General features: G+C 46.3%; 2 protein-coding genes, 1 long non-coding RNA gene and 1 pseudogene across 7 annotated transcripts; 1 reads left to right on the top strand and 3 right to left on the bottom strand.

Annotated features, from left to right (window-relative positions):
• Positions 1-68,509: 68,509 nt before the first annotated feature.
• Positions 68,510-73,455, top strand: LOC136501426 (squamosa promoter-binding-like protein 14). 4 transcript variants are annotated; one of them, XM_066496957.1, is made up of 3 exons: positions 68,510-69,472; positions 72,231-72,364; positions 72,463-73,455. In XM_066496957.1, exons 1-3 carry the CDS (start codon positions 69,039-69,041, stop codon positions 73,128-73,130), a joined length of 1,236 nt encoding a protein of 411 aa, XP_066353054.1. In that variant the 5' UTR covers positions 68,510-69,038; the 3' UTR covers positions 73,131-73,455. The 4 variants fall into 4 exon arrangements, with proteins under 4 accessions (XP_066353054.1, XP_066353053.1, XP_066353052.1 ...); XM_066496956.1 differs by having other exon boundaries at positions 72,460-73,454; XM_066496955.1 differs by having other exon boundaries at positions 72,231-72,367; positions 72,463-73,454.
• A 567-nt stretch (positions 73,456-74,022) lies between these two features.
• LOC136501504 (uncharacterized) lies at positions 74,023-84,618 on the bottom strand. Of its 2 annotated transcripts, XR_010770300.1 has the most exons (5): positions 83,789-84,618; positions 83,246-83,311; positions 83,047-83,150; positions 75,655-76,259; positions 74,023-74,447 (listed from the first exon to the last, which is right to left on the bottom strand). XR_010770300.1 is itself a non-coding variant. In XM_066497033.1 (4 exons), the coding sequence occupies exons 1-3, from the start codon at positions 84,422-84,424 to the stop codon at positions 83,091-83,093; spliced, it is 762 nt and encodes a 253-aa protein (XP_066353130.1). In that variant the 5' UTR covers positions 84,425-84,618; the 3' UTR covers positions 74,023-74,447; positions 83,047-83,090. The 2 variants fall into 2 exon arrangements, 1 of the variants encoding a protein (XP_066353130.1); XM_066497033.1 differs by lacking the exon at positions 75,655-76,259.
• Positions 84,619-85,408: 790 nt separating this feature from the next.
• On the bottom strand, positions 85,409-135,114 carry LOC136498994 (probable lipoxygenase 8, chloroplastic; annotated as a pseudogene).
• LOC136502145 (uncharacterized) lies at positions 122,610-124,384 on the bottom strand. Its single transcript, XR_010770434.1, has 3 exons — positions 124,248-124,384; positions 123,998-124,167; positions 122,610-122,677 (listed from the first exon to the last, which is right to left on the bottom strand). It is a non-coding gene; the product is annotated as an uncharacterized lncRNA (long non-coding RNA).
• Positions 135,115-144,179: the final 9,065 nt, after the last annotated feature.

The raw sequence follows: 144,179 nt of genomic DNA, 5'->3' as shown, positions 1-144,179 counted from the left end.
TATCAGTATAGAGATATGATCGGTGATCCTAACCATGTGTTGCCTGATTCAAGACTCAGAGACTACTTGCTAGATGAACTTTGTGCTCTTTTCTCACAGAGTGGTAGAAACATAACTGATTTCAACTTACCTCCTAAGACACATGCTGAATATCCTATTCTACACAATCGTCTCATTGAAGAAGAGCTATCATATCCAATCGATCCATTGATTGACATGAACAATCCAACTGCCTCTCTCAATGAAGATCAAACAAATGCTTTTCATACAATTGTTAGCAGAGTGCAGCAGAACCAACCTGGTTTCTTTTTTGTATCAGGGTATGGAGGAACTGGTAAAACATATTTATGGAATCGAATAGTTGGTTATCTTAGAGCACACAACAAAATTGTTTTGGCTGTGGCATCATCGGAGAGTAGCAGCCTTGCTTTTACCTAGGAGGTCGTACAGCTCATTCAAGATTCAAAATACCTTGTGAGGTAGAGGACGATATGATCTGTGATGTTAGCAGAGGCACCATGCTTTCTGAACTCATTGAACTAACAAGTTTAGTTATTTGGGATGAGGCACTTATGGCTAACAAAAAATGTTTTGAAGCCTTGGACCGTACATTCCGCGACATAGAAAAAGTAAAAAATCCTCAAGCTGCACACATTGCGTTTGGTGGCAAAGTTGTTGTCTTAGGAGGAGACCTCAGACAAATCTTGCCTGTGGTCGAAGGCGGAACCAAACAAGATGTTATCAGCGCGACCGTAATCACATCTCGGCTCTGGGTTCATGTAGAGATACTAAGCTTAAAACAGAATATGCGGTTGATATGTTCAGTGGATGATCCATACCAACAACAAGAGGTTGCTACATTTAGTAAATGGATATTAGATATTGGTGAGGGGAAAATACCATCTGTCGCAAAGGACGGTGAAGATGAACCAAGCTGGATCACAGTACCACACGGATTACTGTTACCTGCTGATGATGATAGACTTGCAGCTATTGTACAGTCAGTGTATCCTAACTTTGAAAGTAGATACAAAGACCCCGCGTATCTTTCGCAGAGAGCTATACTAGCTCCAACAAATGAACTTACAGACATGGTCAATGAGTACATGATTCCTTTGGTTCCTGGCACAGAGAAGGAATATCTAAGTTCGGATAGTATCGCCAAATCAACTGCGCAGCATGAGGCATATGATCTCCTATATCCTATTGAGTTCCTTAACTCAATTAGTGGTAATAATTTCCCACAGCATAGAATTGTACTCACAAAAGGAGTTCCTATAATGCTGCTGCGCAACTTGAATCAAAGAGCGGGTCTCTGCAATGGTACAAGATTGATTGTTACGTCAGTTAGAGAATGGACAATTGAAGCTATGATTATGAATGGACGTCATACAAATCAAACATTTGCCATACCACGCATTACTCTATCTCTGAAAAGTAACAAATATCCATTTGTGCTGCAACGACGTCAGTATCCTGTAAGAGTTTGCTATGCCATGACAATCAATAAAAGTCAAGGTCAAACGTTGTCTACCGTCGGCATCTATCTAAAAAAACCAGTTTTCACACATGGTCAGTTATACGTTGCGGTTTCAAGGGTAACAACAAAACAAGGACTCAAAATCTACATAGAAGATGACGAAGCCATGCCTACTAATGAGACAAGAAACGTTGTTTACAGAGAAGTTCTGCAGCATCTATCTTAGCAACTTAGTGTATCCTGTTCCTGTAAATAGTTTTCATGCAGATCGTTCCTCGTACCTATATATTGATAATGAAGGCACCTTTGCTGCTGCTAATATCTTGTATCGCAGTTGCATATACGAACAGAGTAATCTTCTGAGGTAGTATAAACACATATGTACAGTACCTAGGCCCAGCTGTATGTGCTCTATTTTAGGCAAAGTTTCCCGTGTACAGCAGATGTAAATAGTATCCATCAAATGTTCAGCAGTGTAATATAGTTGCACCCCTTTTGTTATTACCCAATGAATGAAATGGATACCTTTTCTAATTTACATTTGCAACATCGCCTGCACAGCTTTTAGATTTTTTGGTTTCTGTAATTGCGATGAGGCCTTTACAGTACCATATATACATACATATATAGTACTAAATTGTTGCTACATGTATGACAGGTGCACCATGCAGGAACCAAGTTTTCTTAATAATCTACAGAAAGGTCCGCCACTCGCATGGCATTGTTGTTCGGGTCATTAGAAAATGGATCCACTATGAAAACAATGGTCAGGGTCCGCCTCTCTACATCGGCATGGTTCTAGCAGATGCAAAGGTATTAACTCGGTTTTTTTCAATACACTATTCATGATGCTTCTATGTGCAGTGCAAAAATACACCTATATCACCATCTGAAACATGATCTAATTGAGTTCATGCTTGTACCAATAGGGAAGTGCTATATATGCTGAAATCTCAGATGACCTGATTAAAGAGAAGGGCCCATCTTTTCGATATCGGCAAAGTTAAGTGTTGTCAGAAAATTTGTAGTTAGCAATGCGAAAAAAGAGCTACAGACCAGTTGATAAGAACCTCATGATAGATGTCACCGACTACACATCAGTTGAGCTTGTACGAAATCCCCCGCACTCAATTCCAGAATACATTTACAGAATCACTCCGTTACGAGCTATCAAACCAGCACGAGTTGTGTACAATTTGATAGGTAAACTATTCTTCCATTGAACTGTTCTTGCATAGCTTTTCCTGTGTATTCTATAATGCCAAGGTCCTAATACTTAGAATATTTGAATTGTTGCCTTGTAAGATGTTCTGGGATATCTCATCAAGTACGAAGCAGCTCACACGTTTGTTCCAAAAAACATAGAGAAGGCAAAAACACTCAGGGAAATCTACATCAAAGATCTTGGGTTTGTATACGAGATAAGAATCATGATTTATAAAGTAATAGCTACCTCATGTTGCTTACATCTTATTTTCATGCAGAGAAAATGTTATGAAAATTACTCTATGGGGTGATCAGGCCACAGGTTTCAATATTGACAATGTGTACGATGCCACAGCTGGTAATCTCATCGTTTGCCTCATCGTCGGTTGCAGTGCACGAGAGGATTTCAAAAATAATGGTACTACCTTTTCTAAAATTACACCGAACATTACTGAATATATCTATCAGTGTTTCTCATCAAATGCGATTACATGTTCGAAACTGCAGACAAAACATGCTTGACTGGAACCTCAGCTTGCACTTACTACTTTAACCCCAGCATTCCAGAAGGCCCGTGGTTTTCACTCTAGGTACGAATCTATACCAACAAAAATCATACGTGCTTCCCATGTTTCAGCTCTAATCATACCATCAATCGTATCACTAGGTTCAAGAATACTCCAGTTTATATTGAGCAGCCTGCACAAGAGGAGGAAACAGCCCCAACTGCGATTAAAGATGTCCAGCTGTTAGAGAAAACTATAGCGGAGCTCAACAATGTCGATCCCTTTGATGATGAGGTGCATATTTACATTTCTATGCCTTCCCTCTTCACCACCATGTAGTTTCATGTCTGATTCTATGTCTCATACTATACTATACTATTTACCTTATTTACCAGTGACGTACCAAAACATCTATAGAAATACTATAATATTCTCCTAACTCTATATTGTATTACAGAACACAGGGCCATACAAAGTTACAGTAACAATCCTGTCAATCATAAATACTTCTAGCTGGTGGTACATGGCCTGCAAACCATGCAAAAAAAGGCAGGCCAACAGCTAGATGGCAGTTACAGATGCCCAAAATGCGATGGCACAAACACAGTTCCTAGGTACCTAATATTCACGATACCTCTCTTTCAAATGCAGACATGAATGTGCTATTTCCAGCCAAAAAAAACTTCACCTCTGTATAACATGAGCAGGTACTTACTATCATTTACGGCTAAGGATTCCACAGATGAAGCACGTTTCTTTGCGTTTGACGACGAAGCAACCAAAATGATTCAAAAAGATTGTCAGGCGCTGATCAACCCCTTGTATGCAAAGGATGCATTACCTCAGGCACTACAGAACATACTCAACAAGAAATTTATCTTATCAGTTGATCTTACTAATGAATCGTGTAAGAGTGTTAAAAAGAGGCAGTACCAGGTAAAAGCAGTTTTAGAAACACCAGCAAAGCACAGTTCCACAAAGGCAATTTCCACGTCTCACTATGATCCAACACAAGGCACAAGTTCAGCTCCAGTCATTGAAAGCCCACATCGATTCAAGCGAACTCCTTTTGATTGAAGCGACAACACAATCTGTAAGCAACTTCTACATCTCTTGAGGTATACATATTTGACCATAAACTCTGCTCACTATGATCTCAACATTATAGACTCCACCACCTGCCATTGCAGCAGACCACGACACCTCCAAAGATGATACAGACAGGTACACAACCACCTATAATTCTATGTTTAGTTACTATGCAACCATAACCAACTAGCTATTAATCATATTTCTCTGATCGGTCTCCATTGCAAAGCTTATTTCGACCTATTATTCATCACACACAGTATATATCTAATCCACATTCGAATTCCTGTAAGATCACCAACAAAAGCAGCCAGTGCTCACAAAAACCTATTTGGACATACTGATTCAGCAGCTGGTGGAGACAGTGAAGAAGAAGCACATAATGACGACCTGAGCGCGCAATCGTCCCAGCCAAAATCAAAGAGGTATGATTCCAGACATGACCTCATAATCATTTTACGCATCGACACAATCTGCACTCAGATGTTTTAAACATATATGCTCTATCTCATAATGAGTCAAATTTATGCAGGCAGAAAAACAGTGCGAACAGCAATGATGGAGATAATGCATCAAAGAACTGAGGTACGGTTGTTGCTGTCAAAAAAAAAATACAGACACACAAAACCACACCTAACACTTAAGAATCATATGACAACCAGATATTCCTTACAAAATTAGTTTACACTAAGTTAGTTCTCTTGTTTTTTCCAGATGGACGGTACGGCCATGTCACTGAAACACAGCAATCTTTTGCTACCGAAAGAAATGTAGGATGAACAACAAATGCATAGCTTCTAACCTGTTCATGTGTACAGTGGTGCACTGCGTTCAACCACTTTGTTTGTACACAGAACTTCAATGCATACCTATTCCCTAGGTAGCTTCAAAACACCTTACTTCTTGTCTACTATTTACCATCAGACATATCATCCTGCCTACTAGATCAGCCAATGTTTATAGATTCTATCGTATGTGTATGAAACCACCTGTTTATCGTGCTATTGATCTCTTCCGGTGTGCTATACAGAAATGTTCCACTCACAGCAAAAAACAAACCCCACCGATCTCAGCACTTATGTTACATTATATACGTTCATGCTCGTCGTGATTCGTAAACGAGATACAAAGCTTGCCTGATCCGATTCTTAGTTCGTAAATGATCTAAACAGCTCGCCTAATCCAATTCTTTTACAGGAAAGAAGAGAAACACACAGAGAAGATGGATATGCCGCACATGAACCAGATTGTCCACACGTGAAGCTTCCAAAACGTCTGATCCCTTCCGTTTGCTCCACACCACCTCATCCAATATAAAAAAAGAGGAACGGGCCATCCTCAGCCCTCTTCTTCGTCAGCCCACCTAAGTGATTCCCTCCCCGTGACGTCCACACCGCTTCCCATCCAAATCGGCCAGCCGACCAATATAGACCCCGAAACTTAGTAGAATCCTCCCGGTCCGCTCCACTCCCTTCCACACTCTTCTCGTCCCCTCCGTCCTCAGCTCCGTTTTGCACACCTCCTATCCGCCCGCGTCTTTCGTCGCCGTTCCCCCGAATTGTGCCACCGTCTCTGTCACCCCCTCTGTTTCCGTTGTCCACCGGAGCTACTGTGTTGCAATTTTACCTGCGGCCATTGATGGAGTGGTGGTGCATCAGGTGATACCTGCAACAGCTCGAAGGCTAACCCTAGCAGCATCGTCGCCGCCGCCGCCGCCGTTGCATCGTACCTCGCCGTCAGTTCCAAGAACTCTCAGGTTATGCCTCGCATTTCTCTTTTCCGTCCGATTGGTCCTCGCTGCTCCTTAGTTACATCCTTTTAGATCTAAATGATGCCTTGCTCCAATCATCGATTGGTTGACAGATCCGAGCACTTTGCCTGTTCCTGTCGTCGTAGTTTAGTGCAGTTTTCTGGCCCAAGTTTAACCGTGTGGGAAGTGCGGAGGAACGGTGCTCACCATTGACTCCCCCCTTCGCCGCCCTTCCCTAGATTCGTTTCGGATTTCCATAGATGCAAACCTAACAAAAACTTACCAAGCCTTTGGCTGCTCCGTAACCCTACACATGCAAATAAATCTAAACTTGAACTGCTTCTATGTACCAAGAATGTAGACACAGGACTCTCTTTGACACTCATACTATTATACGTACTAATTAAAACATTCAGCTTTATGTACATGGCACCCTGTCGATTCACCAACCTGAAGATTATCGACATCAACGAGTTGAAAGATTTGAACAGCACTGTGCTAAGCAACACAGTCCTTGCAAGTGTTCCAGAACAAATCCAAACCTCAATCAATGCTTACGACCTGGTCGAAGCAATCCAGAACCAGCATCAAATCCCACTTCAGGTCCACCATGTGTCATACTATGGACCAGGCTACTTTATTCGCCTACCTACATCAGCAGCAACGGCTCATCTGCTCCGACATGGCTTTGTGTATGTGCACAATTTCATAGTTACTTTTCTGCCATGGAAACCAGACTATGGATCAACTATAGTACCGCTTCGAGACATCCTTACCTCTGTTCCATTCAACCTACACCTAGCTAGAGACAAACGCCTATCAGATCCTTATGAAAGACTCAGCATCCAGGTTTCTGGGACACCACCACAACTGTACTGTGCGTCAACAGTTTACAAACTCTTTGACAACCTATGTACCATCAACAAAATACACTTCATACCAGCAGACCTTAGTTTCCACATTACTGCCCATGGCCAGCTCTCTGCAATTCCTAACACAGCGCACATAGGTCTTAGAGGACTAAACGGACAAAGTGAAATTGTACACATTTGGCCACTAACATATGAAACTTTGACCGACCAAATGCGAGGCAGAGACACGCCACCTGAGGACCGCGTCTCCGAACTTCGAGGTAATTATACGTACCACACTAATACCATGATGCATTTGTACAGAACCAGTACTAAACTGTAAACTCACACACCTTTTCTCCTATTTCACAGGATATTCGGCACTCAACACATCAGACCGCGAGCGCCTGTTCTGTTCTTCGGATAACGACGATGCAACATCTCGCCTACGAGGTATAACCAAAGACTCCCCTCAGTAATATTTTTTCCAGTACTAACTCAATACCATGAACCACACTAGACTTTTACTATTATATCAGAAATATACAATTCTGTTTGCGCCTAGACCAAACAAACCAACAGATTATACTCTTCTTTGCATCAGGTACACTCAACAGCACCTCAGACTCGGCCTCTGAATGAAGGATCATTTCCAACAAAGGCAACAAACATTGGTCCTGCAACCAAGCAAACTTTCCTCCACTTCAGCCTCAGCGCGTTCAAATCTCCAGGTGTACACAACAGTTCTACGCTCGACACTTCCAACGACAACACAGATGCTAACTGATCCATCTCCATCATCAACACCACCAGGAACTGCCTATCCACCTATGAGCATTACCAATGCAATAACAAATTCTATTGTATAGTATGTAATCTTTCTCGGTAGGCCGAACTTTAGTAGTTCATCGACACCCTATATTGTATGATATGTACTCCTTATCGCTATGCCATGAAACAGATAAATTTAGCACCTGCTGTCCTTGTAATATATCGTATCTTAATGCTTCCTATCACAGTGTTTTAGCACCTACTGACCTTGCAAGTCTACCAATATATAAACAGTGCATCATCAGTCGTATGTGCTCTTTGTCAGTACCATATCAAACAAAGCCCAAACCAAATACCGGTAGCCCACACGGGCGCGCGAATGCGCGCGCCACCACACTAGTCAATCATACAAGGTTGTTGCACATCGCTGCTGCTGGTCCCTTCACTCCACCATTATATTCCTTCCCTTACAAAGGACGAGCTTTGAGCTCCACGGGTGGTGGTAAATATCCATATATCCATGTACGGTGGTCTCGCCATCATCGTTCATCAACCAGGTGTCAATTTTCTTTTCCCATACTAAATTAAAGAACATTTTCTTTTTTAAAAAAAGAAGAAGAAAAGAAACAAGTGCTCTGCTGATTGACTAAGCCACTAAGGGCCCTCGCTGTAACAAAAATCTGGAGCCCTTGCATGCACGCCCGATGTGCTGGTTCACACGCGCCCTGAGGCCAGCCCCAACGCTACACCGTGTCGTGCAGCCTCGTCTGCATTTATGCTCCACATCATACCGGTTGGTAGCCTCACTCCTGCAGAAGCGCCGACTCCTCATCTGACAAAAGGTTCAGGTAACAATTCGAGCGAGCTTTGCAGCGAATGATAGCCTCTGGCACGCACAGCAACCAGCAAGACGACGAGAGGAAAGCAGCAAGGGCCTTGTTTAGATGACACCCAAATTCCAAGTTTTTTCACTCTCTTTCCATCACATCAATTTTTAGCCGCTTGCATGGAGTATTAAATGTAGGTAAAAAAAATAACTAATTACACAGTTTAGTTGGAAATCACGAGATGAATCTTTTGAGCCTAGTTGGTCCACGATTGGACAATATTTGTCAAATAAGACGAAAATAATACTATTTATCGGGTTGAAATTTTTTCGCGATCTAAACGAGGCCAAGGTGAGAAAAAGAAAGCTGCAAACTGCTGCATGCTTGGTGGGACCCAAAATAAAATACTCTGTAGCTTCTCGTTGCTTGCGCTGTGAGACTGTTTGCTTTGTCTCTTCCTCGTCTACGTGGAATACAACTTTTGGTTGAGGCTAACAGTGCGTTGGTCATGCAAGGTTGCTAAAGCCCCGGCCGGCCGGGCGGTTGCTCCAATCCAATCCAAGTACCTGTATTTACCTAGCTACTAGATCTGCATGCCGATTGGCACAGGTACAGCACCAGTCCTAGTTTATTATTACTGCTGCTCCTCTCCTTCCTTTTTCTGATTTCCTTTTAAGCTGCTGCTGGCTGCTGAGGATGAGCCTGAGCACCGTCCGTTCCATTCTTCAGTTCTGCTGCTGCTGTGGTCCGGTCGCATGGTCCTGGGTATATTATATATATAGTATATACTCCCTATCGTCCAAGATTCAAACTTTACTATATTTGATCAATAATTTAGTCAGCAACTTTAGCTCGTGTAGTATAAATCTGATATCATTAGATTTGTAATCAAAGTTATTGCTCCCTTTCATTTCAAATGAGTTTGTCTATTTGTCAGCCATGTGTTTACCTCCCAGGCCACACTCGATTTTTTTTCTCTTCACACTGTTCTTCTTCCACCTCTAGGCTCGACGCCGTTCTTGCTCGTCCTCGTCCACGTCGCCGACCACCTCCCGCGGTGGCTTCCCTCTCTTCCCCCACCGCCGCCATCTTCTCCAACTCCGGTGAGCTCGCTCGCTGCCATCTTCTCCAACTCCGGCGAGCCTCCCCCGCCACCACCTGGCCCGGCCGCCCCTACCACCGCCAGCTCCCCTAAACCGCCCGGCCACCACCCCCACCGCCTGGCCTGCCCACATCCCCCCGGCTGACCCCTTCTATACCTGCCGGAGTTGGAGAAGAAAGAGGGGGAGAGCTCGCCGGAACCATAGCCACCGCCGTCGTCGTCTTCGTCTCCGGTGGATGAGGAGGAGGAGGAGGAGGATCGGATGCCTACCTCGTCGGCGCCCGCGAGCTCGGCCGCCAATGCCACCGCCGCCGGAGGGGAGGGAGAAATGAGCCGCGAGCTCGGCCGAGCGCAGGATCGAACGGCCTCCATCGCGTCCCCGCGCGGATCTAAGGCTCCAGAAATCGTGAGGGAAGCTCCTAGAACACTCGGTTGTTCTATAGCTTTCTCGTTTCAAATTGTAAGTTGTGTTCGGGCTCTTCTAGATACATATCTTTTACTATGTACCTAGTATAAATTTAAGCGTCGGGCAAAAGCAATACACTTAAAAAAGCTAAAACGACTTATAATTTAGAGAATTAATGTAGTATTCAGTAATCATAAATAAAATAATCTAAAATAAATAAATGATCAAAGCATATATATAGGCCCTGGTTGGCCCGGGCTCCGGCTACTCGCTACTATAGTACCGGAGGAGCTAGCCACAAATCGTGGCTTCTTCCGGCCCTATGTTCATTTCTCGAAGAGAAATAAGGGTCTGTTTGGAGTTTAGTCCGTCTTTTCGATGCCAAATAGGTGTAAACATTAACTACTTATGGTCTAACAAAAACTAATAGATGCTAATTGATGAGTAGAACTTATTAGAGAAAAGAAATTTTTAATTCATCCACATTTAGCATATTATCCTACGATGGACTACACTTTAATCCGGTGATCCAAACATGCCCTAAAAATGGCTCATGTGAACAGTCCCACTACAGTTGCTGGTGTAGAAAGAGATGGAGCCACACAAAAAAAAACCGTGTGTCAAATAGGCCCATAGTTTAGGAGGTCGTGCTATGTCAAATTGTGCCAAAGCAGTATATCTATTTTATGCGTACTTATGCTTTGAGGCCAAAGCAGTATATATAAACTATAGTACGTTGTACGTGCTGGTTCCAAAATGGAATCATGTTATATTGCCAAGCATGGCTTCGAGGAGCATGAGCACATGAACGCTCGTAGTGGTAGAAAAGCACAGTAGTACGGAGTACATTTTATTCATGGGAAATCGATGATCTGGCGCTCTAAAGAAGACCACTTGTACTTATAGTACTCCACTTTAGGCTTCCGTACGCATAAGCTATCGCGCTACGTAGTACGAGCACGTACTTATTACCCTTTCTTTCTTTTTTCTGTTGTTGTTGGATCTGCATGCATCGTCAATGGTAGATAGACAGCAGATGTTCCCTTGACGAGAATAGTTTTGCTGCTTTCCAATAGATCAATGTTCTTTTATTATAGTATTATTCCACTGTAGTTCAGGGTGTTCATCTGGTAGCTTATTCCACTGTAGTTCGGTTGATTTTAGATGATTCAATAGTATTCAATGAGAGAGAACAAGCTCAAACAATTCAAGACCAGATCAGCCGAACACCCCCCAATGTTTTCTTAGACCTGAATATGGTGGCCATGAGGCTTGACCATAGAACACGCAGCAGCAGCTTGACCATGCGGCTTTCGACGCCTTCTAGAGCGTCTTCGTCGAGCCAATGTCTCAATCCAAGCATGACGCGCTATCGGCTCTTCTCTGCGCTGATCCTGTGAACGTGGAGGTGTGCCGTGTGCGCCGATGAGAGCTAGCCTTCACGACTAGATCGGCGGTGCCCAGTGAAGTTTCTTCTCTTGGTTACGTCATCTTTGTTCGTGTGGTTGTGCGTGCCTCTTTGGTCACGCTCACAGCTCTGATAAAGAGTCTGTACATCGGGAAGAGATGTGAGGAACCCAAAAATGATGGCCAACTGTACAGACTCAAAATTGTCCCAGGGTGTTGCCACCCTTTTGGCTAGCTGTTGACACCTAAAAATGTCCCAGGGTGAATTATATGCATCTCCAGCAAGTTATATATATCATATACATGTTGGTGGCTAAGTTACGTGACAAAACATCAAGACCACATGTCGGCTCTCTAAACGCCGGCTGGGACCTATCGGTCGTCCACTACGTAAAAAACGATTTTTAGCAATGGGTCGAATTTTTTTAGGGGCGGCTGGAACAGCAGGGGCGGCTGGTGATACGAGCGCCCCTACAAATGGGTCTGATTTGTAGGGGCGGCTCACTCACCAGCCGCCCTCGGCGTTTCTATTTGTAGGGGCGGCTGATGATTGAGCCGCCCTTACAAATGACCCCCGTATAAATAGCTCTGATTTGTAGGAGTGGCTCAATAACCAGTCGACCCTACAAATGACCCACATATAAAACAGCTGCAACACATTCTTTCTCCTCGGGTCACTCACTCCAACCCGTGAAAGAAAGGTGGAGAGGCCTTGGGCACCTCTCAAAAATTGCTCTACTAAGGGAGGAAGGTTTTGGTCTCAAATTCTTTGGTGGAGAGGTTGTAGAAGGTAAGAAAATGATATTCCACATTTTTTTTTGTAGTTTTAATGGTTGGTTAGTGAGTAATTAAAGTTTTGTTTTTCTCTCTCTTCTATTGTACTTGAGTTACTTATGAAGCAAATTAGACCCAAGTTTCAAATGTACTAGGGTAAATTAGGGAGGGGAACAAGATCATACCCTTATTTGGTCCATGTTTTTTGATTTTAGTGAACAATTAGTTAGTTTTATTCATGTAGATCTAGATCTTGGGTTTGGTTTTTTTATTAATTTCGTTTTTGTAAATTTGGACTAAGGTTTGTATGAAAGATATTGAGTAAAGTATAATTGTTGCTAATTATTGTCTTTAAAATTATTTATTGTAATCAATAAATATGTATTTTAATTAATTATGGATAAATGAGCCATTAATTAATTTTCCTCTACCATGGTGTGTTTGTATGCTTCATGTAATTATATTAGATTTATATTCATATATATCTGAAGTATATACAATTATTCTCAAGTAATTATTAATTTGATTCATTTTTATATATATCTAAAAAAGTAGTCCTTTAATGTTTGTTTTGTTGTTGTTGTAAAAGATGGAGTACATGAACTCTTGGATGTATGGTTCGTTAAGGTTCAAAGCAGGTTTCCGTAAAGAGGTGGATAAATTTATTGAAGCCGCAAAGAAGCATGCAACGACATTGAAAGAGAATAAGGATATAATTATTTGTCCCTGTAAAGATTGCAAGAACCGTATGGCATGGACAGATGTGACTATCATCATATCACATTTGATTATACGATGATTTGTTGAGGACTACACAGTGTGGATTCATCATGGTGAAACGGTTATTGTTAACGACGAGGATGGGGAGGAATACGACGACGAAACCATAGAATCCCTGTTCCAATATTCAGCAGAGCTTGATGTACGAATGGATTTTGAGTTTGGCAATGAATAAAGTGATGATGCTAGTGGTTGGGATGGTAACGACGAAGGTGGTGCCAATAATGATGGTGGAGCACGTGTCGGGGATGAAGATGATTTGGAGGACATGATTCGAGCCCTTGGACCAAAGATTTTACTAAATAGCCCAAAAGGTCTTGAAAATTTGGAAAGGGTGATAAAGCATCGAAGGAGACTGTGTATGGTGTTGAAAAGGGCTGTCCGACACATTGGACATTGCTACGTTTTGTGCTTGAGCTGCTCATTCTGAAGGCTAAGTATGGCTGGTCAGACTGTAGTTTCAATAATCTATTGCATCTCTTGTCATGGGTGCTGCCACAACCAAACTCAGTTCCCGCCAACACATACCAAGCGAAGAAGGCCATAAGTCCATTGACAATGGGGGTTGAAAAAATCCATGCATGCCCCAACCACTGTATACTTTTTCATGGCGAAACATTCAAGTCACTGGATAAATGTCCCCGGTGTGGGGCCAGTCGGTACAAGAACAATGACCTTTACGGTGGGGATGAAGCCTCCACAGGAAAAAAGAGGAATAAGAAGGGTACAAAAAGGTGGTACAAGAATCTCAGCCCCCAGATGACACTCCATTAGGCAACGATGCAAAGCAGAGAAGAATTCCTACCTTGGTAATGTGGTACCTGCCAGTGACTGGCCACTTGAGACGTATCTTCCTAAACCCTAAAGAAGCCGCACTCATGACATGGTGGGATGATGAGCGCAAGGTGGATGATGATAAGATTGCACACCCGGCTAATTGTAGTCAGTGGCAAAGGTTTGATGAGAAGCACAAAGAATTCAGCGATGACCCAAGGAATGTACGGTTTGGCTTGAGCACCGATGAAATGAATCCCTTCAATGAGAGGATGAGCGACCATAACACATGGCCAGTGATCTTGACTATGTACAACATCCCAACATGGTTGTGGCAGAAGAGAAAGTACCTTCTCCTCACTATTCTTATTTCTAGCCCTAAACAACCAGGCATTGATATAGACGTGTTCCTCGAGCCTTTGATGCAAGAAATAGAGAGGCTATAGAGGCATGGGGAGCAGATGTATGATGCATTCCGAAAGGAGGACTTCATATGTAGAGCAATAATATTTGTTACTACCAATGATTACCCCACGACGTTTGCTTTGTCTGGATAGATCAAAGGGAAGATGGGATGCTTGGTTTGCTTGGATGGTACTACATGGGTGTACCTGGATGCTTCCAAGAAGATAGTTTACCTAAGGAACCGACGCTTCTTAAAGACAAGTCACAAGTACCGTAGTAAACTGTTCTTTAGATTTTATGACAACGCCCCGGAGATTGAACCCCCTCCGGAGAGACGTCATAATGGAGAACACGTGTACAGAATGGTGAAAAACATACGCGTCGTCTATGGAAAGAAGAATCCGGATGGGACGAACAGAGATAGAAGCACACCTCCCGTCGAAGGCATACCTTTCAAGAAACAATCAATCTTATTTCAGTATCTGCCTTATTGGTTAGACTTGGAGGTCCCCCATGCCATTGATGCTATGCACATGCAGAAGAATGTCTTTGAGAGTCTCATTGCCACCTTGATGGACACAGGCAAGTCAAATGATGGTCTGAAAGCACGGAAAGACATGGTGCAGCTAAATGTGATGCCACATCTTCACCCGGTACCCGAGGCTAATGGAAAATACACTCTGCCCACGGCGTGCTTCAACCTAACACTAGACGAGAAGAGAGCTATATGCACTTTCCTAAGGAGGATCAAAGTCCCGACTGGGTTTTCAGTAAATGTGAAGAAGCTAGTGTCGATGAAGGACTTGTCAATAACACACTGCAAGGCTCATGATTGCCATGTGATACTGACAGTGTTTCTACCTATTGCAATCAGGGCTATAAAGCTAGAGTTCTTGAAAATGGCCATCACCTGCATGTGCTACTTCTTTTCGAAGATCTCACAGAAGACGATTGACAAACAAGAGCTGAGTGACCTACATGAATTTGTGGTGGAGACACAAAATCAACTGGAGATGTGTTTACCTCATGCTTTTTTTGATATAATGCCACATCTCATGATTCATATGGTTCATCAGATACAGGCGCTGGGCCCTTGCTACTTGCATAAAATGTGGTCCTATGAGCGGTTCATGTCGGTTCTAAGTCGATACATGCATAATCGAGCATACCTAGAGGGCTCCGTGATAGAGGGTTACAGTACTGAAGAAGTCGTCGAGTGTTGTCAAGAGTACCTAAAAGTATAGAAAGGGATTGGTAAACCCGATTCTCATCACAAGGGTAGGCTAGCTGGAAAGGGCACCAGTGGTAGAAAAGTGTTCATCGACCATGATTACAAAGAGGTGAGTCGGACGCATTACAGTGTCTTGCAGAGTACACAACTGATGCAATCGTACATTGATGAACACTTGGCTATCATTATGGCGGAGAGAAATAACCGTTCGGATGATTAGGTCATGAAACAACACAAGCAACGACTAACTACATGGTTGAAGGACCAAAACATACCGCCTAGAGAAACCATAGACTCTATTACCATTAGTAGGTTAGCGGAGGGGCCATCGAGACAAGTGACATCTTGCATTGCTTATGACATCAATGGGTATACGTACTATACCCACACAAAGGATAGTAAATATGTGAACCAAAACAACGACGTTCGAAAAGAGGCTCTCGATGGATTGGGGCGAAAGATCCAATACTTTGGCATCATTGAAGAGATATGAGAACTTGACTATGGAAGGGATATAACGGTGGCCCTGTTTCGATGCCGCTGGATCAAACAACACCAACTGAATGATATCTGATTGAGAGTCCTGGACCTCGAGAATCTAGGCTACCAAGATGACCCTTGGGTGCTCGCTTCATGTGTCGCATAAGTTTTCTATATGTCTGACCCACAAAGTAACCTCTCCCCGACGAAGAAGACAAAGCACGTGGTTGTCTCCGGGAAACAGCACATTATTGGAGTTGATGGCGTGGACGATGTTGAAGCTTACAATAACTACGATGAGTTGCCGCTATTCACAGACTTTCCTAAGAAGATCAGTGTTGTGGAAAAAAACTTTCCCAAAGACATATTGCCATGGGAACGAAAAGGTGTCAATGAGAAAGTCATTACAGCGGGCTAGCTAGTTGTTGAACGTGGAGTGTTTATGTAAATGTGTGTTTGTAAGACTTCATTTATGGATGCGTGTGAGACTATATATTTATGTACGTATGTAAAACTACATATTTTTGTATGTGTGTGAGACTATATTTATGCATGTGTGTGAGACTACCCTTTGCAATATCCAGATGACTCTATTTCAACATCCACTCTATTACTACTAAAACTTTATGAAATCACTTAACACTTTATGAAATAAAGAAATGACCAAAATAAAAGTAGAAGATCTTGACGAGTTATACAACTTTTATATTCATCACCTTTACAGCTAAAATCATTTAGTGTTTGAAAATCAGGTTTGAAGCTGTCATTTTCTGAAATTTAAAATTTGAAATGTTCAAAATTAGTGACAAAGATAGATGACTAGACTAAAATGATAGAGCATGATTTTAGAACATTTTAGGAAAAAAAACATCATATTTGGAGTTAGTATGAGGGAGAAAAACTAGTTACAAGTTTCTGCCACATATTAAAAAGAGAAATCACACTCGTTCATCATTGATCATCATGAACAGTTGTGCTTTTACTTTTTAATCTCTGGATAAAATTTGTAACTAGTCTTTCTACCTCATACTAACTCCAAATGTGATAATTTTTTCCCTAAAATTTTCTAAAATCTTGCCCTATCAAGTTAGTGTGTTGATTTGGTCATTCTTTTCATTTGACAAAGGTCCCGTTCGCTGGTCTGAAACTTGACTGAAACTGGCTGAAAACACTGTTCCGGCTGAATTATTGTGAGAGAAAAATATTGTTCCGGCTGAAAAAAGAAGCCGAACAAGCCATTTTAAGACAAGCGAACGGGGCCAAAGTTTGAGCACTTCAAATTTTCAAATTTAAAAAAATGACAAGTTCGAACGAGATTTTTAACCATTAAATAATTTCAGCTGAAAAAGTGATGAATACCAAAGTTGTATAACTCATCAAGATCTACAACTTTTATTTTGGTTATTTCTTCATCTGACAAAGTGATAATAAACATTGTTCATAAATCAACATGTTTCTCGTATAGTTCAGGAAATTATGAGTCATATGTGAATTTATGAACAATGTTTACTAATACTTTGTTATATGAAGAAGTGACCAAAATAAAAGTTATAGATAGTGATGAGTTCAACAACTTTTATGTTCACGACTTTTATTGTTGAAATCATTTAAGGTTTCAAAATCTTGTTTAAAGTTGCCAATTATTAAAATTCAAAATTTCAATTGGTCAAATTTGGTCAAATAAAAATATGATCAAAATAAAAGATGTACATATTGATGAGTTCTACAACTTTAGTATTCATGAGTTTTTCATCTGAAATCATTTACTCTTTCCAAATATTGTTTCAAGTTGAAATTGTTTGAATTTTAAAATTTGAATCGTTCAAACAAAGTCACATGACAAGATGACTAAAATAAAAGTTGTACATGTTGATGAGTTATACAACTTTTATGTTTACAACATTTTCATTTTATTTCATTTAATGTCATAAAATTGTAGTCGAAGTTTTAAAATTCAAATTTTTAATTTTTGTTTTTTTTGTTTTCTATATTGTTTTGAGTACAATTGTTTATATATATATATATATATATATATATATATATATATATATATATATATATATATCTTCATATATAGAATAATACAAAATATTATATTTGTGCATATACATAATTGTTTTTATATTACTTTTATTTTGGTCACAATTGTTTTATATATACACAATTGTTTTTATAATACAGAATTAATAATTTAAAAAAATAAAAATATATTTGTAGGGGCGGTTGGATCAGGAACCGCCCCTACAAATGTATTTGTAGGGGTGGCTGGATCAGGAACCGCCCCTACAAATCACACGACTATAAAAGCAAGGGTGCACGGGTGTTGTCTGTATTTGGGCGCTCTCTTCTCCTCCGACGCCGTCAGGCTGCCCCGCCGATGCCGGCCCACGCCCCTTCCCCGCTGACGCCGTCCCGCGCCCCTTCCCCGTACCCCCCATCTCCGCGCCACCTCCCCGCACCCGCGCCCCCTCGTCCCCTCCCGTGCCCCCTCTCGCGCACCAGCCCTAGGGTTTCCAGAGGAGCGGCGATGCCGCCGACGAGCAAGGAGCCTTCAGCCTCCAGCGGTCCCGCACCCGACCCTCGGCGCCCGCCCCCGCGCGCCAACGACGCAGGCTCCCGGCGCCCCGCGGCCGGCCCCCGGCGTCCCGCCCCCGCACGCCGACGACGCAGGCTCCCGGCGCCCCGCTCCCGTTCACCTCGCCTGCCCTAGGACTGGATTCGGCCGGCTGAACACGGCCTTGCCGACCACCGCCGCCCTACTCCCAGCTGCCAGGTCTTCGTCGGACCCTTTGCCGGCAACGAGTATCCACCAGTCACACACTAGGTATGCCCGCCCGCCCCCCCCCCCCCCCCTCTCTTCCCTTCCTTCTGGGCAAAATTGAGCACCCGAACCCTAATTCAAACTAGCTGTATCTGGGTAATACGGATCCAAAAGTATGGTGTGAACCCTAATTCAAACTAGCTGTAACAAATTGTGTAATGATGAAAGATTGGAAGTGATGCTTATTTACTTTCAATATCTGAGCCACCCTTACCAAATCCCTGTCATGAGCATATATTTGCATGTTAAGTTCCAACATGCACTTCAATTTTCAACGGTTTAACATCTGTTTCAAAGGCTTAGGCGTCTGGACAGACCCAGCTCGCCCTTTAACAAAAAACTATCATGGCATTGAAATACATGGTAAATTCACTCTTGTTGAACGCCTGTCATTTTTAGCTAAACATTCTAGATCAATGGCCCTTGATATCAGAACAAGCTAGGAGCCAAAATAAAATGTACCTAGTAGCTAGGGCTCTTGATTTTGTTGAATGAAAATCCTTGTGATTTACTATGGATCATTCATGCTCTCCGACGTGAGCATATTCTGCATCAGGATTCTTCATGCTGAGAAATGGGAATGAGATAATATTAGTGATGATTATTCGATATCCCCTGTAGATATGCAGCTCGGTTGGGATGATGCATCAATCTTAATTCGCATATGTGTTACAAATGCTGGTGATTAGTCGGCCCAGGAATCTCTTAGTTGATCTATTGTATTTCAGTCTGTCGGCTATAAGCAAGCAATGTTCCACATTAGCCAGCTAGCCTGATTACTTAAATTAGATAAAGCTTGATTTGGTCAACCAGCATATACACTGAACTGAATACCGGCAGTTTCTTTTGATTTTTGAATGGGCATACTCACTTCTTAAATAGACAGCTTACTTGACATTTGAACTTGAACAAGAGAAGAAAATGTTACCTACGCACACACAAGTTTTTTTTCTTCCAGACTAGTTCTACGCCAGATATATAAACAACTTGTTGACGTCTTACATACGTATACCAAATCAAATACAGTGCTTGTATATTGCAAGATAAAAATTGGTGCAGTACCTGAGAAGTAAAACTCAGGATCAGCTAGCCGCTGCTTACACATTTGTGAATACTTCAATTTTAATTTTAGGAACCACCTGTCGATTATATTCGGTAGAGGCATGCCATGATTTTATCATTGTGCCACGGCATGGAAATAATATCTTTTCATTGTGGTATTGTTTCTGTCATAAGCAAAGCAGTTTGCTTTACTATGCCACTTTGGCATTATAAATTAGCCTATGTGACCAAATTCATTTTAATTTAGAGTCATACAGATTGAAATTAGCCTATGTAAATATTTTGTTAATATAAACTTAGGTTAAAACATATAAGTTTCATTTTATGTGTTAACTGCTCTCTAACCCTGTTATTTTCGTTACTTACTCCACTTCATTTTTCCCAAACACCTATGTTTTCCCAGGATGACACTGTTTTTATCTTGTAATTCTTAATGAACTGGTGCTTATAGCTGATTGTTTTGGAGACAACTGTTTGTATATACTACTACTACTACTACTACTACTATACTGAACTAATACTACTACTCTACTCTACTGAACTACTACTACTCTACTTGCTACTGCTAGCTACTCCTACTCCTACTAGCTGGTTGCTACTCTACTCTCTTCCCTAGCTGCTGGCTGCTACACTTCTCTACTCCTCTACTTTACTCCTCTACTATTACTCTATCTACTATTACTCCTCTACTCAGCAACTGTTGCTTTTTATACACATTTTTCTCTCTATGTTTGCTAAGCAGCTGTTGCTTTTTTTTTGCCAAATCTCCCCTCTCCTCTCCTCTCATTTATTTTGCCGATGATAAAATTGTCCAAGTCCATACATTATATGGAATATGGGCTGATGATCAAAAACTTGTGAGGAACTTGGCATCATTAGCAGCCGCCCCTACATTACCTTCTCCTCTCTTCTCTGTTATGATGCCTTGATGCTCCAAGTTCAAGATCAGATGATGATTGATATGTTTCTGAGGCCTCTACTACTGCTACTTCTCATTTTTTGACATATTATTGTTTTATAGGACTACTTTGTTTTATAGACCTTTTTTATTTCTTATACCTTCTCGCGTACCTAAAGCACACTTTCTTGCATCTATTAGAACAAAGCACGAAATAATGTCGCGGACACCAGACAGTGCAGCCTGATGCCCCGAGCATGATGAGCAGCCAACCCTTGAGGAGCAAGCACTAGAGGACCAGCTTACTCAGGAACAGTTCGATAACGAGGTAGAAAAGGATCTAGAAATGATGCTTACTCAGGAGCAGTGTGACAAGGAGGAAGGCCCTGAAGGAGAGGCTGCTGAAGGCGAAGAAGGAGAGGATGATGATGACTCAGAAGAGCTATATGAAAGTCCTGAGGATCCTTTCCCACGTGAAGCCAGAAGGAGGTCAATGGAGGAAGATTTGGATAAGGATTTTGACCCGAACGAGGAGGTAGAGAAAAAGCCTTAGCTTGTAAATTTTGCTAAAGCTTTGGTTGTGTTACCTCTGTTAACATTTTGACCTATCATATATATAGGTCCCTCCTAAAACTCAGAAAAGACGACGCCGACGTCCGCGACATCTCGCTAGACAAGACGGAGTAGAGGAAAGGAGAGCAGAGGCAACAGCCACAGAGACGGATCACGATGCCTCTGCTCCACAAACTCAAGACACAACCACGACTACCAAGCCTAAGAGGAAATGAGGGGATAGAAAAGGAAATCTATATCCAGATAAGGCATGCTATGTGATAACAGAGGTCGGGCCAGCAGGGGAGATCCTTGAGCCAAAGGAATTAAGAGGATAATTCCGTAATGCGATCGGGGCCCTAGTAAGAGATAAATTGAACCCAGGAATCCATAACTGGAGAGAGGTACCAGAGAACACAAAGAATGCACTATGAGATAGGCAGCTGAAGGTCAATTTTAGATTTCTAGAGGGTAAGCACGAATTGGTAAAAAAAATGATATCAGGATGATGGGAGAGTCATTCCGACGTTGGAGATCAGAGCTCAACACGAAATATATCCAAAAGGGGTTAACTCCCTTCAATAAGTTCGGCAAAATAACTCCTAGTCAATGGGAGGAGCTCGTGGCTCAGAAGACTTCACCGGAGGCATTGGAGCTCAGTGCCCGTAACACCGAACTAGCGAAGAGGAACAAACACCACCATCATCTAGGCCCCGGTGTCTACTATGCCAAGGAAGAGCAATTTAGGAAGATGGACGAAGAGGCCACAACTGCTGGGAATATCGATGTGATGAATTTGAAGGTACGCTCAAGGAACTAGATATATGTGAGGAGTACAGAATCATCCAACGGTAATTTTAAGTTTGATAAGCCAGAGACCCAAGAGGCGGTATCAAGGATGCTGAAATATGCTGAAAACAAGGAGAAGGGCTCATTCAATCCTTCTAGAGAGAGGGACGAGCTTAGCCTTGGCTTGGGAAACAAGGAGCACATAGGCCGCACCAGGGGGCTAGGGAAAAGGACGATCTAGAAGCAAGGATTCAAAGAGGACAGGCACATGTACAAGAAACATGGCCGAGACCGGGAGACTAGTCTTGAGCTCTAAGTGAAGGCTCTAGTTGCAAAGGCGCTGGAGGAGCAAGGACTATCTACAGAGCCATGGATATTAGTGACATCGCTGGGAGAACTGGCATTAGTTGGCAGCCCTCCAAAAGTTCCTAGCAGCCAAGTTTCCACTGCAGCCACAACCCCAGTCGATCGCATACGGGAACCAACTAGTTGCACCTTGGTGTTTCTCAGCGGCCGGCAGAACACTATGATGGAGGTGGCAACGGGTGTGGCACATCCTCCCGGTGGCTTACACGACAATAATAAGATACCGCCGGACTACACTAGGGTCGAGGTGCATACAGTGAAGACCGAGTTCATGCAGTGGAGGATAGACTACGCAACTCCTGAGGGGCTGGTGTTACTCGGAGACGTTATGGGGCAGTTCATCCTCTGGCACAAATGGGACATTATATTGACTGCTTCTTCGCTGCCTCCCCCTCTCCCAAATTTGGAGCGAGTTGTTGAGGTCGGGGAGATATTTTCACCATCTTATGACCCCCATATTCCTGAGGTGCCACATTCTTCCCCTCCTCCTAGCGAGCATGTGCCTGATGAGATGCCACAACCTTCTCCAGCTCGTATCGAGCAAGTGCAACATGAGATACCATAGTCTTCTCAACAAGCACAGCCGATACATGAACAACGAGTGCCTCCTGAAGAAGCTACAGCACAAGAAGATGAGGACGTGCCTGAATGAGAACTCTGAAAGAAGCATCCAATCACCATAAGACCAGTTTATGTTCCGATGAAAGACGTCTCGTCGGTGTCCAAGTGGTATTCCCATGACCAGTTCAAGCCTGAGAACCAAGTTAAAAAAGTCCCATCATGGGGTTCTGACGAGGCCATCACTAGCAAACTCCACCAAATTACAAAGCAGTATCCAAATGTTGATGCCATCAAATAGTCAAAGGATTGCCCAAAAACATATGAAAGAGGCAAGCCCTTCCTACCAAACCGGGACATCCAGCGCCTACCACTTGGAATGAGAAGGTTCTATGATTGGTACTTGCGTGTTCTCCCAACGAGCATAGATCTCATACAAGCATGCTTCCCCACCGGCACATTTGGAAGTCCAGCCAGAAAAATTGTCTTTGACTTTAATGACATGCAAACATGCTTTCACCTAGGAGAAATGGAGATGAATCTAATTCGCATGTGGTGCCTGTAAGTCCTTGTCCTCCCGATATGATATGAATGTAATCTTTGAATTTTGTTGTAACTAACCCACACCGTGATTTGTAGAATGCAAGTGCACATTGCCAAACAAATGCCAAGTGTGAAAGCCGGGTATGTAGACCCTCAAGCTATAGCCCAAACAAATTTTAATTACCCTAAACGGTAGACACTGGATGCCAAAGAGCTAGCTACTACAAAGACTCTTTGGGAGAAAGAGCACATCCATACAACAAAACTAAGGGAAGAGTCCCTTAAGGTTGCGGCATACATTGCCCTGGCTTTCAAAAATCTCCAACAACACTCTACTTTATGGCTACCATACAACTTCGAGTAACTTCAACTCTATACTTAAAGCTTTGTTCGATATATTTTATTCGATGCAAAAGAGCTTATCTAGTTCTATGATTAAATCCATGCAACAACTACTGGATTTGTATAGTCGTCGATGTCGGGAGGAGCATGGCATGGGTCTTTGATTCATTAGATAGGGACACGGTGACATACAAAGACTTCATATCGATTCTCAAGACGTATACATATCGACAATCCTCATTAGCTTATATGTTTGTATACATACTTGTAACGTTCACTTTTGGATACTAACAAGTTGTATTTGCTAAAATAATTCAAACAGGGCATTTAGGTTCTATGTCACTAATCATCATGGAAGACATGATCCAGCAAGGAAGGAAAAGTTGGCTATAAAAACACTATGTGCGGTAAGTATAACTTACTTCTTCAGTACTTCGTTACATGGCTGTCAAAAGCATTACTTTACATTTTCATATGCAAAACACACAGTGCCCCAAGCAGAAGCCTAGGAGTGTACATTGTGGATACTATATATGTTCTATGATGAGTAACACCGGTGCCTACAGTAGACACCCCTTAAAGGTAAGTTTGAACCTCTTCACCCGTAGTATAAAAACTTCGTACATGGTATGAAATACTAAACCAAAACTTATTCTCTTGTAGTGGAGAGAAGAGAAAGGAATGAAAAGAGACCCATACAAGGATGACCAACTCTTAGAGCTCGTCGGCGACCTTTGCAACTTCATATTGGACCAGATTGTACTCGTCAGAGGCGCCTACCATGACCGAGAGTCTGAGTTAGGTATAAATCCTCAGTACCAATACCTTCATAAGACTGAAAGGCTAGCTCTAGGACATTGATAACAATGTGTATGGAATTTGTATATTTAATGATGGATTGTATATATTCTTGTGAATTGGACTTGTAATTGTAGTTTATAGAATACTCCTGTGCTTGTAGTCGTGGTCGCGGGGCGTTCGGCAACGCGAACACGGTTTGAAACGTTGGTCGCGGGGCGTTCGGCAACACGAACGCTGGTCGTGGGGCGTTCGGCAACGCGAACGCGGTTCGGAACGTTGGTCACAGGGCGTTCGGCAACGCAATTTTGAATTGTAAATTCAAAATTTTTTTGGCGGGAAAACGTACTGTAGGGGTGGTTCTAGGTTAAACCGCCCCTACAAATACCTGTTTATAGGGGCGGCACCAGCCCCTACAAATCGATTTGTAGGGGCGGCTGGTAATACGAGCCGCCCCTGCAAATCGATTTGTAGGGGCAGCCTGGGAACTGCCCCTACAAATGCATGATTTGTAGAGACCCTTCCATAGGGGCGGCTGGGCAAACCACCCCTACAGAGCCTTTGGAGCCACCCCTAAAATCATATTCTACGTAGTGGTCAGCCGATTAGGTATCCATCGGCTTTTAGCCGGCCAATTGGCCAAATTTCCCTTTTAGCCGATCAGGGCATCTGCCCGGGCTCGCAAGTCGGCTAAGTCGACATCGGCTTCTGGCCGGCTAATTAACCGACTTTCCCTTTTTAGTCGATCAGGGGAACTGCTTGAGCACGCAAAAGTTGGCTAAGCTGACTCCTGCTGTATTACGAACTGATTTGATTTCCAAATCGGTTTTTTTGGAATATGTTCGATGTGGAAAACTTGGAGAACATGTTTTGGATTTGTTTTCTGCTCAGATAAGACCACCCCCTCTATATATACGAGAGGATCATGCATGGCCGATTGAGACCGCATCTATACAATTGTTAAAAAACACATCTACAACACCGGGGCCCTAGTAAGAGATAAATTGAACCCAGGAATCCATAACTGGAGAGAGGTACCAGAGAACACAAAGAATGCACTATGAGATAGGCAGCTGAAGGTCAATTTTAGATTTCTAGAGGGTAAGCACGAATTGGTAAAAAAAATGATATCAGGATGATGGGAGAGTCATTCCGACGTTGGAGATCAGAGCTCAACACGAAATATATCCAAAAGGGGTTAACTCCCTTCAATAAGTTCGGCAAAATAACTCCTAGTCAATGGGAGGAGCTCGTGGCTCAGAAGACTTCACCGGAGGCATTGGAGCTCAGTGCCCGTAACACCGAACTAGCGAAGAGGAACAAACACCACCATCATCTAGGCCCCGGTGTCTACTATGCCAAGGAAGAGCAATTTAGGAAGATGGACGAAGAGGCCACAACTGCTGGGAATATCGATGTGATGAATTTGAAGGTACGCTCAAGGAACTAGATATATGTGAGGAGTACAGAATCATCCAACGGTAATTTTAAGTTTGATAAGCCAGAGACCCAAGAGGCGGTATCAAGGATGCTGAAATATGCTGAAAACAAGGAGAAGGGCTCATTCAATCCTTCTAGAGAGAGGGACGAGCTTAGCCTTGGCTTGGGAAACAAGGAGCACATAGGCCGCACCAGGGGGCTAGGGAAAAGGACGATCTAGAAGCAAGGATTCAAAGAGGACAGGCACATGTACAAGAAACATGGCCGAGACCGGGAGACTAGTCTTGAGCTCTAAGTGAAGGCTCTAGTTGCAAAGGCGCTGGAGGAGCAAGGACTATCTACAGAGCCATGGATATTAGTGACATCGCTGGGAGAACTGGCATTAGTTGGCAGCCCTCCAAAAGTTCCTAGCAGCCAAGTTTCCACTGCAGCCACAACCCCAGTCGATCGCATACGGGAACCAACTAGTTGCACCTTGGTGTTTCTCAGCGGCCGGCAGAACACTATGATGGAGGTGGCAACGGGTGTGGCACATCCTCCCGGTGGCTTACACGACAATAATAAGATACCGCCGGACTACACTAGGGTCGAGGTGCATACAGTGAAGACCGAGTTCATGCAGTGGAGGATAGACTACGCAACTCCTGAGGGGCTGGTGTTACTCGGAGACGTTATGGGGCAGTTCATCCTCTGGCACAAATGGGACATTATATTGACTGCTTCTTCGCTGCCTCCCCCTCTCCCAAATTTGGAGCGAGTTGTTGAGGTCGGGGAGATATTTTCACCATCTTATGACCCCCATATTCCTGAGGTGCCACATTCTTCCCCTCCTCCTAGCGAGCATGTGCCTGATGAGATGCCACAACCTTCTCCAGCTCGTATCGAGCAAGTGCAACATGAGATACCATAGTCTTCTCAACAAGCACAGCCGATACATGAACAACGAGTGCCTCCTGAAGAAGCTACAGCACAAGAAGATGAGGACGTGCCTGAATGAGAACTCTGAAAGAAGCATCCAATCACCATAAGACCAGTTTATGTTCCGATGAAAGACGTCTCGTCGGTGTCCAAGTGGTATTCCCATGACCAGTTCAAGCCTGAGAACCAAGTTAAAAAAGTCCCATCATGGGGTTCTGACGAGGCCATCACTAGCAAACTCCACCAAATTACAAAGCAGTATCCAAATGTTGATGCCATCAAATAGTCAAAGGATTGCCCAAAAACATATGAAAGAGGCAAGCCCTTCCTACCAAACCGGGACATCCAGCGCCTACCACTTGGAATGAGAAGGTTCTATGATTGGTACTTGCGTGTTCTCCCAACGAGCATAGATCTCATACAAGCATGCTTCCCCACCGGCACATTTGGAAGTCCAGCCAGAAAAATTGTCTTTGACTTTAATGACATGCAAACATGCTTTCACCTAGGAGAAATGGAGATGAATCTAATTCGCATGTGGTGCCTGTAAGTCCTTGTCCTCCCGATATGATATGAATGTAATCTTTGAATTTTGTTGTAACTAACCCACACCGTGATTTGTAGAATGCAAGTGCACATTGCCAAACAAATGCCAAGTGTGAAAGCCGGGTATGTAGACCCTCAAGCTATAGCCCAAACAAATTTTAATTACCCTAAACGGTAGACACTGGATGCCAAAGAGCTAGCTACTACAAAGACTCTTTGGGAGAAAGAGCACATCCATACAACAAAACTAAGGGAAGAGTCCCTTAAGGTTGCGGCATACATTGCCCTGGCTTTCAAAAATCTCCAACAACACTCTACTTTATGGCTACCATACAACTTCGAGTAACTTCAACTCTATACTTAAAGCTTTGTTCGATATATTTTATTCGATGCAAAAGAGCTTATCTAGTTCTATGATTAAATCCATGCAACAACTACTGGATTTGTATAGTCGTCGATGTCGGGAGGAGCATGGCATGGGTCTTTGATTCATTAGATAGGGACACGGTGACATACAAAGACTTCATATCGATTCTCAAGACGTATACATATCGACAATCCTCATTAGCTTATATGTTTGTATACATACTTGTAACGTTCACTTTTGGATACTAACAAGTTGTATTTGCTAAAATAATTCAAACAGGGCATTTAGGTTCTATGTCACTAATCATCATGGAAGACATGATCCAGCAAGGAAGGAAAAGTTGGCTATAAAAACACTATGTGCGGTAAGTATAACTTACTTCTTCAGTACTTCGTTACATGGCTGTCAAAAGCATTACTTTACATTTTCATATGCAAAACACACAGTGCCCCAAGCAGAAGCCTAGGAGTGTACATTGTGGATACTATATATGTTCTATGATGAGTAACACCGGTGCCTACAGTAGACACCCCTTAAAGGTAAGTTTGAACCTCTTCACCCGTAGTATAAAAACTTCGTACATGGTATGAAATACTAAACCAAAACTTATTCTCTTGTAGTGGAGAGAAGAGAAAGGAATGAAAAGAGACCCATACAAGGATGACCAACTCTTAGAGCTCGTCGGCGACCTTTGCAACTTCATATTGGACCAGATTGTACTCGTCAGAGGCGCCTACCATGACCGAGAGTCTGAGTTAGGTATAAATCCTCAGTACCAATACCTTCATAAGACTGAAAGGCTAGCTCTAGGACATTGATAACAATGTGTATGGAATTTGTATATTTAATGATGGATTGTATATATTCTTGTGAATTGGACTTGTAATTGTAGTTTATAGAATACTCCTGTGCTTGTAGTCGTGGTCGCGGGGCGTTCGGCAACGCGAACACGGTTTGAAACGTTGGTCGCGGGGCGTTCGGCAACACGAACGCTGGTCGTGGGGCGTTCGGCAACGCGAACGCGGTTCGGAACGTTGGTCACAGGGCGTTCGGCAACGCAATTTTGAATTGTAAATTCAAAATTTTTTTGGCGGGAAAACGTACTGTAGGGGTGGTTCTAGGTTAAACCGCCCCTACAAATACCTGTTTATAGGGGCGGCACCAGCCCCTACAAATCGATTTGTAGGGGCGGCTGGTAATACGAGCCGCCCCTGCAAATCGATTTGTAGGGGCAGCCTGGGAACTGCCCCTACAAATGCATGATTTGTAGAGACCCTTCCATAGGGGCGGCTGGGCAAACCACCCCTACAGAGCCTTTGGAGCCACCCCTAAAATCATATTCTACGTAGTGGTCAGCCGATTAGGTATCCATCGGCTTTTAGCCGGCCAATTGGCCAAATTTCCCTTTTAGCCGATCAGGGCATCTGCCCGGGCTCGCAAGTCGGCTAAGTCGACATCGGCTTCTGGCCGGCTAATTAACCGACTTTCCCTTTTTAGTCGATCAGGGGAACTGCTTGAGCACGCAAAAGTTGGCTAAGCTGACTCCTGCTGTATTACGAACTGATTTGATTTCCAAATCGGTTTTTTGGAATATGTTCGATGTGGAAAACTTGGAGAACATGTTTTGGATTTGTTTTCTGCTCAGATAAGACCACCCCCTCTATATATACGAGAGGATCATGCATGGCCGATTGAGACCGCATCTATACAATTGTTAAAAAACACATCTACAACACCCTTTGTCTCTTTTCCAACCCCTCATGTTGTTCGTTGCATCTCTCGGCGAGATTCGACGGCATTCTAGGCGGCCTTGCTGGTCATAGGACACCCTCCACGTGCTCTTCTCTCCGACGGGTCTTCCCAGGAGAAGTTTGGGAGTCTATCAAGCCAAGAACAGGCTCAACATCGGCCTAACCGTTTGAAAGGTCCTTGTTTGGTTTTGGTAATTGAGTAACAAGTTAGGTGGACTAATTGTGTTTATGTGAGATACACAGGTGATTAGTCCACAGGTACATGTGTGTGAGCAACATATGCCATGGAGGTGAAAATGGCTTGGAGATGTTGCAAAACTCGCACATATGATGATGAAGGAGCTTAAATGCACATGAGACATGACATTGAGTCATGTGATCAAGGTGGAGAAGATCAAGACAAGACTTGGCTTGATGGACCGGTTGCAAGCGTGAAGGGCAAGTCGAAGGCTTTGGAGTGATGGACCGCGTGGCGGTGAAGCTTGAGCAAGACTTGGCGCCGATGGACGATGGCAACGGTGAAGAGCAAGTAGAGTCAAGATCGATGAACCAATATGATCATGTGATGATATTAAGTGGATCATATCATTGTTGATCGTGTTGGTGCATGTGTTGCATCGACATTGAAGGAGATGGAATGGAATGCGCAAGGCAAAGGTATAACCTAGGGCATTTCATTTCACCGGTCATAGGTGTGTAGAGAAGTTTATGACCGGGTTTAGGATAGATGGCCGTACTATCAAGAGGGGCAAACTTGTTTGCATATCGGTCATCTAGTGCCACTCGAGTGATCTAACTTTGCATCGTCGCTAGGATCGAGTGGCGTGGCAAGTTGAGTGGCTAACATCCTTTGGGAAATGATTGTGAAAAGCTAACACACATACACATGGTGGTGTACACTTGGTGGTGTTGGCACATTTACAAAGGAGGTGGTGTTTGCAGGGTTGAGATGGGTTTGGGTCCCTCTCTCCCTCCCGCCGAGCTACTTGACTTGACCGAACGCAGCAGCTTCAACTGACCAGACGCTCAGCCTCCAGCGTCCGGTCGTTTCCAGTAAGCTCCCCGAGGCGTATTTCTTCGACCGGACGCGTCCGGTCCACCTTGACCGGACATAGACCAGCGTCCGGTGCAATACCCTAGCCACTGTGCCATCTGACAGCTCGACCGGACGCAACCTTTCAGCGTCCGGTCGCTGAGTGACCCAGCGTCCGGTCAGTAGATCGACGCCAGCATCATTTCGACCAATTCCATTTCAACTCTAACTTCTTCACCCTTGCTCAAATGTGCCAACCACCAAGAGTTTGCATCCGGTGCAATAGAAAATAGGCATTCCATTTTCCCGAAAGCGCCTTCCCGAAAGCGCTGAATTCGGCGCTTTCAGAAAAATGGAATGCCTATTTTCTATTGCACCGGATGCAAACTCTTGGTGGTTGGCACATTTGAGCAAGGGTGAAGAAGTTAGAGTTGAAATGGAATTGGTCGAAATGATGCTGGCGTCGATCTACTGACCGGACACTGGGTCACTCAGCGACCGGACGCTGAAAGGCTGCGTCCGGTCGAGTTGTCAGACGGCACAGTGGCTAGGGTATTGCACCGGACGCTGGTCTGTGTCCGGTCAAGGTGGACCGGACGCGTCCGGTCGAAGAAATACGCCTCGGGGAGCTTACTGGAAATGACCGGACGCTGGAGGCTTAGCGTCCGGTCAGTTGAAGCTGCTACGTCCGGTCAAGTCAAGTGACCGTTGGAACCGGGACACGTGGCCGTCTGTGGGCGACCGGATGCTGAGGTCCAACGTCCGGTCAACACGACCGGAGCGTCCGGTCGGCCCGACCGTTGCCCAGTGAAGGGGTAACGGCTAGTTTAGCCCTTGGGGCTATAAATAGAAGTGCCCTTCGGCCATGGCTGGTGCTGAGCACCTAAGGGGACTTAGTGTCCATGCTTGTGAGTGCTTGGGAGCCCTCCATCACACATATACTTGATAGTGATCATTCGATTGTGTGAGTGAGCGATTCTAGTGCAATTGCATCGTGAGGTTGCATCGAGTGGCACTAGGTGATCGAGTTGCAAGCCAGTGGTGCTTGTTACTCTTGGAGGTTGCCACCTCCTAGACGTCTTGGTGGTGGTCTCCGTCGAAGCGCGCAAGAAGCTTGTGCGGCGCTCCAGAGAAGTGCTTGTGAGGGGCATTGTGCTCGCCCCGCGGGAGCCGCGAAGAGCAACTCTAGTAAAGCATGTCATTGAGCTACCCTCACTCAAGGGGTAGGTTCTTGCGGCGCCCGATGTGCGGGCTTAGCGGGTGATGCTAATTAGCCGCCGAACCACCAAGTGAGCGGTCGACACAACGGGGACTAGCGTGTTGGCAAACACGTGAACCTCGAGAGAAAAATCATTGTGTCAACCTTGTTCTTCCCGTTGGTTTGCATCCCCATTACACAAGCTTGCAATTATTTCTATACATATTAAGCTTGTGTAGTTGCTCTTGTAATTAGATAGCTTGTGTAGCTTGCTAATTATCTTCTTACTTGTGTAGCATAGAAGTAGCTCCCTTACGTGGCTAATTTGGTTTGTGTAACCTTGTTAGTCACATTGCTTAGTTTGTGTAGCTAAGTATTTACGCTCTCTAATTTGGCATTGGTTGCCTTGTTATTGAGCATTGCTAGTGAGCTTTGTTAGCTTTGTGCTTTTGCTTACTAGCAAGTGTAGGAGGTCTCTTGTTTCTTAAAATACTAGTGGCATAGGTTTGTGTAACTGTGCTCCTAGAATTGTTTAGGAGAGCTCTAACTAGCCCAGCACCTTTGTTGCATAATTGTTATCTTTGCAAGGTGCTAGTGAACATATATAGTGGGGCATAGTCTTGGCTAGATCAATAGTTTTAATTCCGCATTTGTATCGGTTAGCCGACGCGATTAAGTTTTAGAAAAGACTATTCACCCCCCTCTAGTCGCCATCTCGACCCTTTCACCGTTCTCTATATCGGTTTCGTCGGTCAAGGTATGTTCTTGCTGCGTCCTAGATAGTGTGCAACCTCTTGGGTGTGCTAGCCCCTGCTAGTGTACAATCCGGACACCCTCCAGCGTCAACACACTTTTTAGCGACTCTGCTGGAGAAGAAGCGAAGCAAGATTTAATCTACTAACGACATGGGTAGTCAAGGTGAGAATGGTGACAAGGGTGACTAGACCTCAACCAAACCAACATCAACCACCCCATGTCCGTTGAGGAGCTTTCCAAGGAGCTGAAGCGACAAGTGGAGGCCAAATTCAACGCCGTTCTGAAAGCTTTCCTTAAGAATTGCACTAAAGATCAACAGGAGAAGGTCGCTCAACAGGTTGTTTCACATCGCTGCTAGTCCCTTCACTCCACCGTTATATTCCTTCCCTTCACAGGACGAGCTTTGAGCTCCACGGGTGCTGGTAAATATCCATACATCCATGCATGTTGATCTTGCCATCATCGTTCGTCAACCAGCTCTCAATTTTCTTTTTCCATATTAAAGAATATTTTTTCTAAAATAAAAGAAACCAAGTGCTCTACTGATTTTTTGGACAAACGTTTCATTACTCAGAAAATTCATTACAATCCAACTGCAAACATCGTGCAGGAAGCTAGGGAGGGAGTACCAAACATCCCCCACAACTAAAAAGACTAAATAGGAGACACCGTTTTGGTGCGACAAAAACTTCGCCTCACCTTCGCTTCACCCCGCGCGAAAAAAGTTTTCCACCTCAGACGCTCTGCCCGCCCGTGCTACAAGGAAACTCGCGGCCTCCACGCTCAGCCCTCCCGTGCGAAAAGGAAACTCGCGACCTCGACGGCGACATTGACGCCCTGCCCCCGCTGCCTAATGCGACGCCCTCAAGCTCCGACGCCGTCAAAACCGATTGGGATGACGGGGCGCTGTTCGATGACGGCGGTCAGACGGACACGCTGCATGTTGCGTTCACCGAGTACGCGGAGGAGCTGCGCCATGCGCTGCATGAGCCATATAGGCTCCCAGCCGCCCACACCACACGTACGTGTACATCTCCCTTCGCCCTCACCCTCGCCGTGGGAAATTGGGTCGGGGCGCCTATCTGCACCACCGCACGTCGCCGCCGCCGCCGTGCCCCATTCCGCTCTGCTGCGCCGCCGCCATAAGGCTGAGCCATCATCTCGACCTATGCCGCTGCCTCACCCATGCCCGATATGCACCTGTCATTCCCTTCCCCTAGACAGAGCATTGAGGAGGAGAAGATGCTGCCACACGCACGCAAGGTGCTTAGGTCTACATCGGGCCCTTCGTCGGTGATGAGCACCCAACAGGTATGCCCACCAGGCCACCCTTCTCTTCCCTTCGTGCTGTACGAAACCGAGCACGTGGACCCTGGAGTCATTTGTATTTAGATATGATTTTCTGCAATCTTTGATTTCTAGCGATTCCATCAATAAAGGGATGCCCTTGTCATATATAACTTGCCTTGCAAAATGTGTGCACAAGAAATTAGATTCCCGCATCCAATTAGTATCATAGTTACTATAGTTTGAGACTTCAGAGTGGGAAGAAGAAGGGGCAGTTCCCTTTCAGAGCAGTTTCAGATTTTAGATGTGGTAAATGAGTCATTTCACATTTTGCAGTCATTAATTATCTCAGTGAATTTTAGTTTACATATATATAATCTAGATAGAATTTTGTATGGTTTGTTCAGAATTTTGTTTGGTGCAGCCTTGCAAAAACTTAGAATCCAAAACTGGTCCAAATTGTTTGCAATTTGCCAAATTTGAATTAGCAGTTCTGTCAACTAAACATGGGATCTACCAACTGTTGTAGTGTCGAGATTGATCAGGCAGCACAAAGTGGCAGCAAGTTTTTTAGTAGGACATTTGAAGAAGTGGCCCCTGTTTCAGTAGGTATGTGATTAATTGATTGTCCGACGACATGCTTGTCTCAATGGTTGTCCTAAGCAAGGTGTTAGCTGGTTTAGGAACACTTTTTGAATCCAAAAAGTCAGCTTCAAAACCCTGATGGTCTTTTGGATAGATTACTCTATACATGTCATTGTGAACTTTAGTATTTTGAATACGAAAAGTCAGCTTCATAACCGTCAATTCAGTCTTTGCAATTCTTTCTTTACACCTACGCTTCGTCTGAAAATATCACAATATTTTTCTATTCAGTTAATGTTGCGTTAAAATTTAAAAGTAGCACAGACATTGCAAAGTGATCCGTTTTGGGGTATATCATTGAAGACCTCTGAAAGTTACAATACCTGGATCCGCACAAGCATCTTAGTCATCTGAGTAAATATCAAGGCCCTGTGACCTTGTAGTTGATTTTAAATATCTATGTTTTGCATGCAAGCATGGTAGTTTTACCTGGTGCCTAATAGCTAGAATTTGATGGCTTAATTCTATACGTGATCTATCATGCATGTTTCATCATTGTCTTTTGTGACATGCACTGGAAAGGCCAGAAGCGTGGCTTGGTGAATGTGGCTCTCCCAGCCAACTTCAAAAGTCCACCCTTCCATTTCGGAACACGATCCTTGTGGTCAAGGAATTTTGTTATGCATTCTGTTCTTGATTAGGTGCTTCACCGATTTGCATCGCTTTGGTATGGCTCTGTGCCTGTGCTGGGACCTGGCATCGATCGGCGCAAAGTTGTGCTGCACCCTGTAAATTGGCCCCTATAGTGTAATATTTTTATGGTTGTTAACCAAGAAGAAGCTTTTGACTAGAGACGATCTTTGTAAAAGGAGAACAGTAGAAGATCTGACTTGCCTTTTATGCTGTGAAAATATGTCTGTTAGTCATCTGTTCTTTGACTGTGTAGTGGCCCAGCAGCTGTGGTGCATCATGTCTAATATTTTCAATATACAGTTGGGTAATTCCTTAGATTCCGTTTGACAGTTTTGGCTTAGAAATAAGAACGGTGTGCTTAATGTTATTACCTCAGCAGCTTGCTGGTCTATGTGGAAACTTAAAAATGACTTATGTTTTCAGAAGCTTGGGTGGCAGATTATGGAGATACTCTTGCACAAAGTGGCCGCCATGGCGCAGAGTTGGACTATCTTATGCAAGATAGAGTATCAACCAATTTTGAAGGAGAAAGTGGCGGAGATTCCAGGGAGAGCTTCTATGGTGATGTGGCCTCCGAGCTAATTCCGGCCTGTGATCTTCGCTGGAAGCAGGATCTCTCCTTAGAGTTTTCTGCGGTTTCTGGTGGTCCTTTCTAATCAGACAACCTTGTTTGTAGACATTGAAGGAAAAGTAAGCAGTTGGGTGAAAAGTTTCCGATAACCAAGGGTCTTCTTGGTAATATTTTGATCCCTTTGCACATTGCAGCACTGATTTTTTGTTATGCTATGATGCAATTGTATTGCTCGCTGCTATGTAATATTACTTTCCCAATGGACTCCCTGCAGCCACTGTGTTACTACATCCATATAATTATGCCTATCCATCCTTGCAGGCGCCATTAAGTGGAAGAAATCGAAGGACACTATAATTCTTTTAGCAGTGATCGTGGCATGCACCATCTTTTTTATTATTTATTGGCTTTCAAAATGATGGGATCTCACCTGAAAGAAACTTCCTAGATATCCCTTCTTGCCGACTTCTACTACAGGTCTGCGTTTCAGCTCAGCCGTCCTAATTCTTTGTATGCAATGACTTGTTTGATACTGCGACTTGGGAACTAATATGTATGATAATAGGGGCAATGGATGAACTACTAAGTGAAACTATAATATACTTTGTGCATAGTTTATTTTGTTTCTTCTACCCTAATTTTAAATCCAAATTATTTTTGAGGTGCAAAATTCTTTCTACTGTATTTCTGGAATCATTCAGGTTAAACACAGTAGTAATTTTGAGACCTGAAATCCTCTACTAGTTAACAGGGAATTGATGATAAGGTTATCACAGCGGTTTTCCTTGAAGGTGGCACTGAGTTTACAACCATCGTGGTTGATGTTGGGACTGCTAACAACAATGAGCCTGTTCTGCTTCCAACAGAAGTATGATACATATATTCTTTTAGCCATATTATGATAATTTGTTTGCCTGGACACTCCATGGAAGTACTTAAATCTATTGGTCAAATGTCAATTATTTCTTTCTCTGTATAAAGTGTGCAATTTAATTTTAGCCACGGTTTATGTAGCTCCTAGCTCCCTGGCATGCACATAACTTAAATTCAGAGCAAATAGCAGAACTAGATATTGTAGTATTATCTTGTAGTATGCTTTGATTTTCATCATAATGTTTATGGAATTCTCCTTTAAAAACCTTGTTAAGTGTGAGGCTGTGAGGTTGTTGACTGTAAACAAGTTAAGTAATCATTGGGTTAAATATATGCAGTGTTCTTGAGGTTAATATGTGCCCTGCAGGAAGCAAGTGAACTCAGAAAGAAGCCCAGGGAGCCACTGGAGCCCTTCACCAATTTGTGCCTTGTTCTCCCTGAATTCACACTTGTTAGGATAGTATATAAACACATGCATGAAGTTTTGATCTTTGCATTGCATATATTAGACAATATTTAATAAAGTACATTCCTAGTATTTTGTCTGTATGATGATGATGAAACAAATTGTATAGTATCATGTGCGACCTAGCATTGATATTTTTTTTAAAAAAATTTAGTTCATTATCACAGACGCGTTTAGACAATCCGCGTATGTGATAACCCCTCATCACATGCGCTAATTTCCTTTGTTTGCTGGCTTAGGTTCCTTCATGATTGTTTGCCATGTCTTCAAAAAAATCATGATACTATGGATTTAATTTTTATAATAGTACTTCAATTCTTGTATTGTGCTGAATTCAAATTTTGAATTTATGGAAGGGGATGTTACCAACATGGCACCTTTGAGAGGATGGAGGCTGGCGGTGGATGGCGTGGTGCTGGACTTGGAGAAAAGAAAACAGATTCTACAATTGAATACCTCAGCCTATTTGCTGGTTTCTTCTGTGTTTAGCACTGTTTTACTTTTGGAAAAATACTACAGAACATTGGAGTAACATGCATTCCATAAAATCTGAAGCCGACAACCAGTTTGTCCCCCCATCTTGGCCATATGAGTCGTGACCAGTGATTGTTCATGAAATTGGTCAGATCAATGGCCTGCTAGCTTTTATAATATTTGAAGGGACTTCGATGCTTTTTTGGGGGGACTTAAATATAATAGCGCGCTCTCTCTCTCTCTCTCTTCTCTTTACATGTACCTTAATATATCTCATTCTATGCTTGAATACCACGATGTGTATTACCTTTTGCTTGTTTGATTTGCATTACGAAACATCTCATAGCGTTAACATGTGCAATGTAGATGCGGTGGAACTTATTCGTGGATTTATTGACGCACGAAAGAAATGGATATCGAAGATTTCTTTCTGCCGATATAAAACGTTATCTTAGCCGCATCACGGCAAGGTATATACAGTAGAGTTTGCGTCTGCGACGCCCCACTCTCTGTGACTGTGTTAATATCACGAACTTTGTTTTTTGATTAAATATCACTTTAACGTTGGTACTTAATTTTATAGTATTGTTATCTTATTGTGTGATCCCTATGTTTTTAGTATAAAAGTTTAGCTGTTTCGTAGCAACTCACCAACATGAACCTACCGAGTATGTAAAGAAGAAACTGCGAATTAATTGGGCACGAGTACGCGCTGCAAAAGTTGCCTGGCTGTAACAAAATCTTGAGCCCTTTGGATGTGGTTCACGCCCTAACAGGAAGGTTGCTAAAAGTAGCCCGGCCGGCCGGGTGTGGTTGCTCCAATCCAACAAGTACCTGTATTTATCCAGCTAGATCTGCATGCCGATTGGCACAGGTACAGCACCAGTCCTAGTTTATTGCTGCCGCTCCTTCCTTTTCTTGCTTTCCTTTTAAGCTGCTGCTGGCTGCTGATGAGAGCACCGTCCGTTCCATTCTTCTTCAGTTCTGCTGCTTCGCATGGTCCTGGATATATTATAAATATTAAACTCCATAAAGCTCCTAGCATCCGCGCGACGAGAGCGCTCTAGCTACTGTACAGATACTGTTCACGAATCGGACGACTCCACGTGTCTCGTGCGTGTGTCCGCGTCCTTTTGCGCTCTCCCGGTTCATTCAATCTGTTCACGAATCAGACGCCTCCACGTGCCTCGTGCGTGTATCCGCGTCCTTTTGCGCTCTCCCGGTTCATTCAATGCCGCCGCCTAGGGCCTCTGGAAAAAAAAACAACGACCTCCCAGTGCCTCGATGCCTCCGCTTCATCCTCTTCCCCTCCTCCAGCCATCGCCTCGGGTGGGTGCACACTCCTTTTAACCGCGCAACTCCCCCAACCGCGCGCCCCCGTTCCTCCATCGGCGTCGTCGCTCCCGAACCTCCCATCGCTGCCGCCGCGTCCTCGGAGTCTCCTCCACTATACGCCGCCTCCTAAACGCCTCCTCCCCTCCCAGCGTCGCCGCTCCGGCCTGCGCGACCGGCCCCTGGCGCGGTGGCGGCGGGCTCCAGGTGAAGGTGCGTCCTCTCCGTTGCTCCCCTCCGCTTTCCCTCGCCGATGCCGCGGCCTCGCCGTAAACACGGTTGCGGGGCGCCGCTATAGCGGCCAGACATGCGCAGGCGCGTTACGGTGGAGGTCCTCTGCCTCGATTCAGGCTCATGCTGACGGGGCCTTCAGAATCGATTTTGATGTTTTCTTTCTTTCTTTTTCCCCCTCACCTTCTTCGGTTCCCGTCTTCAGGCAACGGCACACCGACCTTGGATTTGGCTTCTGCACGTCTGGATGCTGCTGGGTTACCTTTGCTATGTCCAGCCTGTCAGCCAACGTCAGGTGTTCCTTCACCTTCCGCATCTACAGCTGCCAAGCCAGGAAGATAGACAGTAGCGGTCCCAGGATTTTTCTCAGATGTAAGCCTAACTAATTGCAATCCTTATTTTGTTCACTGTATTGTACTTATTCAGATTGCCATAGAATTCTAATTATTGGCCTAAGCCATGTCATCATATATTCTACCTATTGGCCTCAGCTAAATTCGTTTTTTTTTTCCAAAATTTGACAGAGAGGAACAAATAAATATGGTACTAGCTGTAGTACCTGCTGGTACTAACTGTAGTACCTGCTGCTAATTTACCACAGAGACCGTTTTCCATCAAGGAGAGCATAACCGATGTGTGTTTTAGTCTTACTTTTTTCTTCGGTCAGAATTGCTTTGTGATATTGTGAGGTTGTGCTCTGCTCACTGTCTGATATGTACATGCAGCTTACGTTTCTTCAGGTTTGTTTTTTTCCCACTCTTATTTTCAGATGTTGTGAGATTGTGTTATGTTCGCTGTCTGCCTACCACAATGCTGGTGTACAATGTGCGTTTCCACACTCATACACCTGCAAAAATCAAGTGAGTTAATAGCGCCGCATGCCTTTCCGCTGTTACTATTTATAGGTAACTAACAAATTACACAATTTCTTTTTGCCCTAAGTAATCTTGAGCATATGGAATCTAACTAGGTTCGTTGTAAAATTAATTTTCTTCATGTGTTTCTCTATACGTAATAATTGGTATGCTTACCTACCATGTCCTCTCTGATTACACAATATCAGTCGAATTAATGTGTATAGATTTTATCTCACTTCTCCATCACACTTCCTGTGTTACCTCACACTATCTACGAATAATTCCATACCATGGTTGTTAACCTTGTGAGCTGAATCATGATAGTGTCCAGGTGTCTGTAGTTCGATAACAGTTAGTACAGGCTAAATCCAATGAGCCTTTAAGTAGTGTTTATTTTTCTTTATCAATAGTTTGGCATAACTATCTAGGTTAATTTTGTACTGCTGACCTTTACTAATTCTTAGCGACTCAGTATGTTAATATCAACTTTAGGTTGTTCCGCTTTTATTTCTACCTATTTCTTATGACCTCTTGCCCGATGTATGTTGTCCACTGATAGCAGCAAAAACACACCATAAGGCTTCGGTTATGGTTGTTGAATGGTTACTATATCCTTGCTCCTCTATTCATGGTTTCAGTTCCATTCTCTATCTATTTTTAACTAAAAAATGGTCTCCATAATGATTACATCAGAAATTATCTTTTACAGAGCACCTGTAGCTGCAGGGAATGTGCAACCAATCCTATTGGCATGTATTTCCATACGTTTTTCATTTTGCAATGCAGAAATTAGAGTTAGATAACAGCACTAGAGTATGACCAGCAGCATACCGTTATGTCTGTCTTCTAACAAGCACAAGACCCATACTGTATTGTATTGTTAGCTTATTATTTCCAATCAATTGTTTCATCTGTAGGTGTGGATTGTATGACTAATTTGGGTATTGCACCTTATTGGTGCCTTGCCAGTTTTAAGAGAGAAGTTTCACTATATCCAAATTCCTTTAGGGCACGTTCGGTTTCCATGTATTGAAGGCCTGGAACAGATCCGGCCAGGAATACTATTGAATTTTATACAGCCATACTTCACCGGGATATGTTCTGGTCAGGAATGGCATCAACCGAACGGGCCCTTAGGATACTCATTTCGGGATAGCATTGTCTCTGTACGAGGGTATGCCAGATTATGACATCTATCTGTTATATGGTCTCTCTTATATCATCCCATTATTTCGAACGTTCAGAGTTGTCACGATTGCTCGGTAAAATTGTCATGATCATGGTGCACGAGCAATCTGTTTATGTTGCAATGATATTCATGGCAAAAGTCAACACGATAATAGACAACCCACGAACCCAGGCAAAGCTAATCATGGACAATGCATTGCCCGGGTTCAGCCTGCTTGCTTAAAATGATTGCCGTCTAGCGTTTCACGTGCTTGCTTAGGTATGCAGAACTAAAAGCAATGCTTATGCGGGCGCAGCGCAGCGCGCCTGACGTCCTAGTACTATATATACTGCCTATCCTCCAAAATTTAAACTGTGCAATCTTTGATGAATGATTTAGTTAACAACTTTAGCTCTTGTAGTATAAATTACAACATATCTAGTATAAATTTAGATGCATAGCAAAAGCTACGTACTTAAAAAAAAAAGCTAAAATGACTAATAACTTGGAATGGATGTAGTATCCAATAATCATAAACAATACAAAATAAATAAATAAATAAATAAATAAATAAATGATCAAAGCATATATAGCCTCTGTTTGGCCGGGCACCACTACTCGCTACAGTATCGGAGGAGCCGAAGCCAGAGGAGCTGGCCATAAATCGTGGCTTCTCTCGGTCCACGTTCATTTTGCGAAGAGAGAAGGCTCATAAGAACCGTGTTGCTATAGTTGTTGGTGTAGGAAGAGTCAGGGCCACAATAAGGCGTCCCCGAACAGGCCCATAGTTTACATGGTCGTCCTACTCCAAATTATGCCATGTCGGTCTATTGTATACGTAATATCTTTTTTTTTAGGCCAAAGCATTATAAACTATAAACTATATATAGTACGTTGTGCTGGTTCCAAAATAGAATCATGCTATATTGCCAAGCATGGCTTCGAGGAGCATGAGCACACCAACGCTCGTAGGTCATGTTCGCTTCTCTTATAATTTGTCTTTTTCAGCTTGTTTTTTTTAGCCAGAACAGTATTTCTCTCACAACAAATCAGTCAGAACAGTATTTCGACTTATTTTTTCAGCGAAGCGAATGAGGCGCAGTGGTAGAAAAGCACAGTATGGAGGAGTACATTTTTATTAATGGAAATTCGATGATTTGTCGCTCTAAAGAAGGCCACTTCTACTTGTAGTAATCTGCTTTGGGCAATTGGGCTTCGTACGCACTAGAAAACATCGCGCGGCTTTGCTGCGCGGGCCAGTAGGTGCCAGCGTTATGGAGCTGCTAGTAGTTGCGTCGAAGTCCAATCCAGTGTAAGCATTTTTATTTTGAGATGTAGTAGCTAAGTGATGCAAGTCTTTTTCCCTATGAAATTATAAGGTTATCAGGTCTATGAAGTAATTGTAGACTGAGTCGGTAGCTGTAATTTTTTTTTGCCAGTTTGACGACTATCATAGAAGTGGTTACTACATATGTCTTCGTATTGGATCGGAACGCAGAATGTTGGCATGAACCTGAGGACACATACAGAAAATAGCAGATGTAGAGAAGGTGAAGGGGTTTGTAGTGTAGCCATAAGGGCAAATTGCATCTGACAGAATTCAGCAAGCCGACGTGACATGGTAAGTAAGCAGTTCAGGTGTACCTATATTTGTAAGTAACATGAGATGCCATTTTCATCTCGGGTTGTCCAAAATCTGTGGTTTTGATCACCTGCACCACTGTTAGATGAAATGGTACTTCAGGGGAGGAAAATCATGCACCAAATACCCAAATCTGTAAGAGGTTGTAGTAGCATTGCAAGTCAGTAATTGTAAGTTTTGACACAGTATGAGCAGATTTGCAAAAGGAGAGTACCTGTGGAACCGTAGTAGCTGCACACACCAATAATCTGTAGAGTATTTACGACAAGGTTAGAAACCCACACAACAAAAAAAAGGACACGTACGCAGGCATTAATACCTGATTCAGTTAGTATTTGTTCACATGCCATTTAAAATTTCAGTGTGGACAGAAATTTCTGTAAGCAAAGGTACCATATGTATGAGAAAACAAAAGCAACTGAATTGTAGAGGACGACGGGAGGTATCCATTTATTTTCTACAGCGAAGCATGAGAACTCACCGTTTCCGTTCCTGGAAGCCGCAAACAGTCTACGCCTTGTGCGCCTGAAAGTCCGGTGGGATGTGCGGCACCTGAATCGGAGGAACCGGAGATGGAGCGGAGGAGGGACGCACCAGTGGGCTACATCTTCCTTCACCAGCGATGGCAGCAGCAGCATGCACGCGAGCGTAGATGCGAGGGCGCGGCGTGGAGCCAGGGACGGCGGAGCGGGCCGGGGCTGCGCCGGCGTGACCGGCGTGGAGCGGGGGTCGCCTGCTGGGACGCCACAGCCAGGAGGACAGGGTGGGGCAGTGGAGGAGGAGGCGGTGGCGCGCTGGTGAGAGGGCGGGGCGTGCGGAGGAGGCCACGTTTTTTTTTCTTTCTTTTTTACAGCGAGGAGGCCGCCCATTTAAAAGGACCGGATTTGAGGGTTGATTTCGCTAAAGTTCGAGGGTTTTTTTAAAAAACCCCTGAGAGGAGGTCTAGACTACGGGTTGATTCGACTAAAGTTCGAGGTTTTTTTTTTTTGAAAAAAGACCACGGCTTGCCCGATCTAGACCGTCCGCGCGCCCGATCGAACGACCGGAAAATGCACGCGACGTCCAGCTTTTAGAGGCAGGATTCATATGGGTAAGATAAGCTATCGCGCAACGTAGTACGAGCACGTACTTATTACCGTTTCTTTAATTTTTCTGTTGTTGTTGGATCTGCATGCATCGTCAAAGATATAGAATGGTAGATAGACAGCAGATGTTCCCTTGACGAGAATAGTTTTGCTGCTTTCCAATAGATCAATGTTCTTTTATTATAGTATTATTGTTTTCTTAGACCTGAATATGGTGGCCAGCCATACTGAAAATGTCATTGCATGCTGTGAAACCCCCAAAAGAAGAAGAGATCGAGATCTGGGTGTCCGTTCTGGGCGTGAATTATTCCAGTGCATGTCCGTCCAGCCTTTTGTCTCCCTTTTTTTTTTTTGGCTTCCTAGTTCTGCTTTATTCCAAAGCTAGGGTTTGTTCTTGGTTTCTGTACCGAGGCGTACGTTTCACGGCAGATTCCAATGGGCAAATGGAAGCAGCCGACAGTACCTTGTACTTGTACCAGTGAATGAGTGAGAATCGCCCTGGGCAAATTTAACCGAGAATCGAAAGAATCAGAACCGAAACCAAAAGAACCGGAACCGGAACCGAAACCGAACTTATTCGGTTTCTGATATTGAGGAACCAAAATAACCAAAGAAAATTCGGTTCCTACTCTCGGTTAACCGAATTAACCGAAAGAACCGAATTACATGAATTATACTTTACTTACTTGTATTTGTAAGATTATGTTTGGTTTATATGTAGTGTTTTATATTTGAACTGCTATATATTTTGTGTTACTGTATTGCTATTGTTTTTTATACATTATTATTATGAAAAATGAACATAGTGTTGCATAAATTTGCCTTACAACAGGTATATTTATTGTTGTCTTGTGGTCTTCTGAGAAAATTCGGTTAGTTCGGTTAGAACCGGAAGCGAATCGAAATAACCGAGAACCGAAATGCTCGGTTCTTAAAATTTTTTGGAACCGATCGGTTCCCATTTTACAGGAACCAACTTTCATCAATAACCGAGAGAACCGAACTGAAACCGAATCGAGAACCGAACGCCCACCCTTAAGTGAGAACATGGAAGCTAGCCAGCTCCAAGCCCCCATGCCAAATTGCCAATCATCAGTTGGTATTCTGAAGAGGACGCTGATTAGAGATGGCAATGGGGCCACGATCCCCGATTCTCCGTGAAGAATTCCCCTGTTAGGAGAGACGAGGATGAGGTCAAATTGACGCTTCAAAAGATTAACAGCCAATACAAGGAATCCACCAATTCAAAGCATCGACAGCTGACACCGCGTAGAGGATTAAAATACTAGCCACATAGATAGAACATTATACAATGTCAGAGATACCGTTGCTTAATTACCTCTCACGTTTCGATGGATTAAGGGTATATTGAGCTAGCAGATAATTTCAAAAAATATTCCAAATTTTCACATCCAAAAGTTGGACTCCCCTAACGTAAGGCAGGCAAACCTTCAACCGTGCATGCAAACTCGCTCTTCTAAATGTTCAGTTCAATAGTGCTAGGAAAAAAAAGTAACTGGCTACAAAAGTTACTAGCAATAACCAAAAAAAAAAACTTCATGTCTATGGACATGTTTGGTTTCTCGGCTGCCTGCCAAGCAACATTCTTAGACTGTCGACACAGGATTACTGACTGGGAAGCCATGAACCAAACAAGCTCTATAGGCTGAAGATAAGGCAACACGATTCTTAATAATTTTATAAACGAGATCACGTGTATTCTATTAATTTGCCAAAATAATGACAATCTTACACAAAGCTGTTTAGGAAATCTTCACTAGTGTACTACGGATCTATCGAAATAGGCGGTAGTTGGGGTCCGAGAGATTGAGAGGAAACAAGAGGCAGTTGGGGGACCGGGAAGAGCCATTGCGCACCCTAAAAAAAGGCTACACAAAATCATAGTAGAAATAGAAAATACCACTACTTTGCATTGTCATTGTTTAGATATGCCATTTGACCTCTTTGACGAAAACATTCTAGCTCCATCATTGAATGACATTTACTCTTCGAATAACTTACTAATGAGGTGGTTATCTTGCATGTCCCTAGCATATTAGGTCATTTCCTTCATCATGTTATCATTGATTTGTATATTCTCTATGCTAACTCATCATGCTCTTGTACATATCTCCTGTCTTCATTTACTTTCAAATGATATAGAAACACGTAAATTGTCATGGGGACACGTGCAACATGTGTTCTGCGTGTATGTGCGCGCGTGTTGGGAGGGAGGGAGGTTAGGGGCTTTGGCCCTGTCGGGTTCATAAACTCGGGGTCCCTAATAGACCTGCTTTCCAGCAAAAGCTCGGCTCAGTTGACGACGTTGCGAATACCGCGCAACTCCTGGGCCGGCCCAGATACCTAACGACAGGCCGTAGGAGTGAGCCAGTCTCCGACCAGAACGCTTCCGACTCCGACCGGGAGGCCTGGCCGAGGGGGGCGACGCTCGCTTCCGACTACGACCCGCCTCTCCGATAGGGAGGCTTGGCCAAGGAGGGGCGACGCTCGCTTCCGACTCCGACCCGCCTCTCCGACTAGGGGGCCTGGCCAAGGAGGGGTGACGCTCGCTTCCAACTCTGACCTGCGTCTCTGACTAGGAGTACACCAAACCTCTGCTTATAGCTATACTCCGACCAGCACAGTCAGAGCCGACTAGGAAACAACCGAACGGGGACACCCGATCGGTAAGGACCCAAAGAATCAGGCGGAGCAGATAAGGTAAGACGCACAAGTCAAACTGCAATACCGAAGACCGTACCCTACACACCTGTAGGACAGTACTGTCAGGCCATGTCAGAAGGGTACTTTGTAGCCTTCCAGACATGTCAGGACATGAACAATGTTGTGGGCGCCGACATTTGTCCTACAGTATGGTAGGCGCCAACATTTACCATACCGGAAGAACACGATGGAACCAACCACATGCATCAGGGCGTCAACGGTATTATAGGCGCCGACAAACCGTCTCGCACTCAACGGCGTGGGAAACAAGACTAGGTAGCACACACTCCCTCTCACACACTTGTAAGGCCGTTCCCTTCTTCTATAAAAGGGGATGCACTCTCTGCTGAAAGGAGGATCGATTCGACAAACAACAGACAATACACGGATCATTCCGACTCACTCACTGCTAGCTTTATACATTCTAAAGCTACACAGAGCATATGTTCTAATACTTAGCGCACGTAGTAGCTCCCGTCACTCTTGGCCCTTTGGTCTAGAGTCCGACCAGACCTCTGATACCCCCATCTTACTCCCTCTTGTTTGTAACCCCACAGCAAACTTCGAGCACCTGGGCTCAGGAATAAAGTCACCGACCGACTCAAACTGGACGTAGGGCACGTTACCTGAACCAGTATAAACCTTGTGTCATTGAGTGCTAGGCCACATCCGATCACAACGTATGACAAAACAATAAATATTTACTAGTGGTCACTTTTCGCACTGACAGTTGGCACTGTCCATGGGGAGAACGCCGTACGTTTACGCTTTTTGATCATCAGATGGCCCACCTTTCCGCCATCCTCGGCATGGTGGGCTCAAGCGATACGACTCGCTTCGGCTCGCTGGAGTTTCCCGCACTCCCACCAGTTAGGACGTGGGTTCCTCCCATCTTCGAGCCGTCCCAGGCCTTCCTCTTCGGAAGCCAGGATTTCATCGTCGACCGGCTCGGCATGCTTCACCTCCATGAGGAGGCACTTGTCTCGGCGCCCATCGGAGGAGGAGCGCCCTCCGTTGGCTCTAGGCCACCCGGTGACCTCAATGATGAGACGCCTGCGCTTCGCTCTGAGTCCACGCTGGGCTCAAACGCCACTGTGAGTAATGTACATACTGTTCTTTATACTTTTTTATATTTTCTGTGGACTCTTCGGAGGGACCCCGTTATCCTTGCCGCGACCGCCATACGATCGGTTCCTCTATGGCCTCACATCCCCCATAGATGTGTACGCACGGGGGCTCCGAAGGGCTGGTGTCGCCCACTCTCACATCCGAATTTGTGGGGATGGCAGGATACGCTCCCGCCTCTTTCCATGACCATATGGATGATGATGTTGAGAGCGACGGCTCTAGCATCAGTGACGTCGTGGCACTTCTGTCCTGGGAGTGCGCTATGGCGGACGCTCCGGGACAACCGCCGGTGGTAGCAGAGTCTCTCCAGACCCACACCCCTTTGGACCCTCACGTGTGCGTAGGAGCACGGCGAGGAGCTACGACAAAGGCGACAGAACCAGTCGCCGCTTGCGCCGGAGCACGCGGCACAGCACGCTGCGCCACGCGTGCGTAACCCGGTGAGCGGCGCCCGGGGTTGCGCCCGCCAGGTCCAGCGCAACATCAGGGATGGGGGGAATGATCCCCCATAGTTCGCCCAAGCTGGCCAGAACATCGCCGCTGCAGTGATGCTTCTGCGCGGCCTTCCAGAGCCTATCGACCCCTAAGAGCAGGCGATCCACCGGAACCTCCGATCACTGGTGGAAACCAACGCCATTCAATAGGCGGAGAGCTCCGCATCATGACACCGACTCGCGGCCTCTCTCCCCACTGGGGGAATGGGGCCGCACCAGTTGCATCGCTCCATCGCTCACCTCTACAGTCGCTAGGTGCGGAACAGGAGGCTGCAGCTGCACCATGTCCTGACCCGGCGCCCGCTCCACACCGATCGCCTATGCCGCAACGCCTCGGGCTGAACTGAGATGCTCACAGCATCATCAACAACTGGCATCAGGCTCGGCGTGAAGATGACATCCACCATGCGGCGGTGAGAGCAGGCGGCATGGGCCTCGGCCGGACCATCGCGGGGAGCGGTGAAACGCACCCCAGGCAAGTCGCCGACGCAACGACTGGAGTCCTAGCCCGGATGGCCCTGGACCATGGGCTTTTGGCCACCGCATCCAGAGAGTGCCATTCCCACAGCGCTTCTGACCACCTACCAACATCGAGAAATATACCTGGGAGACGATGCCCAGTATATGGCTTAAAGACTTTCGGCTCGCCTACCGAGCTAGGGGAGTGGATGATGACCACTTCATCATTTAGTACCTCGCCATCTGTGTGGGGGAACACGTTCGAGCGTGGCTCAAATTCCTCTTGCATGACAGCATCCGCGACTGGGCGGATCTCAAGAGGATCTTCATTGGCAATTTCTAGGGATGTATGTCCGTCCTAGGAATTCCTAGGACCTCAAGAGCTGCCAGCAGGAGCCCAACGAGTCCCTACGGGATTACATCTATAGATTCTCGAAATGATGCAACTCTCTTCCTAATGTCGTCAACGCAGACGTCATCAACGCGTTCCTCTCTGGAACAACCTATGAGTCTTTGATTCACAAGCTTGGCTGTTTGAAGCCTTGAACCTCCCGTGACGTGCTCGATGTCGCAACGAACCATGCCTCTGATGAGGAGGCAATCAGAGCGGTCTTTAACGTAGGTCGGGACAAGGGCAAGGCCAAGCATGAGAATCAAGATGAGGGCCCCTCGACACAGAGGGGTAAAAAGAACAAGAAGGATCGGCGTTGACCGGCCAACTCCGCGCTGGGCGCCGCGGCTGATCACGCGGGCAAGCAGCCCCAACAGGGCCTGCCTGACCACTTCGACAAGCTTATGGAGAGCCTGTGCACCAACCACGCCTACCCCATCAAGCACCTCTACAAGGACTGTGAGCTCCTCAAGCGCTTTCTGCGACAGGCCGTCGGGCCGAAAGAGGGAAAGGGCAAGGAGCCAGCAGCCAAGAAAGGAGTCATGGTGGGCAAGGATGGGGACGGCTTTCCTGATCCTGAGGAATGCCTCATGATCTTTGGGGGGGTCCAATGCCGTCTACAACAAGCGCTAGCACAAGCTACGCTATAGAGAAGCATGCGTTGCCAAAACAACCTTCCCCTCCTTCCTTAGCTGGTCAGAATCTCTGATCACTTTTGATCAGAGGGACCATCCCTCCCACGTCGCTAGACCGGGTCGCTACCCGCTCATCGTCGACCCCATTGTCTGTAAGAAGCACCTCACCAAGGTGCTGATGGATGGAGGCGGTGGCATCAACATCCTCTACGTCGACACCCTCGACGCCATGCGCATCCCCCTGTCGGAGCTCCTCCCAGTAAGCTCTCCCTTCCACGGCATGATCCTAGGGACGTAGGCATACCCGCTCGAGCAGATCGACGTACCTGTCATGTTTGGCGACCGAGCCAACTTCCGCTCGGAGGTCCTTACCTTTAAGGTGGTGGACTTCCTAGGGTCTTACCATGCTATCTTGGGTGGCCATGCTATGCCAAGTTCATGGCGATCCCCAACTACACCTACCTAAATTTGAAGATGTCGGGACCAAACCTACACGTGCGACCGCGAGCATTACGAGCTCGCCACTTCTGTCATCAACTCAACCGAGCTCCCTTGGCTCGGGGAGTTGTCGACCCCAGCAGTCCCGGACTACAACAAGCCAACCTCCTCAACTGCCTTCCGCCCACTCGAGGAAACTAAGGCGGTGGGGATTGACCCCACTAACCCAACCAAGATGGTGCGGATTGGAACCCAGCTCCCAACCAAATAGGAATGCGAGCTCGCCGACTTTCTATTCGCCAATCGTGATGTCTTCGCATGGAAACCTTCTGGCATGCCAGGCATACTGTGGGAGGTTGCCAAGCAGGCATTTCGCCTCGTCCCCGGCTCAAAGCCCGCCAAGCAACACCTACGTCGCTTTGACGATGAGAGGCGTAGGGCCATAGGCGAGGAGGTCAGCAAACTCCTAGCAGCAGGATTCATCAAGGAGGTATACCACTCCAACTGGCTTACCAATCCTGTTCTTGTCAAAAAGAAGACCGGGAAATGGAGAATGTGCGTTGATTATACCAGCCTCAACAAGGCATGCCCAAAGGACCATTTTCCTTTGCCACACATAGACCAGATAGTCGACTCCACCTCAGAATGCGAGATCCTCTCCTTTCTGGATGCCTACTTAGGCTATCACTAGATCACGATGAAAGAGTCCGACCAGCTCGCAACCTCGTTCATCACCCCGTATGGTTTGTACTGTTATGTAACCGTGCCTTTTGGTCTAAAGAGCACTGGCACCACCTATCAACGGTGCACGCAGCAATGCTTCACTGATCAAATCGACCCGCTCGATCAGCCTGACCAAGTCGAGCGACCGAAACCAACAATTGCCGTCTATGTTGATGACATAGTGGTCAAAATGGCTCGAGCTTGCAACCTAATTGCAAACTTGGCCACAAGGTTCAAGAACCTCCGAAGGTTCAACATCAAATTGAATCCTGAGAAATATGTTTTCGGGGTTCCAAAGGGGAAGCTGCTTGGATACACCGTGTCTGAACGCGGTATTGAGGCCAACCCCGAGAAAATCATGGCCATCTCCAACATGGGCCCTATACGCAACGTCAAGGGCATACAAAGGCTCACCGGCTGCTTGGCCACCCTGAGCCAGTTCATCTCCCGGCTAGGCGAACGGGGGATGCCTCTCTACAAGCTTCTCAAAAAGACAGACGTATTTGTCTGGACTGAGGAAGCACATCAAGCTTTGGAGAGCCTCAAAACATCACTGACGTTGGCCCCAATCCTCGTTGCTCCAGAATGGGGAGAACCCCTCCTCCTCTATGTCGCGGCAAGCAACCACGTGGTGAGCGCCGCCCTAATCGTCGAAAGGGAGGAGCCAGGACACCACCTAAAGGTCCAGTGACTCATATACTTCATCGGTGAGGTACTTACCGACCCCAAGGTTCGGTACCCCTAGGTACAGAAACTTCTATACGCCGTGCTGATGGTGACCCAGAAGCTCCTGCACTACTTCACCAACCACAAAGTCTTAGTTGTCACTTCATACCCGCTCGGAGACATCATCCGCAACCACGATGCCGGAGGACGAATCTCTAAGTGGGCACTCGAGCTAATGGGCCATGACTTCAGGTATATCCCTTGTACCGCCATTAAGTCTCAAGCTCTCATGGACTTTGTCACCGAATGGACGGAGGTCCAGCTTCTGACCCTAGATGTCACCCACAAGTACTGGACGATGTACTTTGATGGGTCTGTAATGGCACCTAGCTCGGGGGCTGGGGTGGTTCTGATCTCCCTAGATGGGGGTAGGATCTGCTATGCAATCCACCTCCACTTTTTGGCCTCAAACAACGCCACAGAATATAAGGCCCTCATCAACAGACTGCGCATCGCCATCGAGCTCGGCGCTACGTGGCTCTACGTCTACGGTGACTCAGAGTTGGTCGTTGACCAAGTCATGAAGGAGTCCTCTTGCAAAAGCCCCCTCATGGTGGATACTACCAGGAGGTGCGCAAGCTCGAGGACAAATTCTAGGGGATCGAACTACATCATGTCCCCCGAAGGACAACGATGCCATCGATTTTCTCGCAAAATTGGCTGACAGGCAGGTTTCGACTCCGGATGGGGTCTTCATCAATGACTTTCACGAGCCGTCTGCCTACATCCTAGAAGGTTCGATCTGGACACACCCTGATGCCAACCTAGCGCTCGGGGGCTCCGACCTTGGTGCTTCCGTGACGACGTCGCCCACCGAGGGCCGCCATGCTAGCACTCGATCAAACTGACTAGCGAGCGCCACTGCTCGCCTACCTCCTCGAGACGTTCTCCCACTCAAAAGACCAAAGCACGATGGATCGGTCGACACGCCTAGACATTCGTCGCACTCGATAACAAACTTTACAAGCGAAGTCCATCGAGAGTATCATGAAATTTGTCCCCTACCGAGCAAGGGAAACAGCTCCTCCTCGAGGTCCTGCCAGAATCTATGGACCTCATGTGGCCCTAAGGTCGCTGGTTGGAAAAGCCTTTCGTCAAGGTTTTTACTAGCCCACTATGCTATGAGATGCAGAGGAGGTCATCCGTAGGTGTGAGGGATGCCAGTTCTACGCTCAGCAAACTCATTTGCTGGCACATGAGTTCCAAACCATCCCCATCACCTGGCCATTCGCGGTCTAGGGCCTCAACATGGTAGAACCCCTCAGAAAGGGCCCAGGCGGCTTCACTTACCTACTCGTAGCAGTGGACAAATTCACCAAGTGGATTGAGGGGAAGCCCATCACTAGCATTCATTTAGAAGAGGCAGTCAAGTTCTTCCTTGACATCATCTACTGTTTTAGTTTTCCTAACTGTATCATCACTGACCACGGAACTAACTTCACCGAGAAGAAGTTCCTAGACTTCTGTGATGGATACGGCATCAGGGTCGACTGGGCCTCAGTCAGACATCTACGTACCAATGGTCAGGTCGAGCGGGCCAATGGCATGGTCCTCCAAGACTCAAGCCATGCATCTTTGATTGACTCAAAAAAGTTGCCGAGCTATGGGTTGCAGAGGTCCCAGTGATCCTCTAGAGCCTGAGAATGACCCAAACCGATCCACTAGGTTCACACCCTTCTTCCTGGCCTATGAAGCTAAGCAGTGCTGCCCTTTAGACCTTGACCAGGTGCCCCAAGGGTGAAGGCCTTCGACCGTGACCAAGCCGCAGAGGCTAGCAAGACATGGTCGACCTGCTCGAGGTAGGCTTGTGAGACAACCATCATCCACTCCGCTCGCTATCAGCAAACTCTCCGCAGGTACATGAAAGAAAAATCAGAAGGAAGGATCCTCAAGGTCAGAGACCTCGTGCTCCGAGACCCAATCAACTAAGAAAAACACAAACTCTCTCCGCCATGGAAGGACCTTATACGGTGATCGAAGTGATCTGACCGGGCACCTACTGACTAAAGGACAACAACGAAATGTTCTCACCAACACTTGGAACATCGAACAGTTATGTCGTTTCTTCCCCTAAAATTCAGTCTTACCGCTTTCTTTCATTCAACGTTCGCTCCTATAGAGCACCCTGACCCGAACACTTTCAGCCCGGGTTGCTCGGGGGCTCCATGAGGGTGTGATACCACCTCTCTTTTTTACTATCATATAAGTAAATACTTTTACCCGAACAAAGGGTAGTCCATTCCTTTAATTACCCTATGTAACTTATGCTTTAAACATTCCAACCGATCACACCCCGCCATGACCTATGGTTATGAGCAGCTAAGCCTTGTGGGCCACGCACGGGTTCTTAAGGTTGCAGCCTATGGTTCAAATGGGTAGGTGCGAAAAAGAAAGAATAAAAAATAAAGCTATGCTAGGGTAAAAATAAGGAACAGAAGGGACAAGCTTCCCCTTACGAAGTGATTCCATCACAAAACAAAATGATGTATTCATAGATACACAAAAACGTTTACACGGGGGCTCCCCCATGAGCCTATCTTTTAAATTTTCTAACTGTTGCTACTCTAATTTCTATTGTGGCAGCCCGGTGGTATCGGCTGACGGCATGACCGACGAAGATAAGGGCTGCTCACCCTCCGACGGGGCGACATTCGGTTCGATCGGAGGTAGGACGACACTCGCTTCTGACTCGGCCTCCACGCCTTCCACTAGCTGGGTGATGTCTTCTTGACGCACGCCTTTAGCCGTGCTCGCATAGTGAGCCTCCATCACCCACTGTGCGGAGACTTGCTCAGCCACCAACTGTGCGTGTGGTAGCAAGCTTTCCCTGAGCGCATGGATGGCGTTCACGCTCCAGCCATCGACGTACCCGCTATAGATGGTGGCAAAGTCCAAGACCAGGTGGTGCATCGCCACTGAGGTCAGCACCCTCGACGTCCCGTAGAACATCCCATCGAAGATAAGTGCCCGAACTTCATCCGGACCACCGCCAGTCAGATGGCGGGTGTGCTGGTGCTCGGTGCCAACCCGAACACCTCTGAGATGATGACTTGGGTGACGTTGTGGATCTGGTCGAGCTCCCCCTAGAGAGCATGTTGCTCTTCGAGGGACTTGGCCAACGCCTCCGTGCTCTGACCAATCGCCACCTTGGCCATCTTCAGCTCCTGCTCCAGCGACCCAACCCTTCTACCCAGTTCTAGAAGAAGGATGACAAGCTTAGAAGCAAGTTAAAGGAGAAACCAAGACATCAACCAAAAGTGGAACAGGTACTTACCAAGGTGGGTGTTCTTGAGGATGGAGAGGCCTTCCTCATGCCGAGTCACCTGCTCGCATAGTCGGGCGTTCGACTCCTCTAGCCCAAGCGCCCGCCCTCAGAGCGTGAGCACTTCCTGGTCAACCTCTGACCGGGCCTTTCGCTCCATCTCTAGAGCCTCCAAAGACTCCTAGAGGGCCACCTCGGCCTTCGCCAGCCGGACCTTTGCCGCCTCGGTCTCCGCTAGCTGGACCTTCGCCACGTCGAGTCCCCGCTCGATGGTGGTCGCTCATTCCGCCGTGAGTAGTTCCGACGCCCGCGCTGCCATCACCTCGGCCACCCAGTCTTGAGACTCATGGTGGGTGGACTCCAGCTGGCACTTGAGCTCGGCGACCTTCCACGACACCATGGCCTCCTGCTCCATCCGAGTGTGCTCCTCCCAGAGGAAACATGACTTGTGGCTCGACATCGCCTCTAAACCCTGCAAAGCAAGAAGCAAGCATGCTGAGACAATCAGTGAAAAACCAAGGAGTCAAGGACAAACGCAGAAAACTTACTTCTGTGACATGAGGCAGGTCGATCATAACCTCTTGATGGACGAGCTTGACCCGCTCCAAGGCCTCCTCGAGCCTAGCCTTGGTTTGGGTGAGATCGAACTCCATCACAAGTCCTCTCCCCCCAAGTACGTCCTAGAGCTGCACCTCCTCCTCATCCTAAAGGATGAACTGAACCTTCCTTGGATCATCGAGGCAGGGCCACACTAGGTTGTGGGTCACCCCCAACCCGCTGGAAGGCCCAGCCGATGACCGGACCACCACCAGCTCCTGCGACGTCGGGATGGCCGGCGGCTCCACCCTAGTGCCTGCCTCACCGGGGTAGGGGATCTCCACCTCCTCGACCCCATGGTACATCGCCGGATGCTCTGCCTCTGGCCTAGCCGCATCACCTCCCGATGCCTCTAGCTCTGACTAGGAGGGCGAGCCATGCGTCCCTTTGCCGGGTGAGGTAGGGAGCCCGTTCCCCCTCCCATCTTCCGCCGTAGCCGATGCAGGAGGGATCACGAGGGTCACCTCCAACCCAGCCTCCGTCATCACCACCGGGATCGCCGCCATCACCTCTGCTGCCACTGTGGCCATACTTGCAACCGGCCAGGAAGGCACCACCCCCGGAGGGGAAGGACGCACCACTGCCAGCCTACTTTCGTCGCTGCTCATCGTGACCCGTTGCAGGCTAGGCCTCCACTCCTCCCGCATGGGAGGCGGGGTGATGCTCAACCTCGTCAGTATCTAGCCACTGTCGAAAAGGTACATGTCAGTCACACTAAAAAAACTCAAATGTGAGATAAAAGAAACATGGGTACATACCTAGACGTAAGGGGTAGGGCCCTGAAGCCCTGAGCCGCTAGCAACGAAGCTGCCGGGCGAGGGCCGCTCACGGGTCATGACCCACGCCCCCGCACATCGGCCGGGGGGAGGTGCCTACCCAGTCAGTTCCTGATCGGCCCGCAAGTCACCGTGACCGCTGGCTCATGGCGCGCCCACCGGAGCAGCTGGCGGGGTGTCCCCCCATTGTTGGTCGCGCACACGCACCGACCCCGAAGAGGGGGGGTGCGAGCCGGCTCCTTCGACTGCCTAGCCTATGCCACCACATTTAGGGTAGGTGGGGACAAGGCCGATGATGCCTCCGAAGGGTGCGGAGACCGTGTCCGCTTCGCCTCCCGCTCGCCGACGATGTCCGAGCTCATGGCGCGCTTCCTTGGCATGGGAACGTCGTCGCGCCTCTCTGCATCCCACCCACCGCTGGCAGACGTGGCCATAGGCTCGCGATGCTCCGACAAGGTCGCGATGACATCCTAGTCCCCATCCTTAGAGGAGCTCGTGTCGCCACCCAACTCCATGGGCTCCTCCGACTCGAGCTCCGCCTTGACGTCGCTCCTATTTTCCCTAGCCCGCACGTGCCGGGTGATCTCCTGCTCCTTTCTGGTGCCTCCTCCGAGCCTTTTCATTTCTCTTCTTCTTCCTGCCGTCTGCCACCTCCTTTAGGGTGGCTTGCCAAGCCATGCCCTCCGGCCCCCTTGGGAGATGCGGCCAGGATTTGTAACTGGCAAGCCCCTACAAAAAATAGACGACTCGAAGTTAGAATATGGGAGAGCAAAAGGGAAAACACAAAATAAGGAGAAGGGAGCGTATCAGAGTGGATAGCTTCACCGCATAGAGGGGTCTGGGTTTTCCTTCGAGGGACTCCTTGTTCTTCAGCTGCAACACCCAGTCGAGCCGACTCCAGACCTCGGACTAGAGTACATCCACATCGGCTGGCTCCTCTCTGCCAGCGGGGTGACCCAATGGCAGAAGAAGGTGTGGAACACCCTCAGCCCATCAAGGCCATGCTACACTAGCTTCTAGAGTTCTGCCTCGATGACCTCCAGCTTGTTTTACTGACTGGCGGGCCCCTATGACTAGCTATCCCGCCTCTCCGGCCTCCTTTAGGTGAATGGCGGGAACAACGCCTCTGCCAGATTCGTGATATAGAACCACTCCCCATGCCACCCCCTATTGGAGTCGTAGGAGGAGTACACGGGGTAGGAGCCCGACGGCCTTGACTTCTTCTATAGGGCAAAACCCCCCACCGGCGTGTTCCTAGGCGGCTTCCCCTCCGATAAGGCACGCCCGGTGAAGATCTGCCGAAAGAGGTCCACGTGCGGCTACATCCCGAGGAAGGCCTCACAGACGGTGACAAAGCCAGCGACATGTAGCACCCCAGTCAGATTATGGTGCTGCAGCTCTAGGCCCCACTCATTAAAGAGCCTATGCAGGAACCAGTGCGCGGGGTATCCTAGCCCATGCTCGTGGAAGGCAAGGAAGGAAACAACCTCATCGGCCTAAGGCCATGAAAAAGCCTCCCCCCGCAGGAGCCTTCCAGTGCACCACCTCCTTCGATAGGAGCAGCCCCTTCTCAGCGAAGGCGGCCAGCACCGTCTCATCTACGTTCGATGGCCTCTAGCTCGACATTATGCACTAGATTCACGAACGAATCTATGAGTCCTCTTCTCCCTCGCTTTACCCTATCTCACTTAGGAATCGCTGCGGCACACGAATGCTCTTGGCGAGAAGGAAGAAGGAGGGAAGCAATAGTTGGAGAATAGGTGAAGGATAGGGATCAAAACCCTCTCCCTGCCCCTATTTAAGGAGGAAACATGATAGTTGGAGAAAGGCGAAGGATTAGGGCAAAAAACCCTCTCCCTTCCCCCATTCAATACGGATGGGATGCGGTGGATCACGTCCTGACTGATGGGACGTGCCCTGCCCGATGAAATGGCGCCTGGTTAGATAGGACATGGCCTAGGCATGGCCCACCACTACTGCACACCGAGTGTAGGAAACAAGGCACAACCGCATGCAGGCGGCCCTCCGCCTCCCCAAGTCGGACTTGGAAGGGCCCAACAATTGGATCCCTGTCAAGGAGAGACCAATGGACTTCCTGAGTCGATCGGACGGCTTAGGCTACTATCGAGAGATAGGTAAGGAGCAGTGGGATGCCCATGTGGGCCATGACATCTCCATCACAAATGACGAACACGGATCCCATTCGGACATCTCCAATAAAAGCTCCCCAAAACCCATCACCCAAGTCATCAAGGTAACTTTACCAAACCATCTTACTTTATTTTCTATTGCATGATCATTCATTCATCCATTCTCATACAACTCATTCACACACACATTCATACCATCATTCATTCATCCCATACATCCAAAGCATTGCATATGCAAATTAATGCATCACAACGCTTCGTGTTGCATCACGAGGTGGTAGTTGCCTCATTCAACATGAGCGACGACCGACCGGGGTTCAAAGGCCGGCCCGCAAAGGTCTCGAGGCCGCCTCGCATCAAATAGAGCCAGGGAAGAAAACACAAATGAGCCCCAGTGGCCCTTGCCTAATCTGCTCAGAAGCAGACGGGGTCATCTTAATCTTCTCGTTCGATCCTAACCTCGAGCCATGACCACAGAATCTCCATCGATGGGAGGCCACCGAGCCACCTGAGTCGCTCTCTGGAATGACCTAGGCATCTTCTGGGAGGCAGGTTAAGTAGCAGTGGAATGCCACATAAGGGCTATGCTGACCCCATCATGAACAATGGACCCAGATTCCACTCAGATGTACCCGTTAGTGAGCTCACCGGGCATGTTGTTCAAGCCATTGAGGCAAACAGCGTTAGCTCAGCTCCTCTAGTTGCGGAAACCATAGACAAGGTAACGCATGGAACTAGACCCACCCCAACCAAACCCAATAGCACTCAGGGGCTTAGGTCACTCGACACCGACTCAGGAAATCAACCGACCGCGTATGTCGCGGGCTGAACAAGCACGGGCGAACACCTCGAACGGTAGACTGCGGTCCCACGAAAGAGTACCAAGATGCTCAGCCTCCAACTGAGTCACCAGTCAGGCGTAGGCTCGGGGGCTACACTCGCGGGTGCGCTCGCGCGCACCCACTATCAAAATGAAAAATCCCCCCACTGGCAAAATGAAAACCCCCTAGACAATTCTACCTGAATCACCCGGGGGCTACACCCGTGGGTGCGCTCGCATGCACCTGCTGTCAAAACAAAAAATCCCCCAGGCAATTCTACTCGAATTGCCCGAGGGCTCGGGGGCTCCTGTCGGGTTCATAAACCCGGGGTCCCTAAAGGACCTGCTTCCCAGCAAAAGCTCAGCCCAGCAGACGATGCTATGAACAATGCGCAACTCCTGGGCCAGCCCAGATACCTAACTACTGGCCATAAGAGTGAGCTAGTCTCTAACCGGAATGCTTCCGACTGCGACTGGCCTCTCCGACCGGGAGGCCTGGCCGAGGGGGGCGACGCTCGCTTTCGACTCCGACCCACCTCTCAGACCGGGAGGCCTGGCCGAAGAGGGGCGATGCTCGCTTCCGACTCTGACCCGCCTCTCTGACTGGGGGCCTGGCCAAGGAGGGGCGATGCTCGCTTCTGACTCTGACATGCCTCTTTGATCGGGGGGGCTGGCCAAGGAGGGGCGACGCTCGCTTCCAACTCCGACCCGCGTCTCCGACCAGGAGTACACCGAATCTTTGCTTATAGCTCTTCTCCGACCAGCGTGGTCAGAGCCGACTGGGAAACAACCGAACAGGGACACCCGCTCGGTAAGGACCCAAAGAATCAGGCGAAGCAGATAAGGTAAGGCGCACAAGTCAAACTGCAATACCAAAGACCGTACCCTGCACATGTAAGTATAAAAATTGAGGTAGATAAGGAGAAAGAGATATCCTCAAGGAAACTAGATCGTCACATGAAACCTAGTAGAGGCTGAAATGTAGTAAGGCTGAAATGTGGCAAAACCAAAGTCTTGTAGTAAGGACTTAGATGCCAACAAGTTAATGTTTTGGAAGACTTGATGTAATAGTCTTGTTTTGGTTTGTTTCAGTTAAGACTTCATGTGACGATCATGTTTTGGTTAAGGAAACTTGATCTCACATGAAACCACTTTGCCGCTTGAGTTTGCTCTCCTAAATAAATGATCCCCTCCCAACATCTAAGGATGGACGACATAGTGGTGCCGGTGCCGGTTGAAAGGTCCTTGTGTGGTTTTGGTAATTGAGTGACAAACTAGGTGAACTAATTGTGTTTATATGAGATACACATGTGATTAGTCCACAGGTACATATGTGTGAGCAACATATGCCATGAAGGTGAAAATGGCTCATTGCACATGAGACATGACATTGAGTCATGTGATCAAGGTGGAGAAGATTAAGACATGACTTGGCTTGATGGACTGGTTACAAGCATGAAGGGCAAGTCGGAGGCTTTGGAGCGATGGACCGCGTGGCGATGAAGCTTGAGCAAGACTTAGCGCCGATGGATGAAGGCAACGGTGAAAAGCAAGTGAAATCAAGATCGATGAACCAATATGATCATGTGATGATATGAAGTGGATCATATCATTGTTGATCATGTTGGTGCATGTGTTGCATCGACATTGGAGGAGATGGAATGGAATGCGCAAGGCAAAGGTATAACCTAGGGCATTTCATTTTACCGGTCATAGGTGTGTAGAGAAGTTGATGACTGGGTTTATGATAGATGACCGTACTATCAAGAGGGGCAAACTTGTTTGCATATCGGTCATCTAGTGCCACTCGAGTGATCTAACTTTGCATCATCGCTAGGATTGAGTGGCATGGCAAGTTGAGTGGCTAATCCTTTGGAAAATGATTATGAAAATGCTAACACACATACACATGGTGGTGTACACTTGGTGGTGTTGGCTCATTTATGAAGGAGAAGAAGTTGGAGTTGATGTGGATCAACTCGGCGATGTAACGGAGGCGAGAAGGGTTCGGAACTCCACAGACGGAGTGTCTGCCCGTAGAGTGCGGATAGTCCGACGGTGCCACCGGCGCCCTATACAAAAAGATAGGGTCTCACAGAGTGGACAGGACGCTGGTTACGTGGTGATCGGACGCTGGGGTCCTGCGTCCGGTCAGTGGTGGCCGAGAGCGTGCAGGCATCGGTCATCGACCGGACGCTGGTGCTGGAAGTGACCGGACGCTGGTAGGGTTTGTCCTATCAGGCTGACGTACGGTGACATAGGCGATACTGAAAAGTTGGAGAAGGACCAAACGCTGACGCTGTGTCCGATCGTGACCGACCGGACGCGTCCGGTCGTGACTGGTACCTTACTGGAAATGACCAGACGCTAGGGTTGCTGCGTCCGGTCAGTTTGAGCAGCTACGTCCAATCATCACTTGACCCTTGAGATCAAGTGACTGAGGTTGAACAGAGATGACATGTGGTGAGCATCCATTGACCAGACGCTAAGCTCCTATGTCCGGTCGATACGACCGGAGCGTTCGGTCATCCTGAGTTTTGCCCAGTGAAGGGGTAACGGCTAGTTTAGCCCATGGGGCTATAAATAGAAGGGGTCTCAGCCTTGGGCCGGTAGCTGAGCACACTAGGACCTCAACCGACGCAGGCAGAACAAATGCAACCAGAGCCTCGCTCGGTTGCCTATCCAAGTCCATATACGGTCCCGCCCGGTCTCCAATTATTGTCCATATATATATATATATTCCATGTGATGGTAGTATGATAATAGTAATAATGATATCTTTTCCTATCTCTCGCGAGTGATAGGTAATCACTCGACTTCTACCCGGGTCCTATAGCATAGCAATCTACACGATCCTGACATACTAGTAGGACTCATTAGATAAGGATATATATATATATATATATATATATATATATATATATATATATATATATATATATATATATATGCAAGTGGACTTTATTCAACTCCTTTAAACCTAACGCACAAGCATAAAATAAAGTGCATAATAATAGGGGTTATGAACCGGGGCTTGCCTGGGTAAGATATAACCAAAAGTTAGCACTCCATCGTGGTGACACGATCATCAAGGCACCATCTTTTTTGCTACTCCGGTCGACTCCACGATTCATCATTATTCCTATTATGATATACGTGGATGCAACGCAGATACGTAATTAATCAACGACAACCACAACTCTTAAAATAAGTTTATGCCTCTCACGCTAACGAGCTAGCTCTAATGACTAACGTACTAGGCCACGTACCCATGTTGTCGAAGAAGGCGTTATTTCCCAACAAGTGTTTTAGCTTTAGACTTTCAAGGTGTTTCTTCATTTCATTGATTTAATATATATATATATATATTCAAACTAGGGCTCCTTAGCTATATTAGCAAGCCACTTATTACGGAGCTATAAAAATTATAGTGAGCACCTAATAATATTAAGAATTTACTGTGAAATTTTTAGAGCCAACACTATTACCAATTTATTACAAAAATTCCTATAAGTTTATATCCTAACAATATTAAGCATCTCAATTCAATTAGATAACTCCTGAAAATACTATGAAACTATGTGAACAAGATATATTAACAGGTAGATCATGATTTGAGGAACCTAACAAAATTAGTTTCATAATTTTTGGCCAACTACACAAATTTGGTCGGCACTGCGTGGCTAAGCCGGCCAACTAAGGGCCTAATCGGCACATCTAACCGGCCGATGGGACCTACAGGCCCACGCGCAGCGATGTGAAGCGGAAGGAAACTCGATGATGCACTACCGAAGTCTAACCTCGACGTCGGGCCGAACTGTGTGGCGGCGCGATCGTTCCGACGACCTAGGGCACTAATTAGAGAGTAGAGACAGTGGGGAAGCATCAGAGGCTCACCGCGGTCCATGCTGAGGTGACGGTTGAAGCATAGGAGGGTCAAATGACATGGCCACGTGCGTGCGAGCCCAGCGGTGATGCTCCGAGGCGGACACCGACGTGTCACCACACCGCCGACGAGTACCCTAGCCAAAATAGCGTGAGCACCGGATAGAGGGAGTCAAGGTGAGTTTAGGGTTATGAGCAATTGAACTGCTATCAACCCTACGGGCCTTACCCTCAGACCTACTGGCTCAGCAGCGCACGTGACCGGCAGTGACCAAAATGCCAAATTGCCGGTCGGTAGTGGTCTGCCGGGCTTAAGGGGAAAAGATGGCTAACCAACTTCCTAAGCTACCCACTGGAGCAAGGAATTATGCGGCGAAGCTCGATGACGCTAGGAGGGAAGAAGGAGCGGTGGTCTCGCGCACGGTGCGGCCGTGGAGAGGGCACACGAGCGAGTCCGAGTAGGTTAAGATGGGGGCGGCTCCGATCGATGGCGGCAGCACAAGCATGTGCGCACAGATGACGAGACATGGAGGCTTGGCGTGAAACGCTCGGAATGTAGTGGTAGGACCCAAGCGGGGCTCACCGGCGTCGGCTAGTGGGGCAAGCCGAGGCAGAGAGGCATCACCATCGCCACTGTGACTGGGGCCAGTCGACCCAGACGTGGTGGGTAGTGGCGCATGCCCGGAGGCTCGACACGGTAGGTGAATTGGAGGGCAGAGCGAGCACCACGGTGGCCAAGCGAGGGCAGCCGCAGCTCGCCCTTGCATGCGGCACAACGGCCAGCCACTCAAGTGTAGCGCACACACTGAGCAACAGCGGGAGCCAGGCCGTAGGAAGCCGAGACCGACCAACGCAGGGCCAGGGACGCCGTGTGGCACTGACCGGCCACATGAGCTAGCCAGCGGCAATAGCCCGGCCACGACTTGGGCTCGGTGCTAGCAGCGCCCGCGCAAGCGCGGTGACCGCGGACTCAGTTCGAACGACTACAATCGGTGTCGTGCACGCATTTTAAAGCAAAGCAAAGGCTGCTGGTCAACACGACCGGGGTTCAACCAATTCCTCTAACCTAAAGCTGATACTAACAGCGACCTAGCAAAGCAATCGTCACGACCACAGAGCAACCAGAGAGGGAGATAAAAGGATGCCAACATGAGTTCGTCACGCTGAACGCCGATTCGTGAACAGAGCGCTAACAACATGGTCTAGAGCTCGTTTCAACGAAGTTTGGGCAATTTTTGCAACGCCAACGCAGAACCAAACTAGTCCATGAACTGCACCATGTCAAGGTACTCGTTATAATGCAACCAACGGTACAAAAACATGGATCTAGTATTTAAGAAATTTAATCAAAATTTAAATGCCAAAACAACATCATCATTAGATTTTGAGACTTAGGTCATTTTAGTTCTAGAAGCTGAAATTGAATTCCACATTCAATTCTCGAGCTATCAAAAATACTATTGAACAACATCTATTCACCAAAATAAAAGTTGCATTTCATCTATCAAACTTGTACTTCAAATTTTATTTAAGTACTAAATACAAGTTATATTTTATTTTTGTTTATAAAAAATGTTTTTCATGCTTAATCAAACAGGACAAGCCACTCACCATTTATTTACTAGAATTGCTATCAAGCATTTTAAGCACTTTCTTCGTACTTTTCCAAAACAAACCCTAAACAATTTTTGTTCCCAAGATTATTTAAAAGCTTTTAAGTACCAAAGAAAAATTGATTAGCAACACTTATTTAATTCTTTTATTCACAAAAGTAAGTTACACCAGGTTCACCTTACCATTTCATGTGAGAATTTATTTTTAAAATCCTAGAAAATGTATACGCTAGGGTTTATTAGGCCTTAACCTCAGTGCTAACTAAGTCCGTAACACCAGGGGTGGTACACATAGCGACAACTCTCTGAAACCACTGTAACATCGCTATAGCCCGCTATTTACAACCGTGGCCATATTTTAAGAAGGGGAAAATCCCCATGATTAATTTTATCTTCTCCCCATCAAGTAAAGCAGGAATGGCCACAAGTTTTTCACAATTATTCCTCATGCTATTCGTGACATTTACGAGTAGTACGTCATAGAAACTGGTTTTGTAACATGCAGTTGTATACTTAGGGAGTATATGGATGTGTTTGATTGGATGGCTAATTCCCAACCGGGCTCCACGAAGCCACCTTCGTGCTATTTGGTTGCCTGTTTTGAGTCTGAAGCCAGGGTACCAGGAGCAGGAAGCCACCCACCACTCCTTCAGCCAGGCTCCAAAAAAACGCAGGGGGAGGTCGTTTTCTGGGAGCCAGGCTTGGCTTAGCCGATGGCCCGTTCTCGTCACCTTCCTCACCCGCGCTCACCCTCACTAGCGACGGAACCACCGGCAGCGGCCCTGCTCACCTCTGCGCTCGCCGTCCTCCTCGTCCTCGGCAGCCTGCACCCCGGCGGGGAGGCACTGGCGCCGCTCATCGAGGGGCCCGACACCGAGCGCCTCTGGGTTCGCGGCCACCTGACACGCACGCCGTCCATGGCCTCCTCTGCCGTAGCTGGCAGTGGTGGTCCCGACGGGTCCAGCGGCTCGTTCCGGCGGTCCGATCTGCGCCTGCTCCACGGCATCATGGGCGCGCCGCTCGTGCCCATCCCGTCCAGGCCAGCCGAGCCGCTGCCCCTCCTCTCCATCAAGGGAACCCCCATTGTACATCCACATGTTGCCTAGCATTCGATTTCGTTTGATGTTGCTTCGCTTCTACGAGATGCGGTCTGGTGTGCCCGTGCCTGCATCAGTACACGGCGGCGTCCGGTGGCTACAGGCTGCTGCAGTCGGTGCGGAACGCCTACGCCATGGGCAAGGTGCGGATGGTGGCGTCCGAGTTTTAGATGGCGACGAGCGTCGTGAAGAACGGCAGGCCCAGCGACCGCGATGCCGCCGTTGTGGAGCAGGGCGGCTTCGTGCTATGGCAGATCGCCCCCGACATGTGGTACGTCGAGCTCGCCGTCGGCGGCAGCAAGGTCCATGCCCGCTTCCGTGCTCGTTCGATGCTCGCCGCGCACCCATTCAAGAGGTGGTTCTACGAAATTCCTCAAAGGCGGTAAACTTAATGATTCAGAGAGAGAGAGAGAGGTGACTGTATCAAAGTAAATCCGGCAACTAAACACACTTTGGAGCTTGCCATAGGGATGGCAACGGGACGGATTCGGATCGGGTGGAGTCTCTGTACACCCGAACCCGAAATCGAAACCTAAAACCACACCGAACACCGATTCGGGTGATAATCCGTCCCCAAAACTGAATCCACGGATACCCGAAACACGAATGGATACCCGAAACCCGCTTTGTATGGCAACGTAGTAAGAGAAATAAGGATTTTCTATAAACATATGCATTATATATATATACACATATTCACATGTATAAACAAGAGGCAACAAATAATAAATATTTTCATGAGTCAACTTAGAATAAATTTAATAATATAAGTAAATAAAGTAATATTAGCATATTATAAAACATGAGTTTTAATTCTAAATGATTTATTTCGGATATCCACGAATGGAAAACCAAACCCGAAACCGAACCCGATTGGTTTTGGGGCCCCGAACCCAAAAACCGTGGGTGAGAAATCATCCTCGAACCCGAACCCACAAGATCCGAAACCCGCGGATATCCGACCCGAAACCGCCCCGTTGCCGTCCTTGGCTAGCCATGCTAACATATTACATACAACCAACCAATCAGAGATTAGTTTAGTGGGAGCATACTTAAGACTGTCTAGACTAGAATTCTAGCTAGGCTAGAAGTTGGCTAGGAAACCAGCACAACCTATGTACTCGTGTTGTTACATATCCCATGGGTTCAACCATTCTTCCAAGGGGCATAGCATGGGGGAGTTGGTAGAGGGCTAGAACAGTAGAACTACGTTACGCAGCCTGGGCCTGGCACGCCCAAACCTCATCCACACCCCCCTGGAACGTGTGAAAAGGCGTTTGGAAGCCCTGATTGGTGATTGCCCCCTACCACAAAAGGGCCAATGAAAAGGGGAACCCAGCCCACACGCTACAGTACTTCCCCGTCCTACTTTTACCCCTGCGGCAGGGGTAATAAACTCCCGGTAGCATTCCTGGGCAGCCCGAGTCACAGCAGTGACAAGTCACCAGTCACCCACAGGGCAAGCAAGGGCACGCCCGGCTGCTCGTCGCACTGGGTGTGTCTGTCAGCGGCAAAATACACAGCCAAATACTCACCTACTCCCTCCGTCCCATTGAGTTTGTCGTTTGGGAACCGGGATTGTGAGAGGGGCACGGTTTTTAAACGACAAACTCAATGGGACGGAGGGAGTATCATTGCTGCCAGCACACAGACACAGCCACAGGCTGAGGCTGCGACCAGACGAGTGGGCCCGGGGCGGGGCGGCCCCCGCGCGTCAGCGTGCCTGGCATGAGCAGTGCCATGACATGCCCCTTGGACTGTGTCTGCGACAGTGGAGAGAGAGAGAGAGGAGGCCAGGAGGGTGACGAGGCTCTGGACTTGTGGGGTCAGGGGGGTAAGTGGAGGGCCCAGCGGCCAGGGGGAAACATCTTCTGTGCAAGGCAGCAGCCAGCCCCGTCGCAGACGCAGCTGCCAACACAGCCGGGCTGTTCTGTTCATTCATGGCCTGCCTGCTGTACTGCTAGCTTTTAGCCCTCCTAGTACGTTCGCGTTCCCCTCTTCGATCTCAGCTCGGCGTCGAGGCGTCGACGGCATCGGCATCTCTCAGCTCGCTGCCGCCGCCGCTCTCTCTCCTCCCCTCTCGCAGTGCGTGCGTGTGGCGTCTGTCGTCGCTGAGGGAGGAGAAAAAAAAGGCTTTACTGTATTTTTTCCAGTCTGTCTGATACTCAGCACTTGTTTAGTGGTAGGAATTTGGATTTTGGGTTACTGTAGCACGTTCGTTTTTATTTGGCAAATAGTGTTCAAACATGGACTAATTAGGCTCAAAACGTTCGTCTCGCAATTTCCCACCAAACTGTGCAATTAGTTTTTCTTTTCGTCTACATTTAATGCTCCATGCACGGGCCGTAAACATTCGATGTGACAGGTACTGTAGCAACTTTTTGGAAGTTGGGGTGGAACTAAACAAGGGCTCAGGGCATGTTTAGTTCCCCTCCAAAACATCAAATTTTTCAAGATTTCTCGTCACATCGAATCTTTGGACGCATGCATGAAGCATTAAATGTAAATAAAAAATAAAACTAATTACACAGTTTAGACGAAATCCACGAGACGAATCTTTTAAGCCTAATTAGATTATAATTAGACACTAATTCTCAAATAACAACGAAAATGCTACGATGTCATTTTGCCAAAATTTTTAACATCTAAACTGGACCTCAGCGATTTGATAACTGGGGACAGGCGGCCGGCCGGCCGGCTGCCACTGTGCGGTGCGCCAAAGATGGCATGCGGCTGAGCGGCCGCCTCGCTCAGCTCGCTGCCACAAGCGCAAGCGCAGCCTTCCGTTTTTTTTTTCTTTACCCCCTCCCCGTCCCCTCGCGTCGCGTCTACAAAAAGCCCCCCGGGGTGGTGGCAGACGTTGGCACGGGGTGGTCAGTGGTGGCGACGCGCGCCCGTCGTACCAACCCGAGCAGCCGATGGAAGCGAAAGGTGGCGGTGGCGGTGGCGCCCTGGCGCGGCTAGCTAGGCCGGCTCGTGCGCTCGCGTGAGAGACCGTGCTCAGAGGCCGCGAGCGGCAGGAGAGACGCAGCCGCACTGCCGCGGCTCGCATCACACACAGTCACACGCCCACAGTGGAGGGGAGGTGCTCGGAGTGGAAGGAGAGAGAGAGCGCGCGCAGGTGAGGGAGGCAGGCCCTTATTTTTAAGGCAACAGCGAGCCCCGCTGTCCCTCTCCTTCGCCACCTCCTCCCTCCCTCTTGGAGGAGGAGAGAGAAGAGGGGGAGACCCAGCCACAGCACAACACCACCCCCTCCCCTCACACACAGTCGCCGCCGCAATGGAGTCCGGCGGCGGCGCCAGTGGCGGCGGCGGCGGCGGGGATGACCAGCTGCACGGCCTCAAGTTCGGCAAGAAGATCTACTTCGAGGACGCCGCCGGCGGCTCCAGCAGCGGGAGCAGCGGAGGCGGTGGCGGTGGCAGTGCCAGCGCGACCGCACCTCCAGCCACGCAGCAGCCGTCGCCGCCGGCCGCTTCGCCCAGGGCGGCCGGCGGCGGCGGCGGTGGCGGCGGCAGGAGGGGCAGGGCCGCGGCCGGCGGCGCGGGCCCCTCGCCGGCGCCCGCGCCAGCGCGCTGCCAGGTCGACGGCTGCAACGTTGACCTCACCGACGTCAAGCCCTACTACTGCCGCCACAAGGTCTGCAAAATGCACTCCAAGGAGCCCCGCGTCGTCGTCAACGGCCTGGAGCAGCGCTTCTGCCAGCAGTGCAGCAGGTCACTCACCACCTCCACACCGCCATTGTTGCACTCCTCCCTCCACCTCCACCTCTCATTCAATGATTCAATTGCTTGTTTTCAGTTGACAGTTGGTAGCATTCGCTGTGCTTTCTGCGCTTTTCATTCCACTTCTTTTATTTACTGTCTAGGGTTTATGGAGACTAGACGAAAATCAAACAATTTTTGGTTCATTATGGATACATTACAAAACTAGATGCGCTAAACAGTGGAAACTTGGCTCAGTTTGATGGAGCTTCGATTTCATCTGTACCAATTTTTTCCCCTGACATCTTCTCTTTCTGAAGAATGAAGGATAAAAAAAAGATGAAAACTTGCTTTGGTATTATTATTAGAGTACTTTAATGTTTCGTTTGTGCTCATGAGAACTTTAAAGTTGGTAGGTTTGATGGATGCTCCTAATCCTTGGAGGTGTTTGGTTCCTAACTCATAAACTTTAGTCGATGTCTCATCGGATGTTCGATACATGCGGAGTATTAAATATAGACTATTTACGAAACTACAAAGCGAGACTGTTTTTTTAGACGAATTTTTTAAGCCTAACTAGGCCATGATTTGACAATGGGGTGCTACAGTAAACATGTGCTAATGGCGGATTAATTAGGCTTAATAAATTTGTCAGGTGGATTACCGACGGATTCTGTTATTTTTGTTTTTTTATAGTATCCGAACACCCTCGTTCAACACACCTTCTAATTTTTAGTCCCTCGATCCAAACGCCCCCTAAATAGAGTGATGTGACTCAGCCTGTTCGTTTCGGCTGAAACGATCGTGGATTATTACTGCTGGCTGGTTTGGTGTGAGAGAAAAATACTATTCTGGCTTATAATCCACGATCGTTTACGACCAAGCGGCTGTTGTGGGTGGTCCCCAAAGGAACAACACTGAGGAATTTCAAACGAGTCTTTGCCCTGTTTGCTGGTTTTATGAGCCGTACTATTTCTGCGGACAAACGGTGTTTTTCTCTCACAACAAATCAGCTTTCAGCCATGCGCCTTGTTCGTTTGGGCTGGTTTGGCTTATAAGCCATGGCTGAAAGTACTGTTGGCTGGTTTGGTGTGAGAGAAAAACACTGTTCGTTGACTGATAAGCCATGGTTTATAAACTAAATACGACCAAACGAACACATTGATGGCTTTTCAGCTAAATGAACGGGGCCAAGTATCCATTGTTTAATCTGCCTCAAAAATAGCACTAGACATTTTTTTGTCCCCTGTACTTAACCAAACTACATGCGGCATCCTTCGCCCCCAAAAGAACCCTACATTAGGCATGATCAGTTGGCCCTCAGTGGTCCCACAAGGAACAACAAGCTAGCCTTTGCCACTGTTATTCTCGGAACTTTACAGGTTGTACTACGATACTATTCAATGTTTAGTGCCTAAAAAAACACGTTCCACTATTTTGACTACTACAAGTACTTAACAAACAAAATTAAATTCATTCGGTTCAAGATCTGAAAAAATTTCTAGTCCCTTCAGGTGCTACACCAAACTAGGCTGTTTCTGGAATAGCTTGTTTCCTTAAGATACACTTTAGCATATTCGTTTATAAATTTGCTACCGGTGCCTAATGATAGTAAGTGTATGGAAAGATCGAGCTGTCTCATGGCTTAATACCAGAACAATGCTACATAAGGAAATAAAGAAAAAGTAGAATGTAGCTATGGTCTTATGGACAGGTATGTCAGTAATTCAGTTCTCTAATTTGACAATGGTAGTCGATTGGATTGAAGCAGTGTTTAAATAATTTCACTGTGTGATATTTCGTAATAATTTCAATTTTTGTTGGACAAAGGGGCTTTCTGGTCCATGGTCACCTGTAGCGATGCTATTTTCAGCTTTGTTAGGTTCAAGCTTTTGATTTTATTTGTCAATCAAGTTACAATAGGAAAAAAAAACTAAACATGATGGTGGAACTACATGTCTTAAGCATTGATATGAGTAGGACCTGGACACATCACCCTAGCGACCAAGCTTTTGTGCTTTAGGGCTAGGCTACAGGGGTATCCTCACGTCCCCAGCAAAAGAAAAGGTGCCACAGTTCTGGATTTGGGCTGTCCTAAACCAAAACACCACATAGCCACTTATAGCAACAACGCATCATTAGAGAAGCTAAGTTGGACCATCTGCCACTTTGCTGTTAAGGACACCTGCCCCGGCATTAATGTAAACCTCATTGGTGGATGTGTATTGTTGTGTTAAGCCCGACATCTCACATCTCTATGAATGATTACATACACTCTCTCTTTGCTTTCTTAGTATGGATGTGCAGGTGTAATTATGAGTGGCATAAGACAGAGGTTAATCTTTAATGGATGTGCAGTACAACCCTAGCCTAGGAGGAAGAGAAATGTTACTCTTGAATGTACTACCATTCCCAATGGCTTTGACCTAAAGTGTGGTTTCCTATATCTATGTCGCGCTATGCATGTTGCTACTAAGATAAGTACTCACATGTTGCTACTAAGATAAACAAGTACTTTGAACTTATTATTATCCCATCATTCAACTTGCATTTTACTCTATTGTAAGAGTTATTATGGTTTATGCTTGTTCCATGAATTTTTTTATTGCCTGCTTTGTTTGCATTCTGCACAGAAACCATCAGTCTACAACAATATATGTGGATTTAGAGAATGCAACTTGTATTCCTTATAAAATTCTGTTACTGTGCCTCACCTGTAAGTTGATCAAGGACACTTGAATGAACACATCTCTGTTCACATAAATTACAGGTTCCACCAGCTGCCTGAATTTGACCAACTAAAAAAAAGCTGCCGCAGACGTCTTGCAGGCCACAATGAACGCCGGAGGAGGCCACCTCCTGGACCTCTTGCATCACGATATGGTCGCCTTGCTGCATCATTTGGTGGTAACAAAGCTGCTTTATTTGTTTCTACTTTGTGATGTAAGTGACCAAAGTTTCAGTTTTTGTATCTGCTAATGTTCGTATGCTTGATCCAGAAGAGCCCGGCAGGTTCAGAAGCTTCATGTTGGATTTTTCATACCCAAGGGTTCCAACCACCATGAGGGATGGGTTTCCAGCAGTTCGACCTGGTGAAAGGGCGCCTGGTAGTATCCAGTGGCAAGCGAGCTTAGATCCTCATCATCATCAAAGCGCGGTCGCAGGATACGGTGCCCACTCATATGGGAGCCAGGGTCGCTCGTCGTCAAGGCCACCGGTGTTCCCTGGTCCGGAGCTCCCCCCAGGTGGATGTCTTGCAGGAGTCCCCTCGGACTCTAGCTGTGCTCTCTCTCTTCTGTCAACTCAGCCATGGGATACTACCCACAGTGCCGGCCACAGCCATGCTGCATCAATGCCTGCAACAGCAGGTTTTGACGGTAACCCTGTGGCACCCCCCTCCCTCATGGCGAGTAGCTACATTGCGCCAAGCCCCTGGACTGACTCCCGGGGCCATGAAGGCGGGCGGAACGTGCCTCAGTTGCCACCTGACGTCCCCCTCAGCGAGATGCACTCAGGCTCAAGCAGCCATCATGGCCAGTTCTCAGGTGAGCTCGAGCTTGCCCTGCAGGGAAACAGGCCAGCGCCAGGGTCAGCGCCAGCGCCGCGCAATGATCAGGGCTCCACGGGCACGTTCGACCAGTCCGGCAACACAATGGACTGGTCGCTCTAGGAGGCCAAATAAAGTGCAGCAGATCATAGCCGCACAGAGAGATGGAACTGAAAGCCTCTGTTTGCTAGCTTAGAGCATCCAGTATGATAAGGAACTAATGCAATGTCAGGAGACTAATTTCTTTTGTGGTTGTCCATGAACTCATCTGTTGCGTCTATGTAGACCTCCATGATTTGAAGTTATCAGTATGCTTGTCGGGGACTTCGCTCGATGTATTAATCTCATATTCATCCTGAAATTTGCTCTGTTCAGTTTAGGGGTGATTATTGAAAATATCCTACTCGTTTGATGGTCCGTCCATGCTGCTGGTACTGTGGTCTTTACATCCTGTGATCCAGAGCAGGTGCACCTTTCAGTAGAATGACCTGGAGAAAAAGCAAGCATGGCTCCATGCATCATTTCTACTGAATATTGTACTTGAGGCTGCAGAACTTACATGCTTCTTTCCGCTGTGCCCTCCAATGTTGCCTGGCATTGCCAAGAATCGGTTCCAAGGGAGTGTTGTTTATGTAAAGCGAGACCACAGGCACAGCGTGGCTTTGCAGCATGCTCTTAGCACCAGTGGTGTGGTGAGGGCAGAATGAGATCCATGCAGCAGCTTCTTCCAAATCTACAAAATTTTCTTAGTGGAGAACAGTGGTATATTCCACACAGAACAACGGCACCTTTCCTGTGAGAGATTTTTTTTTTGGCGAATTTATTTCCATTTGTCCGATCACAGTTTTGTGTGTAGGTATTTCAATTTCATTCACTCTTTTGTCCAATCACTGTTTGTTGAGCAGGTGTTCCGATTTCTTTCCAGTTGAGTGATTTGGATCTGCTGTACAGGTTGGATCTGTAGCTGCCGGTACACAGCGTAATTCAGGGCCCAAACAGGCTGAGGAACCCACACTAAAAAGAAAACCAATGAAACACTGCATCAACCTCAAATGCGGTAGCCTGTAGCCATATGGGACTATGTAGCTCCTGCGACAATGAACAGTGATCATTCCAGGCTTACCATCGGTGATCATGGATCCTTAGACGACATACAGTACAGAGAATCTATCATCACACTGTAGATGCTCGAGAAAGTAGGGTTGGGCATTCACGAGTCTCAACTACAAACTAGAGCAGATGTCCAAAAATATAATATCACCCTGTTCACTTGGGCTTGTTTAACTTATAAGCCGTACTTTTTCAGCCAACGAACAATATTTTTCTCTCACACCAAATCAGCTAACAGTACTTTCAGCCATGGCTTATCAGCCAAACAAGCCCAAGCGAATAGGGCGTATAGCCCCTTGCTCAGTTGGAAAGCTGATGCTTCATTATGCCCTGCAGATTAGAAAATTAACCGTTACAACATCAGAGCTGCAATTTCTACTCAACAAACTGACTGCGCACACATATTGCAAGTATTCTTTGAGTTCTAATGCACACAACATGCAGGTGTTTTGGTCAAGGCAGCGTGGTATGATTCTACCAGATGAGAGGGCACGGACATAAATTTGAATAGCGTCACAGATTGTCAGTGCTTATTTGCCAAGGTATTCTTTGAGTTCTAATGTCATATGCTTTTCTATAAGGAAACAATTAGTCAACAACTCCAGGTAAACAAATTGAGATAAGTCGAAATATATACCAAAAAAGTTCAAAGTCGAGGAGTGTAAATGTTTCCATTGAAGAATCCAGCCAAAGTCAATTTTCTTATCATGAAATATAACAGCTGAGGTTGAAGAAGAAAACCCAATTTTACAGACTGGAACATTGAATTTGCTGACAGAAAAACATTATGGAGCAGGAAAAACAGTGAGGATTCAGGAACAATGTTCAGTTATGTAAACCATTGACCACAAAAGAATATAAAAAATTCTTGTAAAAAAAAATAAGAATATAAAAAATCGATATCGCTGTCTACTTAGCCAAATAAAAAAAATAAAAACTCGACCTGTGAGGGTAAGACAGCCTTGGCATTGCATTAAGAAGACCTCACGCAGGTCCAGAAAACCCCCCAACCCCTGCCCCACCTATACACAACGCATTGTAGCCCATGTGAGAACAACGATGGCCGTGGCCGGATCAACCTACCAACTCAGCTAGAGGCCTTTTCACACTTAGCCAAATCAAACAGACAAGACAGAATAACAAGCAAGAACACAAGCAAGCAAATAACTGCAACATCCATGAGACTGAAATCCAGCTATTAGTGTAACTGTTTTATTTTCTACATAAAGCATCAAGACTTGGAATTGCACGAAAGAGAATGTCTTGGAAAATTTGATGTGTGTATCTCCTTTTATGTCCAATCACTATTTTTCATGGCATTCCTTCTCTTTTATTTCCAAAGGCTGTACAAGTTGAAAATGTTTCTGTTGCAGAACTGTCTAATTCAAAGAGCAAACAGATGTGGAACCTACATCAAAGAAGGCCAATGGAATTGCCTTAGGCAGGGTCCAAAGAGTACAATGATGATGTTAGGGACAATAGGAAATAAGAACCAGCGTCATGCTAAATAATGCTGCAGCATATGGTACTATGGTACCTTCTGTGATGTTCAACAGTGATCATGGCCCTTTCCAGGCATTTCTTCAGCAATGATGCATCCTTAGACGACACACAAGACTGACAGCAATGTACAGATATTCCATTCCAGCATTGCACAGTGGAAGTTTCATAAAATAGACTTGACTTTTAAAAGGGCGTACCCAATGCAGAGAGCTCCCGCTCTGTATGGGGTCTGGGGAAAGGTGTCAGTGGCAAGCCTTACCCTCGCCTGTGCAATGCGAGGAGACCGCGACTCGAACCTGGGACCTTCCGGTCACAGGCGGTAAGACTCTACCGCTTGCACCAGGCCCGCCCTTCATAAAATAGACTTGACTTTTCTGACTACAAAATCGAGCAGATGTCGACAAATATAGCCCCCTCTCTCACTCAGTTGGAAAGCAGATACAAAAATGTCATCCGCTTATCACAGGTCAAAATCACAGTTTGCTTGTTCACCACTGGCAACTATTCTCTTCTGGCTCTGAAGAGCCTTTGTGCCTTGATGAGGGACTCCGAAGATGTAGCTACGCTCCAGTATTGCTGCATAGCATATGATATGTAGACGCTCATTGTGGCTTTCCATCCCACTCCCATCTTTCCAGACTGACAAAGAACAAATACACTTCAGTTTTCATATTGAGATATTTATCACTGCAACAAGCTTCTCAAGCTGGTGGGGCAGCACCGACAGAAATGTCCCTAATAAAATGTGAAAGGGTCCCAATACCCTAATCATCCTAGTGACTTGGGAAGTCTAGGAGCACCGAAACACCTGCATGTTTGAGCGAGCCATGCCAATTATTCAGACACTCTGTGGTAAACCTAGTCAACGAGTGTGTCTGTGGTGCTTGGTTGGTGCTTCCACACTCCATGAACTCCTCCTTACCTCGCTCACACCTGACACTTAATCAGGTGGTGGATGGTATTTTCTTTTTTTCAACAACAGAAGCTTTATTAATTTCAAGATCGTTACATTGAGTTGATATAACCATCTTCAAACACTCCAGGATACACATAGCGTCACAAAAAGATTTAAAAAGTTTAGATTTAGACACACTAATAGTACTCGATTCGTAGACTAGACTGTCATCCATGTGCCCTTGTGGTGGATGGCATTTTCTGATCATTTTGGCCCGTTTAGTTCCATGTATGCGAAAAAGCCTGCAAAACAGCACGTGTTGGACGTGTGTTCCCCAGACGCCCTTCAACACCGAGGCCATATGTTAATTGGACAACGCAAGCGAATCGACATGTTATGGCAGGGAGACTTGGAAAACCTTTGTATTGTGATGCTTTTGTAACCCTGTTTGCTAGATGGGTTGCCACTTTAGTCAATTGGCCTCCTCCTCTGTAATATTTTCCTCTTAATAAAATGACACGCAGCTCTTCCGTTTTACTCGAGAAAAAATATTGAGATATTGCACATGTAGCAGTTAATAGTTATTTGCATGGCATCACTCTAGAGGATATGCCTTCCAGCACTTTCAGTGCAACAATTCTGTTTTCTGTCAACTTAAGTGTTGCAAGTAAGTAGCTAGACAAGTGGAATTTCTCCTGCCAGAGGGCCAGCTTGGCACTTAGCCGCTTGATTGCATTATATAGGATAAGCAAACTTGGGATACAAGAAGTTCTCAACTACTACAGCATATTCTAGTGTATAAAGTAGATGCTAGCTTGGATGCTAAGGCACCTGAAAACAGCTAGACAGTGAATAGTAAATAGCTAAGTAGATAACTAGATACATGGGTAAGCACTAGGCTAAACCCTCAGGGGGTGTTTGGTTCAGCTTCCAACCGGCTGTAGCTTCTCCAGAAGTAAAAAAGCTAACCAAAGGGGTTTGGATAGACCAACAGCTTCTCCAAAAGCTAGCTTTTGCCCAGTTCAATTTTCACAGCAGGGGGGAGGCTGCTTTCACCTGCTGTAGCTTCCTCATTTTTATCAAAATTACCCGCAATGCCATCCATCATGAAGAAAACGGTTCGTTCTTTTCCCCGCCGCCACGACTTCCTCCGCTCCGCGCCGCCGCGATTCCTCCGCCACCGCGACAACCAGAGCGAGCGCCACCCTGCCACCGGCGGCCAGCACAGGGCGTGCGGGAGCTCCGCCGCTGCCGCCTCGGGCGCGCGCGCGGGAGGCCCGACGGCCGCGGCCTTCCCTCAGCTCCTCATCGGCGGCCGGCACCTCCCTCCCTCGGCCCTTCCCTCCGCCCCTCCCAACCCTCCCCGTGTGGCGCAGGTGGCTCCGGCCCTCCTCGTCGCGGCACAGGAGGCTCCGCCCCTCCACGGCCCTCCCCAACGCGGCGCGGACAAGCTCCGCCCCTCCCGACGTAGGCGCGAGTGGATCCGGCCCTCCCCGGCGTAGGCATGAGCGGATTCGTACGTCCCCGTGGTGGGTGCGGCCAGCTTCGGCGAGCACGGCCATCCCCATGGTGGCTAGAGGATGAAGAAGCAGTGTGTGTATGACATGTGGGGCGCGCCTGTCAGTGTGAGAAGTTTTCTAAAAGCCACAGCTATTCAACCAAATGGACTTTTCCAAAAGCCACAACCCTCAATCCACAGTAGCTTTTCGAAAAGCCACAGCTCACAGCTACTTTTCCAAAATCCATAGCTCAACCAAACAGGGCCTCAATTCTCCCCCTTAGCCTTGTGCCCTGCCTTGGGGATGATCTGCCTCAGACCAATTCTCTCCCTCATCTCTTCAAATTTGGCTCTGCCCAAGGATTTGCTGAGAATGTCTGCAAGCTGATCAGTAGTTGAGATGTGATCGGCCTTGATGCTTCCATCTTCCAGGCAGCTGTGGATGAAGTGGTACTTGATCCTTATGTGCTTGCTCCTTTCATGGAAGACTGGATTCTTGGCCAGAGCGAGGGCCGACTTGTTGTCCACCTTTAGCTCCACCACCTCGACATGCTTGCCGAGGAGCTCTGCTAGCAGCCTTGAGAGCCACAGAGCCTCGATTGCAGCAGTAGAAGTGGCAATGTACTCTGCTTCGCAGCTGGAGAGCGCCACCACCTTCTGCTTGATTGATTACCAGCTGACCAAGTAATTGCCGAGGAAGAAGAGTGTTCCACTCGTGCTCCTGCTTGTGTCGATGTCATAGGCGAGGTCGCTGTCGCAATAGCCGACGAAGCGAGCGGAGCCAGGCGCCTTGGTGAAGTGCAGACCATAGTCGAGCGTGCCAGCAACATAGCAGAGAATGCGTTTGACAGCGTTAGTGCTCCACCGTAGGCCGCTCCATGAACCTGCTGACGAAGCCAACAGCGAATGCCAGATCGGGGCGAGTGCGCACCAGGTAGCGCAGACTGCCGATGAGGCGCCGGTAGTGTGTGGGATCGACCTCCGCCGTTGTGTTGTGCCTGCTAAGCCTCAGCCGCTCCTCCATTAGAGTATGGGCAGGGTTGCAGCCAGCCATTCCGCCGAGCTCCAGAATCCTCTTGGCATAATGTGTCTGACGGAGGGTGATGTCGGTGGCATCTTGATGCACCTCGACGCCGAGGTAGAAGCTGAGGAGGCCAAGGTCACCCATGTCGAAAGTCTTCTTCATCTGAGCCTTGAACGCCTCCACCTCTCGATCCTCTGCGCCGGTGATGATCATGTCGTCGACGTAGACGCCGACAAGCAGGACAGAGCGTCCACTGCCCCGCCGGTACATCGCCGCCTCGTTAGCACTTTGCTGGAAGCCCATCTCCTTGAGTGTGGCATCCAGCTTGGCGTTCTAGGCGCGCGGAGCCTGCCGCAGGCCGTAGAGGGCCTTGCGGAGGCGGTAGACCTTCCCCTCTTCTCCGGCGACGACGAAGTCGGGCGGCTGCTGCACGTATACTTCCTCCTTGAGGTCGTCGTTGAGGAAGGCTGATTTGACACCCATGTGATGAACGCGCTAGCCTTCTTGAGCCGCCAGCGCGGGGAGGACCCTGACGGATTCCATGCGTGCCACCGGAGCAAACGCGTCGTCGTAGTCCACCCCTTCTTGCTGAACGAAGCCATGCGCCACAAGTCTGGCCTTGTGCTTGATCACAGCGCCCAGCTCATCCTTCTTGAGCTTGAACACCCACTTTAGGGTGATGGGCCGATGACCGGTAGGGAGCGGCACCAGCTCCCAGGTCCGGTTCTGCTCCACCGCCTTGAGCTCTTGCTCCATTGTCGCCCGCCATGCCGGATCATCCTTGGCCTCGACGTAGTTGGCAGGCTCACCGGCGTGTGTGAGGTGAAGCTCGGCAAAGAGGCGTTGAGGCGGAGGATGGTCGCCGATGATGTTCGTCATCGTACGGTATCGCAGCGGCTCGTCGTCGTAGTAGGCGTCGAGTCTGTCTTCATCATCCTCCAGTGGAGTGGCAAACTCCACTTGGTCTCCAGCCACAGCTGCTGCCGCTGGTGATGCCGGTGAAGTAGTAGAAGCAGCTGGGGACGCTGGCGGTGGCGTTGGCGAGGCTGGCCGGGGTGCTGGAGGAGCGACCGCTGCTGTCGATGTCCCTCCGGGCTCCCCCGGATTTGGTGACGGCAAGCGCGGTGCAGAGTGTGATGGCGCCGGCGATGTAGCTCCGGCCGCCACTGGAGAAGCATCTTGTGCTCCCCCAGCTCCTCCAGTCTCCCAGAACTCGACGATGAAGTCGCTCGCCGCTGCGGCCAAGCTGCCGGCGTCCGGGGTAGACCAATCCCAGTCACGCCCCTCGTCGAAGATGACGTCGCGACTGATCCTGACACGCTGCGTCGCAGGGTCCAGGATGTGGTACGCCTTGGCTCCCTCCGCGTACCCGATGAAGACGTCGGGTTTGCCGCGATCATCCAACTTGCGGAGCTACCCCAGATCCTTGGTGTAGGCGACGCAGCTAAATGTCTTCAGGTGGCCGACCGCCGGCGTGCGCCCGTGCCAGACCTCAGGGGGTCTTGCCCTGCAAGCTCCGCGTCGGTGAGCGATTGAGCAGATGGACTGCCATCATCACCGCCTCCCCCCAAAACTTGGCCGGCATCCTCCTCTGCTTCAGCAACGCCCGAGCCATGGATGGCCACCACGGTTTGATTCCGGTGTTCCACCACGCCATTTTGCTGCAGCGAGTGAGGCGCCGAGAAGTGGCGCGGCGAACTCCGCGACGGTAAACTCGCTGCCGTTGTCGGTGCGTAGCACCCGGAGCTTGCGACCGCTCTCCCTCTCTGCTGCGGCCTGAATCTTCTTGACGGCGTCCGCGGCAGCATCCTTGGATGGCAGCAGGACGGCCCACATGAAGCGGGACGCGTCGTCCACCATCAGGAGGAAGTAGCGCCGCCCTCCTAGAGTCGCCGGCGTCACGGGCCCGCAAAGGTCGCCGTGGACGAGCTCCAGCTTCTTCTGCGCGCGGTACTGGGCCTGCTGAGGGAAGGGGCGCCGGCGCTGCTTCGTCGTGACGCAGGTGTCGCAGACTTGTTCGGCGTGCTTGATCACCGGCATGCCGCGCACCATAGCCTGCTTGCCGAGCTGGTGTAGCGCCTCGAAGTGGAGGTGGCCGAACCGCTCGTGCCAGCGCCAGGCGTCGTCGTCCTTCCTCACGGCGAGGTAGAGCGGCTTAACGGCCTCAAGATGGAGGACATAGAGGCGGCTAGGCCCGCGGTTCACCTTGACGAGGAGGCGCCCGCGGCGATCCCAGAAGCATAGGACGATGTGGGCGAGAAACAGAGCCGCCTCGTCGTCATCCGCTTCCGCGAGATGCGCCGCGCCGTCACGCTCGCGTCGAGGCTGGGGGCAATCCTTCACCCAATGGCCGGCGCGATGACAGTTGAGGCAGGTGTCGTCGCGGTTCGCCTTGCGTTCGCCGCCGGCGCCACCAACCTTTCCTCCTTGCCCGCCGTCGCCACGGTCGCCCTTGGGCTTCTGCTTCCTGCCGCCGCGAGGACGCCGACGGGGTTCCTTGGACGAGCTGGACAAGCCGGAGCCATCTCCTCCTTTCTTCTTCTGCTTCTGCCGAGCGAGCCATTGCTCCTCGGTGTACATCAGTTTCCCGCCGACGGAGATGGGCTCGGACGGAGGTTCTTCCTCGAGATCGTCCACCGTCTTCAGCCTTCTGGCGACCTCTTCGATGGTGAGGTCCTGGAAGTCGAGGAGGGTCACGATCACGATCATCAGCTGGGCGTACTTCTTCGGTGCCGCACAAAGAAGCTTCTCCACCGCCCGCTCCTCGTCGAGGTCCTTGTCACCGTGGCAGGCCATCTGCTGCTTCAGCGTGGAGAGGCGGAGGGTGAAGTCCTCGACCTGCTCACCGGGACGGAAGGCGAGGTTCTCCCACTCCTTGCGCAGCCGCTGCAGCGTGGCGCGGCGGACGCGGTCGACGCCGATGTGCGCCGCGGCGATGGAGTCCCACGCCTCCTTGGTCGTCGCCTTGTCCGCAAGCGGTGCGCCCATCTCCAGTGGCACCCCGGCGATGATGGCCTAGAGCGTGCGCCGATCGTCGTGGTACGGGAGGTCGCCGTACTCGATGGCGTCCCAGAGCTGGCGCGCCTGCATCTTCACCTTCATGAGCAGGCTCCACTCGTGGTAGTTGGTCTTTGTCAGCATCGGCCATGGCGTCCCTGTGCCGGAGTCCTTGTACACCGTCTGGACGGCCGCTGGCGACCCGCGACGGCCTCCGCGTCCTCGACGGCGCTCTGGAGATGGCGATGGGATCCGGCGGCGCACCGGGCTCCGTGGCGGCTCCCTGGGCTGCTGCTCCAACTCCACGCGTAGCGCGGCGGCCGTGTTGGCCGCTGCCTGGGCTGCTGCCGCTGCCTGCCTGGCCGCCTCGATCGCCTACGCGGCTACGGCCTCTGCCGCGGCCAGGCGCTCAGCGCGATCGGCGCCAGGATTAACCACCACTCCTCCGCCTGTGTTGGCAGCTGCGGCGGCGGCTGCTGCTCTCAGGGCGCGCTTGCTGGAGGTGGACATGGCCTCTGCTCTCTCCTAATCAGGCTCTCTGATACCATTGTTGCAAGTAAGTAGCTAGACAAGTGGAATTTCTCCTGTCAGAGGGCAGCTTGGCACTTAGCCGCTTGATTGCATTATATAGGAAAAGCAAACTTGGGATACAAGAAGTTCTCAACTACTACAGCATATTCTAGTGTATAAAGTAGATGCTAGCTTTGATGCTAAGGCACCTGAAAACAGCTAGATAGTGAATAGTAAATAGCTAAGTAGATAACTAGATACATGGGTAAGCACTAGGCTAAACCCTCATTAAGGTCTCATCACTCCGATATAAAATAGCTAGAAACTATTTAACTAGAAGTATAAAAGTAGACAATACGGCCAAAAAAACAAGCTATTCTAGTGCTTATTGTGTTTGTATGATAAGGACAAGAGCACAAAGCTTGTGATGCTCCAATGTATTGCAAATCCAATGTACACCAATCATGACCGAACATCATTGCAGTGAGTATAGAACCATCACCTGTTTGTATCAAAGACAATTCTTTGTCACCTTCACACAACAAATCAATGGTCATCCTCATCAGGGCCGGGGCATTCCTTTGCCAGCGCTTCTGGTGATTCATACTGAACAAAGAAGGAAAAGCATCCAGTATAAAAGGTATGCAAGATGCTGTATCAAAAAAAAAACAAGTTTACTGAGTTTCCCGAAAAAAGCTCACCTTGCATCCACAATAAAGGCAATACTGGTACCGGTCACGCAACTTAGACAGAATGTTCTGCAAATCCTGCAACACAAAACATGACATGTTAATCTCTTCCTCTTTGGCAACACCAGGACAGTTAGTAAAGTTCAGAATTCACAATCCATATCCATACTACTCCTCACTGCCTTCACACGACATGGGTATGAAAAGGCAGGCATACTATTATCAGGCACCCATAAGAGTTTATGCTTGGTCTTTTTTAAGCCAAAAATAGAGAAGAAAAAACAAGGTCAAATTATTATTTTTGTGTATCCAATACATGGTTTTGACGAGTTGACGACAATGGTGACAAAATGGCGAAACAGTCATATACCTTGATTTAATACCATGATCAGTTTTGTGTTAACTCCACTACATTCCCGGGAATCCCATAAAAATTCTACAGACTTCACTAAGTTCGAGTTTTGTAAATCATAATGCATAGCACAATCACAGTGGGCCTGTGATCCTAAACAATGTCACCAACATATAACAAGAAAAAAGAGTAAAATTGACTACCTCTTCAGTGATCACCTCCTCTTCCTCCTCTGCCCCTTTCTCCTTCTCCTCCCCCTCCGGTGCGGGTGGCTCCACCTCCCTGTTCTCCAGCTGCGCGAGCGCCTTCTCGGCCTTGCGGTAGTCCCAAACCACCCTCCGGCCCTTCCACTGCGTGCTCTTCCGCGACCTTAGCTCTACCGCCATCTCCTCCTGCTGCCTCCGCTCCCGCTCCGCCACCTCCCGCGATTTCTCCACAGGCGCCACTGCCGTCGCCGGAGTCAACGCGTGCTCCTCTGCCCCGAGCCCCGCCCGCGAGCGGCGGATCTCGATGCCGACCGGCTCGGCGGCAGCGCCGCGGGACTCGGGATCGTACCCCATCTGCTTCAACATCCTGAACCCTACGTTGCTCTCCGGGATGGCTTCCGCGAGCCCCGCCATCGTGCGGGCGTCCTCCTCCCGCTGCTTCCGCTCGCGCTCCTGCCGCCGCCGCTCCTGCCACGGCACACCCTTCCCGCGCTTCGCCCGCGTCTGCGCCTGCGCTTGCGTGGGTGGCTGCTTCCGGCGCCCGAGGTTCTTCGGCGGGGTGGAGGAGGACGGACTCGGCGGGAGGAATCGGGAGAGGTCGCCCATGTAGTCCTCGTCGGCGTCCGGCTCCATGGCGCGCGGCGAGCGTCAGCGGTCGGGGTCTCGGAGAGGAGGGAGACGGGCCGTGGAAACCGTGCGGGGCGGTTGGTCGCCGACGAGGGCGTAGCGGGCTTTGGTCAAGTCGGTTTCAAGAGTAATGGGCTAGGCTTTAGTTTATTGGGCCTTTGGATCACACCGACTGTTCCTGCCAATTTTAGCGCTTCACTGGCAGTGCCGCAGTGCCAACGAAAGGAAATCTGAATGTGAGCGGGAATGCGTTTTTTTACCTCACATATATGTAGTTCTTTATTTACTTGTCAGACTATTATGAAAATCTTTCTCAAATATGCAATTTTTTTGTGCAATATTGTAATTGAGGTAGAAAAGTTTGACCACAAAAACCGTGCACTTCTTGGGAGCATCCTAGGAGGTCTACAAGGTTACAAACTGGACTATACGGATTCAAAGTTTCGATATTACACAGATTCAATTTTCGATATTACACAAAAGGTAGACAACCGAGTATGGGCATCTCCTGCTCCATCTCTGGCAATGAAGGTTTAAGCTTTATCCATAGAACTTTTACAGTATCAATGTTCACAAGGTTGTTATTGACAATGATGTTTGAATAATTTTTTTTCCAATACCAATGGTTTACCAATTATTGTTCAAAATGTGTTAGTCAGGCATCCAAAATGGGGGAGGCGTTGAATATGTGGGCAACGTTGCGACCGAATTCTACTGTGTCATAAGATAGATCCATAGTGAGTTCATCATCTGCTAGAATCCAGACTCGATGATCAGATATTGTGATAGTTTTAAGGGGTTCATAAGACATAAGATTGTTTGTACTTAGTAGAAATGTAAAAACAAAGAGGATAATAAATAAATAAACAAATACATACACGGCACCGAAGTAAAGCTTGCATCCCTGGTATTACAATTGCAATTACAGTGACGAAGAATTAATTCCACTAGACACCGTACCGAGGTAAAATAATGAGGAGTCAAGGATTATCAGATGGACGTGCTGTTAGGGATGCCCATCCCTGTGACACCGGGCTGAGAGAAGGGCTTCATGAGCTGGTACGGCACAATGCCGGCGCCTTCTTGAGCCTCCGGTCCTTGTTCCTCCCGTCGATGATGCCCTCGATCTCCTTGAGCCGCGCGTTGAACTCCCCGTACGCCGCCCGCACCGTGGCGTCGTCGTTCCACGGCGCGGTCTCCAGCCCGCCGAGGTACTCCTCGTCGGGGGAGTGCGTGGACAGCAAGTCCAGCACGGCCATCACCAGCGTCGCCTGCACCTGCGACGGGAAGCACTCGCGGAGCGCCTGGTCCGGGTTGTCCAGGAACGCCGCGAGCGCCGCGGCGTCGACGGGCTCCTCCACCGGTATGTTGGTGCGCGCGATGGACGGCCGGTTGGGGAAGTAGCCGCCGAAGTCGTACTGCCCGAAGTTGACGGCGGCGTGGTGCGCCGACGCGACCCAGATGATGGTGGTCAGCGCGTGTCCCAGGCTCGCCGGCGAGTCCAGCGCCGGCCACCCCGGCGCGTCCTGGTCTCCGTCTCGGGGTCCGTGTTCGACATCGGCCGGCCCGTGCGGCACCGCCGCGGGTAGGGGAACTGCGCGCTGCCGCCGAGGACGGGGCGCGCCTTCTTGCCGGCGTCGCTGTCGGGGTCGCCCAGGTCGTTGTACGTGTCGTAGTCGTAGATGCGGTCCGTGGGCTTCCTCTCGCCGCGACCGTCGCCGCGCTTCTGCTCCAGGTCCTTCTTCCGGTAGCTCCGGAGCCCCGGCGGCGTCTGCCCCGGCAGGTAAGGCTGCACGCCAAGAAATTTTCAGTTCAGTGGAGGAAATAATTTTCGGTGCTGATATAATAATGCAAAATCATCGATGTCGTTGGGCCGTGGTCCATGGCTCGGCCCATATACTATATCGTTGCTGTTGTTTTGGACCATCAGCGGTTGATAAGTTTTCAGCTAGTTGGCCCATCCTCCTCTAAAAAAGAAGCTAGTAGGCCCATCCATTGTGTCCGTACTTTTCCAATATACAGTACTCCCTCCGTCCATAAGAAAATATTAAAGGTTTCTCAAAACAAATATTAATATTTGTTTCCAAAAAATAAATATTAATATTTATAGTATATAATTAGTATTATTACATAAATTATAAAATATATTTTAAATATTTTTTAGAGATATAATTTTACTGATAATAATTTTTACAAACCTAGTGAAACTTAATAAAGTTTGATCAAACACGAACTTATAGCAATACTCTTTTTGAGACGTGGAAGTATAAGTATATGTTTAAAAACAAAATGATTTCAAGGTTATTGACGTTTATATTTTTTTATTAAGATTTGATAAAAAAAAATTAATGATTTTTTCCCAAAACTTGCTAAAAATGATATAGTAGTATGTTTTTGTAACTTGATGATGGAATACTTAAATTACATACTACTAGTTATCAAACCCTGCCGAATAGACTGACTAGTGACTAGTCATCATTTTAGAATTTAGATCGCTGTACTAATAAATGCGAATTGACATCGAACCCCCTCAATCCTGGATTAATTAATACTAGCTAGCTTATACTCCACCCTAAAACTAGAGGTCTTTTCTTGACGAATGGACACCGTGTGCCAATTTTATCGATAAAGAAATAACACAAGAGATCTAGAGACCATGCACTATTTAGAAGCTTGACTTGTGATGCAGATGACGGTCTCTATAGTTTGAACGAGCTAGATGGTTTGACATGGTCACATGGCTGAATAGCCTAAACCTACTTGTCAAGCTCACGTGATTTAAATCGTTGGAGTACGAGTGAAGTACACAGTTTATTTGGTAATTAACCCCGGACGACCGATCACTGTACCTTGTTAGCGAAGAAGACGCGCTTCCCGTTCCCGTTGGCGTCCGCGGACTTGGGCTCCACCCACGACTTGCACCGGATGGCCAGGAGCGGCGCGGCGCGGGCACCGTCGTCGCTGTCGGAGTCGGAGCCGGCCACCGCCGAGGAGGAGTAGAGGTTGACGTCTTCGAGGAACATCCCGGCGGCACGTCGAAGTCGGCCTCGTAGGTCACCACGTCGGCGTCGTTGTCCGCCACCTTGTGGGCGTAGCTCCGGAGCCTGGGTTTCTCCTGCCCCGTCTCTGCTTATTCCATCATTTTCAAGAGAAATTAAGCAACAATTAATATTACTGCTAGCTTATTGTTTCACGATAGATGATATATTAGTTTAGTTTACAGCTGCTAGTATTGTACGTATATAGCATGCAGGAACACGTGGCTTACTTTGGCGTGGATGATGAACACGGAAAAAGCTAATAATAGGTATTTAATTTGTTTTGATATTTTGCAACCACACACACTAGCTAGCCGGCGATTTTATGAACGCTATTTATAAATGCAGGATTCGGTTGACAGCGAGCGAGGCATGCACGCCACATCACTTCCTTGCGCCCACAGATCGATATAGCACGTGCACAAACCCAGCTATAGCATATATATATTAGTACATAATAAATCACAATGTAGTTTTACACACTGCACGGCAGCATCTCAAATTGAAAACAGTTAGTAAAGTAGCTCAACTTGATCATCGAGTAGCAACTAAAATGTAGCCGGACGTACGTGGTGTCTTAACACGTACTACACGGTATACGACGTATCACACGCACGTCGTATTTAAGACCGTAGCTTAGATATCGACGACGTGAAGAGCTTCGTTCGAATTCGCGTGCTGGCGGCCTGGCGCTAGGATCGTGATCAGACGTATAGTACTTATATACGTGTGGTGTAGTGACGACGTCTCCCAACAATGGACAATGGTAGCTACGTACCAAAGGCAAAAGGCAAAACGACGGTGAATTGGAGAAGCAGCTAGAGCTATAGCTCCGAGAGCGAGAGCTACCAGGACGACCCAGTCCCAGAGAGAGAGAGAGAGACGCGTATGTATTTCTCTCCCGCCAAAAAAAGAAAAGGGACACGTGAAATTAATTAAAGTTCCCACGTCAGTATGACGCGCGCGATCGAATATGCAAACGATCGCGGCGGCATTAATTCGTTCCAGCTCTAGTAGCTAGCTCTTGCTGTGCGACTCGGTTGATCCAGAGAGGTGATGTGCTTAATTTGGGCGAAAACAGTTGCTACAAATCAACAGGACACATCCTAAAAGTAAAGCTCTGGCTGAGTTTCTATAGGCAATGTCGTTCATCCTGCTAGCTAGCTAGTCCTTATTTCCAGGTGTCTATCTCTCACTCTCTCTGAGAGAGAGATGGGTTGTTTGCAAACGTCAGTGTCTACCTATTTATTTTGTGATACAAAAAAGAAAAAACTTTCTACTTGAACGACTCATGATCATCATATACTCCCTCTGTTACAAATTATAAATCGATTTGATCTTTTTTATATAAAATTTAGTATATATTTAGACATATAAAAATCAAATTCATGGTGGGTCAGGGACCTCCCCCGCCGCTCTTCCCCAGCAAAAGGACTGAAATGCACTAGCTAGTACTTCTACGTCGCTATACACGTAGCTAGGGCGACTTTATTGTGCAGTAGGCACCAAAAAGTTTGAACGCCCTGTTCAACTCTCGTACTGTTCGACCGAAAGCAACGCTGCAAACGTGTGCTACACGAGTTATATGCATGTGTGGTATCTGTGTTAGATTGATCTCAATCTAACTGGACCTAACAGTCTAGTTGGGCCCTTTGATTCGTGTCCTGATCGGGGCGCCCAGCCCACTATGGCTGGAGGGCCTATGTCACCCTGCGCTATAAAAAGATATGGGAGCCGGCGGCTCTAATCACGAGGTTGACCTGAGCCGACCTCCCCACCAACAAAACCCTAAACCCGATCTAAGTGAGGGGCGCAGCCAGTGACGGGAAGTACCTCTGCCACAGCACTGTGCCGTCGTCATCTTCACCGTCGGCACCGCATCTCCGAGCCGTCTTCCCCGACCGTCGCTGTCCGTGCGCAGTCTACACCAGCGAACCCAATGGAGGCCTCTAGATCTACTCCTTCCGCGGTGTCAGGTCGTAAGACCTAAACTACCCCTCTCTGTTTTTCTCTGGTAGTACTAGAACTAGTTCTAGGTCTTTGATCTATCATGCACCCCGGCTAGATCCCTACCTAGACGATCCGAATGGCATTACAATGGTACCAGAGCTTGGTTTCTAGGGTTTTGATCTAGAACGGGTGAACCGTTTAGAAAAGGGAAAAGATGATTAGATCCAGTGCGGATCTAAGAAGAAGAGGGTTTTCGGCCGACGTTCGGTTGAACCAAAACTCCGATCCTTTCGGATCTGAGAAAAGCAGTGGGTTCGGATGAACCATAACCCTAACTGGGTTAAAGAAAGATTGAGGGCTCGTTTTCATGACAAAACCGAACCCTAAAACCCGAAATCGATTCGGGAAAAAGAAAAACAGTGACCATCCCTAACCCTAATCAGGAAATCGGATGAAATCCGAGCACAAGAACCAAAGAAACCGAAAGGGGAAGAGGGGAAAGGGGTGGCTCACCTCGCCGTTGTGCACGCCGGCGCACAGGGAAAAGAAAGGGCCGGCCGGGGGTGAACTGCTCACGGGAACAGGCCACAGGGGCGCCGCGGCCAGGCCGCTCGACAGCGGCGCGCTCACCCGCTGGGGAGCGCGCACGCCGGCGAGGGGGCCGGCGACGGCGCCGGGGCTCGCTGCTCGCTCTCGCCGTCGAAGCTCATCGCTCGGTGCTGCGGTACTGAGGGTGAAGAGAGAGGAGTGAGGCGAAGAGAGAGAGAGAGGGCCAGGAAGAATGAAAATGACTTAGGGTTTTTCCCCGGCACGCGCGGCGTCACGCTTTTATTCTCAGCGAGATGCGCGCTCGGGCGTCGGATCAAAATGGATTGCCGAGATCGAATGGGCCAGTGTCGCGGCCCAGGTGGGCGCGCGGACGCGCGGGACTTTGCTGGCCTAGGCCCAGGTTGCGGCCTGGGTGCGGCCTGAGCGCGCGAGAAGAAATGGGCCGAGCCGGTTTTGGGCCGAAACAGTAAAGTATGAGCCTGTTTTCGATTTTTCTTTTTCCAGAAAATTGAAAAATGGAAATGGCTCAAAAGAAAATAGAAAAAGAAATTTTCCCTATGGGTAAAATTCATCAAATTGAATGATTTTCCGCTGCGTATTTAAAGATGTAATTTTCATTATTAAATTCGAACCAACGGGAGAATTTATTTTGAAAAAAGGGTATGTTTTAATTGATTATAATATTGTTATTATTCTGACCAACATTGATTAATGGCAATATTATAATGTTTTGTCTTGCATTAATTCTATTTCTGCCCAACGGTGATGTAGAATTAGTGTAGAGAACAATTGTATGTTTTAATTTTAACCAACGTTGGAAATAAGACATGCAATTATTATTGTTATTATTTATGTTCTCACAACATTTGAATTGTGTTTTCAGGCGGATACAACTTGATGAGTTGTATCAAAGAGATACCCACTCTAAAAGGTGATAACTATATTGAGTAGAAGAAAAAGATCGACCTGACTTTCATCCTCACTGAGGTGGACTGGGTAGTCACCACACCGTGTCCCACAGAGCCTGTGGCACTGGTAAGGGAGACAAACAAGGCTGATGCCGCCTGGGCAACCAGAGAGAGGGATTTTGCATCCCAAAGAATGTCCTATGACCTTGAGCATAGGAAATGGGTCACTGCCAACAAGAAGTATTTGACAGTGATAAAGAACACGATTGAGCCTGCTATTGTGAGCTCAATCCCAGAGTGTGACACTGTCACTGAGTATCTCGAAAGAATAAAGAGTCAGTTCACTGGCTCTTCAAAGACATATGCTACCCAGCTGATAAAGCAGCCAGTGACAGAGAGATACTCAGGTAATGGTGGCATAAGGGAGCATATACTAAGGATGAGCCATTTGGCATCCAAGCTCAAACCAATGTATCTGGCTCTCAAGGATGAGTTTCTTATCCATCTGGTTTTTGCTTCCTTGCCAAAAGAGTTTGACACTTTCGTTGTCAACTATAACATTCAGCCCGAGAAATGGGACATGGAGAGGCTCATGGCCATGTGTGTGCAAGAGGAGGAGAGAATGAAAGCTGCCAATGGTGGCACTATTAATTATCTAAAAGATAATAAGAAAAAGAATACTAACTTCTCCTCAAAGTCAAAGGGCAAGGGTCCCATGCTGCATCAGCCTCAGCAAAATAAGTTCACAGTTGAGAAAGATCAATGTCTCCACTGTAAGAAAATGGGACATTACAAGAAAGATTGTCCCGATTACCTAAAGATAATAATGGCAAAGAAAGGTGAGAACATTATTACGTTCATAAATGAATCCCTATATATACAGTATTCAAAATCTACTTGGTGGATTGACTTAGGTGCAACTGTTCATGTTGCTAATTCTTTACAGGAATTCCGTTCGACGAGGACTACTCAAAGAAGCGAAAGACACGTTAAAGTCGCAAATGGAGTCCAAGCAGATGTTGCAGCCATTGGCGATGTTGCTCTAGAGCTTGCTAATGGTTTCAAACTTATACTGAGAGATGTTCTTCATGTTCCCTCCCTACAGAGAAATTTGATTATTGTGTCATATTTGGACAACGATGGTTATGATTGCCATTTTGGAAATGGCAAATGTAAGATAACATTTAATGATGCATGTGTTGGTATTGCTATCTTACAGAATGAGCTTTATTTGTTATCACTATGTGATGATGTGAATGTTGTATGCGATAATGGGAACGTTGCATGCGACAATGTGAATGTATCCTCGTCTACGGATGTAAACAGAAAACAAAAGAGAGCTCACGATGCATTGTCGAAATTATGGCACTGTCATTTAGGCCATATTTTGAGGGGGAGAATAGAAAGACTGGTTAAGAATGATATTCTTCCTCCATTAGAGCTCTCAGACTTAGAACAATGCAGAGATTGCATAAAAGGAAAGTATGTAAAGAAAATTAAGAAAGATGCCAAACGAAGCGCAGGAATTCTACAGATCATTCACACAGACATCTGTGGTCCGTTTCCTATAAAGAGTGTGGATGGTTATGATTCATTCATAACATTCATATATGATTACTCCCGTTATGGTTATATTTATCCAATCAAAGAAAGAACAGAAGCATTGGATAAATTTAAGATATTTAAGGCAGAAGTTGAAAACCAACACAATTTAAAGATAAAGATAGTTAGGTCTGACCGTGGTGGGGAGTACTACGGTCGGCATGCCCCATATGGCCAAGTTCTTAGACCTTTTGCAAGGTTCTTACAGGAGAATGGCATAGTAGCCCAGTATTCCACATTGGGCGAACTTCAGCAGAATGGAGTAGCTGAAAGGCGCAATCGTACCCTAATAGATATGGTGTGCAGTATGATAAGTTACTCCACTTTACCGATGAATCTATGGATGGAGGCGTTAAAAACCGCCATTCATATTCTTAATAGAGTACCAAGTAAGTCGGTGCCCAAAACACCGTATGAGTTGTGGACAGGAAGAGTACCCTCACTAAACCACTTGTGTGTGGGGGGGAGCCCTGCTGAGGCTAAAGTTTTTAACCCAAACATTGGGAAGCTAGATCCCAAAATAGTGAGTTGTCATTTCATTGGCTACCCAGAAAAGCCAAAAGGTTTTCGTTTCTACTGTCCAGATAGACATACAAAGTTTATAGAAATAAGACACGCTGTCTTCCTAGAGGATGAAATGATGAGGGGGAGCATGGTAGCTCAAGAAATTGACCTTGAAGAGAAGCGGGTGTATGCACCCACTCCGATAATTCATGAGCCATTTTCTCACTACCTGCTGTTGCTACACCGACAGTACAAGATACTGTGGTGACAGCACCTGTTGTTATCCCGCCTGTGGCAATAATGAATGATGAGGAGGAACCTGTTCTTTAGGATCCTATAGAACCTATTGCCACATATGAGGGGGAGCAACAACAGCCTCAAACAGAAAATGTGCCAAATGAGGAGGCCCCTAGAAGGTCTCAAAGAGTTAGAAAATCAGCTATTCCTGTTGATTATGAAGTATACAACATTGAGGAATTTCAAATAGAGGATGATCCCACCTCATTTGAAGAAGCCATGAAAAATGATCATTCATCAAAGTGGCTTGAGGCCATGGAAGATGAAATGAAATCAATGAATGAAAATAAAGTTTGGGATTTGGAGATAATTCCTAAATGAGCCAAAACAGTAGGCTGTAAATGGGTCTACAAAACAAAACTTGACTCTCAAGGGAATATAGAGAGATATAAAGCCCGACTTGTGGCAAAAGGCTTTACACAAAGAGAAGGGATTGATTACAATGAGACATTTTCTCCAGTCTCATGTAAGGATTCCTTCAGAATCATAATGGCATTAGTGGCACATTACGATTTAGAATTACATCAGATGGATATAAAGACGGCATTTCTCAACGAAGACTTAGAGGAAAATGTTTACATGGCACAACCGAAAGGTTTTGTCATAGAAAGAAAAGAACGAATGGGATGCCACCTAAAGAAATCCATTTATGGATTAAAACAAGCTTCAAGATAGTGGTACTTGAAGTTTGATCAGATAATAAAGAATTTTGGGTTTAAAGATAATGTTGAGGACAATTGTGTCTACGCAAAGTTTAAGAATGTGAAGTTTATCTTCCTTGTCCTGTATGTGGATGATATCTTACTTGCTAGTAGTGATGTCAGTCTACTACTGGAGACAAAGAAGTTTTTGTCCTCAAAATTTGATATGAAAGATCTTGGTGAAGCTTCGTTCGTTCTAGGGATCGAGATTCACCGAGATAGAAGAAAAGAGGTATTAGGACTGTCACAAAAAGCATACATAGAAAAAGTCTTAAAGAAATTCAGTATGCACAAATGTAGTCCCTCACCTACTCCTATAGTCAAGGGCGACAGATATGGGGATTTTCAATACCCAGGAACCAATATGAGATCGATCAAATGAAAGTGGTTCCATATGCTTCAGCTGTCGCAAGCTTGCAATATGCTCAAGTGTGCACGCGCCCTGACTTGGCATTTGCTACCGGGTTACTTGGTAGATTCCAGAGCAATCCTGGAATAGAACACTAGAAATTGGTAAAGAAAGTCTTGCGTTATTTGCAAGGAACGAAAGGCCTCATGATGACGTATAGAAGATCTGATTCACTCCATATAGTGGGATATTCAGATTCTGATTATGCAGGAGATAATAGAAAATTCACGTCTGGATATGTATTCACTCTCGCAGGGGGGGCTATTTCATGGAAAAGCTCAAAGCAAACCGTCACTACATCGTCCACAATGTATGTCGAGTTTGTAGCGTGTTATGAGGCAACGGGGCAGGTGAACTGGCTAAAGAAGTTCATACCCGGTTTAAAGGTGGTTGACGACATCTATAGACCACTAAAGTTATACTGCGATAATAATCCTGGAGTACAGTATGCTCACAACAATAAGTCAAGTGGTGCTTCCAAACACATTGACATAAAGTATTATGTTGTGAAAGATAAAGTCCGGGATTAGACTATAAGTCTCGAGCATATAAGTACAGTAAAGATGCTCGCAGATCCGCTTACAAAAGGCTTACCACTCAACATGTTCAGAGAACATGTAGCCGACATGGGTTTAAGGAAAAGCCTATAATTCCTGGACAAAAGAAGGCCCAAAGATAAGTATCTATTTCAGAATAGAATTATGTGTTGTAGCTGTTAAATCTATCGGCAATGGACCGTGATGATGAGACATGCTCTATGCGCTAATCCGTAATGGAATGAACAAAAGTAAATGAAAGTGAAAAATGGAAAGAGATCAAGGAGGAGATTGTTAGATTGATCTCTATCTAACTGGACCTAATGGTCCAGTTGGGCCCTTTGATTCGCGCCCTGATCGGGGGCGCCCAGCCCACCATGGCTGGAGGGCCCCTGTCACCCTGCGCTATAAAAAGAGGTGGGGGCCGGCGGCTCTAATCATGAGGTTGACCTGAGCCGACCTCCCCACCAACAAAACCCTAAACCCGATCTAAGTGAGGGGCGCAGCCAGTGATGGGAAGTACCTCCGCCACAGCACTGCGCCGTCGTCATCTTCACTACTGGCACCGCATCTCCGAGCCGTCTTCCCCGACCGTCGCTGCCCGTGCGCAGTCTACACCAGCGAACCCGATGGAGGCCTCTGGATCTACTCCTTCCGCGGTGTCAGGTCGTAAGACCTAAACTACCCCTCTCTGTTTTTCTCTGGTAGTACTAGAACTAGTTCTAGGTCTTTGATCTGTCATGCACCCCGGCTAGATCCCTACCTAGACGATCCGAATGGCATTACAATCTGATCTGCCACATCCTGCAACGTACGAGCTTTGGCCGCCTTATATGTGTTGATTCAGAGACCCTTTATGTCACTGCTCTATGATACTATCTTTTTTTTCTCGATCACACAAAAGGTTTACGCGTCTTTTGTATTAGGGGAATTTTGCTCAGAGACACTGCACAAACGTGCAATTTGCTGTTGAACACCGCCAACTCGAAAATTGGCCCAGTACCATTATGAAATTGAGATTCTTTGCTGTAACACACTACGACCATTATTTAATTCATTTCTTGTATTCGCAGAGAGAGGTGGTGAGAAAAATGACATTTTTGCCCTTCTTCAACCTATAGCTGTTCACTGTGGTCGTCTTCCACCTTTAGATGGGCGGTCATGGATGGCCACTTGCACAGGGGGCGGGGCACGCTCTGGCCATGGATGGGGGATAGGGGCGGCTGGGCTCACCGACCGGCGGTAGGAGCCCACGGCGACGATGCTAGGCCACAGGGAGGCGTCACTCGTCTCCGATCCATGAAGGGGCGGCTCTGGCGGTCACTTCGTGTGCATCAAGTGGTTCGAGACGCCCAACGTGGTGCGTGCGGGCGGCCTGCCGATGCAGTACCTGTGGGAGAGCGGCGGGCCGGAGTACCTCGCCGGCGTGGGCCGCATCCTCGCCGAGCCGCGGTTCGCGGCCGCGGTAGGGCGGGGGCCGTCGTTGCTCGTGTTCGAGGACGCTTGGCCCATGGACGAGTCGGCATGGGCCGTGCTAGCGTCGTGTTCGATCCCGGGAACTGGCCGAGCAGCCCCGTGCTGGAGCGTGGTCGAGGCGAAAGATCTGAGAGGTAACGCGCTGTTCGTCGGCATGAACGAAGCAGCGGTGGTGTGCGCCGAGGGTGTGAGCGCCAACAGCGTTTACTACTGGGACGGCCCGTGTGGGGGAGACTACGAGGCTGTGGTCTACAGCTTGGCAACCGGAGCCTCCGTCCGGTGGCCAGCGGCGACGACCGGAGGCGTCTTGAGCCCCGTGTGGTACTTCTTGCCGGCCGGCGAGACCCAGCGTGAGGAACCGGAAGCAACTGAGGTCGAAGCCACGTCTGGGGAAGCAACTACACCCGAACTTGATGAGGAGTTGGATCATAGTGCACATTGTCTCAAGAAAACCATGGGCTTGCTCGGTAGGTTAGATTATTCTCTCGTTTATTGTTCTACTCTCTCTGCATGCGGCGCTGGGCAAGGGGCAGCGGGGCTGCGCGGCCACGGTACGGGGGAGAGGGCCGAGGTGGCGTGGCTGCTGTTCTCAGGCGCAGAAACAACGCGGCTGCCACGCTGGGAAAACGAAGAACGAAATTGCCGGTCATGGAAGACCTCGCCGGAGAAGAAAGGGTGCGAACGGTAACAGCCGGAGGTTGAAGACGAGGGCAAAAATGTTATTTCTCCCACCTTCTCTCTCCATAATTACGAGAAATGAATTAAATAATGGCCGCAGTGTGTTACAGCAAAGAATCTCAATTTCATAATGGTACTGGGCCAATTTTCGAGTTGGCGGTGTTCAACAGCAAATTGCACGTTTGTGCAGTGTCTCGGAGCAAAATTTCCCTTTGTATTAAGGTAGAGAGAAAGTTCAATACAACATGCCTTTAGACGCTCTAGAGGTCAATAAAGATATACATGGAAGTTCATACACTCTCTAGATGGAGAAAAAAGTTTGATACAATACTATTTTTATTTTTTTATTGATTTGTGTTCAGTTATACGTTCGCATCCATCGGATCATATCCATCGATGGACATGCATATGCATATGTGATGAAGCATATCATGCAAGAGCAGGATGCATAAATAAAGCAGTGCGGTTCCAGACAATGGGATGCTCCATTTTGGTCGTTGCAGCGCCAAGTTTTTTGTCCAAGTGCGTGCATATATATGTATGGAATATGGACCCGTTCAAAGTACGCACTTGCTAACGCAATGCTTGGTAACTTTCCAACAAGCAAGTGCGTGGTTCTGTTTTTTTTTCCTCGTCAAATTCCCCTTTTCTCATCAAAACTTTTCAAAGTGAAAATGAAATTTCATGGGTACTAAAATAGCGACATGCGGCGATGTGTGTCAAATCTATCTTTGACCGACGACACGATGAGGTCACTAGTGGAGAAACGGGCTGTACTCCCGGTTCTCAACCGCCTTCAGTCTCGGTTTTGGAACCGGGAGTACCAAACCGCCTTCAGTCCACGTGGGGCGGCTCTTTAGTCCCGGTTGGTATTACCAACCGGGACTAAATGTTTTCTTTTTTTTCTTTTTTTTTGTTTCTATTTTCAATTAATGATTCGTTTTGGTTTTCGAATACACATTCTACGCTGCTAATAATATACGTATTCTACACGCTTATAATGTTCGAACATTTTGTACAAACTAAAGTATGAAACTAACATATATATTACATGCATATACATATATTGTACGTTATTTTATGTACATATAATATGTATATATATATATATATATATATATATATATATATATATATATATAACAAAATCACTCCATCTAGTTTGGCTTCCATGTTTCATTGACGTCATTGTAGAACTCGCCGGCGGGGTTGAGGACCTGGTCATTACGAAATCCTACTATGGTCTCTTGAATTGCTTTCAGTTGGTCACGTCGTATGACTTTTTCCTTCAACCATAGAGTCTTCAATAAAAGTTAAAGAAAAAGTATTAATATATATATATATATATGTTGGTCACTTGATTATTTATATATATGAGCAACAAAAGAAATTGTGAATATATTTATATAACATACTTTGAGGATCTCTTCAGGAGGTCTTTTTGTGTACGCCCCGATAAACTCGCAAACATGGTATCCGTAGTAGTTGTTCCCCTGTTCTTGCCTCAGAACCCACTTTTACGAGAAAAAAGATCCGGTGAATTGAAAGCATGCATGGTGTTAATTGAATTATATATATATAAATGTAGATAGTACTTACTTTGTGTGCGATTACATCCAGTGGCGCTTTGCAATGTTTCATGTGGTGATTCTCAATGAAACTTTTTCAAACACTGCGCCCAATAAAATAAAACATTAATTTGGTCTTTAATAATTATTGCAGTTAAGATATCAGGGTATATATAGTTGCTAGAGAGACCATATTACCCTTGGATAATATCTATTATGTCTTGGTACTCTGTTTGCTCTTTTCTTAACGAGTCTAAGATTCTCAACCGACTATTGGCCATATCGATGACCATCAATATCCAGTGATTGCTGCATATGTTTTTATACACAAATATGATCGACATTAACTAGAGTCAACATATATGTATATATATGGGAGATAGCTTAGCTAGTAAGCAAATAACTGAACAAATGTCCATATGATCGACATTAATTATTTAACACTCACTTGAAGTTGTAGGGGAAGAGTATGTCCTTGTTTTGTTGGTTCACTAAGAACCTCATGAGATTTTTCTCGAGTTCAGCTTTCCATTGAGGTGGGGGATTAGGGTGTTTGAATACGACATTTGGATCAACGAAACCAACATCATTATCCTTTCTCTTTCTGAGTTCTGTCATCACATATCTGCATATATAAAAATATAGTATGATGATATATAATGTATATATATACATGTAGCTTTATATATACACACTTTAATAGTAGAAAATAATCACACTTACAGGCAATAGCAGCTAATGAGACTTTTGTCGAGAGAGTCTAGGTGGCATAGTTGGTGTAATTCTTCAAACTCGACATATATAACGTCATCGTCACGGAAGTAATGTTGGTTTCTAACTCTGACAATAACAAAGGCCTCTCCCTGTTCACACGCCACCATATACCACTTGTTTAGCAAGTACATTTGCGTACCCAGTTCACCTAAGGCCTCAGGATTGTATAGACTCTTTCCACGTTCAAATTTCTTCTAAGGATCAACTTTCGAAGCAGATGGTCCTTCAACGAGCACTTGGGCAAGGTCCAAACCAGTTTCCTCGTAAATCGAGCCAGCTCCTCAAAATCGACGTCTAAGTCTAAGTTTGAACCATATTCATTACGAACGACAAGAGAGGGGACTGATTGTTGCGATTGTTGTCCGAGTTGTGCAACACCTTTCCCTGGTCTAGTCTTTTTCTGCGCCGCCTCAAATGACTTGGTGAGAGAGCGGTCGTAGTCTGATTTTGGTCGGGTCTTTTGAGATTCCCGCTTTTTCTGGTCCACCTTCTTTCTTAGAAGATCTGGAGGTAGGTAGAAGTATGATTTCTCCGGGTTCTTCCTCTCTTCTCGTTGCTTTTTTACTTTTTTTAAGAAACTGTCCACATCTTTTTTTACTGCAGCTTTTAATTCCTTTTCACTTTTCTCGAAAGATAGTTTTTGGGGAATAACTAGATTAGATGAGGCTTTCTTCTTTGCCGGCTGGTGGGACAATGACTTTGTTTGCGGGACGGACCTCTTAGGAGCTGGCTTTCTCTTAGTCATCAAGGGAGGCGGGGCAGCCGTTGGAGGCGTTGGAGACCTCCTTAGAGGCATTGGAGACCTCCTTGGAGGTGGAGGCGGTGGCGGCGTTGCCACCTGATTGCCCGGAGCACTATGATGATCTAGAGATTGAATAATTGAACTTAGGTTGGCGGAGGCCCTGTTGTGTGATTACAAAAAAGAATAATTAGGTATAAGAAATTGTTATTATTAATCATGCATGTCAATAGAAAGTTTGTGAAAAAATTGTTTCGTTCACTTTTGTCCACACCTATTGTCTGATAGTTGAGGAAGCGGCGGTGGACTAGAGACCCCGGGAATAATGATGTAGCGCTTGCTCCATAGTATGAATGTTTTCTCTGCTTCTCCTAGAGTCTTCTCCCCATCACCTCCTGGAATGTCAAGAGGTAGGTCACTAAAACCTTTGTTAACTCTATCCACTGAGACGCTAACATATCCAGGTGGTATTATTGCCCCATGGATTCTTGGTGTCTTGGTAAGATCTAGAGGAGAAAAAACACCGAGAGCCACCATGATTGTGGCATTCTCTTTTGGAATATGTAGCTCACATGATGTAAACGGTGCAGTGATGTCATCCACGGGGAAACGTAGCATTGCGTCATCTTGATTTGGCAACTCCGTGGAAGCGCAGCTGCTTTTCAACTGATCAGGGGGCTAATATTAATGTTCATTCCTGGATCTGATGCCTGCCTCTAGGCACTTATTGCTATTTGCACTTGCTTTATGATTTCGTCCTGCATTCTAGCTTGCATGTCTTTTTCGCGCTCCTGTGCTTGAAGCAACGCCTCCCGTGACTCACGAACCAATTCCTCCAACTTGCTGATCCGCGCTGCATCCTCATCCTTCCTTCTCTGTCAGCTTCTGTAGGTATCTCTGTCATCAGGGAAACCATGCTCCCAAGAAATGTTCTGTCCTAAACCTCTCGTTCGGCCACTATGTTCAGCGGTCCTGAGGGCATACGTCGGTTCATCCTTCTCTCTATTAGGCCTGAACGCACCAATAGCTTTAGCTTGTAGAGCATAAGACAATCTTTGTGTTGCTCTTTCGAGTTTTGTGCCATGAAGCAACTTCCCGGTCTCTAGGTCCAATCTTCCCCCATGAGCGAAAAACCAATTCTTCGCGCGTGTGGGCCAATTGAGTGATTCCGGTGCGATACCCTTGGCAAGAATATCCGCTTCCATTTTCTCCCACTTGGGAATGGCAGTCGCGTAGCCACCTGATCCCATGCCATGGTGGTATACCTTCTGTCGGGCATTCTCTTGGTTTCTTCTCACCCGTTCCTCACCCTCTTCTGATGTCTTGTACTATACAAAATCATTCCCGTAGGGCCTCAACTTCGCGAGCGGGCCGCTAGTATTGAAATTGGGCGTTAGGTTCTTCTTGACATATTTCGTGTATAGGGATTTCTTCCAAGTCTGGAATTGTGTGGCCATCTTCTTCAAAGCCCACTTTCAAACTAGTTCCTTCAATTCATCATCATTGATAGCATCATAATCATCCGCTTGCAATGTGAAATGTTGAAGGATATCATCCCAAATTAAATTCTTATCAAGATCAGAGACAAAACTAACATGAGGCTCATTGATCTTTTGCTTCCATTCACGGGCACTGATCGGAAGTCTGTCCCTTACAAGGCACCCACAGTGTTGCACGAATTTTCTTGCATGTGGACCAAGTGGTTCGCCTATCTCGATATTGAATTTCGATATTATGTAGCGCCCCTCCAATGGCTTTTTCGGGCCTCGAATTTTTTTTCTTTTCACTGTTGTGGTCGTCGATCTAGAGGGCTACGTATAAAAAAGAATAAATCAATATCATGTGTACACATAATAGATGATAGATGTTCAAATATATATATATAATATTCAAATATATATATAAATATAATATTCAAATATATATATAAATATATATACCTCGCCAGTATTTTCTTGCACAATATTTTCTTGGTTATCTTCAAGAGCCAGGTATCGACTCCCGTCATCTACATCCTGCTGGTCACCATCGGCAAATTGAGTGCCGGTGTTGATAATATTCATCATTTCTTCATCCATGTTGTCTCTCGAGGCAGCCATCTAGCTTTTACACCACTAGATATATCTATAAAAAATAAAAACTATATCTATAAAATGAACTCCTGCAGGACGTGCCACCTCAAGGATAGTAACATTTGTAAAAAATCATTTCTGTATCTGTACTCCAGTAGACTCTATTGATTACTCTACGGCTTCCAGAAAGTTCGTCAAAGGAGACTTTGGTAAAAGTAAGATATTGATGCAACAAATGTAATAACAGCACTCTAGGTATATATAACCCGGTGGGGAAGAGGAGAGCAATGAATGAACAAGAACCCATCCAGACAGAGAGGAACAAGTGCTTCTCTCCATACAGTAATTCGTCCCAACAACACAATGGTGCTTGCCAACAAGGCTGCTAGTGTTGTGTCGTTGGCATTTTTCATGGCCGTGGCCATGGTCATTGTGGCAGGTAAGTAATTCACATGATATTTCCACAGGTTAATAGAAGAATAGGAGTGTACACACATAATAATCGTTTATCGTTTATATTTATATATATATACTACGTTTGGGTACAGTGATTGATAGACTACTGCAACGATATCGGGACGTGCTAATAAATAACCATCCGTACTAGTTGACCTTGCTTATGTGATCGTATCGGTGAGCATTTCTCCACCGGACGGCACCGTACTTGGCCACGGAAGAGCTCCAATTCTACGAGAAAGGGAACACGGTCTTCCACGACCGTTGCCGCTCTCCCTCGTAGAATCAAAGCTCCTCCTTGATGTCCATTACCGCTCGGCAGAGAACATGCTCGCCGAGCTGAACACGGTCCGCGAGTTCAACTATTATGGATTTTCTACAATTTTCTAACTAGTCCGCGCCAAGGAGGCGAAGGTATGCCCGCCCGAGTATGAGAACTATGTGCCCTGCTACTACGTCACGGACGCCGTCGAACGTCTCGGATCTAGGGGCCGGCGTTCGCAAGTTCAACTAGTACGTGCGTTCCAAGCGACGGACGGAGCCAACGAGCCAATGCCAACTTGCCCATCGAACGCCTCCTGTACGCCATCCATGCCCACTTGGGCGCGTCAAACGCCATCGGCACTGCTTTGCGCTCAACACAGCTGTACCGATGCCCCCAGGCATCTGCCGCTACCGCCATGGGCTTAAGTTTTTCCTCAACCGAAGCCACCCTCCCCGCAGCCGTGGCCATCGCCGCTTCCCTCCTCGCAGCTGTGACCGTGAACAGGAGCGTGCAGAACTCTAATCTCCCCACACCGGCGACACCCAAGCCGAAAGGGATGGCGAGCACGACATTCTGGCCACCTGCAAACCTTCGCTGCATCGGCTGCACCCACCACCGACCAGACACGAGCCGGTCCGAGCACACACTCATACACAAATAAAATCTACAAATAAATATACACACACTGTTGCTCACATATAGCACGGCGAGCAACACAAGCACTATGGATGGAGGTTTTAATCAAGTCGATGACGAGGATGAGCGCGCTGACGAGGACGATGAGCGTGGAGGACGACGAGGATGCGATGGGGACGACGATGAGGACGAGGATCGACGACGGCGATGAGGCCGTGGTGGATCCAAATCAGAGCCGGGCCGCTGGCGGAGATGGGTGAGGGCGAGGATGATGGCGGCGGATCTGGGTCTAGGCGCCGTGCACGAATGGGAGAGGCGCGAGCCGGGCCGCTGGCGGAGATTGTGAGAGATGGGATAGGCGCGTGGAGGCGTCTAGCAGCTATGGGGAGCGGCAGCGGCGCGGTGGCTCTCGGGCGAAGAATGAAGACGATGGATGGGGAGAAGAAGACGAGGCGATATATATTTGGTGGATCTTTAGTCCCGGGTGGAGCCACGGCCCAGAACTAAAGAACCTTTAGTCCCGGTTGATGGTAAGAACCCAGACTAAAGGTCTGACCTTTAGTCCCGGGTGCAGCCATGACCCGGGACTAAAGTTATTTTTTTGGCGGGCCACGAAAACGTAGCCAACCATTAGTCCCAGGTTATGGTAAAGTGAAGCCACGGCCCGGGACTAAAGAACCTTTAGTCCCAGCTGATGGTAAGAACCCGGACTAAAGGTCTGACCTTTAGTCTCGGGTGCATCCATGACCCGGGACTAAAGTTATTTTTTTTTGCATGCCACGAAAATGTAGCCAACCTTTAGTCCCAGGTGGTTGATCGACCCGGGAGCAAAGGTGGGCTGCAGTTGGTTCCAAACGTTTTCCCTTTTTTTATTTCTTTTATATAAATATGCAGAGAGTTATTAATTGCCTAATAAATAAAATATCATCCAAAAAATTATAATAAATATTTCTAGACTTGGTTTTGCATTATTATACACAACAAAAATTTGTAACCTAAACTCTTTTATTTTACTGTATAAATATTTAACATAGTGTAAATAATAATTACAATTTGCACCATGCAAAAATATACTACTTGATTAAAATCATTAAAACTATTACTTTTTGACAGGAAATAAGTTTTCACATCTTATTAACGTTGATCATTTGGTTTTTCATCACACATTCTCTACGGGAAATCCACCGTCAAGCAGAAAATTCATTTAAATCATAGAAAATATGAAAACACAAAAAAAAATCTGAAGTCACAGTTATTACATAATAGGTCTAATAGATCACTATATATATCAAGCGGGCATAGTAGTGAACTTCTTCTTAACGTATATCCCTTGGTTATGATCGCGTCATAACCATGGAGTGTCCTCATCATTTAGCTGGATGCTTGGGTCTTTGTTCACTGTGAAGGGTGGAATTCGGTTATCCTTTTCATAATCTTCTGATATGTCTGACTTGTCTTCAATTCCGACGATGTTTCTTTTCCCTAAAAGAACTATGTGGCGCTTTGGCTCATTGATTGGGTCATTGTTGTTTTTCCCTCTCTTCGGTTTTGTAGACATGTCCTTGACATAGAACACCTGATTCACATCCTTGGCAAGGACAAACGGTTCGTCTTTGTACCCAATATTGTTGAGGTCTATGGTTATCATTCCATACTGGTTGTCGACTGTTACCCCGCCTCCAGTCACCTTTACCCATTAACACTTGAACAAAGGTACCTTAAAAGTAGGTGCATAGTTTAGTTCCCATATCTTCTCTATGCGACCATAATATGTTTGCTTATTTCCATTAGGGTCAGTGGCATCTATGCGGACACCACTGTTTTGGTTGGTGCTCCTTTTATCTTGGGCTACTGTGTAAAATGTATTCCCATTTATCTCGTACCCTTTGTATGTGAGGACAGCGGCGGATCTAGGAAATATTTTAGGGGGGGCTGAACAATACTGCTGCTTGATCTTAAGTCTCAGCCCCCCTACACTATAGAACTTTGCATAAAAATTCATGAGGGCTCTACACGAGGTTCCACTAATCCGGTATGGGTAGGGGGGGCTCGAGCCCCCCCCCCCCCCCCCCCCGCCCCACCGTTGGATCCACCCCTGTGTGAGGATATGCCACGATGGCTGTCTAGCTAACAAATACAGTTGCTCATCAATACTCTCATCACCCTGACATTCTTTTCACAACCAGTCGCTGAAAGTTTCCATGTGCTGACGCGTAATCCAAGCTTTAGACTTCCCTGAAAACTCGGATCGAAGCAACTCTTTATGTGTCTCGATATATGGATCCACCAAGGAGGAGTTTATGCTCGCAGGTCAAAGTGCTCCTGTTTGTGCTCATCCCACACACGTACACCTGGTCTGTTCCACAAAAGTAGAAGTTCTTCAACTAGTGGCCTCAGGTACACATCGATGTCGTTGCCAGGTTGCCTTGGGCCTTGGATGAGCACTGGCATCATAATAAACTTACGCTTCATGCATAACCAGGGAGGAAGGTTGTAGATACAGAGTAACAGGCCAAGTGCTATGACTACTGCTCTGCTCCCCTAAAGGATTTATACCATCCATACTTAAAGCAAACCTTAAGTTTCTTGCGTCATTTGCAAACTCTGAGAATTCTCTATCGATTGCTCTCCACTGGGACCCATCAGCAGGGTGTCTCAACATATTGTCTACCTTACGGTCTTCTTTGTGCCATCGCAACAACTTTGCATGGTCTTTGTTTCTAAACAGACATTTCAAGCGTGGTATTATAGGAGCATACCACATAATCTTGGCAGGGATTTTCTTCGTGGGACGTTCGCCCTCAACATCACCAGGGTCATCTCACCTGATCTTATACCGCGATGCATGACATACCGGGCATGCATCTAACTTCTCGTACTCCTCACCACGGTAGAGGATGCAGTCATTAGGACATGCATGTATCTTCTGGATTTCTAATCCCAAAGGGCAGACTACCTGTTTTGCTTCGTACGTAGTGAAGGACAATTCGTTATCCTTCGGAAGCATCTTCTTTTGGATTTTCAGTAACTCCCCAAATCCCTTGTCAGATACACCATTCTTTGCCTTCCATTGCAGCAATTCTAGTGTGGTACCCAACTTTTTCTGTCCCGCATCACAAGTTGGATATAGCAATTTCTTGTGATCCTCTAGCATGCGCTCGAACTTGATCTTCTCCTTTTCACTTTCGCATTCTCTTTGTGCGTCACGAATGGCCTGACCAAGATCATCAGTGGGCTCATCTTCTGCCACTACCTCTTCTTCAGCTTCCCCCATTGCAGTATCATTGAAGGCACCATATTCAGCAATAATGTCATCATCGTTCCATTGTTCTTCTTCACCTTCTTTCATTACAACCCCGGTTTCTCTGTGCTTCGTCCAATAAATATAGTTTGGCATGAAACCCGACTTCAACAAGTGTGAATGAAGACTCCTTGAGCTAACATATTCCTTCAAATTCTTACATATGGCACATGGGCAGCACATGAAACCATCGGGTTTGTTTGCCTCGGCCACACGTAAGAAAGAATGCACGCCCTCAATGAACTCTTGGGAGCGGCGATCAGTATTGTACATCCAATGCCGGCTCATCTGCATTACATGACATACATACCATATTAAAATCTAGAACATAATTAGTTAATTATACGACATGCATGCTACCACATAAGGTATTAATTTATGAAAGTCTCGCTACAATGTAGACAATCCCAACTACCACTAAAAAAACTAAAGCTAAAATGCACTTCAGCAGCATAAGGATTTCACGACCAATTCCAACTAAAACAGACAGATCATGCATTTGTTCAACATCTATGGGCTTCTTTCGCTGGATCACTGCCTCATCAGCCGCCGTAGCCACCTGTGGAAGAGAGTTTTGCTCGTGTTCAACATACTCTTCCTCCCAGTACCAGCCTGAACATCTAGTGCCATCCCACTGAAATTAAAACAAAAAATTAGAAATTTAATCACAATCATAATGAAAATAAGTATAAATTAACCATAATCATCAAATGCGACAAAATAACTCACATTGTGATCCGAACACTTATAGAAGATACGACCCTTGTTGGGACACTCCTTCCTCACCCGGTACTCCATCACAATCTTCTCCTCACACTTGCCGCATGTAATGAGAGGAAGGTCCGGCCTCAGTCGCTTTGGAACCCGATGAGAGGCCGATGACCCAGAAGCAGTTGCCATCTACTCTCTATACTCATTTTTAATATAATATAAATTTTTAATTTTATAAACAAATAAAATTAAAAAACTCTAAAATTCTCTATATCTCCAAACCATGAAGTGTGCTATGCATGCTAGAATTGAAAACTCAATACTAGTTTTGAATAACTACTTTAACCTTCCTTCATCCAAATACGCAAACTTTAAAGTGATTTTGAGCTTAATTGGCTTACAAATAAAAAAATCTAACATAAAAAAAACCACATATATCCAGTCCATAAAATGAAATAAGCTACTGATGAAACATGAGAGTATAAAGTTGGTAACCTTCGGAACCGAAGAATCGATGGAGGAATGGAAGAAATCTTGTGATACACCGGTAATGAGGAAGGAGAGAGGCCGGCGATGAAGCAAGAACACTGAGCTCGAAGTGGCTCGGACTCGGGGAGGAACAAGGGCTATATAGGAGGGGACCTTTAGTCCCGGTTGAAGATAGAAACCGGGACTAAAGGTCCCTTCCTAGTCCTAGACAGAGCCTCCAGCCGGGAGTAGACTTTTACTCCCGGTTGGAGGGACCAACCGGGAGTAAAAGTTAACATTTAGTCCCGGTTGGCAACTCCAACCGGGACTAAAGGTCCCCTGCAGAAAAAGCCTGCCGCAGTAGCCGTTGGACAGGGACCTTTAGTCTCGGTTAGAGCTACAAACTGGGACTAAAGGTATCTCTAGTTCCAGGCACAAAAAAACTGGGACTAAAGCCAAATTTCGAGGTGGGATCAAATGTTGTTTCTCTACTAGTGGGTACAACTTGTAGCAGTACCATGTATGTAAAGCGTCAATTAATATTGTTTTATTTATGCATACACTAACTAATTATTATTTTTTTATCCTCATACACTCTCACTAGTACAGAGACAGCCTTTACTCCCGGTGGGGAACCCCCTCTAGTCCCTGGTTCCCTCACCCAGGAGCAAGCATCCGGGACTAAAGGGTGGTCCTTTAGTCCCGGGTCAGGAACCGGGACTAAAGGGGGACCTTTAGTCCCGGTGGGTAACACCAACCGGGACTAAAGGTGCCTCCTAACATGCCACGAGGCCGGCACCCTTTAGTCCCGGTTGGTAATACCAACCGGGACTAAAGGTTAATTTTTTTCTTTTTCTTTTCTTTTCATTTTTTGTTTTCTTTTCAAAATATGTTTTCGAAGTCATATTATATGCTGCTAATTATACATTTATACGCGCGTATAGTATGTTTCGGTTCAAGCACAATGAACGTATTAAATCACACAATTCAAGCATAGAATATATATATATATATGCATGCATCATATATATATTTACATGCATGCATGCATATGTGTATTTTACATTATATTATTTCATGTGCATATATTACAAAAGATTGCATTACAGTTGTTGTGATATAACAAGTTTCCTCTCATCCTCTAGCTTGGCTTCCATGGTAGTGTTGGGTCGAAGTAGAACTCGCCCTTGGAATCTATAACCTGGTCATTAAAAAAACCGGCTATTGACTCTTGAATTGCTTTGATTTGGTCTTGCCGTATGACCTTTTCCTCCAACCATCGAGCCTACAGGTTTGAATTAAAGGAAAATAAATTAATATATGTACATACATACATACATATATATATATATATATATATATATATATATATATATATAAAGACATAGTAACACAATCAATAATAATAATTAAATGAATATATAGTGTATTTTTAACGTACTTTGAGGGTCTCTGTAGGAGTTCTTTGGGAGACCACCTTGATAAACTTGCAAACATAGTAACCACAAGTAGTTGTTCCCCTATTCCTGCCTCAGACACCACTTTATGAGAAAAGATTTATCATCCTTTCTGGTGATCCGGTGAAAGCTATATGTTTAATTAATAAAGATGATGCGATTTAGGGGACTTACTTTCAAAGGGATTACATTCAGTGGCGCTTTACATTTTTCCATGTGTTGCTTCTCAATAAAGGTTTTCCAAACACTGCCCAATAAAAAATTTGCCACGTCATCAGATATAGTTAATCATCATGTTTGTGTGTATATATAGTTGCTAGAGATACCGAAATTACCTCTGGATAATATCTATCATATCTTGGTAGTCTTGTTGTGGTTTTCTCATCGAGTCATAGATTATCAAGTGACTTTTCACCAGATCGATGTCCATCAATATCCAGTGATTGCTGCATGTGTTTATAGGATATAACGCATAACACTCATTAATTAACTAGAATCAACATATGAGCCATTAAGGATGATCGACATTATTAACACTCACTTGAAGTTGTAGGGAAAGAGTATATCCTTCTTGTGGCGTTGGTTCACTAAGAAGTTCATGAGGTTAGTCTCTGACTCAGACTTCCAATTAGGCATTGGAGTAACTGGGTCTTTGAATACTATATGAGGATCAACAAAATCAATTTCATTGCAACCTTTCTTTCTAAGCTCTAGTCATTGTAAATCTATATATATATAGTACTTGTTAGGATAATTTATATGCATATACACACATATGATGAGTTTAATAATAGATCGAAAGAATTATTACTTACAGGCAATAGCAGCTAATGATAACTTTGTCCAGAGAGGTCAGGTGGCATAGTTGATGAAATTCTGCAAAGTCAACATACATAACATCATCGCCACTGGAACCAATGTTCGTCTCTAATTCTGACACCAACGCAGAAGTCTCCACCAGTAGACTGCCTGCATGTACCACTTGTTTAGCAGGTACATTTGCGTCCCCAGATCACCTAAGGCTTGAGGGTTGTATAGACTCTGGCCTAGTACATATTTTTTCTTCCAAATATCAACCTCCGCCGCACTCTCAATGTTTCCATCACCAAACATCTGGTAAAGGTCGAGACCAGTCTCTTCAATAAATTCACCAAGGTGATCCAAATCGACATCCGGAGGTATGTTTGCCTGATACATTAATCCTAAATTCGAACCATATTCATTACTAACAACTAGCGGGGGGACTGATTGGTGCGATTGTTGTCCGAGTTGTGCAACTCCTTTCTCTGCCCGCTTCTTTTTCTGTGCCACCTCAATTGACTTGGTGAGAGTGCGGTCATAGTCCATTGCTTTAGACAGCTTACGAGATTCCCGCTGTTGTTGCTGGTAAGAAGCCACCCTTTTTCTTAGAATATCTGGAGCTACGAAGAAGTACGGTTTCTCCAGGTTACTCCTTGCTTCTTTGTCATAGAATCTGAACATATCTTTTTTATATGCATCAGTTACTTCTTCCTTCTCTTCAAATATTATTTTGGGAATAGCCCTTGGTTTCACGGTGGCTTTCTTTACCGGCGGGGGCTGGTTCTTCATTTGCAGGGCTGGCCTCTTGCTAGTACTTGGCTTCTTGGTAGGTGGGGGCGGGGGAGGCGTTGGAGACCTCCTTGGAGGTGGTGGCAGCGGCGTTGGAGACCTCCTTAGAGGTGGTGGCTGCGGCGTTGGAGACCTCCTTGGAGATGGTGTGGATGCAGCCTCGCCTTCCAACACATTGTCATTGTGCAGAGCACTATGATGATCTGGCGATTGAACAATTAGACTTAGGTTGGGGGAGGATCTGCTACAAAAAAGGAATGACATTATTATGAGCAGATTGTTAATTATTTAAGCCAATATAAATTAATGATGTAGTGTTTTCATCCGCACCTATGGTGAGGTAGTTCAGGAGAGGTGGAGGCGACATCTTGGGAATGATGATGTAGCGCTTGCGCCATAGAATGAATGTCTTCTCTGCTTCTCCGAGAGTCTTCTCGCCATCACCTCCAGGAATGTCAAGAGGCAAATCACTAAAACCTTTTTCAGCTTTATCTACCGAGATGGTAGCATATCCTTCTTGGATTATATTCTCATGAATCCTTGGTGTCTTGGTTCGATCGATAGGATTAACAAGACCGATAGCCACCTTGATTGTGGAATTCCCCTTCGGAATGTGTAGCTCACACGATGTACAAGGTTCAGTGATGTCATCCACAGGGAAGCGCAGTCCTGTGTCCCCTTGTTTTGGTATCTCTGTGGAAGCGTAGCTGCCTTTCAACTGAACAGATTGGCTAATGTTGATTCCTGGCTCTGATGCCTGCTTGCTTGCACTCACTGCTATTTGCACTTGCCTTCTGATTTCCTCCTGCATTCTCGCTTCAAGGTTTTTTTCCCACTACTGTGCTTCACGCACCGCTTCCTCCAACTTCTAGAGCCGTTGTGCCTCTTCTTCCTTCTTTCTTTGGCGGCTTCTGTAGGAAGGTCGGTCCTGAGGGAATCCATGCTCCCACGAGACACTTCCTTTGCCTCTAGTTCGGCCACCATGTTCAATAGTCCCGATGGCGTATGTCAATTCATCATTCTCTCTGTTGGGCCTGAACGCACCACTAGCAGTAGCTCTCTAAGCATAAAACAATCTTTCTGCTGCTTCTTGCAGTCTTGCGCCATAAACGCACTTCCCTGTCTCCTGGTCCAGTGTTCCCCCATGAGCGAAAAACCAATTCTTTGCACGCTGTCCCCACTCGAGTGATTGTGGTGAGATACCCTTGGCAAGAAGGTCTGCTTCCATTTTGTTCCACTTCTTAATGGCAGTCGGGTAGCCACCTGATCCCAAGTTATGGTGGTATGTCTTCTGTTGGGCATTACGTTGGTTCTTTATCACCCGACTCACACCCTCTTCTGACGTCTTGTACTGTACAAACTCATCCCAATAGGGCCTCTGCTTTGAGATCGGGCCTGGGACAGTAAAATCTGGTGCTATGTTCTTCTTGACATACGTCGTGTATAGGTGTTTCTTCCAAGTCTGAAACTGGGTGGCCATCTTCTTCATTGCCCAATCCCTAACTCGCTCCTTCAATTCATCACCATCTATTATATCATCATAACCATCTGTTTGGAGTGTGAAATGTTCCAAGACATCATTCCAAATTAATGTCTTGTCACGATCGGAGACAAAACTGATATGAGGAGCATTGGTCTTCTTCTTCCATTCGCAGGGTACTGATCGAGGAGCCAGGTCCCGTACAAGATAACCACAGTGGTGCACGAATTTCGTTTTATTTGGCCCCCCCAGTTCGCCTGTATCCACATTGAACTCCGAGATGATGAAGCGGCCCTCCAATGGCTTTTTGGGACCTCGAACATTTTTACTCTTCGTTGTAGTTGTTGATGTCGATCCAGAGGGCTACAAAACATAAACATTATTTTTAATGTCATGAGCACACATAAGACATATGATAATATATATAGCTAATAATAAAAAATATATACTTGGCCAATATGTTGTTGCTCATTTTGTTCAAGAGCTAAGTACTGACTCCCGTCATCTGCATCCTCTTGCATGTTATTTTTAGCACCATCATCGCCGGCAATTTGAGTGCCAGTGTTGATCAAATTCATCATCAACTCCTCCTCATCCATGTTTCTCGAGTCAGCCATCTAGCTTCAAAAAACAAAACCAATATATAGTACGTCAAATCTTTGCTTACATGCATAAAATCTACGAACAATATGCATTTTGCCCTAGTATATATGTTTGTACAATATATCTTATGCCGACACGTAATACGAATGTTGATCGACTACGCCACGAGAGAGGGCGGTGTGACGAGAGTGGCGGTGCTCCACTCCACCGTATATATGTTTGTACACATGGGTGAACGAGGGCGGCGGTGCTCCGCCGTATACATAGAAACGCATAGGCGAACGAGGGCGGCGGTGCTCCGCGACGTATACATACATGCATATGAATACAAATGACATATATATACGTGTCGGCGTGGTGGCCGGTATGCTGACGACGATGACGTGAGGCGGGCCGGTGTGCTGACGACGACGAGACTCTCTTGTGCATCCTCTCCACACGTGTTGCGCGCTCGCCGATGACACTCTTGTGCATCCTCTCTATGGCTACGGCAAGATGGAGTTCATCCGCTTGCTCCTCGAACCCCCGTACCCTATCCAGGGCAGGGTCTGCGATGGTTATGGCGAGCCCACGCTCCCTAGCTACCAACAGAAGGCTTGAACCTTGAAAGGCTTGAAAGGTATGGTAAGATTGATGTCGTCGTTGCTAGCGTTTGTCTTCTCATTGCCACGAAAGCCGAGAGACGAGAACTCACCTCGGGCGGGCACGGTGGAGGGCCACGGGCGCGAGGAAGAAGAGAGAAAGGGCGGTGTGACGAGAGTGGCAGTGCTCCACTCCACCGTATATATGTTTGTACACATGGGTGAACGGGGGCGGCGGTGCTCTGCCGTATAAACCCTAAACCCTAGGGCGAACGAGGGCGGCGGTGCTCCGCCGTATACATAGAAACGCATGGTGCTTACATACAAAGTTTTAATCCCATCACACACTATATAGTATATGATTAAAGAATCGTTTGAAAAAATTTAAAATTGAATTTGAAAAACTAAAAATTTAAAGCATAATTTTGGGGCCATATACTATTTTAATTGAAAATATCATCAAGTAAAGGTTGTACATGTCTTCTAGCTCAACTTCAATAGAAAGTTCTCAATCTAACTTGAAAGGGTTATGAACTTCATTACGTTGTATTTCTTTTTGAGACCGGTCACATTATTACCAACTATGTCTACAAATTGATTTCAGGGTGATATACCAACCGTCTTTATAAATCGATTTATGGTGGTAACTTGAAACATCAATCGTAATATCTGTAACTATTTTTAAAGATAAATGGTGACTAGCCACTGTATCGTCGTACGCTTAATTTGCCGTTTTCGTTGGTGTCGCTGGATTTACGCGCGCTAATGACGAAGACTACGCTTGTCGTCGTCGTTAAGGAATGGCCTGGTGGCCGACAACAGCCACTTGTGCACACTCGTGGATGACGAACTTAACATTTTTACAACACAGTACACATCCGCATTGTTCAAGATCGCATCAGCAGCGAGGTCGTCGGCGCTAATGACGAACAAACTTACCAAAACTTACCAAACCAAGCAGCGGCTGGCGCGCGCGTTGGGCCGGGGCGGGCAGCAGCAGCGAGGTCATCGGCGCGCGGGGTGGCATGGGGACCGCGAACGCGCGCGAGGCGGTGGCGATGACCGGCGTCGGGCGGGGTGGCGGCGGCGTCCTTGGTGTGGCGGGCCAGGTGGCGTGGGCGCAGGGGGAGAGGAATCGGCGAAGAACGCAAGGAAGAAAGATGGCACTGGTATATATAGGCCACACCCCTTTACTCCTGGTGCCATCCCCCCACCGGGAGTAAAGGTCCTTTACTCCCGGTGCGTATTACCAACCAGGAGTAAAGGTACCTTTACTCCCGGTGCGTATTACCAACCGGGAGTAAAGGTACCTTTACTCCCGGTGTGTCTTACCAACCGGGAGTAAACCCGGTTGGTAACACGCACCGGGAGTAAAGGGTTTTTTTTGGCGGGCCACGAAACTGCAGCCCACCTTTACTCCTGGGTGGGAAGCCCACCCAGGAGTAAAGGTGGGCTGCAGTTTCGTTTCCCGCCTGTTTTATTTTGTTAAATACATAGCCTTGTTAAATACATAGTAAATTAAATAAAAGGCATAAAATTATTTTGTTAAAAATATGGATTTTTTTCTTTATTGCACATAAGAAAAATCTATAACCTAACTTTTTTTATTTTTTGTTATAATTATAAAACATAATGTAACTAATATTTATTATTTCGTTAATGCAAAAATGTAGTGTTTAATTAAAATTATTAAAACTATTGGTTTTGGACAGAAAATTTGTTTTCACATCATTTGAACGTTAATATTTTAATTTTTCATCACTCAATATCCTAATTTAACTTTTCGAGAGAGAAATCCCACCAAATCAAACATTGATTTAATTTGAAACACGACATAAGAAACATCTGAATTCATAATTATTACATAATATCTCAAACACACACTACATTAAATAACTATATCATCAAGTGGGCACAGCAGTGAACTTCTTCTTTACGTATGTCCCTTGGTTATGATCGCGTCGTAACCATGGAGTGTCCTCATCATTTACCAAGATGCTAGGGTCTTTGTTCACTTTGAAGGGCGGAATTCGGTCATCCTTTTTATAATCTTCTGACATGTCTGACTTGTCCTCAATTCCCACGATGACTCTTTTCCCTGAAAGAACTATGTGGCGCTTTGGCTCTTTGGTTGAGTCATTATCGTTTTTCCCCCTTTTTGGTTTGGTAGACATATCATTGACATTGAACACCTTGATTCACATCCTTGGCAAGGACGAATGGTTTATCTTTGTACCCAATATTACTAAGGTCTACTGTTGTCATTCCATACTCGTTGTCTACTGTTACTCCGCCTCCGGTCACCTTGACCCATTGGCACTTGAACAATGGGATCTTCAAAGTAGGTGCATATTCTAGTTCCCATATTTCATCTATGCGGCCATAATATGTCTGCTTATTCCCATTCGGGTCTATGGCATCTATGCGGACACCACTGTTTTGGTTGGTACTCCTTTTATCTTGGGCTACTGTGTAGAATATGTTCCCATTTATCTCGTACCCTTTGTATGTGACGATATGCCATGATGGTTGCATAGCCAATAAATACAGTTGCTCATGGATGCTCTCATCACCTTGACATTTTTTCGCAACCAACCGCCGAAAGTTTCCATGTGCTTACGCGTAATCCAAGCATCAGTCTTCCCTAGAAACTCGGATCGTAAGAGATCCTTGTGTGTCTCAATATATGGATCTACCAAAGAGGAGTTCTGTAGAACTGTGTAGTGCGCTTTATTGAAATAATCATCCTCCATACCAATATATGTTTTCCACCCTAGTGTCCCCTTTCCGCTTAGTCTCCCCTCATGTCTCGATTCAGGAACACCAATCGAGTCAAGGTCGGGAATAAAGTCAACACAGAACTCAATGACCTCTTCTGTTCCATAGCCCTTGGCGATGCTTCCTTCTGGGCGAGCACGGTTGTGAACATATTTCTTCAGGACTCCCATAAATCTCTCTAAGGGAAACATATTGTGTTGGAACACAGGACCGAGAATGAAAATCTCCTTGACTAGGTGAACTAGGAGGTGTGTCATGATATCAAAGAAGGAAGGAGGGAACACCAACTCAAAGCTGATGAGACATTGAACCACATCATTCTATAGTTTAGCTAGATCAATTGGATCAATTGCCTTCTGAGAAATTGCATTGAGGAATGCACATAGCTTCACGATGGCTAGACGTACATTTGGAGGTAGAATTCCTCTTAATGCAACTAGAAGTAATTGCGTCATGAGAACGTGACAGTCATGGGACTTTAAGTTACAGAATTTCTTCTCTGGCACATTTATAATACCCTTTATATTCGAGGAGAATGCAGATGGTATCTTGATGTTGTTTAAGCATTCAAACATGATTTCCTTCTCCTCTTTGCTTAGAGTGTAGCTGGCAGGACGTAGGTAATGGCGTTCATCATCTGTCTTCTCTGGATGTAGGTTGTCTCTTTCTCTCAAACAACGCAGGTCCTATCATGCTTCAAATGTGTCCTTAGGCTTTCCATACACACCCATGAAGCCTAGCAGGTTCACACAAAGATTCTTCATCAGGTGCATCACGTCGATCGAGCTGCGAACCTTTAGGACTTGCCAATAGGGTAGGTCCCAAAATATGGACTTCTTCTTCCACATGGGTGCGTGACCGTTAGCGTCGTTTGGAATAGGTTGGCTGCCATGTCCTTTTCCAAAGATGACTTTCACATCATTGACCATATCGAGTACATCCTCACCGGTTCGGTTGCGAGGCTTGGTCAGGTGGTCTGTCTTCCCTTTAAAATGCTTGCCTTTCTTTCTTACAGGGTGATTTGCAGGAAGAAATCGACGATGGCCAAGGTACACGACCTTTCGACATTTTTTTCAAGAATACACCTCTAATATCACCGAAGCAGTGTGTGCATGCATTATATCCCTTGTTTGACTGTCCTGAAAGATTACTTAGAGCAGGCCAATCATTGATTGTTACGAACAACAATGCTCGCAGATCAAAGTGTTCCTGTTTGTACTCATCCCACACACGTACACCTTCTTTATTCCACAAAATGAGAAGTTCATCAATAAGTGGTCTCAGGTACACATCGATGTTATTGCCAGGTTGCTTCGGGCCTTGGATGAGCATAGGCATCATAATGAACTTTCGCTTCATGCATAACCAAGGAGGAAGGTTGTAGATACTTAGAGTAACAGGCCAAGTGCTATGACTACTGTTCTGCTCTCCAAAAGGATTGATACCATCTGTACTTAAAGCAAACCTTAAGTTTCTTGTGTCATTTGCAAACTCCGGGAATTCTCTATCGATTGCTCTCCACTGGGACCCATCAGCAGGGTGTCTCAACATATTGTCTACCTTACGGTCTTCTTTGTGCCATCGCAATAATTTTGCATATTCTTTGTTTCTGAACAGACGTTTCAAGCGTGGTATTATAGGAGCATACCACATAACCTTGGCAAGAATTTTCTTCCGCGGACGTTCGCCCTCAACATCACCAGGGTCATCTCGCCTGATCTTATACCGCGATGCATGGCATACCGGGCATGCATCCAATTTCTCGTACTCTTTGCCACGGTACAGGATGCAGTCATTAGGACATACATGTATCTTCTCGATTTCTAGCCCCATAGGACAGACAACTTGTTTTGCTTTGTAGGTAGTGGCGGGCAATTCATTGTCCTTCAGAAGCATCTTCTTTTGGATTTTTAGTAACTCTCCAAATCCCTTGTCAGATACACCATTCTTTGCCTTCCATTGCAGCAATTCTAGTGTGGTTCCCAACTTTTTCTGCCCTGCATCACAAGTTGGGTACAGCAATTTGTTGTGATCTTCTAGCATCCGCTCGAACTTGATCTTCTCCTTTTCACTTTCACATTCTCTTTGTGCATCACGAATGACCTGACAAAGATCACCAGCATACTCATCTTCTGTGGCTACCTCTTCTTCAGCTTCTCCCATTGCAGTATCATTGAAGCACGCACCATCGGGAATAATATCATTGTCGTCCCATTGTTCTTCTTCACCTTCTTCCATTACAACGCCGGTTTCTCCGTGCTTCATCCAACAAATATAGTTTGGCATGAAACCCGACTTCAACAAGTGTGAATGAAGAGTCCTTGAGCAAGGATATTCCACCGTATTCTTACATATGGCACATGGGCAGCACATGAAACCGTCGCGTTTATTTGCCTCGGCCGCACGTAACAAAGAGTGCACGTCGTCAATGAACTCTTGGGAGCGGCGATCAGCATTGTACATCTAATGCCGGCTCATCTGCATTACATGACATAAATACCATATTAAAACCTATATCATAATTAATTATTTATACAACATGTGTGCCACCACAAAAGGTACAAATTTATGAAAGCATCGCTACAATGTAGACAATCCCAACTACTACTAAAAGAACTAAAGCTAAAATACATTTCAGGAGCACAAGGATTTCGCGACCAATCTCAACTAAAACAGACAGATCCTTCGATTGTGCAACATCTTTGGGCTTCTTCGGCTGGATCACTGCCTCATTAGCCGCCGTATCTGCCTGTTGTGCAAGATATTTTTTGCACGAGTTCAACATACTCTTCCTCCCAGTAGAAGCCTGAACATCGTCCCCTGCCATCCCACTGAAATTAAAACAAAAAATTAGAACTTTAATCACAACCATCATGAAAATAGGTATAAACTAACCATAATCATTAAATACGATAGGTATAAACTCACATTGCGATCCGGACACTTGTAGAAGATACGATCCTTGTTGGGACCCTCCTTCTTTACTCGGTACTCCATCACAATCTTTGTCTCATCACGACACTTGCCGCATGGAATGAGAGGGAGGCCCGGCCTAAGTCGCTTTGGAAACCCATGAGAGGCCGAGGACCCGGAAGCAGTTGCCATCTACTCTCTATACTCATTTTTTAATACACTATAAATTTCTCATTTTATAAACAAATAAAATTAAGAAACTATAAAATTATCTATATCTCTAAACAATGATATTTTTAATGGTCATTGTGTTCTCGTCTTTTACTGCGGCAGGTAAGTAATTCACATGATATTTCCGCAAATTAATAGAAGAATGTGAGTGTACACACATAACAATCAGTACTAGTTGACCTTGCTTACGTTTGGGTACGGTGATTGACAGACTACTGCGACGATATCGGGACGTGTGAATAAATAACCATCCGTACTAGTTGAACTTGCTTACGTGATCATCTCGGCGAGCATTTCTCCACCGGACGGCACCGTACTTGCCACGGAAGAGCTCCGATTCTACGAGGAAGGAAACACGGTCTTCCACGACCGTTGTCGCTCTCCCTCGTAGAATCAAAGCTCCTCCTTGATGTCCATTACCGCTCGACAGAGAACATGCTCGCCGAGATAAACACGGTCCGCAAGTTCAACTAGTACGGATTTTCTATAATTTTCTAACTATTTTCTAAGTTTTTCATTTCATAAAAAGTTAAAATAAAAAGTACGGTGATTGACAGACTACTGCGACGATATCGGGACATGTGAATAAATAACCATCCGTACTAGTTGAACTTGCTTACGTGATCATCGCGGCGAGCATTTCTCCACCGGACGGCACCGTACTTGCCACGGAAGAGCTTTGATTCTACGAGGAAGGGAACACGGTCTTCCACGACCGTTGCCGCTCTCCCTCGTAGAATCAAAGCTCCTCCTTGACGTCCGTTACCGCTCGGCAGAGAACATGCTCGCCGAGATGAACACGGTCCGCAAGTTCAACTAGCTACTTTAACCTTCTTTCATGCAAATATGCAAGCTTGAAGTGATTTTGAGCTCAAATTGCTTACAAATGAAAAAAAAACCACAATAAAGAACAATATATATATAGTAAACAAAATGAGATAAGACAATGGTGAAAATGAGAGTATGAGATTGGTAACCTTTACAACTGAAGAATCGACGGAGAAATCGAAGAAATCGACGGAGGAATCGAAGAATGGATGGAGGAACAATGGAGGGAGGGAGGAAGCAAGAACACTACTGCAGTGAGCTTCAAAATGTGCTGAGCTCGGGCTCGGAGAGGAAGGAGACGGCCGGGATATAAAGGGGGACCTTTAGTCCCGGTTGGTGGCTCCAACCGGGACTAAAGGTAACTTTTCAACCCCGGGCGCAGCCACGGCCCGGGAGTAGACCTTTACTCCCGGTTGGAGCCACCAACCAGGAGTAAAAGTATACCTTTAGTCCCGGTTGGTGGCTCCAACCGGGACTAAAGGTCCCTGCCACCTCTGTCTGGCGCAGTAGCCGTTGGGCAGGGACCTTTAGTCCCGGTTGGAGCCATCAACCGGGACTAAAGGTATCTCTAGTACATTTTAACCGAGGATCAAAGGTCTGTTCTCTACTAGTGTCTCTAATTAAGCTATATATATACTACTAGAAGAACTAATTAACACGTTCATTAATTAGGGGTCATTATTCTTTATTAAGTATTATTTGCCTAAGTCTTCTCTTGCTAGCTAGATTCGTCCTATATATATATATTTGTAAAAAAAGGCAGCTTTGAGAAATTAAGTATTAATGATTTCCAATCTTAGGTTGTTGATTTATTGTTAGTTGAGTAGTAGTAACTAGTACATGTGCATAAAATAAATACTTCATGTGCATGTATGCTCGCTCATGATTGGCCGTCGAGTGATTTCATTTCCAACCCGATATAATATCGATATGGAAATAATGGAATATATAACATGCAAGAAAAAAAATAACAATAGGATTGGAGCTAGAGAGCCATCGAGCGAGATAATAGATAGAGTAGTGTGCTCACGTACTTGCGTCGAGCTGGGAGCTGACGAGCTCGAGGTAGAGCGACCTGCCGATGAGGTCCTTGACGTCGTCGATGGCCCTGGATGGCCTCAAGCTGTTCAGGAACCCGCCGACGGTGACCTTGATCGTCGCCACCGCCGTCATACGCACCGCCGCTGCCGCCATGGCCGACGACGCTGCAGCGCTCGCGCTACTGCTGCCGCTCGGCGCCTCCGACAACCGCGCTGATGACGAAGACGCCACGCACCCTATATATGGTCGTCTTCCTCTCACTACCGGACTCCTTGAGTTTGCTGAGTGTCCGAAACACTCGGCAAAATACCTAAAACACTCGGCAAATTGTTTGCCGAGTGTAACACTCGGCGAACAGCACTCGCCATACACAGTTCCGGCAAAGCCAATTTTGCCGAGTGCCATTTATCGGGCACTCGGCAAACATTTTGCCGTGTACAGTTTAGCTCTCGGCGAAAAGAAACAGTCATAACGTCAAACCCGTCGTTAACAGCAACTTCGCCGAGTGTCAAACGGTAAGGCACTCGGCAAATTTTTTTTTAAATATTTTTGGTTTTTAGAATTCCTTTTTCGCCGAGTGTTGCACTCGGCAAATGATAAACATATGCTGAGTGTGGCACTGTAAGACACTCGACAAACATTTTTCAAACAGTATTTGGTATTTTTAAAAAATATCTTTCGCCGAGTGTCTTGGTGATAACACTCGGCAAATTGTGTTTGCTTTGCCGAGTGTCTTGGTCATAACACTCGGCAAAGCCTCAGAAAACTGATTTTTTTTGTGTTTGCATTACATTTCACAGCACATATATATATCACAGCACAGATATATTACACAGCACATATATATATCACAGCACAGCTATTACACAGCACATATATCACATATATATATCATCTCCACATATCACATACATCACAATAATCCACAATGGTACACAAATGTCATACCACAATACCAACATAAGGTTCGAGTTTAAAGTATCCACCACAAGTGCATTACAAGCATAAGTGCAACACAAGGAATAAGTTCAACACATGAAAAGAAGCAAATCACCAATTAGACCACGGCGACTGCTGCGGTGGGTCATGAGGTACATCATTTGATGCCGCTGATTGACCCTGCACAAAGAATAGATAAGATTAATTTTCTGGAGAACCTAATCGATTGGTTAAACTTCCATTGATCTGTCAGAAGAAACTTTTAGTCTCCTTAGAGACGTCTGTCATGCATATCAGCACGATCTTGTCATGGACTCATGATTAGATCTGTCATAGTGAATGAACTTCAATAGTAACTTTTTTCCGTTGCTAATTTCACGATTTTATACTGAAAGTAGTAATTAATTACGCTTATAATAGTGAAGATAACATTGAGTAGCTTGTATTAATTAAGAGGTTGAAAGTTGTAGAATGACAGGGCTACTTTTGGGTGACAAAAATGATATGAATGGCTTGGCTGGTAAAACGCAATTGCTCCGCTGTACTACGTTTGTAGCCAGTAGGAGTACCTACCTAGTCCTAGCTAGGCTAGCATCTAGTAGGGCGACTACTGACTGCTACGTACTCTACGTTATGAACAAGTCCCACAAGTGGCCACAGAGAAGCAAAAGCTATGTGATAGACCACTGGCATCACATATCAAACACCTTGGCAGGAGTATGAGAGGATGGGGGCGAAACTGGGGCAGTAACATAAGGAAAAAGAAACAAGAATTATTTATAGCAATTGAGAGGAGAGACAAGTTGTGGTGGAGATCAGAAATTTGAGCCCAGAAGAGTGGAAGGAAAGATATGAGTGGCGAGTAGAACTGATAGCAATTTATGAAAAAGAGGAATTGTTCTGGCAGAGAAGAGGACGGGAAAATTGGCTACTGAAAGAAGATGCAAACACCAGTTACTTCCAGGGGATAGCAAATGGTAGGAAAAGGAAAGGTTTGATCAAAGAACTAGATGAGGGGGATAAGGTACTAACAGAGAGACTGATGAACTTAAGAGGCATATCACTGATCTCTGTTACGGCCGGCCAGGCAGAGGAAGTGCAGAGATGGGACCAAACCAGCGCAGTTGGTAGGAGTGACCGGCCAGCTGCCAAGGCTCTATGCCTCGCTGCCACCGATCTATGGTAGAAGGATACAGTAGAGAGGACGGTAGAAAGGTGGGAAGATTATTTTATTGCTTGACAAATCATCTGTCCCTGCAGGACTTACACAGGCTAGTAGCCAACAAGATCTCCTAATTTCCCTCAAAATCTAGCCAATCCAATCAGTTAAGCCGATATCTAACCTTATTAATCCACTTACTACGTATTCTGTTGCTGACATATTTTTCTTAGCCCGGCAGCCGTGGCCAACCCCATCCACCCGCGCCGCCCGTCCGCGGTGTGTGTGCTGGTGTGTGTGAGTGTGTGTGAGTGAGTGGACATGGGGATAGATGTACTCACAGGAGTGTCTTCAGAGGACGAGGAGGAAGGAATAGCGCTTGTGGCAGAGGTTCACCCATCTTCGCGCCGAGATTTTGCATCCACTGAAACATGTGCTCCTGCCTCTGCCGATCAGCGTCAATCTTCGCCTCCAACGCTATTCTCTGCCTCCTCTCTTCTTCAAGCTCGACCTACAAAATTTCACCCCAATGTTACAATGGAAATCAAAGGTATGTAAGAAACAATGAACGACGAATAAAAGAGTAATAACCTGCAAAGTCTGTATGGCGTGCATTGTACTGGTCGGCCGTGGGCGTATGGGCGGCCTCTGGCCCGTGTCGCTTGCTCGGATCTGGGAGAGAGTGGGGGTAGTGGCCGTGTCGACGACGCTGTCGCCAAGCCAGTACCTGCCATGCTTCTTGCCTCCTCCCACCCTCATGACAAGGTCACCTTCGAAATCCTGGGTGCTCGGATCGTACTCCGGCCCATGGACCGCCTTAGCCGCCATTGTGTACTCGGTGAGACGGCTGTGGATGGAGGGATTGCTGTACGCCGAGGGGGGGGTCCTCCAGGTTGAAGTCGACGGCGGACGTCGCCTTGCCCTTGTGGGCCATAGCCCATGCCTTCACCTAGGAGCAAGGTGCGCCACCATGTGACGCCGACTGTGAAACAAACAGTAAGATCATTAGAAACTATGCAGAAGCAAGCGTTGGAATACATAAATGAAGTCACGTACCCATCTCTCCGCGTACTCGGCAAGGGTAAGGTTCCCCTGATGGTGTGGTGCACCTGTCATCATCAAACGCCGCTCCCAGCAAGCGGCGTGTGTCTCTGACCACTCCGGGGAGCACCACTTGTCCACCATCCTCCTCCAGCACTCGCCTTTACCGGCCACCCAATTTGGAGGCACCTACACGTCAACAAGCATTTGTCATATAAGAACACAGTAAGTGTACTTAATCTTAGGAAGAAACAATATTTACCAGCATGTATTGCTCTTTGGTCAGCGTCAAGGTTCTTGCGAGGTCTTTGTTGATCTTCACTTCCTCGAAGACAGCTTTGTATTGCTGTACAGCCAGGATACGCGCCTCATAGTGCATGTCCTTCACGAGCTTGTAGCAGGCTTTGTGAGCGTGCCTCTCGGCCCTCTCCTCGTATCCCTCATCACATCTGTAGTAATCCTGCATATAAACATTATGTATGTAGTCATTATTTCAAGGATGTGATAGGAATGCGATGTATTGAGCAAGATAGTGCGGGGAAGGCTTACCCACGGCTCTTTCACAACCCGCTGCGCCTTGTTGTCGAATTTCCTGCTTTCCCGATCTCGTGCATTGGGGGCAGAGGCGTAGTGCTCGAACGTGTAGGCCAGCTCCACCCCTCCTGCCCAATCCACTAGGCCGGGGAAGTGTTCCCTACACAGAAGACCCAGGATTCCACCGGGAAGGCGTTTGTGATCACCTGCAGCCACAACCTTCCATCCCCTGTCCAAGTGATTAACGAAAAAATATTAGTTTGTATTTTGCCATGTTAAACATATCAAATGAAGTAGCGATAACATCTTAAGATACTTACCTTGGCCCATTGGGGCGAATTACCGGCCGTTTCGTGAAAGGTATAGGCTGGTCCGGGAGGCGTGAAGGGCCTCGCAACCAGATCTTCGAATCAGAGGAAGAGGAACCCCCCACCGAGAGCTCCTCGAGCTCGCCCTCCTCCTGCTCAGCCTGCTCCTCGTGCTCCTCATGCTCGTGCTGCTCCTCCTCCACCTCCTCCTAAGGCGAGGGAGGTACAGGCGACGGCGGCCGAGTCACTGCACGTGCCTGCCGACCCTGGCCTCTCGGCCGACCCCTGCGCCTCCGCGGTGGCTCCTTAGCTGCAGGAGCCTCCTCAGCTGGAGCGGACGCCGAGCTCCGATAAAACGACCCGACGGACCTCATACCGCCCACCATCTTTTGTCAATCACCTGCAATTAAAAAGAGTAAACCAATAAGCACATATAAACAGGACAACCTAAAAAAGAAATGCAAAATAAACGAAACATAATTAGAAAATGATAGTATTACTTGTATTAGAAATAGGCATCATGATCGGGATCAGCCGGATCATAACTCTCATCATCACTATCACACATGTCGAAATAATCAACACTATCCGAAGGACCAATGTTGTCATCATCGGCATTGCCTATACGCACTCGCTCAAGTAATTCTAAGTCTTGCACATTTTCCACCTCATCTCCATTGTCCTCTTCATCAACCCTTTCATTATCTACTTCCATTTCGATCGCACCGGTTAAGTCTATCTCAAAACTCCCTTCTAGCCCCTCCTCTTGATAGAACTCCCCGTCATATGTGTTTGGGTCTAAGTTGTAATCTTGATCATTTGGGAGAGGTAGTCTACCATGTGGCGATGTCTTCTACACAATATACCAACCCTTAAGACGGTCGTCGTTTGGGCACGCGTATGGCAGATAATAAACTTGCGTCGCCTGTTGAGCAACAACATAGACATCTTTCCCTGGATAGACGGAATCCTGACGAATTTTGACCAGCCCAAGATTAGGGGTCCGTCTCGTTACTGCAGGATCAAACCAATGACATTTGAATATGACAGGCTTAAGGGGTTTGGAACCACGAAATTTGACTTCGTAGATTTCTTCGATTCTCCCATAATAATCGGCCCCATCAGTGCCGGGCGTAAGAACTCCGGTATTTGTGGTTCTTCGATTGGGCCGACTTTCCTCATGTGCTGTCGTGTGAAAGCGATATCCATTCACGTCATAAGCGGCAAATGACCTGACCCTATACAGAAAGCCACTGGACACCTATGCTAACTCGGGATCCATAGACTCATCGGTTTGGCCCTGCAAGCTCAAGCATGATATATCGTTAAACTAAGTGCGAGCAACTTGTAATGTCAAACTAAGTACGAGCAAAGTTGGACAATACCTTCTGTGCGAACCAAGAAATGAAATCGGGCATTCTATTTCCCACACCCTGTTTAAGAAGGGTATCACATTCCTGCGGGGTAGGTTCCCTTGATAGATGCCAGTAGTGATCAAGAAATTCCCTATAACAATGAGAAATAAGAGAGTTGGATACCGAATAGTGACAGCATATTTAACAAGTTCGTTGTGAACTTACTGCATGTACGGCTCCACTTCGGGAAGGTTGGTCAACACATAGTGCATGATAGTGCGCCACTCTTCATGTCTCAATGTCTTGGGTTTCCAATCACTTGCACTTCCAAGCTACCCTCGGAAAAGGCTGAGGTTCGATTCATTTTCGCCCGCATTGTAGCGAGGGGGTGGATTATGCACGCTGGGAAGGTTGTCACTATAGTAACTTGTTGTGAAGTTTGACACCTCCTCCAGAATATATGCCTCTGCAACGGAAGCCTCAATTTTGCCTTTATTCTTACATTTACTTCGAACAACCTTTAGACATCTCTCGATTGGATAGCACCAACGGCCCTGCACGGGCCCCCCCATTCATGCCTCATACGGGAGGTGCAAGATCAAATGCTGCATCAGAACAAAGAAGCCGGGTGGAAATATCTTCTCCAATTTACAGAGAAGCACCGGTGCCATTCTTTCCAAGTCCTCAACCACTTTTCGAGACAACTCCTTGGCACAAAGCTAGCGGAAGAAATAGCTCAACTCTGCCAACACTAGCCAGACATGCTCAGGGACATAGCCACGAACCATCGCCAGAAGAAGCCGCTCAATCCATATGTGGAAGTCATGGCTCTTCATCCCTTTGACTCGCAGAGTAGATACGTTCACTCCCCTCCTCAGATTCGCTGCATACCCATCAGGGAACATCAACGTTTGCATCCATTTAAGAACTTGCCTCCTTTGGGGCCTGGTCAAGACGAAATCGGCCTTAGGCTTGCTCCATGTCTTGCCGCCTCTAGGAGGCTTCATTTCTTGCTTTGGTCTATCACATAACGTTGCTAGGTCCACTCTAGCCTTAATGTTGTCCTTTGACTTTTCAGTGTCCATGAGTGTTCCCCAAAGTGCCTCGGCCACATTCTTTTCAGTGTGCATCACATCAATGTTATGCGGAAGAAGGAGGTCATCATAATAGGGGAGCCTCTCCAAGCCCGACTTATGAGTCCACATATGTTGACGACCATATCCCACAAAACCATCGCCTTGTGGGTTGATGACGAGAGCATCTATCTGAGCACGAACCTCGGCACCAGTCATGATCTGCGGTGCGGGGTCTGTCACTACCACACCTTTCATAAAGTTCTTGATGTCTCGTCTGAATGCATGCTCAACAGGGAGGAACTGTTGATGCTTGTCGAACGAAGAATACTTGCCACCCTTCTTCAACCAAATGAACTCCACAACTGTCTTGCATAATGGGCATGGGAACCTCCCGTGAACACACCAGGTGCAGAATATCCCATACGCCAAGAAGTCGTGCAGGGAGTAGTGGTACCAGACATGCATTCTGAAGTTCCTCTTCGTAGCTCGGTCATATGTCAACACCCCTTCCTCCCAAGCACGGACCAGCTCATCAATCAGAGGCTCCATGAACACACCCATCTTACTCCCTGGGTGTCCAGGAATTATCAATGACAAGAATATATTCTGTCGTCGAAACATGACACCGGGGGGGGGGGAGATTGAGGGGGATAACGAAGATTGGCCAACAAGTGTATGGGGCAGCCATCAGTCCATAAGGATTGAACCCATCTGTTGCTAGCGCAACACGTACATTACGAGCCTCAAGAGCTTTCTCACGATGAATCCCATCAAAGTGGGTCCATGCTTCACCATCAGATGGATGTACCATCTTCTCAGGACTGTATCGAGTGCCATTTTTGTGCCACGTCATCTGTTTCACGGTTTCCTCAGTCATGTATAGCCGTTGGATCCTCAGTAAGAATGGAAGGTACCGTAGGATCTTCACGGGGATCTCAAGCTGCCTCTTCTGACCATCACCAGACTCTACCTCCAGGTACCTAGAGGATTGACACTTTGGACAATACTTTGCTTTCTCGTGTCCTTTCCTAAATAGGACGCACCCCTTCGGACAAGCATGTATCTGCTCATATGGCATCTTGAGTGCACGAAGGAGTTTCTGCGACTCGTACATGCTCTTTGGCATAATGTGAGCTTCTGGAAGCAAGGTGCCAATAACTGCCAACGTAGCATCGTAACAATCTTGACTCATGCTAAACTGAGCCTTTAAGGCCATTACCCGTCCAATGGCATCCAGTTGAGAAACCTTTGTGTGGCCGTGAAGGGGTTTCAGTGCCGAAGACAACATGTCATAATACGCTTTTGCGGTTGCCTCTGGCTCCTCCTCCCCACCTTCTTCACCTACGTGTGCTTCGTGAAAGTCATTTAGCCAGTCACCTACCCCGGCAACAGCATCGAAATCTTCAACGCGTGCTCTCACGACCTCCTCTCTCATCCGATCGGCTTCACCGTGGTAGATCCACCGAGTATAATCTGTTGTGAATCCATTCTTGCAAAGATGAGTAGACATGACATCCTTTGGTTGCCGACGCCTGTTTGCACATCTACTGCACGGACACCAAATGGCTGACGCTCCTGGAACTAGGGCAAATGCTCTATCTATGAAAGCCTCCGTCTTCTCAATCCATTCATCGGTCAAAGCACGCTGACTTGGGCGGCCCGTGTACATCCACTCACGGTCATCCATCCTCTGACATATATATACTAACGAGACATTAAGAATAAATTGCATGTACACGATGTTCCTACCATCTAATAGGTCAGGATAGGTCCTAATCCCACCCGATGATGCGTAGCTGGGGTTAGTCTCCATGGTCTACTCCGATCCGAGACAGAATTTCGGCAGCACCTCCCCGTTGTTCTCCAAATACACGTCCCGGTAGGGAGATTGTGTATCCGGAGAACAACAGGGAGATGCTGCCGAAACTCTGCCTCGGAACAGAGTAGACCACGGAGACTAACCCCATCTACGCATCCTAGGGCTGTCCAAAAAATGTGGACAATTCGAAACAGATACGGTTATCGACATGCAAAGAGCTGCATATTTCCAACCGTATCTCTTTCGAACGGGAGACGTCTAACCGGGTTACGTGCTCTACAAACATGCATGATACAGAAAAGAGGGGTGTTTTATGCCTCACCTCGCTGTCCCGCAAACAGGAGAAGCCTCAACCGCTACAAGGTCCACGGAACACCAACAAACAGCCAGAAGCCTCAGTCCTCCCTAAAAGAATAAGTCATTTCACACGAGTAAGTAATTACCTTTATATCACCATAAGATAATGGATACATGAGGCAGCAAATTGGCAATCAACACATAGGCAGCAAGTTCCCAGCAGCTGGCTAAGATTGACAGAAAGGGCGCAGCACAAAAAAAATCCAAACATAACAGAAAGCAATCAAACCAATATGAAGTGGGCAAGTCTAAACAAAGTTGTTTAACTGGCCACATTCATACATGGTTAGAAAGAAGAGAACTCGGAATTTTGCTGTAGGAAAAAGCTGTAACGTATGTAGGTGAATGTTAGCTAGTTATTAAGCTACAGATCGTAACAAGACCCATCCAAAATCTGTGATGTCTGAATTTCCTATGGAAAAAAACTGAACATATGCATGGGTGTTAGCTTAAAGGTTATTTTAGAAAATATAAACCGCAACCAAAAATCTGTGATGGTTCTGAGATGTGTGAGGGAGTATGATGGATAAACATTACTCGTAGCTAGACAACATGTACATGTGATTTTACTTGGGCCAACACATCGCGTTCAGGCAACAATCCAAGTATAACCAACTCAGGTTGGATGTAGAGTACTGTATAACTCAACTGGAACAGATCCGTGAGCAATTGCAACTATAACCGTGAGCAAATGAGTAAACAGACGCTTACATCGAGCAACTTCCCCTCGATGAATCACTAGCTAGTCGTCAGACGCGTCCCCGACCACCCCGCAGGCCGGAGTACATCAAAGTCCAACAGTACAACTTACGCAAGACAAGGATGTACATGTCCCCATTATTGCGATACATTTTCTTTATTTATAAACCATTATGTTATGTATACCACAAAAGATTGATATTAACTTATCTGCAATTCACGCTATTGGACGGAAACAACTGTCTACACGAACTAACTTCTGCTATATATATTGGTCATACATACTAATATGCAGGTTGGTTGTTCAGCAGCTCTACAGTAAACTAAAACTGAGAGCTCCTACACAATCAACAGACCAAGATATTATCCCATGAATTATCTTTTTTCCTTAGTGTTCTATGGAATAAACATCCCCAGAGTCTGAGGGGTTTAAAGCAGTTTACAGTTCAGCATTATAGTCACTACATGTTCTTCACCCAACAAAAGTTCATATTTATCTCTCCCAGAAAGCAAATAAAGGATCATAGCTCCTCAGCTGAGCACTACAACTGACTCTAGCCACGGCAATGCAGTAGACACAGTTCAACCCATCACCAGCAGCTTGGAGCTACCAGTGCTCTTCTTTATATAGCTTAATAGCTAAAGATGCATCTCTACCATTCCTCCAGCCAATCTTCAGTGGGTGGTCCTATGAGATGATTTACTTCTGCTGAGATGATCTGCGCTCACATGCATATGTACATATAGTTGCCCATAAACAGGCTACATACTAGGGCATCAGTATATATCTCGAGTCTAGGGGACTGCACAACACCAATGGGAAAGGATGCCAGCCTCCTGCACACCCATGACTAGATAGCTCCCTACCCATATACCATTCCGACATGATATGCTGCTGTGTCTGTGTTTCTAGTATTGTTGGAAAGGCATATCTGCAATAGTCATCTTTAATAAAACATAAAAGTCCCTTGCAGCACATACCGCATGCAAATTAGTTAGTAAAACACAATAATACTCAAACTAATTCAAATGTTGTGGTAAACTGATTGTTCCACAATCTATCTCATATTCTCATCAAAAAGATGGATCTGGACATGAAAGTATGATTCATACGAGGTAAATAAAGTGAAAGATAGATGTTTTTTTTGTTCTTCCACATTTACCCTTCACTAAAATTCTGTTTTCCCTGGAAGCCACATTACCAGCTCTTCCGGAAAAAACAGAGAACACAAATGAATCAACGATCATGTTTTTCCTTAATGAAAAGGGAAGGATAGCGGACAGCTACTATAATATGTCCAGTACTGCAACGACTTTAGTGACTAGTTTGGCAGCCCCTGCACTGCCAAAGCTGGCTGGAACCTTTTGCAGACAAGACAATCAGCAATGCAATGCAATGATATGGGTGCAGCTGACTGAAGTGGTATTTTTCATTGTTATCAACTGTAATTGATTTTGAAAAAGACCTATGAACATACAGAAAGCTAAATGTACAGAACTACAGAGCTACAAATCCGTAAGAATAAATTTATTGGGGAACGGGAAACATTATGGCAAAAATTCAGATCATGTGGCAACAACCTTTTATGTGGTCTGTGGGTAATAGAGGCAGTTCTAGGTGCAACTGACTCTTGGATTTTAAATATCATATTGAATTTTGTCTGGCATTAAACACAAAGTACAAAAGCAAAAAGAGCTAAGTGTGCTAATGTCTAGCACACGCCACCACGGGAGATAGGGAGCTTTTTTTTATCTATTTTTATTTTTTTTACGGCTGTGCATCTCACTCTCGGAGAAGATCTTTTCACTGCATATTGTCCGTCCATGCCCAAGCACACACAAAAGCAAATCTGAGCAGCAACGCACAAGATTAGCGTGACATCCTTTGCTCTATTAACATGTAAATAAGTAGTCAGGGATGCTACTACATATAAACAGTCAGGGTTGCTATCACTAATATTTTTTATAAACAGCCAGAGTACAGATACAAACATTATTTACTGAAGAAAAGATCGAGCAACCAATGGTCCATAGAATTGAAAAACAGGTAAAATTCAGATCTATTGCAGAATACTGATACACAGTTGTAAGTCATAAGCCTGAAGGAGCCTATAACTGAATCTATCACGCAACAAACGAAGACAAATAGCAGCAGCAAGGCAAGGCAACATGAAGAAGTCTAGCTATTTCCTTCCCAACTTTGGGATCCTGACAACCTAGCAAGCGATAGATAATATATGAACGAAGGGGATACACCAATCCAGGGGGCCAGGGCGAGAAACATGGGTAACATTGGATGGGGGAAGCGATAGATACAATGGGGCTTACCGGAGAATGGGGGAAGCGGTGGGATCCTGCGGTGGGCTCCTGCGGCGACGGCGAAGTCTCCGCCGATTCTCTCCACAACCCTAGGGCGGTTTCGTGGGCGTGCTCGCGCTCGCGCTCGGTTTCACGGCGGGGACAGGGGCGTGGGCCAGCCGGTGGCTGTGGCAGATCGGCCGGGCGGGGGGGAGGTCGATGGCGGAGGCGGGCGGGGTGGGGAGGGAGGGGGCCGCGGAGTGGGGAGGGTGTGACGACGGCGGCGCGAGGGGATCAGTCGTCTCCGGCGGCCTTCTCCGACGAGCACCCGGGTAGGGGCGGGGACGGGCGGAGTGGGCGCGGCGGCGGGCGCTGCTACGGTGGGCGGGGGAGGCGCGGCTGGAGGCGCGGCACCGGGGGAGGAGGAGATAATTGAATGGGGAGAGGAGGGAGGAGGGAGGCGTGGCCAGGCCTATTTGCGCTCTTGGGCCCTGTTTGCCGAGTGCCGGCCCGATGGGGCACTCGGCAACATTTTTCTTTTTTTCTTTTTTTTTTTTTGCTGCAAACCTTTCATACTTACAGCTTTTAAAAAAACATTTTTTAAACCTTTGCCGAGTGCCCCACCTTCTGGCACTCGGCAAAGGTACTCGTTATTTCATGTGCTTTCTTACTTTGTTTAGTTCCAAAACTCAATTTTTCCTAGATGAAGTTCCAAAAATCCTTGTTAAACTCACTTAGAAATTTATGTTCGATGCTTTTATAAATTATTGGGCAACATTTCATGTAATTGTTGTTCAAATCCAATTTATCGTAAATAAAATTCAATAATTGCGGTAAAAAATTAAAATTTGTCAAACGGATCCGAAAAATTGCCAAAATTTTACAGGAAACGATCTTTGTTCTCTAATCCATATAGAAAAAATTTTGAAGTGAAACTCCAAATCAAAATTCAAATTGTCTCCAAATCATACAGGATACTTCTCAAATCTCAGAAACTTCTCTGGAGATGCTCCGATTTGTAAGTAGCGTACGTGTTAACTGTGCCGAAACATTCTCAATTTTTTTACCATAGCCTCTACGTATGATATCGTGACAACTCGATGAATTTAATGTTTTTCAGACTTCGTTTGCTTTTTATAGAATTTTATGACGTTTCCGCCACACGTTTGTGGTCATGTTTCGCGAACACGATGTTCGAAATTTCTGGTCTGGCCCCGGATACGGTCTCACATCAGACTCAGTGACAAGAATATCATTTTTTTATTCACTTTTTTCGGATATTCGAAGCACTTGCAGTTCAAATCCAAAAAATTACCGAAAATTCATTTAACTAAAATAAATTGATGAAATATAGTAAAATCACTCAGAAATGTACAAAACTTCAACACGGAGCAACAGGTATTGTAATACAACAGTACAAAAAGTTTGGGTGGCAAAATAAAAAAAAATGGTTTGCCGAGTGTCAGATGGTGACACTCGGCATACAACATGATTTGCCGAGTGTCTCAAGGTGACACTCAGCATATAGGTGGGTTTGCCGTGTGTTAACATGTGACACTCGGCAAAATGCTAACGGAGGTCGATGGTGTTACCTGGACATGAAGTTGTCGTGTGTCCATTGTTTGCCGAGTGCAGGCACTCGGCGTATACAATTATGCCGTGAGTTTTGTGTTTGCCGAGTGTCGTCTTCGGGACACTCGGCAAACATGTTATTTGCCGAGTGCCCGAAATCGTGCCCACGGCAAAGCTGGGGACACTCGGCAACTTAGGCGTTTTCGGTAGTGTCTTGTTCCCTCTGTTCCGCGACCGGCGGAGCTGGACCACCGACGACGGGCGTCTCAGCGAGGTGGGAGAGGAGGAGGCAAGGGGGAAGAAGAGAGGCCCAGCTGGACCTCGTGCTGGTGATGCTCTGCTGCAGCTGCTGAAACAGCTATGGGCGTTGCTGCGCAATGGCTTGAGATGCAGAGCCATGCTGCAGCTGCAGGGTGTTTATATAATACGCGGCGAGACGCGAACTCAAAGGATCGAAGGGCGAAGCTTTGGGCTTGCGTGTGTGCTTCTTCTAGCTTAGTGCTCTTTAATGGCGTGTGGGTGCCAGCCATATATGCATGTGAGAGCTGGAAGGGGAGGACGGGGGCAGCTTCTTCGCTCACGGCGGAGACGAGGGGGTCGTCGGATCTGACCTAGATTTTGTTTGAAAGCTGTGCTGTGGATATCGCTGATGAGAGCGTCGTTTTGCCTTAAGATTGTAGGAAAAGTTGTGGCACGGATATAGATCATTTATTAGGTGCCCAATACTAATACAGGGTTTGCTTGTTGGTCTGATGAGTCTGACTTTGAGAATCAATCCATTCAACATGTGTGAAAAGTTTAGTCTGTCAAGGTTTGATAAACTTAGTTTACAGTAGAACGGTACACCCTCAGATTGAACCATTGATGTAAGGCAAGGCGTGTTTTATACCTAGATAAAAGTCAAAATGCACTATATGTTTAACCAAGAATTAGTCAAATGTATTGTTGTGAAAATTGAAGTCCTCCTCATGATCGGGTGGGCATTGAGGAGTCAGGAGAGTATATAATTGCTCATCTAGTATGTATTTTTGCAACTATATATCTCTACTGAAGTTGCTTTAAGAGGATATTGATAGCATAAGAAAAGTTAATAATTCAAAAGTATTTTATTTAATATACTTTTTGTTGTAGAACAATATATAACTATACCTCATGCATACTATAAATCTTTGATCAGATATACATGCCTTGACGTGTGAAGCTAGTACAAAAATACTGATGATATAACTCACTGCACCTCGAAACTATGGAGAATTGTGTTTTTCTAGTTTTCTTGTGTTCTTTTCTACTGTCTCGCTCCTTGTAAATTATAGGCCACTTTAGTTTTTTTGTCCCGAGTCATACTTGTTTCATTTTGAAAAGAAAATATAAATAAACTTATGGATGATAATATATTCTTTTCTAAACTCTTGTTGATCAAAAGTATATTCTTCCTAATGTGTTCTAGGGCAAATCCATTCCTATATCCTTATTTAAAAAAATTAGAGGACCCAAAATGGTGCAACACCCGGGTTAGTGTCATACTGGACAGCCCTACCACTAATGTCATTATATATATATATATATATATATATATATATATATATATATATATATATATATATATATATATATATATATACACACACACTATACCCTGTAGCTGGCTACAAAATAACTTATTCTGTAGCCACTTTGAGTTACGATAATTACTGTATTAATTTACGAGATTATAGTAACTCCTTACTAAGTGGTTTACTATAACGTTATGGTAAATATCCCCATGTGTTATAGTAACCCAACTATCATAAATATGTATTGATATTATCGTAAATTAGTATATAAAATTATCGTAAATGGAGGTAGCTACAGAATAACTTATTTTGTAGCTGGCTACAGGGTAAATATACTATTCAGTAGCCAGCTACAAAATAAGTTATTCTGTAGCTACCTCCATTTACGATAATTTTATATACTAATTTATGATAGTTGGGTTACTATAACACATGGGGATGTTTACCATAACGTTATAGTAAACCGCTTAGTAAGGAGTTACTATAATCTCGTAAATTAACATAGTAATTATCGTAACTTAAAATGGCTACAGAATAAGTTATTTTGTAGCCAGCTATAGGGTAGTAGTTATATATATATATAGAGAGAGAGAGAGAGTATATTCAGTAGTCAGCTGCAAAATAAATTATTCTGTAGCCACCTCCATTTACGATAATTTTATATACTAATTATACTTGACATGACATTTTCTCAAGAACGGTGTCTAGTGCTACTAACTTGCAACCTACTCGACAATCGGATACCTCTTGACAAGTAATATAGTATACTACGTACTATTCTGCCGCGCAGCTCAGCCTAGCTCAAGTCGTACGTATACGTACGCGGTGTTATAATATATACAAGGCAGCGTATATATACAGTTCTACGTTACCACTAGCTAGTATATATACTTTATCTGATTTGATTTGAGTACTAACACTAGTATAATTCATCATCTTTCTTGGACACTGACGGGGTACGTACGTACGTATATACATGCAGGTGTATATAGCCTCAGTCAAATTAAAGTCGTATATATCCAACGCGGTCCGGTATGGTATACATACGTATGGTATGTTTATACTAGAACTCTACAAGCAAAGAAAGCATAATGCATTCTTCCATATCTATTAACGATGTGCTTCCAGAAAAATTATAGATCGAGACATCGAGTAGTGTGTATATAAAGAATGTGGCGTCCGATGGATCCATCCGGCACGCCGTGCACACAATCGGCTAGACCGGTTAATTGCACGTACGTAGCAACCGAGTCCCGCACGGTTGCAACCGTGTGGCACAAACCGATGCGAGAAAAGGGTTGCAACCGAGTCGAGAATTCTGATCGGTTGCCACAACTGAGTCACCTACGCATGGTTAGAATCTAGTTGTGTGTAGAACCGGTCCTCCGAGGTTGCAACTAGCAGGTCTCTGATTGTGACTATTTTTTTATCAGGTACAACTTTGAACGCACACAACCCACACACTCTACACTCACATCACACACACGTGTTCGCGTCCGTACACACGTAAAGAAGATATTGGAAGACTCTACAGCCTCCGATGCGCGGAAAACACGCAGTACCATAGAACGCGCAAAATTCTAAAAAAAGGTGCGAACACCTGGGTAGCGTTCCACTGGATTGTCCTACCACTGGACCACATGTTCATTCGTCTATGATTGTGACTACTGACTAGGGTATGATGATTGGGACAAGGCCACGACTAGTTGCAACTAAGAACCATGAAATCTAGATGTAGTTGCGCGCGGCTGATTACAATTACAACTTATACAACCTAACCAGTCTGGTTGTGACAAGCCTAGTTACGGGTGCGGTTCTAAGGGACTATTTGGAGATTAAAGAAGGCGATGATCTGTTGGCCACAAAAAGGGAGGTTAAAAGATTTGCCCACAAGTATGCATCAACTGCATAAGTATTACAAGATCTGTACTACGTACAAAAGCGGGTCAAGGCAGTTTCGGTGTTCTTGCCCCGGACATCATTTTTCATAAAGGCCAAAAAGATATTAGTTGGGTCAAATTTAAGGCCTTGTTTAATTTCAGCTATATCATAGGTGCGAGCTCAATGTTCAAATACGGAATATAGAGCTTGTAGACTATGTAAGTACTCTACCCGCACGACATTATCTCAACTATGTCTTCAACATTTAAACATGCATATCCCGTGCTTATGTAGGTTGGAGGCAAAACATTGCACATTCAAAGACCTGGATCATATAGCCTTCAGGACCTCGTCCAAGTAAACGAGAATACATGCAGAGGCATAAACTGTGACTTGGTCAATCTGATTCAACAATTGACCTGAACCTTCACTCAAATCAAACGTAAAGAGAACATACTCGTCCTAGCCTAAAACTACAAGTATGTGTTCTCGACCCTAACTCAATGCTTCTTATCTTTTTTAAAGGTTATTAATTAACTAGGACAGAATTGCATTGGACATTTGTGAGTGTAGGTTCCATTATATCCTCCTATATACCAAACTGGCATCATCACGTATGGAGGTGTGGTACTCCAAGAGAAGGACTAGATCAGATCAATGACCTACTCCACGTACTAAATTAGTTAGTGAAGCCAATAACATGTAATTTTCTAATGCCATATCACATCCTAATTTCACTGTCTTTCATACTTTATAATGGCACACGGAGTCAAGGAAAACATAGACGCAAACAGGAACAACCTTTTTCTTGGTTGATTATATGCAAATGCATACCCTAGAACAGTAGATGGCCAACAACGAATATGGGTTCTACGTGATGTGGGTAATGCACCAGTACCTCGGCGGAAGGAAATAGAATGGTGTGTATGCTTCCCATTTCATGTACATCGGTTAATTCAACAAAACACACTACTGTTTTGGCTAACACTCAGTGCATTTCGATATCATCTTGCAGCTAGCATTTGAAATCAGGGAATATATGAACAATACAAGCTAGTTCTCAGACAGAACGTGTCAATTTAACAGTGTCAAGTCCTATAGCTTTTGGTTTCCAGGTGGTAGCTTGTTACCAAGAAAAGTTGTTTTTCCTAGGGTTGTAAGTCTTAGCGGGCAATGGTTGCTTGCACCTCCATATAGCAGTAGTACCTATTTGCTCTCTCTCTCTCTCTCTCTCTCTCTCTCTCTCTCTCTCTCCTCTTATTGGTGTGTGTGGGCGGTGTTTTGTTTCAGCTCTCTCTTTTTCCTTCTAATAATAAATTGAGGCGGCATGGCTATTGCTGAGATTTAAAAAAAACACAAGTGTTTAGTTTTTTAAGAATCATTAATAAGAAATGGCTTCATACTTCGAGTAGCGATAGAAGCACGAGCCACCCCCCACTCATGCCTCCATTTGCCACCCAAGAAACCCCTGCTCGTGGCTCCCTCGTCCACTCAGTCGTGACCCAGCTGTGACCTCCTCCGTCGCTGCCCGAGCTGCTTCCACCCCCATCCCACAGCGGCCCACTCCTCCGTCGCCTAATCCATCCTGGCCTCGCCTCCCTCTGCTGTTCAATCATCACCTGACCATAGCCCCTCCTTCGTCATCTGAGCTCGCCACCGCGTCTAACCCCGCCATCACGGTGAGGCCTAGGTCACCATGGAAATGCCTTCTTCTCTCTCCCTCTCTTGTCTCGTGAAATGTCTTCCTAGCACAAGAAACTATGGGATACGAGAGAGGGGTGCATCTCTGGTATTTTGGGAGTGAGGAATAATTTTGAGCAGGTAGTAAAAAAACTAGGTAGATGTTGGAACCTTCTCGATTAACTATGTAGCATTTTTTTGGTATTACTGTATTAGAGATGCGATAAGTAATCTGCTAGAGATGCTCTAACCTTTAAACCTAGGGCATGTTTGATTGGTGACCACAACTTGCCACGCTACAGGTTTGGCATCCATCGTTTTCAGACAATTGTTTACCACAACTATGGTGTGCTACACTCTTCTTAACACCCTGCCCCACACGTCATTAACTTATTTTCTTGTCAAGCTTTGCCTCGAGTGTAGCTTCAGTTTTGCTCACCATAACAGTTTGTCTAGCGTCCGATGTGGCGAACTTCGGCACCAACCACATGTCCACTACATGAGGATAGATCTCTTGATTAGTTGTCCTAATTAATACTCCTATGGTACATACTAGTATTAGTAGTAGTATTAAATCTTGCGGCCCAGTCACGTATCGTCGTAATTATTATTATTAATTAATTAGTTAGTTACGTTACGTTACGCAGCGAGAATTCGCGCGCTTTCATGCAACGCTACATGTACACTTGCATGCGAATGACCTTTCTTTGTTTCTCACTGGCTGACGATGAAGAGCACGTTATAGTAGTCCGCCGTGCCCCGCGTAGCCTCAGTCAAGTCGTACGCGGTACGTTATAGTATTATTTATTTATTTATTTATATATACAAGGCATATATACACAATACTATACGTTACCACTAGTATACGTACTCACGATCTGAGTACTACCACTTGTGCCAAATTGCAATGTGAACAACACAAACGCGCGCGTGCATCTAGATATAGGAATTGAGACCTATTCGCTTGTTTCTTCTTGGTTTTTGTATGTATATATATACATCTAATAATAAATAAGCTAGCTAGCTAGGCTAGAGATCGAGAGCTGCTGGGATCTTTCCTAGCTAGCTCGTCAACCAAACAGAGTAAAAAAGATACATGCATCAGGACACGTTCATTGTTCGTCGTATATTTGGCAACGGCAAGCCAGGACGCGCGGTAACTCCTCATGGATCCAACCAAGGGAAGACGAATTTGTACATACGATGAATGATTTGACATTGCTGTCGAAGAGGTCTCAAGTTTTCGTCGACAGTAGTGTGCTGTTTGGGAGTAGGAGCTTGTGTGTCAAGGTCAAACAACGTTCATGCTGATGGACCAAGCTTAATAGGAAACCGAGCAAGACGTACTAATCAGCGGCGCGCCATGAGGAAACAATTCTAATTCACATGTCTTGTTTGGATGATCTGGGCTGGAAAAGGCCCGAACTTGTAGCAGTTGGGCTATACCTGGACCTGGCCCAGCAAGATGGAAGCATGCAGCAGCTGCATGTTTGAATTGTGGCTGCCAGGCTGCCCTGTTCGTGAGGCTTTTACATGTGTACTCTTAAAAAAGATGCCACACTCCTGCGTACCCCTCAAAAGTTGGTCGTCACCTATATGTCCTCGCTCGAACTTTTCTTTTCCCTCACGCCATTCCGTCGACATTTGCTCCTAACGGTAGGTAACGGCTCTGGAGAATGACTCAGTTGCCCTTGGGCTTGTATGGGCGTCTGAACTTTTTCGTTTCCCCTGTGCCATTGCCAGGCCAATTGGGACCTCCGACGAAGCATCCGAAGGACCAGTTGCCGCTGTACACTGGCTGGCAGGTGGGCCCGGACTTCCGTCGGTGCCCTGGCTGACGTCTGCAGTTGGGATTATTTCTTGTCATCTTTTTGCATTTGCATTAGCATAACTACAGCAACCTCAAATCAAAATGAAACTCGATCGACGATGTACGCACGCCTTCACATCCCACTCGAGTGCCATTTTTCTGCAGATTAATTATTTTTCTAGATATATGTACGGCATGGAGTACATACGTACTAATAATGTAGATTATACGGCCGGGAGTAATATTCTTACTACTGGTTTTGGGTAATTATTTTCCAAGAATCTTGAGGAGTCAGTACATTGACCAAAATTATAGAGATGAATTACAAAGATTGATAACATCAAATAAGTATACTTAGTTGGTATCATACATATTATTATTTCATCGTATAATTTCGGTCAAATTTGAGATTATTTGACTCTCGAAAGTTATCGGAACGATGTATAATTTGAGACAGAGGAAGTATGTATCCTGTTGAGTTGTCTGCCTCCATCAGCGATGCAAAGACCGTACTCGATCCGGACAGTTGTCTTGTGGCAGATTTTATATATATATATATATATATATATATATATATATATAAGTTACAAGGTCGATGGTGGTAGCATGCGTGGCAAGCAAGGTCACGGCCGGGGCGCTAGCGTAGTAGCTAGCTAGTGTGAATAGCCGTCGTCGTGCACGTCGATCTAGTTTTGTGCTGCGTGCATATGCATTTGCATGCTAGCGTGATCTTAATTGTTGTTGCCTCGCATGCATGCACATGGTATGTGTAGTGCGAGTCGCCGCACATGACACGCCCATTATTGGCAAACTAGCTAGCAAAATATAAAAGATGATGGCCTCTGCCTGCATGTATTAGCTAGTCGTTGCTACATACACATGAGGCCATTATATTGGCCTTAGTTTGCAAGAGATGCATGGCATGCAACTGAACTTAAGCCGCACGTCATGGCACGGACGGACGATGCATCCGCCATTCCGGCCCATCTCTCGCGCCTGGCCTGATTCTGTACGCTACCTCCAGGTGACCAGGCCTTGAGATGGTATCGTGGACGGACGGAGGAAACGCCAGGGGGACGTCACGGCCACCGCACCACACCAGTCGACCACGTACGGGTAGAGGGTCTGGGTTCACGCCGCGCGCGCGTTCCTGATCATCACGCACGCACTCACTTGGGCGTGATGCAAATTAAGCGGGGGGTCGTCATTCATGTCATGCATGACACACTTGTTGCTTAATTAATCAATCACGGCGGGCCTGCAGATCCATCGGATATATGCATGCAGATACCTGACGACGACATCGACGGACGAAGGGGAGGCTGCTGTCAGTGCCGGCCGGCCGGGATGAAAACCGCCGTCTTTCTAAAATGCTCTGTTTTCTGAAATCATATGAAGTGCTCTGTTATCTGAAATTTACAGAGACAAGCCTCTGTTAATCGCCCCCCGTCTGAAAATGCTCATCTTTTCTGCTCCTAGTAGTGTTTGTGCTGCAAGGCATAGTAAAACTAGGCTCTTGCATTGCATGCTGGCCAGGCGAGGTGAGGTGACAAAGGAGAGCAATGGCAAAACGAAAAAGTTCAGACGCCCATACAAGCCCAAGGACAACTGAGTCATTCTCCAGAGCCGTTACCCACCGTTAGGAGCAAATGCCGACGGAATGGCGTGAGGGAAAAGAAAAGTTCGAGCGAGGACATGTAGGTGACGACCAACTTTTGAGGGATACGTAGGAGTGTGGCATTTTTTTAAGGGTACAGATAAAAACCTCCCTGTTCGTGCAGGCAACGATCGTGAGTTCGTCACCCCAGGCCCACTCGTACGTACTAGAAGCAGAACAAAAGTTGATCAGGCTTGACGCGAGCAGGGCCCACAAATTTTATAGTACGTCTTAACGCCAGCCGGCCCATCTACCGATGCTGAACCGCAAGATGTTCTTCTGAATTATTATTAATATATCTTCTGTTTGCACACGTAGTAAACCTTCTACACCGAAACCTCTGATAGGTGGACGATCGTACGTAGGAGTATGTTTTACGTAGTGTCCGAAATTCTGGATCTAAATCGTACCAGAGGGTCCGGGGTTTTCAATTTGGAAATGCTTATACTAGTTCTGTTCCCAAGAAAAAAAAGAGAAGGAAATGCTTATACTAGTCCAATACTCCGTATATGTGTGCCCATAATTCCGGATCTAGTAATAATAAGGTTGTCAACTTATATCATCATAAAGTCGCGAGTTTAAGTGATCAGCTGGAGCGGATCGAACATGAGTACGAGTAGGTTAGCTAGCTGAGGGATTGAGCTGGCCTGTCAGTCTGAGTATTACGCTATACATCAACGTCGTACATTATCTGGTGATGAAGGCACGTTAATGACTTATTATGAGCCCATGTGCTGCATTTCCTACACACACCTGCTGAAAGTTACCATCTGCTCGGCCATATTTTCAGTTTGCTGTGTTCTGTAACGATCTGTTCTGAATTTTTGAAGCACTACTTCCTTTCCTCCCCTTCTGGTGTTGCTGCTGTTTAATTTCCTAGCTA

The sequence above is a fragment of the Miscanthus floridulus genome, chromosome 13 (assembly GCF_019320115.1).
Source record: "Miscanthus floridulus cultivar M001 chromosome 13, ASM1932011v1, whole genome shotgun sequence".
Lineage (NCBI taxonomy): Eukaryota > Viridiplantae > Streptophyta > Magnoliopsida > Poales > Poaceae > Miscanthus > Miscanthus floridulus.
The sequence above is the reverse complement of the archived record's forward strand: the minus strand, read 5'-3'. Positions and strand labels throughout refer to the sequence as shown.

Bases quoted from the DNA above. Each gene is read 5' to 3' on its own strand.
- LOC136501426 (XM_066496954.1), top strand. From the start codon at position 69,039: ATGGAGTCCGGCGGCGGCGCCAGTGGCGGCGGCGGCGGCGGGGATGAC. The intron at 69,473-72,230 runs GTCACTCACCAC...CATAAATTACAG, and splicing joins TTCTGCCAGCAGTGCAGCAG to GTTCCACCAGCTGCCTGAAT. The intron at 72,368-72,459 runs GTAACAAAGCTG...TGCTTGATCCAG, and splicing joins CCTTGCTGCATCATTTGGTG to AAGAGCCCGGCAGGTTCAGA.
- LOC136501504 (XM_066497033.1), bottom strand. From the start codon at position 84,424: ATGGAGCCGGACGCCGACGAGGACTACATGGGCGACCTCTCCCGATTC. The intron at 83,312-83,788 runs GTAGTCAATTTT...TTTGTGTTGCAG, and splicing joins AGGAGGTGATCACTGAAGAG to GATTTGCAGAACATTCTGTC. The intron at 83,151-83,245 runs GTGAGCTTTTTT...TTCTTTGTTCAG, and splicing joins GCCTTTATTGTGGATGCAAG to TATGAATCACCAGAAGCGCT.